Source organism: Lynx canadensis, chromosome A3 (genome assembly GCF_007474595.2).
Source record: "Lynx canadensis isolate LIC74 chromosome A3, mLynCan4.pri.v2, whole genome shotgun sequence".
Lineage (NCBI taxonomy): Eukaryota > Metazoa > Chordata > Mammalia > Carnivora > Felidae > Lynx > Lynx canadensis.
This window is the reverse complement of record NC_044305.1, coordinates 38,962,978-39,107,156: the sequence shown is the minus strand read 5'-3', so window position 1 is coordinate 39,107,156 and position 144,179 is coordinate 38,962,978. Positions and strand designations below refer to the sequence as shown.

The window sequence follows — 144,179 nt, the reverse complement described above, 5'->3', positions numbered from 1 at the left end:
CTGCCCCTTACCACCTCAAAATAAATAAACTTTAAAAAAAAAAAAAAAAAAGCCCCTGTTCTTTATGAGTGGCAGGTACTTCACACATATAATGAAAATAATCTTTCCAACAACTCAGAAAATTGGTATTATTATTTTTTTAAGGATGGTTTTTTAAGTTTATTTATTTATTTATTGAGAGAGAGTGTGCGCACACGCACAAGTGGAGAAGGGGCAGAGAGAGAATCCCAAGCAGGCTCCACACGGTCAGCAATGTGGTGCCTGACACACGGCTTGAACTCAAGAACTGCAAGATCTGACCTGAGCCAAAATCAAGAGTCGGAGGCTTAACCAACTGAGCCACCCAGGCACGCTGGTAGTAGTATTATTATTTTGTAGATAGGGAAATGAAGCACATCAATGTTCAGCACCTTGTCCAAAGCAAGAAAGCTTTCCATTCAAATCCAGTCACATATCTCCCTAAGTCAAAAACTATAGCCTAAACTATTAGTCACTATAGTGTACTACTGTCACAGGAAAAGCTCTTCAAAAAAGGCGATGTGTTTCTGTATGCCAGCAGCCATGTATCATATACTTTACCAAAGGTCTACACAATGTAAAGAGATTGACAGTTGTACTCTCCAACTGTCTGTCAGCAGATTACAAGATGAATGGATTTAAGGATAGTACCTAGTTTCAGGTGTCTAACTCTCATAAAATAATCACTTTAAAAGATTCTTTCACAGAAATAAACTGCCAAAGGTTTTAATATAAGTACAAGTGAATAAGAAATGGGGAGCCAACATTTGTCCTACTCCTAGAACTGGCTTTTCTTCAGCCACATTAAATGATAATAAGATATTTTAATTAGATATGATAAAACCAAATCACAACACTACAATACTCAAAGGACAATACTGTGTTGAATGTAAGATGCCTAAAGGGTATTCGAGTTGAAATCAAGAATATGGAATTCAGGAAAGAGGTTTAGCTTAGAGATTTTGGAAATTATGACCCAAACTTCTGGTCCTAAAGGAAGTTAATAGGAAAAGGTAAGGGATGTGACCAAACCTAAAAAAAACAAAACAAAACAAAACACCATAATCAGGGAGTGTACACAAAGAGGAAACTTAAATGCAAATAAATAAAATGAAATAAAACTTAGATGTCACTGGACGTACCAGGTGAATCAAAGTGCCAGTGATGTAGAAACCGGCAAAGTTATAATAAGTAGAAGAAGGGAAATACTGTCAATTGCTACAGGAAGATCAGGAAGAATAAAAATCAATAAGCCATTGGTGGAGTCTGAGTGGCTCAGTTGGTTAAGCATCTGACTCTTGATTTTGGCTCAGGTCATGATCTCCTGGTTTGTGGGATTGAGCCCCCATTGGGCTCTGTACTAACAGTGTGGAGCATGCTTGGGATTCTCTCTCCCTCTCTGTCCCTCTCTCCCTACCCACCTCAAAATAAACATTTTTTTTTTTTTTAAGTCCTTCCTTTAAGATAGGAACAGAACTGAAAAGACAAAGGACATGTAAAGAAATGGACAAATGAGACTACAGGGGAAGATATTATGGCTGTTCGTGTTACGTGACATGAATTTTCTCTGTGAATTAAAAGGAAATGTCATGTGTTTGTGTAGGAGAAGGGAGGGGGGTCTTGATGGCATAGGAAGCTTTAAGGAAATGATAAATTTGGAAGACTCACACAAAGGAGAAGGGATGACTAGCACTTACCAAAACACTACTAAAAAGTTCAGATCACTAATACAGAAATATTACAACATCAGTGATCAGGTTGAGAGATATTTTGAAGCAACTCACAGTTTTAGTAAATGTCAGAAGGTAATACGGGAAGGCAACCTGGCCTCCGTGATTCCATTTATTTAAACATTTAAGTATGGACACTTAGAACAGAAATAAGATCAATAATAAGAAAATAAAACAATGAGATAATTTATGTCTCAGTTCTTAAAATTATAATACACATTAAGTGGTTTTAAATTATAGCTCAAAACAGTTTATTTAACATATGTGGACTTGAGAAGTCCTGAGTTATTTGTTTCAACAATGAAACATACTGAGGACCACAGACATCTATACAGTTTCTTTAGAATTACACAAAACTTGTCCTTAATGCTTCACCTTTACAATGAATCTCTGCTCTATGAACCAAGCATATAAGTAGGCAGACCTACGATTAGATGGCATACTGAGTAAAAGTATGTTTACAGAATGCCCTGACATTTCAATGAGGTGGGTAAGCCTTCCTTTAGATTTAAGTAACAGCTGCAAAAATATAATACCAGCCTCACAAGTGCAATGAAAGAAAAAAAGTCATGCATCCCATCAGCTTCTTTAATAGTAACAACCATACTGGAAATCCTTAGCTCCTTCTTTTTAAATATTAAATATTCCAAAAATAGACATCCTGATATAAACTGACATTAAAGTCTTCAAATCACAATGTTTTCCCTTTAACATTAAACTTCATGCAAAAATAGGTTAGTTTTAGACAGGAGAAATTTACTTTGTTAGATACCTTTAATTGTGCATTTACTTCTTTATTTAGAAAATATTAATTTGGTTGTACTTTCCCCTACTGTTAGAAGAAAAAAAAAATCAAGACATCAAAGATTCTAAAATGCCTGCTCTTCACAGTCCAAATATGTAGGTGTTAAATGAAGGAACCATTGTAACATTGTTACTTTAGGAACATTATTATGACCGAAAAATAGTTCCTAAGCAATAATCATTACTTCATCAATAAATTATGTACGGAAAACACTCTCCATGATTTCCACTATTTTGCCTTATTAACAATACAAAACTAACATTCCAAGACCATCAACAAAAATGGGCACAGACGATCTTTCAATGCTTACAAGGTAAATCATTGTTAAAAGTGTGTTGAAACTAAAGTAACTACTACTGCAAAAACAAAGATTATTTTACACTAATTTATATCTACCAGGCTATTATTTTCAACAGCATTTGTTTTGTGACACCAGAATTTTTACTTCTATATAAGCCCATGATCATTAAGATAGAATTAAATGACATACAACCCAATCTTTCAATATTTTAGAGACCATTTTACTTGGATTGTTCAATTATATTAACTCTTCCCAGTAGTTCACTTAAAAAAGAATCCTTTCTTCATCCCCTTCCTCGGAATTATTTTAAGTAGGCCTTACATAAAGGATTCTTTTTCCACATTCATTCTCTTCCTTATGTCCACTGTTTGGCCTTAGTGTTCATAAAAGCCAGAGCTTGCAATAATAATCTACAAGTTTTAAGAGCTATTTTCAAGCAAATCAACTTTCAACCTAGTCACTCCATTATCCTTCTAATAAAAAGATAGGATTCTTCGGAGAAATTTGCACTACCCTCACCTGACCTCACTCTGGTACACAGGTTTAATCTATGTTAGCAGTAGCAATGCAAGTTCTCTTTGCTACTCTTCTGTAAAAAGCTACAGTGTGAAAAGAATGAAACAACTCCAGACACTAAAGTTTTATCTCAGATTTATCTAATTATGATGCCAGAGAAAAAGGGGAGAGGAAGAGAGAAGAGAGGGTTGGTTCGCACACTTCTGTCTTACAGAAATCAGTGCCACTGTCAATCTAGCTGATTTGGATGAGCTTTGATGTGCACAAAATTCAGAGGCAAGCTCATTCATGGAGAGTGGTATCAGTTTCACAACCTTACTCTGAGCAGCTTCAGATTACGAATGGGGATGAAATACAGAGAAACACACTGCAGAGAAAGCCCATTCAGACTTCTCTGAAAGCTCTTATCCTCGCGGACAAGACACCCGTTTTCGGTTTCCCCTAGAGTTCCAGGTTTCCAAAGTCACACTGCGGCGCAGAAGGAAGAGGCCTGGAGAAGGGGTAAACGCCCGAAAGAGCAGACACTCTACCAGCTAGGGGGTGGGGGGCTAGAGGCTAGGAGTGAATAGTTGAGGGTCAGCTGGGCGCGAAGGCGCAGCAGCTGCAGCAGCCAATGTGCCCGCCGGCGGGCACGTGTGCCTGGGACAACCTGGCCAGGAGTCCAAAAGTCCCAGCTGGGGTCCCAGGAGAGGGTGGGGGACCTGAACAAGTTGTGCTGCGGCCCAGGAACTGCCGCTCAGGGGTCTCCGCCACCAGCCAGGCGCAGGCAGCCCCGCATGGGAAGAAGGTGACCGGGCGCGGCAGGCAGCAGAGGGGCGTGCGCCCACACGTGTGCGAGCTGCAGGTGCCCGGGGGCGGCGCGTGCACGCCGGTAAGCGCGCGCGTGTGCGCGTGTGTACACACGGACACGCGAGGGAGGCGGCACCGGCCGGGCAGGCGCGAGACGGGAGCTCGGGCGGGGGGCGCCGCGGCACACACAGCCCTGACCCCCGCCCCCACCCGACTCCCACCCCCCCACAGCCCCAGGACTCGACGGGCCAGTTACCTTTCTCCTCTCTCCACACCTTTTTCTTCTTGTTGCTGGGGTACATGTTGCCGTGGGGGTGGCTGGCTTTAAGCTGCAAGTTCCCCAGGCTCACGGGCAAACAGGGTGTGTGTGGAGTGGGAGGGGTGGGAGGGAACACTCGGGAGGAAAAAAGTGCAAGAGGCTCCGAGTCCCGCGCCGCTCGCCAGTCGCTTCTCTCAGCCCGCGCTCCGCTTCGGCTCCCACCCGCCTCAGCCCCGCGGCCGCCGCCAAAGCAGCACCTCAGCGCCTGTCAACTAGGTCACGCCTCGCGCTAACCTAACACCCGCGCAGGCCCCGCCTTCCAGCCGCTACCCAGCGACGCCTCCCATTGGCTGCACCGCCCGCCGCTCTCCGCTTTCCAGTCACCGCGCGCCCCTACTTCGGCCCCAGGGCGCACGCGCAGGCGCAGGCTCGGGCCCGACGCCGAGGACGTTGGGGAGCTAGAGGGGGCGGAGCCAGGGCGCGAGAAGGCTGGAGATGGCCTCGCGTTTTAGGGGGCGGGGCGTGGAACGGACGCCTGGGAGGAGCGTGAGACTGTTGGCGCTACACCAGGCTTCGCGCCGCTAGGAGGACCTGAGGGCGTGGCCAAGGGCCAGGTGCGCCAGGTGACTGGCTAACCAGCCGGCGAAAGCAGCCTGCGGAACTGGAAGATGTGAAAGTAAGAGGAGAATTGAGTCAGCGCGAATTGTTCGTGTCTACTCCAACTGGCCAGTCTGAATGGATTTTACCAGATAATCTGAAGCTTTCCTCTTGGTGAGTAAATTATAACCAAAAAAAGTGAAAGGATCGGGAAATAGCTCGTCAAACTTTAGTAAAAATTAGTTTTCACTGGAGTTCTGTGAAGTTTGCAAAGAACAAAGATAAACTGAACTACTCAAGGAACTGAAAAGTAGTGGGCAACCAACATGTTACATTGGAAACAAAAATCTGATATCAAAGCAGATCAACCAGAGCCAGGTCATCTTATCCTTTTGTTCCTTCTCCAGTTGCTTCAACTCAAGGCACTGGGTTAAAGGACTGGCTTGATTCTGAGTAATACTTACTTGTTGGTGTTCTGAAAATACAGTTCAGGTGGAGCCAACCAAAAAAGTAGGGTGATCCAAAATTTAGATCCTCTCCCCAAATGCATTACATTGCTAAATATTAGACCATCCACAAGGCTGATTTGGTGGATGTAGTGAATCCACATTTATTTGACAATTGGGGTGCTGTTTTATGTATTGTACTTAAGCCAGGTGTGTAAGAGCTAATATTTGCAACACATTTTTTAATAATAAAAAAAGGAAGAAAGAAAGGCCCTGTTAAGAATTGTAAAAAAATGAAATGTTTTGAGTAACAGAACACTCATGAATATGATTCATGACATACTAATGTAATAATTTTTATTTTAATAATGCCTCTGCTTCTCTTTTTCTTTTAATGCTGTGAAATACATAAAAATTCATTTGGCTGGGAGAAATAAGGGAGGCTTCAAGAAGGAAGTGACATTTGGGCTAGTAATAAAAATATGCACTTATTTTTTGGCAATGGAAATAAAAGGAGGGCTCTGCTTCAAGATACATTACAAAGGTAGAATCAATAAACATTGGTAATGGAATAGATTTTGGGAACAGAATGAAGAAGAGAAAGAAGAGTTTCATGGGTTAGTTTAGGAGGAGGATGGCAATATTATTATTAGGCAATTAAGAGCAGTGGCAGATATTGTGGGAAATATATTGAGTTCTTATTTAGAAATGCTAAGTGTGAAGTGTCTGCTGGAAAGTGCATCATACTGGGTACTATCTTTTTTGTTACAAGAGAGAACCTGTTTCCACCCCAACCTAGAGTTCATCTGTGCTTTCTTAGGAACCTTAAATATGCTACTGATTATTCTTTATTTCATGTCAACTCAAGGAACTAGAACCATACATCAACTTTTAAACTTTCTCAAGTCTCTTTCATGATAAAAAAAAAAAAAAAAATCGCCCTGCGACTCCACAACACCTTCCAGCTACTGCATCTCCTTTCTTTCCAAATGGTTGTCAATACCTGCTGTGTCAGTTTCCTTACATCCCACTTTCAATTTTTCAGTCCCCTCTCTTCTAGGTTCTTTCCTATTAACTAACTGAAATAGCTCTTGCTAAGGTGACCAGTGACCGTCACATGCTATGTAATCGTCATTTTTCAGTCTTTCTCTTACAAGATCTCTTGGCAGCATTTAACACTCTTGACCTCACATTCTTCCTTGCAGAATCCTTTTCCTTCAGTTTTTCTCACCCTTTTGAGATTCCTCCTGTATGGCCATTCCTTCTCAGTTTCCTTTACTGGCCCATCTTCCTTTGCAGCCATTACATTTTGGAGTTCATTAAGACTTAGTCTTATCCCCTTGTCTCTTTTCACTATATACTTTTTTTTTTTAACAACTTTATCCGTACTCCTGGTTCAGTTATAATAGTGATTTTCAACCGGGGAAGTTTTGCCCTGTAGGGAACACTGACAATGTCTGGAGACATTTCTAGTTATTGCAACTGAGAAAAGAATGCTACTGGCATCTAGTGGGAAAAGGTCAAGGATGTTGCTAAGCATCCTAAAGTGCATGGTTCAGCCCCCCACAACAAATCATCTGGCCCAAAATGTCAACACTGCTGAGATTGGCAATCCGAGTTATACCAATGACTGCCAAATTTATTATTTTCAATAAAAATTTCTTCTTGAACTTTAGACCTATATGTGCTACCATATACTGTATCACAACTTTAAGAGGCAGCATTATGCACTGGCTAAAAGGTATTTGAAGCCAGACCATCTGGATTCAAATCCTACGTTTACCCTTATTGACTTTGTGACCCTTGCTTGGCAAGTTACTCAAAGTCTCTACACCTTGCTTATTTAAATTATTATATGGAGATGGTAATATAGTATCTACCTTGATTGATGTGAGGATTGAATGCGTTAAAACACATAAAGTGACTAGCACCTAGTAAATGTGGCAAAGATGCTCACTAATACAATTTTCTTTCTCTTGGCCCATAGAAAAATGATATTTCCCAGCCTCCCCCGAAGTTAGATAGGATGTGTAACTGTATGCTGAGTGGGTTATAAGGCAAAAGTGATGTATGCCATTCCAGGCCATCAAATCTTTTGTACACTTACGCATATTCTCTCTTTTCTTTTCATGGTGATCTCAGAAGCAGCATGTCAAGAAGGAAGGAGCTTGGATCCCTGAGTCACTGCTTGAAGGAGTATCTCAAGGATCCAAGGAGTACCACATCGAGCTATGATATAAACAAAACACTTTTATTATGTTACAGCATTGGTATTTAGAGGGTATTTGTTTTAGCATTAACTATTCTGATAAAATACCATTATCATTGAAAAGTGTTAAATATTAATATTTACTCTCTCAAAAGTACCTGAAATGTACCATGTACCACACTGAGCTCATGATCTTTCCCCCACACTTAGACTTCTTCCAGTGTCTCTTATTTCTTTGAATGGCTCATCACCCATTCAGTTGAACAATCTAGAAACCTAAACACTATCCCTGATACCTCTTATAACTTTATTCTCATTTCAAATGAACTGCTATACCTTCTCAATTTTATCTCCTGTATCACTCTTGAATTGCTCACCTTTCCAATGACACTGCAATAAGCTCAGTGTGAATTTAACTGGACTACTACAAAGACTTCTTAAGTGGCCCCCATGTCTTCTCTTGCCCCTCTTATGTCCATTCTATCCCCTGCATCACATTTTCAAATGTGATCATGTTGTGAAATGTGATCATGTTGTAAATCACTGTTGTAAATTATTCAATGACTTTCTAGTGGTCTTTGCAATGGACTTCATTGTATTCCCCCAAAGTTTATTTATTGAAATCTTAGCTGACAGTGTTATTATATGTAGAGACCGGGTGCTTAGGAGATATTTAAGGTTAAATGAGATCATAAGGGTGAGACCCTAATCCAGTAGGACTGTGGCCTTATAAGAAGAGGAAGATATATATACATATATATATATAATATTATATATACATTATATATTATTATATTGTATATTATATAATATATATTATATTGTACATGATTATATCATATACTATATTAATATGTATTATATTATATATATTATATACTATATATTATATATTATATATATATATATATATATGTATATCTCCACTCCTGCTCCTCCTCCTCCTCCCCCCTTCCCCCTATACATGCCATGTGAAGACACAGTGAGAAGGTGCCCATCTGCAATATGGGACAAGAGCCTTTGCCATAACCAGGCTATGCCAGCATTCTGAACTGTGAGAAAATTAATTTCTGTTGTTTAAGCCACCCAATCTATAGCCTTTTACTATTGCAGCCCAAGCTGACTTATACAGTCTTATAAAAACTAAATCATTAAGAATAGAAGGCTCATCACCTACCAATTCTCCTTACCCCCACCACCCAATTTCTGGTTTCATTCATACCAACCATAGAGCTTTTCACTTCCTTGAACACATCTTATTCTCACCATATGGTCTATTCACATGTTTGCCACTGTAACTGAGATATGATTTGCTTAGTGAACCCATTCTTTTTTTTTAACTGTTCTTTTTTTTAATGTTTGTTTATTTATTTTGAAAGAGAGAGAGTATACATGAGCAGGTGAGGGGCAGAGAGAGAGAAAGAGAGAGAATCCCAAGCAGGAAACTGACACGAACTGTGAGATCATGACCTGAACTGAAATCCAGAGTGGTACGCTTAACTGACTGAGCCACCCAGGCACCCCTTAGTGGACCTACTCTTATTCTTATTCTCATTAAGCTCAAAAACCACTCCCTGGCAAAGCCTTCCCTAACACTGACCCCACCTGAGCCCTACCCACAGTGTTCTTTTATATGCCCTCAGTGCTCATTTACTTCCCTATATAGCATTTTTTACACTTTGTAATTATAAATATATTTGAGTGATTCTTTTGTTAATATTTATCTTTCACTCTGGACTCTCTTTCACTCTCTGAGGACAGGAAGTATATCTTTTTGCCTACAGAGAATGACACAATGCCGGATACAAAATAGATTCTCAATAAACATTATTGAATGAGAAGAATGAGCGTCCATACAGAGATGTTGGTAAAACTGAGGAAGAGCACATGAGACCAAAAGAGGTTACCTTGGGGAGTCCATAATTTTAAAGCAAAGACTAAGAGAGTAACTGACAAGTGAAATTAACGAATGCCTGAAAAAGAATGGCATACATCATTAGCATATAGTAGGTATTCAATAAGTGAATGAATAGGTGAGGAAGTGATAGAATGAGTGAGAAATTGTGTTCAAGCAAGTAGAAAAATATTTGCAGCTCAATTTTCAGAGAAACCAAAAATATGTTTTCAAGAAGATGTTTGTGGTTAGAAATATCAGATATCTCACAGATCAAGTAGGATGAGAACTGAGAAAAGATCATTGAATTTATAGTCTATGTAAATCAGTGAAAATAAAAACAAGTAGTTGAAGAAAAAGTGAAAAGCAATGAGAAGTGATTGTGGTCTGTTTTGTTTTAATGTTTAGAGATTAAAGGATAAGTAAAGTACATAGTAGTTGGAAGGACACCAGAGTCAAGGGAAATTTTTTCTAAGAGACATGAAATGAAATGAAAAGTGTTTAAATTAAGAAGATTGGTGACAAAAGATTGAGACAAAAAAGAGAAAAGAAGGACAAATGTCAGAAATACTAGAAAAAGATAAAGCAAATGTGGATAGAATCAAAAGTGAGGGAAGTCTTGGACTTAGAGTATAGAAAAAGCATTTCATCTTTTGTGATGAATTTGAAAAAAGAATGAAGATTCAAAAAAATTTTTAATGAAAAGAAAGTAGAGGGAAGATAGGTCCAATGAGTTCAGTTCAGTGAAAGTAGGAGGCAAAATCATCTGCTGAAAGATACTGATAAATCTAGATCCAAATGGGGAATGCAAAAAATATTTGGAAAATGTTTAACAGATTATATTTAAGAGTTTAAATAAATTATATTTAGGCAATTTTTAAAAGTACAGAAGTTAGGAAAGTCCCATTTTGAAGTCCCTTGGTGAAAGGAAAAGATACTAGGGAATAGACAGAATAATGGTCCCAAAGATTTCCAGGATCTAATCTCTGGAACCTGTGAATGTTACCTTATTTGGCAGAAGGGACTTGCAGATGTGATTGAGGATCTTGAGATGGGGAGATTATCCGATATTATCATGGTTGGCCCTAAATGTAATCACAAGTGTCCTTATAAGAGGAAGACAGAGAGAGATTAAAGCATTGGGAAACTAACAAAGGGAGTAAACCTGGAAATTCAAGGCAATAAATATGTCTATTTCTGAAGTAATTACCTGTACATACTGTAAATGTTGGATATATTTTAGGCATAATTTCTCAGTTCCATTCCTTGGAAAGTCTTAATATTCCCATGCTTTTACCTAAATATTCATTTTCATTTCTGGTTCAAGCCTTGAGGGTACTCACTTATGAACTGCCCATATTGTTAAAGACAATGAAGAGGGCATTTTTAAATAACTTTTAAGTAAAGTGTAATGAAATGCCTTTAAAAAAAAAATGATCACTGGAATTTGTTTGCCTTTGTCCCAGTAAAACCTCAGCAGTTCTTTACTCAAAAAGAGGATAAACAGGGGCGCCTGGGTGGCGCAGTCGGTTAAGCGTCCGACTTCAGCCAGGTCACGATCTCGCGGTCCGTGAGTTCGAGCCCCGCGTCAGGCTCTGGGCTGATGACTCAGAGCCTGGACCCTGTTTCCGATTCTGTGTCTCACTCTCTCTCTGCCCCTCCTCCGTTCATGCTCTGTCTCTCTCTGTCCCAAAAATAAATAAACGTTGAAAAAAAAATTTTTTAAAAAAAGTAAAAAAAAAAAAAAAAAAGAGGATAAACATTTTCACCAAGATGGCGACGAAAGCAGACTTGATCCATATGCTTCCCGTGCACCATCGCCTTCAGGTGTTAGAGTAAAGGATGATGTTAGGTCAGCTCACGTACTTAATTGTGTTTTCATATAAGTGCAGCTTGCAACACTGAAGGTAACATAAAAATAAACACTTCTAGCAGTTCTGAAAATGACTTGAATGTTATTGTGGACATGTACAAATTGGACTTCTGGTTTATTTCTTTCCTTTCAGAGAGCAACTCTTACATATCTTAAACATACTCTTTATCTCCCTCCCACCAGACTAGCAGACTAGATATGGTTCCCTCCCCGTAGCCTGCTCTCTCCAGTAGCTGCCTTCATTCCAGTTGAAAGGAACTTTCTGGCAGCTCATTGGCCCAAGAGTAAGGAAATGGTTGCTTAGCAACCAAATCCTGACCCCCTGCAAACCTGTAAAGAGGAAACTTGTGGGCCAGCCACCTAGTTCTGCCTGTGTTATAAGTAAGGAGGAACTGCTTATGAGAAGATGAAGCCCCTGTCCCTGTTAATAGAGATATTGATCATTCTTGGGGTCATAATTAAAAGTAAGTTTTTCTGTCTTTATGGTTGTCTATGAGGGTCTTCTCTCTTTAACGGTAGTAAGGGTAGAAGCTGATTCGAAGATCATAAGTTACCTCACTATACTCCCAATTGATACCATTTGGGGGGTAAGTACTTAAGAATATCCAAACAGGATAGAAATCAGTGATACTCTTATTTAGGATAATACCTGGCAAAGATGTGTGTATGAGAGAAAGAGAAGGAGGGAGGGAGAAAGGGAAGGAGGGAAAAATAGAAAAGATTGAGCAATTTATGAGGAAAGCATTAAAGTAATTTTTATAGAGTAGGGATATTTGAGACAGGTTGTTAAATTTTGTTGAATCCAGAATATTATGAATATTTAGTTACAGGACTTTAATGGAAAAGTAGAGGACTCAGAGTTGTAAAGTGCATTAATTTATATTCTTACAGCCTTTTTTAAACTTTTCACAGTAACATTTGTATTTCCAAAGTTTCTAGGATTTCTAACTAGTTACTATCTTAAAATGGAAATTATTTTCCAGTCTTGTTTCTCTGGCCTTTTATTGAATTAATTTTTACTCAGTCCTCAGATAATTTACTCTTCCTGAATTCAACCTAAGAAATATTCATGTACATTTAATCTAAGAATGCAAGGTTGGTATAATATCCAAAAATTAATTAATGTAACACACCACATCAATAGAGTAAAAGATAAAGACCACACACGGTCATCTCAATTGATGAAAAGAAAAAAAAAAAACATTTGACAGAATTCAACATCCCTTTCTGATAAAAACACTCCTCAAATTTGAAATAGAAAGAAACTTCCTCAACTTAATAATAAAAAGCATCTTCGAAAAATCCACACCTCACCTGTACTTGTGGTGGACAGGATGGGAAAAGAAAAAGTAAAACTATCTGTATTCACTAAAGACAGAATCTAATATACAGAATATCCTAAGGTATCCACTATAAAATTATTAGAACTAAGAAATGAGTTGAGCAAGGTTGCAGGATAAAAGGCTAATAAACAAAAGTCAATTCTATTTCTTTACAGTCACAATGAACAAACAAAAAAATATGAAATTAACAGTTCCATTTAGAATAGCATCAAGAAGAATAGTTACTGGTAATACATTTAACAAAAGTACAAAGCTCTTACTCTGAAAACTACAAATATTGTTGAAAGAAATTAAAGAAAACCCTAATAAATGAAAACACTTCTCAGGGCACCGGGGGGGCTCAGTAGGTTAAGCATCTGACTCGATTTCAACTTGGGTCACGATCTCACAGTTCGTGGGATGGAACACTGCATGGGGCTCAACGCTGACAGCGTGTGGATCCTGCCTGGGATTCATATTCTGTGTGTGTGTGTGTCTTAAAATAAATAAACATAAAAAGAAAATACTTCTCATGTTCATAGTTTGGAAACCTTAATATTAAGACAGCAATACTCTCCAAATTGATCTAGAGATTCAATATAAAATCCCAGCTGACTTCTTTGCAGAAATTAAGAAAATTATCTGAAAATTAATATAGAAGTGGATGTTTTTAAACAAAAAGAACAAATTTGAAGGACACACACTTTCCAATTTAAACATTTACTACAAAGCCACAGTAATCAAGACTGTATGAGACTGACATGAGGACAGACATAGGTCAGTGGAATATCACTGAGAGTTTGGAATTAAACCCTCAAATTTATGGCCAGATGATTTTTGGCAAACATGCCAGGCAACTCAATGGAGAAGGAAAAGAATAATTTCTTTGGCAAATGATGGGGATGACTGGAGAGCCGCATGCAAAAAGAGTGAATTTGGATACCTACCTCACACCTAATGTAAAATGAGTCAAAGATGTAAATATAGTAACTAAAGATGTAATCTCTTAGAAGAAAACAGGCATAAATTTTTGTGACCTTCATTAGGCAATGATTTGTTAGGTATATCATTAAAAGCACAAAAAAAAAAAAAGAAACAGATAAACTAGACATCATCAAAATTAAGCATTTTTATGCTTCAAGGGACATCATCAAGAAACTGAAAAAACAATCCACACAAAAGGAGAAAGTTTTTGCAGATCATATATCCAATAAGGTTTAGCATTAGGAATATATAAATAACTTTTACAAACTCATCAGCAAAACAGCAAACCAGTTTTTTAATGGGTGATGAATATTTGTATACAAATTTTCTGTTTGGACATCTGCTTTCATTTCTCTTGGGTATGTACCTAAGGAATTGGATAGACATTTCTCCAAAAATGATACAAAGATGACCATAAAATGCATGAAAAGATATTCAACATCATTTGTCCTTAAGAAAATGCAAATCTGGGGCGCCTGGGTGGCGCAGTCGGTTAAGCGTCCGACTTCAGCCAGGTCACGATCTCGCGGTCCGTGAGTTCGAGCCCCGCGTCAGGCTCTGGGCTGATGGCTCAGAGCCTGGAGCCTGTTTCCCATTCTGTGTCTCCCTCTCTCTCTGCCCCTCCCCCGTTCATGCTCTGTCTCTCTCTGTCCCAAAAATAAATAAACGTTGAAAAAAAAAATTTAAAAAAGAAAATGCAAATCAAAACCACAATAAGATGCCACAATGAGGATTTAACTATAACAATAAGAGTGGGGACTGAGAGGAGCAAATGGATGACAAGGCTAGAGAGAATAGTGACATAAGAGTCCAAAGTAAGAGTGTCCCTAGAAGATGGGCATGTCCAAATGCCAGAGAGAGTATGGAAGTGAGGTAAGGGCCAACAAGGTATCACTAGATTTAACAACAGGGAAGTCTTTACCTTTCCAGGATAGTTTTATCAGAGAAGCAGGGACAAAACCTGATTTCAATTGATGGGAGTGAATAGGAAGAGAGAAAGTAGAGACAGTGATGATAATTACAGAGTTCTTTTTGTATTATGGCACTTTGCAAGGTCAGACTTGAGTCTTTAAGAGATAATTTATTGATTGCAGGTCTACAGAGACCCAGGGAAGTAGTTAGGGGACAAGACAGTTACTTTACAAGCCACGCTATAAGACCTGTGGTTCGTACCCAAAATCAGGTTTACCCCACTCTGTTTTTTTCTTTTCCAGCCTTTATAACCCTAGATCTCCAGGCAAAACAGACAGGGCTGCCTTTTTTTCACTCACATATACCTTGCAAACTTGCGTATTGTTTTTTATACATTTTTTCACTTGATGCTCAATATACTTTGACTTCACCTATGTAAAATTATTGAGAGAGGGAAGCTGCCATAACTATGTGATTGTTCCTGACTCTGCATTGACCTAGGGAAAGTTCTAAAAGAGTTTCTGACATTTTTTTCCCTTTTGGTAAATCCTTAGAAAAAAGTAGTTCATTCTGCTGGAAAAAAATGCATAGTTTATTCCAAAGTGTGGCTTAGAAAATGGAAGTAAGATCAACAGTATTTTCTCTTTCCATACTTCCAAACCAGCTTCTGATTTAAGGTAGTGTAAGGTATATAACTGAGGCAGAGAAAAGACATTGCCAGAACTTCTGACTCTAAATTATCTAGGATCCAAGCTTTTCCTAATTTGTCTATCTCTTTCTAGCAGTCTATCTCTTTCCTAATTTGTCTATCACTATCATACAAGTTCTACAGTTTAAAAAATATATGATATAAAACAAAATGAAATAGAAAGTTTATAGCGATTCCCTGACACCCATGTAGCAATTCTATCCCAGTTGAAAAAGGCAAGTAGCTCATCAATCTGAAACTAATCAGAATTCAGAAAGCAATTGTCTAGCAATCATATCTAGGTCCCTGTCAGGGCCACACTAAGGCCAAGTCCTGGACGTGTTGCAGAGGATACTGAGCCTAAGCAGTACAAGCAGACTATATCTTACTGTTACATAAAGCGGCTTGCCGGGGCTCCTGGGTGGCTCAATCAGTTAAGCGTCCGACTTAGGCTCAGGTCATGACCTCATTGTCTGTGAATTCAAGCCCTGTGTTGGGCTCTGTGTCGACAGCTTAGAGCCTGGAGCTTGCTTTAGATTCTGTGTCTCCCTCTCTCTCTCTGTCCCTCCCCTGCTCATGCTCTGTCTCTCTCTCAAAATTAAATACACTTGATCTTAGCCAAAAGGCCAAGAAGTGATATCTCTCAAAAATAAATAAATAAACATTAAAAAAAAAATTTTTTTAATGGGCTTGCTATTACCAGTGCTGTTTTAAATAACTTGTAGAATTTAGGAGTTCTGAGTTACCTTTGCTTCCTTTCAGTTCTTTTACATTATACTTCTAAACAGGGAACAAATACATTGCAAGTATCTAGAGCATCTTTCCTTGAAGAGAAGCAGGAAAGAGCACATGTGTCATGATGGGATTGCTCACTATTATAGAGAAATTTGATTACTGCGTTATGTTATAAATCAGTAAGGAAGCTGATTTCTCTTTTGTGAATTGTCTTGAAAAATATAAGGCTCTTTCTTCATAACCTAGGTTTATCTGAAAGGTTTCTACAACTCTACAATATTACTACTACTTCTACAATGACTACTACTCTTTGGAACAATTCAATAGGACAGCACTCAATGGGAGGAGGGCAGCCCTCAGCCTGAGAAGAGCTGGATGAACAGACCCTCCCCCGCCCCACCTCATAGCTGAACCCATTAATGTCCCTGCATCAGCTTTATTTCAGGTTACTCAGGCTGCTTAGAGGAACTGCCTCCTGCTGACACTCTTCCCAATTCTATTCCATTTTCTGTGTACAAGGGCTCATGTGTCTCTCTTGTCACATACCTGCCCCAAGAATTCTCTCTGCCAGTGATAGCCCTCTACCTGCTCTTGATTGATCCTAAGATCTACTTCCCATCCATTAAGACTGCCCTCTCAAAGAATAGCAATAGCCCACTGATTACAAATCTAGTGGCCTCTCACTACTCTTGTTTCTTAACCTCTATACAACACTTGACACGTTTCTCCATCTTCTTTTCCCCCTCTACCTATGTAGAATCTTAAACTGTCTCACTGGCTTATCTTTCTCAACCCTCCCTTTAAATGTTATGCCCAAAGTTCAGAAATTGGCTCTCATATTCTATGTCTCGGCTACTCCTTCCCAAGCCCCAGCTTCTTTTACATATGTATTTGCATCCTAGACCTTCCTGCCTATCTCTAGATGTGCACATCAGCAGCATGATGATATCACCAGTAGTATATGGCCTGCAAACACCTTAAATTCAACCTCAAATTTAGCTCCTCTTCTGTATTTCTTCTCTTATTAATGGCATCAACATCCCTCCCTGCTCCCCTAGTTCTCAAGAACAAAACCTGAAAATTGTATAGTCATACAGTTATAATGCACTAAGTATCATCTAATTTAATGTTTTGTATAGATGATAGGACTGAGGCCCAGAGTAGTCAAATTGATTCCTCAGAGGCATTCTGCAAAGCCACATCTGGAGCCAGAATCTTCTAATCCTTTACCGTCATAAATTCCTTTATTCCTTAAACAAATCCTGTCAACTCCATAGTGCTTCTCCCATCTATGCATTTTCATTTCTCAATTTAGGGTCTCATTTTAGTATCTTTTATCTACATGACTGCACTTCTTTTTTTTTTTATATTTTTTAAATAAGTATTTATTTTTGAGAGGGAGAGACAGCATGTGAGCAGGACAGGAGCAAAGAGAGAGGGAGACACAGAATCCAAAGCAGGCTCCAGGCTCAGAGCTGTCAGCACAGAGCCTGATGTGGGACTCGAACTCACAAACTGTGAGATTATGACCTGAGCCAAAGTTGGACACTTAACTGACTGAGCACCCAGGTGCCCCTACATGACTGCACTTCTAACTCTCCTCTTATTTACAATACAGTACTTCCAGAAATAATATTCCTAAACCCCAGACTTGGTCATAATTTTCAAGCACCTACTTTATGCCAAATAAAATCCCAGTGTCTTGTCTAGCAGTCAAAATCCTATGCAATTAGATCCTGACTTCCTTTCTTTTTTGTCTCTGCTACACACATATTTTATTTCAACTAATTTAACTAATTTAAACTAGTAGCTACTCAGTATACCACCTAACTCTCTCACTTTGATGTCTTTCTCAATCTTTTCTGCAGTTGAATGGTTCACAAAGCTGGCCTGACTGCAGGAATGTACTGTCATTCCATTTTCTTCCCATCACCACCAGAAATCTACAGCATAACATCCTACTCATCTTTTAAGGTCCATTTCAAGTTCTACTTCCTCCCCCCCTTAAAAAAAAAAAAAAAACTTTCCCAAGCCCTTCCTCATAGCACATGCACCTTTCTCATGCATCACAGTCTCATAATTGAGTTAGTTTTTAACTTCCTCATCAGGTTCTCAACAATTTTTTAAATTAGCACTTGTAACACTTTAAAATTTCTATAACACATTCCCAAAACCTGTGGAGTAGGTCATGCAGATATTTTTATGTCTACTATTCGAGATTTACAGATTTTCAAAACTCTGCAATACAGAGTTTACTAAAACAGGAATTGTACAGTAGGAATCACGTTTTCTCTTGTTTTTACTCTGTATCACCTGTTTGTTATTTCTAAGTCTGTATTCTCCAAAGTGGACTGCTCTGAGTTTTTGCCTCATAATCATATTTACTTACCTCAGGCTGTTTCGACATATTGCCAAGCAGCCAGATGAAAAATAAAATATTCAATTCATCATTCAAACATTTTAAAATGTAGTATACATACGTTTGCTGCTGTTTAGAACAAACAGCTAGGTGACTGATTGAGTTACTTGCTTTTCAACCAGTTGTTCTGGCAGTATGATGATTATATAAACTCTAACAGTGGCATTTAATCATTTTTCACTGATTTTATATTTTACTGGCATCTGAAATTTATTTACTGTAGCCATCGAATTTTATTTCTGTAGTTCATCAACCAATGAGATAGAGTAGACAAGAAAAACCGGTTTCTTAAGACTTCTGTAAGTCTGCCTCACAGAGGTAGCACCAAGATTACAGTGCTGGACTTGAAGAGAATATTCTCACTTTGGAAAAAGTGTACACCCTGAAGCTTCCCTGATAGAACATAGTCTTCGAAAACAATTCATAGTCTCTGGAAAACAAGTAGGAATGCCCTTAATGAAAAAGAAATTATGAATAACCTAAAAGACAAAATAAAAGATAGAATGGATTAAAAGTAGAAACTTTTACCCAAAAATGTACAAAAGAGAATATGGTTAGAAATGACATACAAGTGGGTTCAGGAAAAAGGAAAGGATCCTTGGGGCAAAAAGAGAGGATTGTTGGTTGGAAACAATAGCAGCTGCAGCCTAGCAGTCTGACTCCTACCCTCCTCATGATCACCACCTCCATATGCAAAGGAGACACCAGAATTTTCATTTCTAGTAATGAAAGGCTAGGTGACTACGCTATTTGTTCCAACCATCCCACTGAAAAAAAAAAATTGTGCATAAAATATACAAGCTTCTTAAATGCATCAGAGTTGAGAAGATGGTAAAGAACTATCAGATGAAAAAATCTAAGGAATTGCTAGAATCAAGAGAAGTAAGCACAAGAGCACCTCAGCAGGGCCGGGACTTGCCTCACCTTGGTCCCAGTACTGTACCTGAACATCAAAGCCGCTGTTATCCTGAGCCAGGCAAATGTGGCCTTTGGTTTTTGTGGCCTCACAAAGCAAGGAGAACAGAATCTGACTCTCAGGATCTTTCCAAGGTGAGGAGTCTAATAGGAGACCTTTTCAACATCCACCAAGGACCATAAAGTACTGTACTCTTGTGATAAGGGCAGACCAGAAGTAAACCCACCCCTCCCAAGTCCAGGGGTCTGCAGAAACTTAACACTTAGCAAAACACAGAGTAAAGTAAGAGGGAAAAAAATACATTCCTGAGAAGTTATGGTCACAGGCCAGCTCCATTGGAGATTTACAGTGTGGGTAATCCCAGGCACCCTGAGCCTAGAACTCAATCTAAGATTGTCCTGTACTTGTACTGCCCTAGGCACCTGGCAAAATCAAATTCATGTTCTCTCCATTGGAAAGCAACTTCACTTTAGGTCTCAATCCACTGAGATAAAGTTTTCAGTATATAGTAAAAATAATTCAGTACACAAGGAGACAAAGCATGAGGTTTGGGGTGGCATTTTGGCAGTGATGTAATGTCTACTGCAAATGGCTAATGATACTGAGGGAGCACCTATTCCCAGATGACTAGGTCCTGTCTGACACATCCTGATAGCATCTCCTCCAACACCCATAAGGTAACTGGTGGCAGGCTGAGGTGATTGTTATAGCGTTCAGAGACAGGTTAAGAGGGAAAATCCAAGTCCAACATGAGGAAAAGTAACCACATAAAAGCATCAGCCTACACACACACACTATAATACCTGAGGAAACAGAACAAGTAGAGGAAATCGTTGCAGTCTTCAGAACATTAAAATGATTATCATGAAATTTAGAGATGATATTGTATCCATGAAAGAAGAACATGCCTTAATGAAAGAAAAAAGATGAGCTATTTTGGTATTGAAATATATGATAATAAAAATAAAAACCTCAAGGCTGAATGCCAAAATTGACAGAGCTGAATAGCAACCCAGAAGCTCAAAAATGAAACAGAGAAATTCTTTTATAAGCACAATGAAAATGGACAAAAGAGATGATGTGTATGAAATAAAGGTTCAAGAACATGGAGGATCCATCTAAAAGTTACAAATTCACATAATGGGATCTCCAAAAAGAGAAAATAGAAGAACTGAGAGGAAGAAATAAAGAAATTAAATAAAATTCCCCGGATCTTAAAAAGACCTTTTTTAGAGTTTTTAGATTAAGTTCCACTGAGTGCCAAGGAGGAAGATTGAGACAAGACCACTCCTAGAAAATAATGGTAAATGCTTAGTACTTTATGGATAATCAGAACATTGTAAAGCTTCTTTTTTTTTTTAATTTTTTTTAACGTTTTTATTTTTGAGACAGAGAGAGACAGAGCATGAACGGGGGAGGGGCAGAGAGAGAGGGAGACACAGAATCGGAAGTAGGCTCCAGGCTCTGAGCCATCAGCCCAGAGCCCTACGCGGGGCTCGAACTCACGGACCGCGAGATCGTGACCTGGCTGAAGTCGGACGCTTAACCGACTGAGCCACCCAAGCGCCCCTGTAAAGATTCTAAAGAGAAAAAATACATTATTTGCAAGGTGAAAGCAGCATGTTGACTTCAAATTCATTAGTAACATTGGGTACAAAAAGATACTGGAGAAATATTTTCTAAGTACTGAGGTAAAATGATTTTGCATCTAGAATTACATAACCTGACAAACTGTAAAGTGTAATGGCAAAATAAGACATCTTCATACATGAATGGATTCAGAAAATTTATCACCCACAAATCCTAGCTGAAATATTGACTAGAAGATGTGCTCCAGGAAAATAAAGCATGAATTTAAGAGGAACGCTAAAAATCAATGGTAACCAAAGAAACGTTTCAGACATGATACAGCTGAGTAAATGTTCGTTTTAATTTTAAAAAATATAACAATCAAATTCATTTTTAAAAATCTCTTTCACAAGGCAAACCCTCTTACACCGTTGGTTGGAATGCAAACTGGTGTAGCCACTCTGGAAAACAGTATGGAGGTTCCTCAATAAGTTAAAAATAGAACTACCCTACCATCCAGAAATCGCCAGAAATTGCATTACTAGGTATTTACCCAAGGGATTAAAATACTGATTCAAAGGTATACATGCACCCAATGTTTATAGCAGCATTATCAACAATAGCCAAATTATGGAAAGAGCCCAAATGCCCGCCAACTGATGAATGGATAAAGAAGTTGTATATACATATACGTGTGTGTGTTGCATGTGTGTGTGTATAATGGAATATTCCTCAGGCATAAAAAATAATGAACTCTTGCTATTTGCAACAATGTGGATGGATCTAGGGAGGATTATGCTAAGAGAAATAAGTCAGACAGAGAAAGAAAATACCATATGATTTCACACATGTGGAATTTAAGAAACAAAATAGATGAACATGGGGCAGGGCAGGGGGGCAAAGATGCAAAACAGTAAACAAACTCTCAACTATAGAGAACAAACTGAGGGTTACTGGAGGGGAGGTAGGTGGTGGGATGGATAAATGGGTGATGGCTATTAAAGAGGGCACTTGTGATGAGCACTGGGTGTTGTATGTAAGCGATGAATAACTAAATTCTACACCTCAAACTAATATTACACTGTATGCTAACTAACTGGAATTTAAATTAAAACTTGGTGGGGGGGGGGAGTCCCTTTCACAAGAGTGACAGAAGTTTAAAAATAGCTGGGAATAAATTTAATAAAAATTAGACAAGGCATATATGAGTAATAAAAATGAAAATTTGCTGAAGAGCATTAAACAGAAAACTGAATAAATCAAGTCTATACACCTGAATGAATCTCAGTATTATAAATATGCCAGGTCTTTGTAAATTAACAGGTAAATCCAGTGCAATCCCAGTGAAAATATCAATACATTTTTTAAATGAATCTGACAACCTTATTCTAATATTCATCTAGAGAGGAAATGAGGAAATATATACTAAAATTCCCAAGACAAGTTTTTAAAAGAGGAACAAGGGTATGTGTGCATATGTGCACTTGTATCTGCACAGAGAAGTTCTTGCTCAACCAAATAGTGAAGTATGCAATTATAAACTACAGTAAATAGTGTATTACCAGAATAATAGGCAAATACATCAAGAAAATAGAGCAGAGAGTTTAAAAATGAAACAATGTACAAATGAGAAATTCTTACCAAAAGAAGGTTTCTCAGTACAATGGACTGTAATGAATGTTATTGTCAAATTGTCTATTCATTAGTAAAAGCCAGGTTCCACTTCATGCCAGTCAAAAAAAACTGATTCCAGATTGATCAGAAACATAAACAGGAATAGGAAAACTATAAAAATGGCTGAAGGGAATGCAGGAAAATGTTCATTCAAATGATTAGTAAGGCCTTGAACAAGACACGCGTGCATGCACACATACACACACGTTACACAAAGGTTATAGGTGAAGAAAAGATTGATAGTTTTGACTGCATTTGAATTTAAAACAACTGTGCTGCAAAGGATACCATAAATAGTTAAAAGGCTACTAACAGACTTAAAAATATATCTATAACATAAACACCAATCAAATAATATCCAGAATATATTTTAAGACTCCTAAAGATATTTTCTTAAAAAGCTCAATAGAAAGATGGGGAAAATATCTAACAGTCTGTTCCTTGGAGAGGAAAATACAAATGCCCCTAAATGTGATCTTGCTGGTAATCTGTAAATGGAAATTAACAATGAAATATCAGTTTATCCCAATACATTTGCAAAAATAAGTGTTGGTTAGGTTGAGGAAAGATTCATATCCTGATATGCCATGTGTGGAAGTATTAAGTTAGAGTGGCTCTTCTGGGAATGCCAGAAATTCTTCTAGAAAAAGGAGTGAGATAGAATCAGGGAGAATTCAGTTGAGGTATTATGGAACCAGAGATCTGCCAATGTATACTGGACTCTGTCCATGCCTTTTACATTTTTGTTGTTCTTCCTTGGGATTATTAACTCTATTTTGAAAATTCCAATGTGTTTTAGATGTGGTAAGAGTAACCACAGGAAAGGAGTTTGAAGGGAAAGGTGTTTGCAGTGGCTACGTGAGAAAAAGCCAAAGAGAAGGTAAAATCCAGTAGGAGATTCTTCTCCCAGTGTTTACCCTACATAGTTTCTTAATTTTATTTCAGTAAGGGAAGTGATTTTCTCACAGATGTTGATAACATTTGCTTTTAAAAGGTAGGCCTTTGGATAAAATTAACAACCCAAGAAACAACAGATGCTGGTGAGGATGTGGAGAAATGGAAACCCTCTTGCACTATTGGTGGGAATGCAAACTGGTGCAGCCACTCTGGAAAACAGTGTGGAGATTCCTCAAAAAATTAAAAACAGAACTACCCTATGACCCAATAGCACTACTAGGAATTTAGCCAAAGGATACAGGAGTGCTGATTCATAGGGGCACTTGTACCCCAATGTTTATAGCAGCACTTTCAACAATAGCCAAATTATAGAAAGAGCCTGAATGTCCATCAACCGACGAATGGATAAAGAAGATGTGGTTTTTATATACAATGGAATACTACTTGGCAATGAGAAAGAATGAAATCATGCCATTTGCAGCAATGTGGATGGAACTGGAAGGTATTATGCTAAGTAAAATAAGTCAGAGAAAGAGAGATATCATATGTTTCACTCTTATGTGCATCTTGAGAAACTTAACAGAACACCATGGGGGAAGGGAAGGGGGAAAAATAGTTACAGAGAGGGAGGGAGGCAAACCATAAGAGACTCTTAAATACAGAGAACAAACTGAGGATTGATGGGGAGGTAGGGGGGAGGGGAAAATGGGACGGGCATGAGGAGGGCACTTGTCGTGATGAGCACTGGGTGTTATATGTAAGTAATGAACCATAGGAATCTACCCCCAAAACCAAGAGCACACTTTACACACTGTATGTTAACTAATTTGAGAATAAATTATATACATATATATATATATATATATATATATATACACACACACACATATATATGTATGTATGTATGTATTTAAAAAAAGGTAGGCCTTTGGAGAAGAGAGAGGAACTGACATTTATTATTCAGCCACCGTGTATTTAATAAACACCAAACACTACACTTTAGTTCTCTGTCTTGAACAAACTGAGGGTTGATGGGGGATGGGGGAGAGAGGAAAGTGGGTGTTTGGCATTGAGGAGGGCGCTTATTGGGATGAGCACTGGGTGTTGTATGGAAACCAATTTGACAATAAATTATATTAAATAAGTAAATAAATTGGGACACTTAAAAAAATAATAATTCTACTCTGTCTTCATATCTACTCCAGAGATAGGTACAGTACTGAAGCTCAGAGCAGTTAAATAACTTATCCAAGGTCACATGGCTAAGTAAGGAGATAATGAAATGTTATTTCTGAACATCAGTGTTGATGATGTCCAAAACTAAGTATCTCACAAACCAAAAATAATAAATGACCTAAAATTATATCTGGTATTTTTTGAATTTTTAATAGATAACTTTTAGTCCATTCAATAGGAATTGTTAAATTTACAGAAAGTGAAGCAGAAAACTTTCAAATAGTAGTCAGGAGCTAGTGAAACAGATTATTTGTATTTAAAAAATACTTGTAAATGTGGAGTTAAATCTGACTAGAGGAAACTGGAAGTCAACATAGGGAGTTAGTGTTTATACAGTAAGCTACAGGGACTTGTGGGTTTTTAAGCAGATGTGTGCCTTGCTGGAAACAGTACTCAAGGAAAATTATTCTGAGGGTAGATGTAAATTGGATTAAAATTAGAGCAATCATGATTAAATCTGTTAGGAGGCTGTTGTAAGAATGTAGTCATGAAATGATGAGGGTCTGATTTATGCTAGGCTTTCCACAGGAAACTGAAAACTCACCCCTACAGAAATCCCTTTGACAGAAATTTTCTCTGGATGTTTGTAGGTACAAACCCTCACTCTTCTTACTCCTACGTCTCCCCAGTTGTGTACCTATTTCTGGTGACTTAGACACATCTATGCACTGCTATCCCTGGTTTCACCTGCTCCCATGTTACTAGTCCCAGGTTTTGGAACCATCCTTGTTGCCAGGTTTGTCTCTTATCACTTGTATCACCTCTGCCATCCTGGATTCCTTCTGTGGATTTTCCTATGACTTGTGTTATTCTGCTTTCCAGTCATTACAGTTTAATTCCCAGGCTTTTACTTCTTAAGTGGCTGCCTGTTCTGGAATCAGTGTATTATCCTTTTGTAGTTCCTGACCTTCTGCACTCTGCATCTGTCCACTCCAAAGTCCTTGCTAACCCAGCTCAACTCTTAGGTCATGCCAAAGAGAAGAGGTGAGGACTGGCATTGAGAAATACGCAATCATTAGCAGATATAAAACCAAAGAGGATATCTAAAATAGGGGTTTGAAAGGAAAAAGGATATCCAGGATAGTTTAAAGTCACAGAAGCCAGTGTATGACACAGAGTCTGAAAGATAGGTCAGAAAAGAACCAATAGTTAGTATTTTTTATACTATTATTACATGTAATGGTCAAAGAAGCTAAGGCATAAAGCACCATTTTAGAGAACTAGGACAGTAGAATCAATAAAATACTTCTGTTTAGTTCCATTTGTTGGAACTAATGTTGTCCAATGTTGTCTGCACAAACCAGCAAACATTTTATTTGCCTATAACTTCCCAGGCAGATTCCCTCATAGAGTACAGAGGTGTTTTTTTGTGTGTTTTGGGGAGTTTTTTGGTTGTTGTGGTGGTGGTTTCTTTTTCTTTTCTTTCTTTCTTTCTTTTTTTTTTTTTTTTTTCAGAATCTTAGTCACGTTAATCAGTGTCCATTAAAAGGAAGATAAACCATGTCTTGGAAAGAAAGGACATTGGCCATGCTGGGGAAATAAATGATAAAACCAGGAGTTAATGTATATCAAGCCTTTCATGAGAAAGTGGATCTGAAAAGAATTTTCATCAAGACAATAAATATCCCTGGATATTATTTTCTTCTAATCCTTTTCTCAATACTATGAGTATATTATATATTATTTATTTGGGCATTATTTATTGGTCTAATGTAGCTTTTGAGAATTGAGAATTCTATGCAAGGAGTCCTAGTAGGCTGAAGAAACAGACAGCTTTCAGTCATCAACTGCTGCATAACAACCCAAAACTTAGTGGTTTGAAGTAACAATGATTTATTGTTTCTCATAATTCTCTGTGCTGCAACTATGCCAAAACTATGCTACACTAGACACTGCTGTCTAAAAAAGGGGAATGAGGGGTGCCTGGCTGGCACAGTTGGAGAAGCATGCAATCTTGATCTCAGGGTTATGAGTTTGAGCCCCATGTTGGGTGCAGAGATTACTTAAATAAATAAAACTTTAAAAATAGTAAAAATAGAAATTAAAGGGGGAATGAGGGGCACCTGGGTGGCTGTTGGTTAAGCGTCCGACTTCGGCTCAGGTTATGATCTCAGAGTTCACAAGTTTGAGCCCCCCTTGGGCTCAGTGTTGACAGCTCAGAGCCTGGAGCCTGCTTTAGATTCTCTCTCTCTCTCTCTCTCTCTCTCTCTCTCTCTCTCTCTGCCCCTCCCTTGCTCATACTCTGTCTCTGTCTCTCAAAAATAAATAAACATTTAAAAAAAAAGGATGGGGGAATGAGATATGTACAACAGCCACTGGTCCATGGCAATTTGGAAATCCAGCCAGGTGCGCATGTTGGCAGGTTTCTCTGCCCCAGGGGTAGGCAGTATTCCTTGATGAAGGCCCTGGACTACTCTCTATCATTTTCCTTGGCTCTTGGCAACATCCTGTGGGCTCCTGGTTCTGCCCTCCGATGTCAGTATTCAGATAGAGGGAAGTGATGAAACAGTGGGACAGGTCTCCAGCAATCACCAATGTTCCCCAATTGATATGTAAAAACCTGCTAGAAAGTTTTGTGAAAATATTGTTTGTAGCAGCATTTGTTCCCCAGTAGCCCATCAAAACTTTGTTTTCTTTAGGTGAAAACCTAAAAGCCTGAAATTAGAAAAGAAACATATTTTTGTTGTTGTTGTGCATCTTATGCTGGAAATAATGACCAGCTACCTTTATATTCTTTTTATCTTTTAAGCTATTAAATAGTTTGTTCCTTCAGTTAGATTCTTACACCTCCTCCCATCTCACTAATTCTTTTATCCACATTTTTATCTATACTTATCCTACCTTTGATAATTGCTTTTAGCCCTGTAATTTTCATGTTAACATGTGACCAGTGACAGCTTGATTTTCTGGTCCAATGTATAATACAAACGTTATTCCACTTAATATCCATAATTTTCTCCTCTTGCTCTAATACACATGACACTTGGTACTTCTTGTTCTATGTCTGTATATTCTGTGCATCCTAACTCTAATTTTATTCTGTGTACCTTGGGGAATATAACAATGGGAATAGATCAAATCACATTGCTTTTCCCAGTTTACTTTTTTTAGTCATGATAATGGAGATTAAAAATTGTTCCATATTTACTGTAGCTATAATATCAGTCACGTTGTCTGATGTCTAATACACAAATATAGTTAGGCTGAGTAATTTGCGGTTTTTTATTAAATGTTTTTAATGTTTATTTATTTTTATTTTTTTTTTCAAATTTTATTTATTTTTGGGACAGAGAGAGACAGAGCATGAACGGGGGAGGGGCAGAGAGAGAGGGAGACACAGAATCGGAAACAGGCTCCAGGCTCTGAGCCATCAGCCCAGAGCCCGACGCGGGGCTCGAACTCACGGACCGCGAGATCGTGACCTGGCTGAAGTCGGACGCTTAACCGACTGCGCCACCCAGGCGCCCCATGTTTATTTATTTTTAAGAGAGACAGAGACAGAATGCAAGTGGGTTAGGGGCAGAGAGAGAGGGAGACACAGAATCCGAAGCAGGCTCCAGGCTCTGAGCTGTTAGCACAGGGCCCGACGCGGGACTCAAACTCACGAGCTGTAAGATTATGACCTGAGCCAAAGTCGGACACTCAACTGACTGAGCCACCCAGGCACCCCATAAGTAATTTGTTTTGAAGAAAATACCTTAATTGAGAGAAAAGTCACATTATAGGCACAGCATTAATAAATTCTGATAACATATTAAGTCTCTATTAATGTTTTATTTTCTGTGGTCCTTTTAAAGTACTAATTCACGTATATTATTATTTTGAAGGCATCTTCAATCCTTTAAGGAAGTAAGCCTTTTTATAATAGTCATAATTATATATGTGACTGAATATATATATGTATATGTACTGAATATGTATTAAGTATATGCTGAATACTTACTTTACATAGATTATTTTATTAGATTACCATAACAAATTACTTAAATTGATTCGAAATCAGGACTGGCATACAGGCCTGTTCAACTCAAAGCCCATATGGTGGACCATGATGCTATGTTGCCTGATAATGAGTATCCATGGCCCCAAAATGATCACTTGGCAACTTTGGGATAAAGGAAGTTTAATTTATAATAACATTCTTATTCTGGCATAATTTACTTTACACCCTGAACCTGAAGAGCAATCCTAATGTATCTAATGTATATAATTTGATGAAATATATTTCTTTAAAAATTTTCCATATGTTTCACCATGAAGTTGTTGAATATTTATTGAGAATTTTCCAATTGTTTCTCCAGTTTGACAGAGGACTAAATATTGAACAACCTGGAATCAGTTTCTACAAGGTCTGTCTTACAAACAGAAAAGACAGATTTTTGAGATCAAATACTAAAGTTCATCAGTGAGAGAAAGAATAAAACATATCAAATTAATAAATACTGAATGGATAAAGAAATTGTGGTATATATACACAATGGAATACTACGTGGCAATGAGAAAAAATGAAATATGGCCTTTTGTAGCAACGTGGATGGAACTGGAGAGTGTAATGCTAAGTGAAATAAGCCATACAGAGAAAGACAGATACCATATGGTTTCACTCTTATGTGGATCCTGAGAAACTTAACAGGAACCCACGGGGGAGGGGAAGGAAAAAAAAAAAAAAGAGGTTAGAGTGGGAGAGAGCCAAAGCATAAGAGACTGTTAAAAACTGAGAACAAACTGAGGGTTGATTGGGGGTGGGAGGGAGGGGAGGGTGGGTGATGGGTATTGAGGAGGGCACCTTTTGGGATGAGCACTGGGTGTTGTATGGAAACCAATTTGTCAATAAATTTCATATATATAAAAAATAAATAAATAAATAAATAAATAAATAAATAAATACAATGTCAGAGGTAACATTAGAACATTCATAATCTGCTCTAAAAAGTACAAGCTCACAACTTTTGGAAAAATAAAATTCCGACTATCCATATTTGTCTTGAGTCAAATTCTTCAGTCTATAAAGTGAATGTATCACATACTTCAAGAAATATGTAGGGTCATTTTTACAATGCATCAAATAATTTTTTTAGTAATTGAAAATTATCAGTCTTACTAATGTAGTACACAGGACATTATGTGATACCCTGTTATATCAGGTTTTCAAAGACTTATTTTTCTGAAGTGGTAAGTTCAGAAACTTCAAGTATAAGCAAAAATGAAATATACCAAGGACTATATATGTATTCTATATGGTGTATATATATTCTATTCTTTATAAAAAAGATTTGTTAAAAATGCTTGTGAAAATTATTTTCTCAGATTTCAAAGCCTGATATAATCATACTAGGCTACATTTCTCAGATATTTATATCATTCAACTATATTAATATTTAGTATCTCTCTGACATATGAATGCATATGTAAGTATATAAAAGATTGTATTCCTTCTATGTTTTAATATTCTTTATTAATAGATGACATTTACTTACATGGACACATTTTAATTAAGTTCTAGCTCAGAAAGTTTTCTGCTTTGTGATTAGTCTATTATTTGTCTAACTCTTTTATATTAACTCAATTTCAGGATGTCGATTAAAGTATTTAGATTATCTCTGGTGGAAAGTTATATCTTTAAAAATTATCAGTGAAGGAATTATTTTGTACCACAATGCTGGTAACTTTAAATTTAAATTATTTTCCACTATTATTCTTAGAGTTCTAAAAGTTATCTAGAAACTTTTTCAGTAAGAAATTATTTAGTGAAATTTTAGGGGCACCTGGGTGGTTCAGTTGGTTAAGCGTCTGACTCTTGGTTTCAGCTCAGGTCATGATCTCACAGTTCATGACATCGAGCCCTGTGTTGGGGCTCTCTCTCCTTCTCTCTCTGCCCTTCCCACTCATACACACTCTCTCCCTCTCTCTCAAAATAAATAAACTTTTCTAAGAAAAGAATTATTTATTGATATTTTTTAAAAGAAAATATTTTTAATTTTATAAAAATGTTTTGTATATTGCAGATATCGAAGCAGAAAAGCATAATAAAAAGCAAAAGGAAAGAAATGTCACCACACAGGTAGTTATTTTGCTAAACCATTATATTTCTCCAGTACAAAATTTAGGCTGTAGGCACTATAAGTAGTATTTACTCAGCATGCTCAGAATTTCTTAACCAAGTAATTATTAGCTGTTGTTTCTGTTCTTTTTTTTTCCATTCTCAGTCAATGCTTTTTGTTTATTCACTCAACAAATATGTATTCATTCTACAGTGAGAAGATAAGACTTCCTGAGCCTTCTCTTAGGACTTGTCTGAGATCCTAAATATTAAGACAAAAAGACAGAGACCAGTCTGGCTTATGGTCACAGATGCTTATTAAACTTTATTAACGTCATGATTTCTTCTGACATCTGGAAGTAGGGGATTCAACATTTTCAGTCTATTCTCAGTCTAGCAACCAACATAATCCTATAAATGTAACTCCTTTTAAGTTGCTCCTTTACTTGAAACCCTTTCTTGGCATCCCATCTCACACTGTAAAACCAGCGTCTTGCCTATTAGGCTCTGTGGTCTGGCCCCACTATTTTTTCTCTCACATCATCTCCTACTACTGTCTTCTTTACATCATTCTGGACACACTGGGCTCTGTGCTATTCCTCAGAAACTCCTAGCCATGGACCCACCGTTCTGCTCTTTCTGCCTAGAACATCCTGGAACTCAGATAACCATGTGGCTCCTTGCCCTCACCTTCTTCGGGTCTTTGCTCAGATGTCATCTTTTCGGAGGGTCCTTCCCTGACTATTCTGTACATTTGCAATCACACTATTTAAAATTGCAAGCCCCATCACAACACCTTCTGTCTCCCTTCCCTGCTACATCTTCCCTCTCAGAATTATCACTGTGTAACATCATATTTTGCTATGTTTGTTCTTATTCTCCCTCCACTAGAATATAAATTCCATGGGAGCAGGGTGTTTTGTCTATATTGTTCACTGCTATTATCCCAGCAACTAGAACAGTGCCTGGCACATAGCAGGCATTAAATAAATGTTTATTGAAAATGAATAAATCTTAAATCTTGATTAAAGGAGGAAAGTTTAAAAAAATGTTTGTATAAATTAAAAATTCCCCTCTACATCGTAACATTTTCTAAATTCCTCCAAATTTAGCTCCTCCCCATTACCATAAGCAAAGCATCCCATAATCAGCAGTGGGATTATTATCTGCAGAAATAGAAGTGACCTTGGCATAAGCTCACAGTTTGTCCTTAGGCAGGTGGAAAGTAAAAAGACACCAATTCCTCAGGTCATCTGACTTTCCCTTGTGGGCTCTTGATATCTTGTGATATGCAGTGCCTGCCCAATGACAAATGAAAGTGCCCTTTGTAATTAAGGAGTTTCTGGAGACCAAGGATGTTTATCAGGCCCATAAGTATCCTCCCCAATGCCAGCATTAGTAGTTGAGGCATACATAGTAAAAATAGAAAGGACCCCAGCTCTACCCTTGTATAGCCAAGCAAAAAAGACATAAACTCTACTAAAAGATCTCAAAATATTGAAAAAACAAAATCAATGTCTTGATGTCAAAGATGAGAAAACATGCCAGGGTAGACTATTTGTATATCTCACCCACTTCCAATGGAGTATCTGTGTTTTGTTTTGTTTTGTTTTGTTTTGTTTTGTTTTGTTTTGTTTTAATTTCCTTAGTACCAGCCTCATAGAGCACAGACAGCAGAAGTGAAAATAACAAGGACTTTAAATCTCTCTAATGCAAAGTTCCTTACACACATGCTACAATACAGCCAGAGTAAAGTAATTTCAGTTCACTAAATCTTTTCTAGTGCAATGCTTTGCATGTGGCATGTACAGTAAGGGTTTACAGAGATAATTAATATACTACTACCATCTCCCGAAGACTTTGGTTTTAAAATAGGTGGATTCTCCATTCCCTGGACTCTTTCTTTCTTTCTGATCACCTATCTTGGGGTCATTCTCCTCCAAATGTTACCTTTACCTTCATTGTAACTGAAATCTAGTTTTCTTCTGAGAACTTCCCCTGCAGGCCTCTCAAGCTTTTTCTCCTGCAACACAATTATATTGGTCCTAGTTGGGATGGTAAATATCGTTCCCTTTCCTTATTGCTACATTTCACTGGGAGAAATAGGAGATGAGGACAGAGAAGTAGCTGTGGTTCTCTCCAAGTTTTGAATATTTCTGTATCCATGAATTCTAGATTCTCAGTCCCATTATTTAGGGGTTGTTTTTGCTCCAATAACTGCACCCTCTCTCTACTCTCATGGTCATAACCTGGACTGTCTTTTCCAAATTAAATGGTTAAGCTCCCAAGTCTCTGAAGACCTCTGGTGCTTTCCAAGTTACTCCATGAATGCTGTAATCCCACCAGGACCTCAAATCCATGTGCCCCTTTCACTGCTTATCATTCCATTCACATCTTCATTTGCCTTCTTACTTAGCTTAGAGTTGAGGACTAAGCTACAGGAGCACAGTTCCCTTTTCAACACCTTGGGAACAAATGTGTTTCAGAACTCAAGAGGTTTTTTTTTTTGTTTTTTTTTTTTTTTTTTTTTGGTTTCTTTAATTGTGGTAAAATGTATGTAAAATTTACCCTCATAACCATTTTTTTTTTCACAAGCCCATTCATTTTTTTATTTGCTTTTCAGTGTTTAACTAAAAGGCATAATATGGTTTGCAAAGCAGACAAATATTTAGATCAAATATACACACCCTTATAAATGAACATGGGCCAACTATCCCCTACATATGTAGGCTTGTTCATTTTCTTTTTTTTTTTTTGTTTTTTTTGTTTTTTTTTGTTTTATTTGCATTTTTATTTTTTTTTATATATGAAATTTATTGTCAAATTGGTTTCCATACAACACCCAGTGCTCATCCCAAAAGGTGCCCTCTTCAATACCCATCACCCACCCTCCCCTCCCTCCCACCCCCCATCAACCCTCAGTTTGCCCTCATAACCATTTTTAAGTGTACAGTTTGTTAGTGCATCCACGTTGTTGTACAACCAGTCTCCAGAACTCTTTCATCTTGAAAACTGAAACTCTATAGCCATAAAAGAAAAACTCTCCACTTCTCTCAGCCCCTGGCAACCACCATTATAGTTTTTTTGTCTATGAATTTGATTACTCTAGGTACCTCATATAAGTAGAGTCATACAGTATTTGTCTTTCGTGACTGGGCTATTTCACTTGGAATAATGTCCTAAAGGTTTGTCCTCATGTAGCATGTGTCAGAATTTTCTTCCTTTCTGAAGCTTAATAATTTTCCATCGTATGTATATGCCACACTTCATTTATCCATTTATCCATTGATGGACACTGGGTTGCTTACAATTTTTGGCTATTGTGAATAATGCTGCTATGAACATGGGTGTACAACTATGCTGATATCCTGCTTTCAGTTCTTTTGGGTAGAAAGGTATAAGTACATAAGCATTCTAATTTCTCCACGTTGTAACCAACACTTGTTATTTTCTATGTTGCTGGGTTGTTGGTTTTCTTTTTTTATAGTAACCATCCTAATGGGTATGAGGTAGTATCTCATTGTGGTTTTGATTTGCATTTCCCTAATGGTTAGTGATTTTGAGCATATTTTCATTTGCTTATTGGTCATCATCTTTGAGGAAATGTTTATTCAAGCCTTTTGCCCATTTTTAAATAGAATCATTTCATTTTGTATTGTTGAGTGGTAGGTGTTCTTTATATATTCTAGATATTGACCACTTATCAGGTATATAATTTGCCAATATTTTCTCCCTTCCATGTGTTGCCTTTTCACTCTGTTGATAGTGCCCTTTAAATAGAAAAACTTTACATTTTGATGTAGTCCAATTTACCTTATCTATTTTTACTTTTTTTGCCTACACTTTTGGTGTCGTATCCAAGAAATCATCACCAAACCAATAACATAAAGCTTTTCCCTATGTTTTCTTCTAGGAACCTTTATGGTTTCATGTCTTACATTTAGGTCTTTAATTTATTTTGAGTTAGCTTGTGTGTGTAGTATACTTCATTCTTTTGTATGTGGATATCCAATTTTCCCAGCCAAATTTGCTGAAAAGACTGTCCTTTCCCCCACTGAGTGGTCTTGACATCCTGGTTGAAGACTATTTGACTATAATATGGGAGAGTTACTTCCTAGTTTTTTGCTCTATTTCACATCTGTCTTTGTGCTATTACTACACTGTCTTAATTACTGTAGCTTGTAAAACATTTTCTTTTTTTTTTTTAATTTTTTTTTCAACGTTTATTTATTTTTGGGACAGAGGGAGACAGAGCATGAACGGGGGAGGGGCAGAGAGAGAGGGAGACACAGAATCGGAAACAGGCTTCAGGCTCTGAGCCATCAGCCCAGAGCCTGACGCGGGGCTCGAACTCACGGACCGCGAGATCGTGACCTGGCTGATCAGACGCTTAACCGATTGCGCCACCCAGGCGCCCCAAAACATTTTCATATTAAGAAATGTGAGACATACAACATTGGTTTTATCTCTCAAGATTGTTTTGGCTATTCAAAGTTCCTCAGGTTCCAAATGAATTTGGGAGGAATTTTTCTATTTCTGAAAAAAAAAAATAAAGCCACTGATATTTTGATAGGGATTGCATTGAATCTGTTATCATTTGGGGTAGTATTAACAGTTTAACAATATTGAGACTTCCACTTTGTAAACACATGATGTCTTTCTAGTTATTTTTATTTTCTTTAATTTCTTTTAGCAAAATCATGTAGTTTTCAATGTATGCCTTTTGCCTCCTTGGCTAAGTTTATTTCTAACGACTTTATTTTTTTTTCTGATGCTGTTATAAATGGCACTGTTTCCTTGATTTTCTTTTAGGATTGTTCATTGTTAGTATATACAAATGCAACTGACTTTTGTGTGTTGATTTATCTTCCAACTTTGCTAAATTTATGCATTGTAGCAATATTTTGTGGAAGCTTTAGAGTTTTCTACGTATAAGATCATGTCATCTGTAAGCAGAGATAATGTTACTTCTCCTTTCTAATTTAGATGCTTTTTATTTCTTTTTCTTGTCTAATTGTTCTGGCTAGGACTTCTGGTAGTATGCTGAATAGCAGTGGTGGAGTGGCATCCTTGCCTTGTTCCTAATATTAGAGGCAAAGCTTTCAGTCTTTAACTGTTGAATATGTTAATAGCTATGGATTTTTTTATATACGGTTTTGTTATTTTTAGGTAGTTTCTATCCATTCCTAGTTTGTGAGTTATTTGATCATGAAAGGGTGTTGAATTTTGTCAAATACTTTCTCTGCATTAATTGACATGATCACGTGGGGGTATTTTCCCCTGCAGTCTGTTAATGTGGTATATTATATAATAGATTTTTGTATGATGAAGCATCCTTACATTCCAGGAATAAATCCTACTTGGTCATATTATATAATCCTTAAATGTACCATTGAGTTGTATTTGCTAGTATTTTATCAAAGATTTTTACATCAGTATTCATCAAGAATATTGGTGTAGTGTCCTTGTCTTGCTTTGGTATCAGGGTAATACTGGCCTCATAGAATGAGTTGGGAAGTGTTCTCTCCTCTTCAATTTATTGCAAGAGTGAGGCAGAATTCAGGGTTGTTGTTTTTTTTAATTGTGGAAATATACTACTACATACACAGACATACATATCATAGATTATAGGAGACTTCCAACAGAGACTGAGGAAATATATTGTTTAAAACATATTACTATTCATGCAGTAAAACATATGAATATCCGCATTAAAAAAAGTAAATAAACAACATAAATAACTTCATGTCAGATCCAGACAGGTTTTCCTACCAACTGATTGTCATCACCAGACTATTTAAAAAGCTTGGGTTTTCAAATATTTTTTAATTTGGGAATTATAGATAAGGGTTTGAAGGTCTTGTAAAATCACTGCCTCGTATAGACCTTCCATTTAGTTACCCTTCTTGCACTCCATCCAATTTAGTGGTAAAACCTCAACCCTGACTGAATGCAGTTACCACCACTCAGTCCTTGCACCTGGTAGCTGAAATGTGGCTGGAAATCAACACAACCATTCTCATGTTAATTTCCTGACCACAAACCTCAAGTAGGCATGTGTTTCTCTGCAAACCTTAACATCTCCCTTGTCAAATTAATTATCCCCCATTTCTAAGGCTACTGTTTCATATTTTCTCCTGTCTTCCCAAAATCCAACATATCCATGCCTCACTCTCAGCCAATGACTTTGCTGTTTTTCTTTTTCTCATTGAAAAAATAAGAGTATTAAGAGTGATTTTACATCCTTTCACCCACTCTTTCACCAACATCTATACATCTACACTGCGTCAACTCCAGATGCAGATTGCCTGAATGTAGCTTAGAAATCTCTACTGAGACATCTAAAAGGCATCTGACAGTTGACATGTTGATTTTTCTCAACCCCAAACCTGTTCCTCCCCTGGCACCTCTCATACCAGTAAATGGCTCCTTCATTCACCAAATGATTAAAGTCACTCTCCACTTCTTTCAGACCCAACAACACAGCTACTTTGGTCTTTAAAATATATCCTTATTCTAATCACTTAACTACTTTACCACCAGGCACCAACATCACCTATTTAGACTCCATGGTCAACTCCCTGGTTCTGCCTACATTCTTACCCTACTGCAGTCTTTTCATCTCAAATTATGTGTCCCATTATACATCAAATAAAGTCAAAGTCTTTACCATGCCCTTCAGGGCCCTATATGACCTGTTCTTTGCTCTTTATCTAAGTTCTGACCACTCTACCCATTATGTACTCCATTCCAGCCATCTTGGCCTCCATAGTATGTTTAGTATACTCTAGTATACTAGAGATTCTAGTTACTAGTTAGAGACTCAAGTAACTACCTACCTACCTGTCCCTACCACAGGGCCTACTCTTCTCTCTACCTGGGATGATCTGCCAGGTAATCAATGGCTCGTTGCCCTCAATTCATACTTCGTTCAGGTATCTGCTCATCTTTCTCCCTCAAAAAAATAATACAAAAAAAATTGTTTTTAAACTTTTTTTTTATTTAAGACATAACCGATTTATTTTTTTTTATAGTTAAAGGTGTAAAAACATCCATTTTTGAAATATGATTTATTATCAAATTGACTAACATACAATGTGTAAAGTGTGCTCTTGGTTTTTGGGGTGGATTTCCGTGGTTCATTGCTTACATACAACACCCAATGCTCATCCCAACAAGTGCCCTCCTCATGCCCATCACCCATTTTCCCCTCCCCCCCATCAACCCTTAGATTGTTCTCTGTATTTAAGAGTCTCTTATGGTTTGCCTCCTTCCCTCTCTGTTTGTAACTATTTTTTTCCCCTTCCCTTCCCCTATGGTCTTCTGTTAGGTTTCTCAAGATCCACATATGATATCTGTCTTTCTCTGACTGACTTATTTCACTTAGCATAATAGCTTCCAGTTCCATCCATGTCTCATGGCATTATTTCATTCTTTCTCATTGCCAAGTAGTATGCCATTCTATATGTAAACCACATCTTCTTTATCCATTTGTCAGTTGGTGGACATTTAGTCTCTTTCCATAATTTGGCTATTGTTAAAAGCACTGCTATAAACATTGGGGTACATGTGCCCTATGCATCAGCACTCCTGTATCCTTTGAATAAATTCCTAGTAGTGCTATTGCTGGGTCATTCTATTTTTAATTTTTTGAGGAATCTCCACACTGTTTCCCAGAGTGGCTGCACCAGTTTGCATTCCCACCAACAGTGCAGGAGGGTTCCCATTTCTCTACATCCTCGCCAGCATATGTTGTTTCCTGAGTTGTTAATTTTAGCCACTCAGACCAGTGTCAGGTGCTATCTCATTGTAGTTTTGATTTGTATTTCCCTGATGATGAGTGACATTGAGCATCCTTCCATGTTTCTGTTGGCCATCTGGATGTCTTCTTTGGAAAAGTGTCTATTCATGTCTTCCCATTTCTTCACTGGGTTATTTGTTTTTCAAGTGTTGAGTTTGGTAAGTTCTTTATAGATTTTGGATACTAACCCTTTATCTGATATGTTATTTGCAAATATCTTTTCCCATTCCATCATTTGCCTTTTGGTTATGTCAATTGTTTCCTTTGCAGTGCAGAAGGTTTTTATCTTGATGAGGTCCCAATAGCTCATTTTTGCTTTTAATTCCCTTGCCTTTGGAGATGTGTCAAGCAAGAAATTGCTGCAGCTGAGGTCAAAGAGGTTGTTACCTGCTTTCTACTCTAGGGTTTTGATGGTTTCCGGTCTCACATTTAGGCCTTTCATCCATTTTGAGTTTATTTTCGTGTATGGTATAAGAAAGTGGTGTAGTTTCATTCTTCTGCATAAACAAAATTTTTCCTAAACGCCTTTCTAAAAGAGCATACTCCATCACTTTTTAATTGAAATTTCTTTTGAAATTTCATATGTTTTATCACCACATGTCATTATGTATTTATGTAATTGTTCATATTTGACTTACTTCTGGGAACTGAGCTCCATGAATACAGGCTTTTTTTTTTTTTTAAGTTTATTTGTTTTGAGAGAGAGAATGTGCGCACATAAGTGCCTGCACACATGAGTGGGGGAGGGGAAGAGAGAAAGGGAAAGTGCGAATCTGAGGCAGGCTCCATGCTGTCGGGGCAGAGCCCTATGCAGAGCTCAATCTCACCAACCTGGAGATCATGACCTGAGCCAAAATCAAGAGTCTGACACTTAACCAACTGAGCCACCCATGGGCACCCCCATGAATACAGACACTTCACTTTTTCACTTATATCTCAAAGCCTTAATTAATCTTTAAAATATAATAAGTGCTTGATAAATGTTTGTAAATGAAAGAATGTCATTGTTTGGTTGATTTCTTTTGTTTGTTTAAGTAGGCTTCCACCCAGGGCAGAGCTCAATGCCAGGCTTGAACTCAGGACCCAGAGATTATAACCTTAGCTGAGATCAGGAGTCAGATACTTAACTGACTGAGCCACGCAGGCACCCCAAGAATGTCATTGTTGAGCAATAGTTGTATCAGAGACAAAATATAAACTATTTGTCAATAACTTTAGTGAAGTTTATTAGAAAAAGATGCTGAAACTAGTAACGAAAAAGACAGTTTTCTAGAGTTTCCTTTTGATTTTAATTTACTTATCACGTGTACCATGAATACTTAATATGGCTATGGGTTGAAATATAATTTTCTGCTCCTTGCAGGTAAAAATGCAGAATATAAATATTCTAGTGTGTACTAGTTCTTGATCATCTCTTAATTTCAGAAAGCTACCCTTATAATGCATTTATCAATTAACAGAGGTGTTATGCTAGCACCATATCATTAGTATCACTAATGCTATTTTATTTTCCCCTTTTACTTTCTACTTTGCCATTTTCCTACATTTCAAAAGTCATCCTTGTATAGCTGTCTATTATTGTTATTTGGTGACTTTGGACAGTAGATGTACAAATACAAAAAAAAATAATTAGCACTGTCTTTTCTAGGAAAAAGAAATGTTTTCACTGATGAATGAGTTATTTCTTCTCTGTAAGAGATAACTATTCTCTTAACTCAGGGTGGCTATTGTATTTGCTTTGCTGTCTTTTTTTTAATTTTTAGGTATATTAGGAAAAAGTATTCTAAGATTGTTTTATATCCTTAACTGAAAATACTTTGGGAAAATGAAAAACACTAAAACCATCACTAAAAACATATTTACTTAAATATAAGCATCTCATAAATAACATCTTACTTTAAGGGGAAACACTACTAAAACAGTGAGATTTTCAAGTTCAAAAGTGACGGACCCTTTTTTTCAAATATTATATACATTTATTTAAGATGGCCTACAAAGCTTGACTAATCTGATATGCCTTAAATTGCTGATTAAAACCATAATCCAAACAACATCAGTGTGAATATTTGCAATATGTGTAAATATCTTCACTATCTGATGAGTGATATAAATTTTTGTACTATTTTATTTCTGTATTTTAATTCCATTTTAATTTGTCTGACTACCTTCTTCATTTACCCAGGGTAAGGGTTCCCAAACTTTAGCATGTATCAGAATCACCTGAAGGACTTGTTAAACCACGTTGCTGGGCTTTACCCTCAGAGTTTCTGATTCTGTAGACCTTGAGTGGGTCTGAGAATTTGCATTTCTAACAGATTCCCACGTGATGCTGATGCTGCTGTCCCAGAGACCATACTCAGAACCAATGACCTAGGGAAACCTAGTTTTCTTATAGGAAAACTCTTCTTTTTTTCTCACGTTCTCCTGGCTTTCTCCATAACTTGGGTTTTCTCTGATAATGCCTGGAGCACTAATGTTCATACTCTTTGGAAATATAGTGGTCTACACATAGGATATGGAATCCACATCTATATGTAGTGGAGAAAGTGGAAATCTAGTTCCTCCCTCTTGCCAAACCAGAGACAGCAGCCTGTGTTGCTCTCTCTGCCACAACCCTGTAGCACCTCATTCATTTACCTCAACAAGGGCCACTAAGGAGGAGGTGCTGACCTCGTCTGGGATTGCCATTACTGTTCTCACTGATGTTTTCAATAGCTCTTATCTTTCACATGCTCTTTATACAGAGAAGTTTTTCAGCAGAATTTAGAGTATTACACAGTGACAAGGAACAGTGACTGTTTTGGGGCATGTGAGCCAGAAAAGAAAAAGGGACAAAGATAGTTAAGGAAAGCAAGAAATGCCCTTGTTGAGCCCTAGGGAAAAGTAAGTCATTGATTGGTAGGCAAAGAATCCTTACCCACCAGTCCTTTAACGTCACACCTATCGCCCTTTTGCAAGGAATGATACTCTCTTTTCATTCCATAGCAAACATGGCTTGCAGTTATTCCTCTGAGACAAACAAACAAACAAACAAACAAACATATTTGGTTTTCATATATAGTCACACAATTTGGAAACATTACCACATATACAGTTATGTGTCTGGGTGGAGTGAAACTGATTCTCTCCTCCAAAATTCACCTCTGCTCCCCATTCTTCTTCATCCTTGCAACTAGACTCTTCATCCACTCAACTAGTCTCACCAAAGAAGTTATCTTTGACTTTGTCCTTTCTCTTATCCCTACATCCAGTCCATATCTAATCTCCAGCTGCACTACTTCCAAAATGTATCCTAAGTTTGCCCAGTTTATCTCCGTTGCTTCTACACTTCGAATCTTATCATCCCTTCACCTAGTTGACTACAGTAGTCTCTGAACTGTGCTTCTTGCTCCCACTCTTAATCCTGTGCAGTCTGCTCCTTACATGTCATCCAGAATGTCCTTTCTTTCTAAAATATAAATCAGAACATGTCACTTAAAACCCTCTGGTGTCTTCCTCTTATCTTTTGAATAAAATGCTAACCCCTTACCATATCCCTATATGACGTGACCCCTTTTGTCTTTTACAATTCTCCCCTAGCTAATACTCATCCAGCTACTTCAGCCTTAATCCTAGACCATACAAGTTTGTTCCCACGTTAGAGCATTGATACTTGCTGTTCCCTCTGCCTGAAATGCTCTGCCCCTGTAACTATGCAGGGCTGCTTTCTTGTAACTAAATTCTTGGCTCCAAAGTCACCTCTTCATTGAGACTTCTTGAGCATCCAATCTGAATTAGCTCACCAATCCCTCTTCATCGTGCATTTCACTCTTTACATCTCCTTATCTTAATCTTTTCATAACATATGTTCACACCTGACACTAACTTGTTCACTTGTTTACTGGCTATTGTCTTCTCACAGACAAATGGAAGCTCCATAAGATCAGAATCCCCTGTCTTATCTGCCACTCTATCTTCAATTCCTTATGAATGTCCAGCATAAATGCATTGAACGAATGAATCACTGATTATTATAGCTCTTAAAGAACAAGGTTGAGGGGCGCCTGGGTGGCTCAGTTGGTTGAGCGTCCGACTTCGGCTCAGGTCATGATCTCGCGGTCCATGAGTTTGAGCCACGCGTCGGGCTCTGTGCTGACAGCTCAGAGCCTGGAGCCTGTTTCAAATTCTGTGTCTCCCTCTCTCTCTTACCTTCCCCCATTCATGTTCTGTCTCTCTCTGTCTCAAAAATAAATAAATATAAAAAAAATTAAAAAAAAAAAAAGAACAAGGTTGATTCATTACTTGATTATTTCATACCTACTGCCTCCCAGAAACTATTTGAGGAGGCTATGAAAGCCCCATTAACACTAGTCATATTGCTGTTGTTGAAAATTAGGGGTCTAACTTATATTCAGCATCAAATACATCTCTGGCAGCAGTGGGATCCTAGTATATGCTAAAATTGCTGTTCACTGCCCTTAGGTGAAATAAGGCCAGAAAATATATAGAATAGGAGTATTTTCTGCTAGTATAAAGGTTTTTAGATATTCTGCTTAGGATATAAAAAACTGTATTTCACAAAACTAAATAATGTTTTCTGATCTCCCAAGCTGAAGACCTCATAGTTCATTGATGAACAAAGCAAATTAAATAGCCAAAGTACCTGGATCCTAGTAGTTTAGAATATGAAACAGAAAAACAATAACATTTATTTACAGAGGACATATATAGTCAATATAATAATAGATAATATATATTATTTACTATGTATAAGGCTTTTCACATATTAATATATGTGAACTTGTATGGTCCTTACATCAATCCAGTGAGGTAGGCAATATTATTACTCCCATTTTACATTTACTATTTATATTTATTGTAAACTGAGTCACAAAGGCGTTAATTAACTTGCCCACAGTTAGACACAGCTAATTAGTGGTGAACAGAAAATACTTAGAAGGAAATGTAAATGAAATTTTTTAAATCTGTAACATATTTATTTTGGAGTATGATTAATTATGAACAATTGTGAATAAGTTATCTGTTCATATATTAACAAGTTATCAACGTTTCTTGTGTTTAAAAAAGTAAACTTGTGTGTTGTTTTAAAAGTAAAACTTGTTAATTATCATCCAAACAATACGATGTAAAAACCTTTAAGTCAAGCCTCTAGTCTTAGCAGACGGCTTATTCTTTTAAACAGGAAGCTATTAAAAATGTGTTCTGCATCCCAGTACTGTTTTTGTGTGTTTGTTTTTGCTTTCAGGCAAGTGTCATAGGACTAGATCCTACTTTGGAAATGTGTCTAGCCACAAAAACCATGATCTAGCCACAAATAAATTAGGATTAAATGTATAGCAAGATAAATTCAAACCTTCACTCCTCCAAGCCCACAGATGGTTTAATTTCTCTTAAGAGAGGATGCTTCTACCTTTCCTATGCATTAAGAAAACAAATGATTTCCCCCAAATAAATCCATACATTCATTAGGATCCCGTTTCCTCAAGGCATTCTACTTGAGATGAGAAATATACAAAAAGGTTTATAAAGCATCTATAATTAATTGAGTAGATAAAACATGAAATGTATGCCATAGAATGATCTCAGCTGTAGAGACCATAGAGCAGTGAGCTACTGCTAACCAAGAGGGGAAAACACCAGAAGGTCAGAGGAAAGGGAAATCACTGTGGGCCAGAGTGAAATGGGAGAGCTTGGAGGAGAAGGAATTTGAGGTAGGCCTGAGAGCAAGGAGTGATATTTGGAAAATAAGAAAGAGGGAGCAATGAAAACTGAATGAGCAAGGGTGAGAGAGTAGGAAAGAAGCCCTTCTATTTGGGGAACAGAGGGTAGAAGAGTTTGGCTGTTGTGGATGTCCATGTAGGCGTGGGAGTAATAAGAAGTAAGGTTACTATGACATTTTTAGGCTAGACTGTGAAGAATCTTAGATTCTGTCCAAATACGTTTGATTTTACACTGTTGTTGCTGGGAACTGAGGGTTTCTGAGTTGGGCAGTGATATAATCAAACAGATGCTTAAGAAAAACTCATGCAGTCATGAATCTTCAGGAGACAGGGAAGTGAAGAGACAGGAGGGCGAGGTAAGGCATTTTGGAACACCGTGTAACTCTGATTGAGAGCTATGGCTGGTCCTTAATGGCCATTAGGAGTTTAAAAATACTTGCAAAGCACATACTTTAAACTTAGAGTTTAAAAACAGACTTCCATTGCATTTGCTGTTTGAAAACTAAAATGTACATTATAAATCCTTCAAAAGAAAATTCTGTCAGTAATACTTCTGAAATACCTTCAGAACCCATCCACTATCACCCTACCATCTTCTTTACTGCCACCATCAATGCTCAGGAACTTCCCTCTTCCCACCCTTTCCCCAATGTATGGTATTCTCTATATAGCAGCCAGGGTGACTCTTTTGCAATTGAAGTCAGTCAGTATCACTCTTCCACTCAGAACCTCCAAAGTCTCTCACACAGAACAAAATTCACAATCATGATGGTGGCCTCAGAGCTGCCTTTGCCCTATTTACTACCACCTCCCCCATTCTGCTACAGCTACTCCATCTTACTTACTTGACAACAGTGTGCTCCTCCTTCAGGGCCTTTGCTTTTACTTATCACTCTGCCAGAAGTCTCTTTCCTGCAGTGTTTGTAGGATTAACTGTCCCCTTCTTACCCACATAGGGGTCTATTCAAATTTTATCAGAGAACTTGTCCCTAACTATCCGATGTCAAATAACGCAACTTTTATCAATTCTATCCCTACTCTTTAAATAAAAAACAAAACAAAAAACTCCTTTTAAGTCATCACAATTCCAGACTTTAAGATGTATTACAAAGCTGTAATCATCAAGACAGTATGGTATTGGCACAAAAACAGGCACATAGATCAAAGAAATAGAATTGAGAACCCAGAAATGGATCCACAAACATATGGCCAACTAATCTTCTACAAGCAGGAAAGAGTATCCAATGGAGAAAAGACCATCTCTTTAGCAAATGGTGCTGGGAGAACAGGACAGCAACATGCAGAAGAATGAAACTGGACCACTTTCTTACACCATACACAAAAATAAATTCAAAATGGATGAAAGACCTAAGTATGAGATAAGAAGCCATCAAAATACTGCAGGAGAAAATAGGCAACAACCTCTTTGACCTCAGTTGCAGCAACTTCTTGCTTGACTTGTCTCTGGAGGCAAGGGAAATAAAAGCAAAAATGAATTATTGGGACCTCATTAAGATAAAAAGCTCCAGCACAGCAAAGGAAACAATCAACAAAACTAAAAGGTAACCAACAAAATGGGAGATTATATTTGCAAATGACATATTGGATAAAGGGTTAGTAACCAAAATCTATAAAGAACTTAACAAACTCAACACCCAAAAACAAACAATCCAGTAAAGAAATGAGCAGAAGACATAAATAGACACTTTTCCAAAGAAGACATCCAGATGGCTAACAGACACGTGAAAATATGCTCAATACTGCTCATAATCAGAGAAATACAAATCAGCACCACAGTGAGATACCAACTCACACCTGTCAGAATGGCCAAAATTAATAACTCAGGCAACAACAGATGTTGGTGAGGATGTGGAGAGAGAGGAACACTTTTGCACTGCTGGTGGGAATGCAAACTGGTGCAGTCATTCTGGAACACAGTATGGAGGTTCCTCAAAAAATTAAAATAGAGCTTCCCTGGGACCCAGCAATTGCACTACTAGGAATTTATACAAAGGATACAAAAATGCTGATTTGAAGGGGCACGTGCACCCCAATATTTATAGCAGCACTATCAACAATAGCCAAATTATGGAAAGAGCCCAAATGTCCATTGACTGATGAATGGATAAAGAAGATGTGATATACATACACAATGGAATACTACTCGGCAATGAAAAAGAATGAAATCTTGCCATTTACAACAATGTGAATGGAACTAGAGGGTATAGTGCTAAGTGAAATAAGTCATTCAGAGAAAGATGGGGATCATATTATTTCACTCATGTGGAATTTAAGAAACAAAAGAGATGAACATAGGGGAAGGGAAGGAAAAATAAGATAAAAACAGAGGGGAGGCAAACCATAAGAGATTTAAATACAGAGAACAAACTGAGGGTTTCTGGAAGGCAAGTGAGTGGGAGGATGGGTTAAATGGGTGATGGGCATTAAGTAGGGAACTTTTTGGAATGAGCACTGGGTGTCATACATACGAGATGAATCACTGGGTTCTATTCCTAAAGCCAAGATTACACTGTATGTTAACTAACTCGAATTTAAATAAACAAAACAAAACAAAACAAATCCATATATGCTGGCTGGGGTTTTTCATGGATGGCCTTTATCAGGTTGAGAACGTTATGTTCTATATTAGTTTACTGAGTATTTTTATCATGGAGGTGCTGGATTTTGTCAAGTGCTTTTCATCTATTAAGATGATTGTGTGGTTATTGTCCTTAATTCTATTGATATGGTATATTAATTATTTTCAGATGTTTGGAGACTTAGTTTTAACAAATGATATTCTAACAGGGAAAAAAAACCTCCTTTTATCAGTTGATTATTATCTTCCCCACCAGAACATCAGTTTTTGAGTGCAGAGAATTTTTTTTATGGCTGACTCCCCAGTTCTTAGACAAAGGCCTGAGATAAACACTTAGTAAATACCTGTTATTGAATTACATAATCTTTGGGTGCCTTATAGAGTTAGAGAAGGGCTGTCTTCTGGGGTTCCCTAATACTCCAGATGGATGTTGCCCTTCCCACTCTCAGTGGGTAGGAAAGGAATCAAAATCCAGAAACATGGCTTCTATAGAAGGAGATAGGAAGAATAGCACCATACAATCAGAGGTGTTTGCTGAATTTGTACTGCCTCTTCACCAAAGCTATTGGCTATTTTTTAATTGAAAATTTTTCCTTTAATGCCAATGACATATGTTAACCCCATTGTGCCAAAGAATGCTGCAGGTTCATCAAAGTCCATGTATACTTCTTCATGGTGTCCAGATACATTGTTTCCATTCTCCCCTGGCATTTGGGTGAGACCCTGTGACAGTCCCAGCCAATGGAAAATGTTTGCCTCTGTGTGCCACTTCCAGGTCTGGCCCATTGAAGAAAAGAAAAGAAAAGAAAAAAAGCAAATGAAACAAAAAACAAAACAAAAGCCCTTTCTGCACATGTTCTTCTATGCTCTTTCCCTTTCTGTCTGCTAGATGTTAATGCTCCAGGAAACCTTGGAATCCACATGCTGAAGCTTGGCATAACTTTTGTCTGCCTGGGTCTCTGAATGACAGCACAGAGCAGAGCTACCACTGACTTGAACACCTGCCTGTTGATTTTGAGCCATTACACACCGTGGGTCTGTTTGTTAACATGCAATATTTGTCACCTTCTTACTTTAAAAAAAAATTCATTGCTTGTGCGAAATTCAAATTTAACTGGGCACCTTGTATTTTTATTTGCTGTATCTGGCCACCCTACAATAAGGAATCACATTTAAATTCCTTACATATCCACCCAGAAACTTGTACATGAAGGTGTATAACAGCATTATTCATAGTAGCCAAAAGGTGGAAACAGCTCAAATGTACACCAGCAGACGGATATATGAACAAAAAGTAGTATATCCATGTAAGGAATATTATTTGGCCATAAAAAGATATGAACTGCTGATACATGCTACACAACATGGATCAACCTGGAAAATGTTACGCTAAGTGGAAAAGGTCAGTCACAAACACCCATATACTCTATGATTTCATTCATATGAAAATCCAGAAGAGGGGAATCCATAGAGAGAAACCATAGATCACTGGTTGCCTCAGGCTGGGGGGAAGGGGAATGGGAGGATAGGGAGGCTAACAGCTAAAGGACTCATGGTTCCTTCTTGAGGTGATAAAAATGTTCTAAAATTGACTGTGGTGGCAGTCGCACACTTCTGTAAATAGTCTAAAAATCATTAAGCTGTACACTTTAAAATGTACAACTATACACTTACAGTATATGAGTTATATCTCAATAAAGATGTTTTTTAAAAACAGTCCTTACATGACTGTATGTCCCAGCAAGCTCTAGCATCTGTGTCACTGCTCTGCTGCCTTAGCTACCACTTAGGAAGGCATTAAGCATTCCAGAAAGTGATCTTTAAAAGAGGGAGTTTAGGGGCGCCTGGGTGGCTTAGTCGGTTGAGCGTCCGACTTCGGCTCAGGTCATGATCTCACAGTCTGTGGGTTCGGGCCCCGGGTCAGGCTCTGTGCTGACAGCTCAGAGCCTGGAGCCTGTTTCCAATCCTGTGTCTCCCTCTCTCTCTGCCCCTCCCCCAGTCTCACTTTGTCTCATTCTGTCTCTCAAAAATAAACAAATATAAAAAAAAATTGTAAAGAGGGAGTTTAAATTGTGATATTGTATAAAAAGCAAGTAAATAAAAACCTTGATTCTTCTTGAAGTGGTGTTTGACAAATAAAGAATTTTTTCAGTCTCCAAATATAATCTTGCCTGAAAAAGTAGATATGTAAATTATGAATATGTATCTCCATAAAGCTTTTTAATTTTCTCTCTTAAAATCTTCATTTTCTACTACTCAAAAACAATCCCTCCAAATACCTCTCCTTAGTTAAAATATATTAATTATATAACTGCTGGAAAGTACTTTAGAAAACATTTTTTTTACATTTTTCTCCATACAGTCACAAGATCACTATACTTCCCACCAATTTTAAATTTGTAATATATAAGGAATACCAACATCTTCATTTTTTTTAGCTCACACGATTGATATTACCATGACAACTTACCACTAAAGGGTAAAATTGGTTAAATTCTCCTACTATTTTATTTTATTTATAACATTTAGATTTTAATGCATGGCTCTGCAGTTCAGATGAAAATGCAATAGGTTTAAAAGTTTTTTATTTAGGGACACCTGGGTGTCTCAGTCGATTGAGCGTCCGACTTCAGCTCAGGTCATGATCTCACAGTTCGTGTGTTCAAGTCCCACATCGGGCTCTGTGCTGACAGCTCAGAGCCTGGAACCTGCTTCAGATCCTGTGTCTCCCTCTCTCTCTGCTCCTCTCCACTTGCTCTCTCTCTTTCAAAAATAAATAAACATGTGCTGACAGCTCAGAGCCTGGAACCTACTTTGGATTCTGTATTTCCCTCTCTCTCTGCCCCTCCCCCCACTCGCTCCTGCTCACTCTCTCTCTCTCTCAAAAATAAACATTTATTAAAATGAATTATTTAAGTCATCTATGATTTTGATTTGAAAAAAGCAGGAATTAGAGTAATTTCTAATATTTTTGACATGAACAGATGAAAATTGCACTGTCTTATTTTATCATAGAAAGTTACCCATGAAAAAATGAGCAAAAATATTTTTCTTTGTAGGTATCAGTTAACGAAGTCAAGCGATTTTTATCACATATATTGGAACGAAGAAAATTGATTAAAGTAATCTATCAAAGAGAAAATGCCTTAGGAAAAAAGAAGATTCAACGTAAACTAAGAATAAGAGGAATTCAAAATAAAGATCTCTCAAAAAGAAATAAAAATCATTGTAAGTAGAATTCTTTCTAACATAAATTTAAAATTACTTGATGTAATCTAAAATAAAATTTTAAATCTACTTTCTGAAAACTCTTAAAATATAGTCATAAATATTTATATACACAAAAGCTTTAAATTTTGTGAGCTTCTTTTAGATTCAGAATTTGTTCTGATGATAATAAGCAAGGTTGATAATTAGGACTCATGGATTAAAAACAAATCTCCAGGGGTGCCTGGGTAGCTCAGTTGGTTTAGCATCTGACTCTTGATTTCAGCTCAGGTCATGATCTCACAGTTTGAGTTTGAGCCCCACATCCAGCTCCTCACTGAGAGTGTGGAGCCTGCTTGGGATTCTCTGTCTCCCTCTCTCTCTGCCCTTCCCACTAACTTTCTCTCACTTTCTCACAAAAGTAAATAAACATTTTTTTAATCTCCAAAATTATGTGGAGAAAACACATGTCAGTTATTCTGCTAATAGAAACACTCATGCTGAAAACAAAACCAAAATTAATATAGTGCCCCTTTTTTTTTCTAGTCTAGCAATCTAAATCTCTTCCTAGTAAAGACATACCTGGTTAGTTGACAGATTTCTCTGGATGCAAGAAGGGTATAGAAAATATAAACAATGTCTCCATAGCTTCTGTGTTCAGCAGTTAACTAGCCCTCAGTTATAAAATTTAGGAATCATTTCCAACATTTAATCATTTCCAACAGTTTCATGAAAACTATCTCTTTTCTAACAGATACGTATGAATTTCTATTTTATTAGCATCTTATTTAACAGAGGGAAACTTCTTTGGCAGACAAAAATTAAGGATATCCGTTTTTAATGGCATTATAAAATTATGAACATCTTAAATTCATTTTAAATCTAAGTCATATACATTGAAACATTAATTTGACAATTTTTTGATATAGAAACATGGCTTGCCTTCTATTTAACATTGGTCTAATGATTGGCATTTCTAGTACAAACCACACTCAAACTGCATCATCCATGATTTCCCATCTTACATTTTCAATGAAACAAGGGACTAAAAACATTTATGGAACAATCTGTGAAGAGAATCCTTCCAGATATTTGTAGACTTTTTGCTCAGTAATTTATAGATGCTTCACCTACTTAAATTGGATAATTATTAAGGGCTCTCCTTTATCAAGTTTTTTCATTGTTTTCCAGTAATGTTAACAGAAACACATTTTCTTTTTGTAATCAGTTTACATATTTTTTAATGTTTTAGCTATTTTTTAGAGAGAGAGCACAAGTTGGGTAGGGGCAGAGAAAGGGGAGGACAGAAGATCTGAAGCAAGCTCCATGCTGACAGCAGCAAGCCCAATGTGGGGCTCAAACTCACCAACCATGAGATCATGACCTGAGCCAATGTCGGAGGCTCAACCGACTGAGCCACCCAGGTGCCCCCAGTGTACATATTTTTAATTCAATTCTATAATTATAGTAAACAGGAAAACTGGCACAAAAACATTTGGGATCAAACACTCCTGATCATTGGTAAGCGTGCAAGGTGGGGGAACAGAATTGAACACATTTACTAAAGGAGAATCCCACTACCTGCAAGTAATTAGTGTGCTGTAGACATCAGTAAGAAAGTTAGATAGAGGAAATGAAAAGTGTTGATTAATTTGGCAAGTAAGGAAGGTACAGATTGTTGAAGGAGCTTCTGCTGTTTAAAAGAGTAAATAAGAGGGGCGCCTGGGTGGCTCAGTCAGTTAAGCGTCCAAATCTTTTTTATGTATATACTTTATTGCCAAATTGGCTAACATAGTGTGTACAGTGTGTGCCTGGTTTGGGGGGTAGATTCCTGTGGTTCATCACTTACATTTCTTTTAATATGATTTATTGTCAGATTGTCTTAAGTGTCCAAATCTTAATTTCAGCTCAGGTTATGATCTCACAATTCATGAGATTGAGCCCCACATTGGGCTCTCTGCTGCCAGTGTGGAGCCTGCTTGGGATTCCCTCTCCCTACCTCCCCTATTCGCAGTCTCTCTCTCTCTCTCTCCCCCCCCCCTCAAAATAAATAAGTAAGCTTTTAAAAAAATAAAAAAAGAGTAAGTATATCACTACATTGTACACCTGAAACTAATATAAAACTGTATGTTCATTATACTGGAATTTAAAAACAAATAAAATAAAAGAGTAAATAATACCACCCTTCAAAAAGAGATCTCTTTCCCTTATGTAGAAGTGGTTATATTATACCTAATAATAACAAATAATAAGTTATCTTTTTTTTTTAATTTTTTTTTTCAACGTTTATTTATTTTTGAGACAGAGAGAGACAGAGCATGAACGGGGGAGGGGCAGAGAGAGAGGGAGACACAGAGTCGGAAACAGGCTCCAGGCTCTGAGCCATCAGCCCAGAGCCCGACGTGGGGCTCGAACTCCCGGACCGCGAGATCGTGACCTGGCTGAAGTCGGACGCTTAACCGACTGCACCACCCAGGCGCCCCAATAAGTTATCTTTAATTGAGAATTTTCTATATTGTTTTAAGTGCTCTACCCAATTTAAGATAGGTTATATTATCTCTACTTTATAACACTTGAAATTTGCAGCACAGAGAAATAATTTGCTTAGCATTATGAAAGTTACCTAGCAGGAAAACTAGGATTTGAACTTAGATGGTCTGGTGCCAAAGTCCTCTAGCCATTATGCCATATGCTTCTCATAAAAGTAAGGTGACAATAATCAAGAAATTTTAATGTCATGCTCCTGAAAATGGCTTTGGGCAAATATTGAATTACATGATAAAGATGCTACAATTTCCTGACCACCAAATTTACTTGAAGGTTTTGAAGGAAGTAAATAATAGTAAATAATTGCAAACATCTTTATTTTAGACCTCACAACTATAATGTATGCAAAAGACTTCAAAATTTGTTTTGATATCAAACCGAAGACTTCAAAGAAATGCCTTCCTGTTCTCCAGACCTCTAGAGAGTGTTACATGCATTCATCACTGACTACATGAATGTTCCAAGGACATTTGAGAAGCCCTGTCTTATAACAGTCTGAAGATTTACATAAATTAGAAAAATATTTCTTCCTGACAGAAGTACATATAGAAGGGTGGTCACTGCTAATAAGACCAATAGATAGAAATTGAGAACTAAGGGACTCCAGAGGACTCTTATTGATTCTAGTTGATAATTTTTTATGTGAGTCTTATTTGATAATTATTTTTAATTGTTTTACCTTAATATTTAAGAGTGTTTTCTCCCACATTTACTCCAAAAGGCTGCTTCCCTGCTCAGTTGAAGAGTTCTAGATATGACATAAAAATGTTGACATGCATGGACTTGAACTATCAGGTAGAGCTCTGATAGGAAATAAATGGCACATTTAAATTGTGTCCTTTGAGAAAAAGTTTAATAAAGGGTTTGTTGATTACATCAATTAATTAATAAGCTATTCTCTCCTAATTTTCTCTCACTCAAAATTTTGATCAGCATCCTTCCAATCTTTTACCCCACGTTTTTTTAGAGGAATTAACAAGATACGGCCAAATTTGGAGCTTAGAGCCCACAATAATTTGCCATAAATCTCTAGGATTATATTTACCCACTGATCAACCAGATAAAAATCTAGTGATGAGGTTGAGAAAATAAAACCGTATTTACCAGAATGCCTTGTACAGTGTGCACTGCCCTTGTTATGGAAGATACCTTAATAGGCATTTGTGGATAGAAGGGAGATAAACATCCCCTCCTGATCCCCTACCTCCAACTCAACACAGAAGCCTGGTGTCATCTGATTCCAAATATTTACACATGGAAAGAAATTGCACTGTAGAGCCAGGGAGAAGAATTTTGTTATTTTTGTAAAAGTAAGAAGAGAGAATGGGAGAACAATGGGAGAAAGCAGACATAAGGATCCAGAAAGGTGGTTATTGACTGCACTAACTTGAGAAACCAGCACAACTCCAAAGTTAGGGGAACCCAAATGATATTTTAAAATTGGTGATGCCTAAGCTGACCATTAAAAGTTGTTTTTGTTCTTAGAATTAATCATCTTTCATTCTGCTCTATGAAATCATTGGTAAAAATCTATATTCCTGACAAATGCTTTTCAAGAGTGAATATTCTTTTGAGACAACTTGAAGAGTTATTGGTTTCACTGTGGGTCACTGTGAGACAGTCCAGGAACAGTACCTCTCAAATCAGGAATTAAGAAAGTAGGGAAAGCCATGGAGAAGTAACCTTCTCTAGAGGGAGGGTTTGAACTTTACAAGCTGTAGAATAAACTGGGAATATAGGTTATACATGGTTATCAAGCTGGCTAAAAACCTTGTTCAACTCTGTTCTCACTCAGTTCCCACTTCAGCATTTTACACATAGGATATCATAAGAGATGGAATATAGGTGTTCTATAAAAGTGCTGTTCCCAAGACTTACTAGTCTTCCACATACGAGAAATGAGATTTAACTTAACATTATCAAAAACCTTTCCTAATTCTTAGTGACCACATCTCCTTAACTCAAGGCTTACAAACCATGTATAATAACCTATTAGAGAAATCAAAGAGATTAACATCAAGCTGTTTCTAGAATATAAATATATTTCTCCACATTTTGAAAAGAGAGAAACTGTTTACCCATTTTCCATTTTCCCCCTACCTAGAATTTGTCAAATAATAACCAATAGCATTTGCACTACCATTACTTCAAGGCAAGATCTGTGCCTGGCATTGTATCTGTCACATACTTAATATGAATCAATATTGGCTGAATTAAATTGAGTTGAATTCTTTTTATGTAAAGCTAGGATATAAAATCAGGTCTTCTGACTCCAATTTCAGCATTCTTTGCAATATACTACACTATAAGCGCTACATAAACATAAGAGAGCCTTCCATTTTTAGAGTATATTTGAATATTGTTTTACAGTTGAACATAATGCTTTCACATCCATTCCATTTTTTTTAATGGCATGTTCATTTTCCCTTTAGGTATCTTTTCACTATAACTTCAATAGCAATCCTTTTTTTCTGGACAGAATTGAGTATCATAGATTAATTACCTTTATTAAATTGTTAGCAAGACAAATCAATAATTAATCATGCACTGGGAACAATGGAGCATATTCCTGCTGGCAACTGGAACACTACTTCTAAGTCCTTCCTGACAAGTCCTTACTGGCATTTCTTGGAGTTAATCATCATTAATTTTGGTGATCAGACCAGATCACTACTATGTTCTTGATTGGAGAAGTTTGTCTTGCAATCTTGCTTTAAGCTTGTCTTGGCATTCTTTTTTATCACTTCTGGGGTCTGTGACCATTTGGCTAAGTTTATCATGTGTATTCTACTTTATTGACTTTGGAATATATGTGGAGGACATTGCTAAGTGCCATTCATATCCCCCCTTCAATGAGATTCTTAGAGCCCAATTACTGGAAGTGTAGTTCACAGACAGCCTTCAGCAGTGAAGAGACTGTCTCAGGTGCAGAGAGGCATGTAGCCCGAGGTCATACCTCTTCCCTAGGGCTGCCAATTTCCAATGACTAATCTATTCAGGAATATAAAGTCCTGACCATCTCAGCCTAACTTGAGATGGAGGGCCAGTCAACTGTTTCATTAGCCTTGCATCACAGCTTCTCCCTCTGCCTAATCCTACTTTTTCCCCAGGAGTGCTTCCCAGGGGTGCTTCTTAATAAACACCCTGAACTCTTAGAGTCTGCTTATCAGAGAACCCAAACTGCATACCATTTAATACCTTTCCTATTGCTGAATTTTTTTCTTTAAATCAACAGAATTTTTTTAATAAGTTGATTTTAAAAGAAAATTACTAAATCTCTCCCATTCTAGCAAAATGGTAGGCTAATCCAGTAGGAAAATCCTGCTACTATAAATACCTAAAACTAATACCTAAAATATACCAAACTCCCCCCCCCCCCGCTCTGTGTGTGTGTGTGTGTGTGTGTGTGTGTGTGTTTAATGCAAAGCTGGTTCACAGGAAACTGAAATCCTCAAGTGCTAGAAGTGATGAAAAATAAGGATGTGAATTGATGTTTTGGCAGACTGTGATCAGAGCTGGTAATGCATGAGCCTTGGATTTTTAAATCCCAGGCTGGGAAAATCAAAAACACATTGGGATTTTTGACAAGACAATTGGAATGAAGAGCTATGAATAAAACTGAGAGTTTTATAGAGTTGTGCAAGCAGTGAAAGGAATATTAGGAAAAAACAGATAAGCCACCTACCATTTTAGGCAGATAGCGAGGAAGTTCTTCCTCTATTTAGGCTCTCACAGGGAAAAACATCTCCCTGAAAAAACCTACACCACAGCCCTGTACCTTATACAGATTTGAATTTGAATTTATGCTACCTGGTTTTTTTTGGTAATTTCAAGTCAATATGTTCACATATAAGAATTTCCTTCCATCGGTAAGATGATAAGTCTGCAAAACTGACAGAAGCAACAGAAAACCAGTTTGGAAAAACATTTGCACATTTCCTACATAAAAAGCCTTGTTGAGGATGAACTTACAAGAAAATTTTATAAATTGCACCAATTTAAAAAAATATATCCATAACAAAAAATCTACTCAGACTCAGTTTGCATGTACATGCACCGACATACATACATGTGCACAACATAAGACATAGCACGCCCAAGTCTTGATATAGTAGAACAACAATGTGGAAAAAATTGTGGAATAAATATATGTTTAAGTTGTTAAGAAACCGTAAGAAAAAAGAGAGGTATCATGAAAAAAGGAGTAGACATCTGTGCAAAAGAACCAAATAGAAGTAAAAAAAATGAAAAGTATGTTCATTTAAATTAAGTGAATGGCTTAAACAGAAGATTAGACACGTGGAAGAAAAGGTTAATGAACTAGAGAAAGATCAGAAGATACTTCCCTGAATGTAGCCCAGAAAGAAACTAAGAGTTGAAGGACAGAGACCTTTAGATTAAGACAATGTCAAAGATATATGCTATTTGAAAGAGATATGCTTAAAACATGACTCAAAAAGACTGAAAGTCAGTGGATGGAAATGATATCACAGCCAATACTAAGCAAAAGAAATCTGATATTTTATGCAGTATAGACTTCAAGGTAAAGCCATAAATAGGGAGAAAACATTATCACATAGTGTTCAAAGGAATAATTCACCAGAACGATATGATGTTGATGTTGAAAAATTCAGGAAAATCTATTAAACCATGAAAATTAATGGAGTTTGGCAAAGTTGCTGGATTTAAAATTAATATATAAAAATAAATAGCATTTCTGTATATGATACAAAAAACAACTGAAAATTAAACTGCTAAAATATTATTTAAAATAGCAATAAAAACTAAAGGTACCTAAGAATAAATCTAACAAAATATCTACAAGATGTTTAAGAAGTGGAAAAACATAAAACTTTATTGAATAATATAAAAAATACCTGCATAACTGAAGAGTTTTTATGTTTCTGAATGGGAAGATTCAAAGTTTAAGATATCATTTCTTGCCAAATTAGTTTCAAAATTGCCCAAAGGGGTTTTCATAGAATTTAATAAGCTAATTTTAATAGTATATATGAAAACAAGTCTAAAGACAGCCAATATACTTTTGAAGTAGAATGAGAAGTGGAACTTGCCCCATTAGATTCTTACTATAAAGTTATATTGTATAAAAAATATGGTATTGACATATGGATTAAAAAAATAGAAAAGAGTCTAGAATCGGTCCCATATATATAGGGGAATTTGGTATATGACAGAGGTATTACAAATCAGCTGTGAAAAAATAAACATTGTATGCAGGCAACTGATTCTCATTTGGAAGAAGAATAGGATCAGATCCCATTCTCACCTCATACACCAAAGTAACTTCTAGGTGGATTAATGACCTAAATATGAACATCAGAACTTTAATAATAATTAAAAAAAAACATTAAGATATTAATATAAGAAAGGAATTCTTACAAAAGACTAAAGTAAAACCATGATGCCAAAATTCATAAATTTGACTACCTTAAAGTTAAAAGTTTTAATAGGTATTTTTTTTTTTCAACGTTTATTTATTTTTGGGACAGAGAGAGACAGAGCATGAACGGGGGAAGGGCAGAGAGAGAGGGAGACACAGAATCGGAAACAGGCTCCAGGCTCTGAGCCATCAGCCCAGAGCCTGACGCGGGGCTCGAACTCACGGACCGCGAGATCGTGACCTGGCTGAAGTCGGACGCTTAACCGACTGCGCCACCCAGGCGCCCCTGGTATTTTTAATTATAGAGTGAAAAAGAACCCACACGTTAAAAGAAGATATTGTAACAAATAGAGCCAAGAAAGAATTGGTTGTATAAAAAACACCTACAAATCAACAGGAAAAACAAGTAGAAAACTCAACAAAGGGGCACCTGGGTGGCTCAGCTGGTTAAGCGTCCAATTTCAGCTCAGGTCATGATCTTGCAATTCAGGAGTTCAAGCACCACGTTGGGCTATGTGCTGACAGCTTGCAGCCTGGAGCCTGCTTTCGATTCTGTGTCTCCCTCTCTCTCTGCCCCTCCCCTACTCACACTCTGTCCCTCTCTCTCCCTCAAATAAATATTTTTTTTTTTAATTTAAAAACTGAACAAAGGATACAATTCTTAGAAAAAAAACCAATAAATATACTTAACTAGTAAAAACTAGCAGAAATTCAAATTTGATAAAGATTTATCATTTCACATTGATAGGCAAGATTAAAAGATCAGATAACCCCTAAGCAACCCAGAATTTAAGGAAATGAGAACTCTTATACATCACTGTTGGGAATGTATGTTTGGTGCAACCTCTTTGAAGAGCAAAATGGTGATATCTAGTAAAGTTTAAGATGCTTATATGCTATACTTGGCATATGTACTTTTAGAAATATATCCTACAGAAATTCTCACATATCTGTATGAGAAAATGTGTGCAAGGATTTTCATTGCAGAACTGGTTTTTGTAGCATTCAAGTGGAAAAAGTTAGTATCTGTGGAATGGGTAGGGTAAATAATGGAGGAATAAATAGATAAACTGGTTTAGTCATACAAAGAATTTTGACCATTGGCACTGGTTAAAATGAATTAATGAAGCCTACTTGTATCTAGACAGATAAATCTCAAAAGGTAAAAATGCAAATTGCAGAAGTATATATAATATATATACTAAGTATCTATACATATACATATGTATGGTTTTACAGTATAGAAATAATATTGGGTACATATATGTAGTAAAAGGACTACATAGTAACTTCAGAACAATAGCTACCTCTGAAGAGAGAACACTGGGATTATGTTGGGAGGAGGCTTTGAGTGTATTTGTTCCATTCTGTTTCCTTAGATACCTAAAACAAACAGGGCAAAATGTTACCATCTGTTAAATTATGTGAAATGGGAAGGTTATGTTGAAGTATGTTTTCCTTTCTGGATTTTTTGTATGTCCTAAATATTTCATGGTTAATTTTTCAGAGAAAAAAAATGAAAATTAGTTGCCACAAATAGAATCTATAGATGTGCCACTTGCCACAAATAGAATCTATAGATGAATGTATATCAAGTATATTAACTATCAAAATGTTAAAGTTTGTGTGTGTACCACTTACAATTTTCTCATGTATGCTTTGGGAAACAGTAATGTAAGGTGTTGCAAATTAGCAAGTGCCGGGGCGTCTGGGTGGCGCAGTCGGTTAAGCGTCCGACTTCAGCCAGGTCACGATCTCGCGGTCCGTGAGTTTGAGCCCCGCGTCGGGCTCTGGGCTGACAGCTCAGAGCCTGGAGCCTGTTTCGGATTCTGTGTCTCCCTCTCTCTCTGCCCCTCCCCCGTTCATGCTCTGTCTCTCTCTGTCCCAAAAATAAATAAACGTTGAAAAATTAGCAAGTGCAGCTAACTATTAAGCCAGCCAGCAGGCACTCTTAACCCTTCACAGGGCCTTGAATACAGCGTATCACCATCTTTCTCTTGTCCCTTTTGCTCCCACTCATTGCTGAAGGGCTTTCCATTATCCAAGGTCTCCTACAAGCACAGTCTTAAGTAATGATGTCTAAATCAACTAGTCTGGGTATGGTCAGGTGTGCATAATGATTCTCTAAATCATCAACACCAGGTTAAATCATGCTCATTATCTTTTGTTGGGGAAGGCGGAGGAATATATTGTATACTTTTTAGACACATTTCCATCAGAAAACAGTCAAAATAAAAAGGGATATGACTCATCTAATGGGAAAAAATTATTTATATGGACACATTTCTTAATAATGTCTGAAAGGGGCACCGGGGTGGCTCAGTTGGTTAAGTGTCCGACTTTGGCTCAGGTCATGATCTCACAGTTCATGAGTTTGAGCCCTGTGTCCAGCCCTGGGCTGACAGCTAGGAGTCTGGAGCCTGCTTCAGATTCTGTGTCTCCTTCTCTCTCTGTGCTCCTCCCTCGCTTATGTTCTCTCTCTCAAAAATAAATAAACATTAAAAAAAACAATAATTCCAGGTAAAAGAAGTATTACTATAAATAAATTCATCGTTTAAAATACTTCAATTACAATACATTTATTTTTAAGTGTATTTTGAACTCATTTTTCAAATTTTTCAGTAATTGATAGTAAATTTGTGTTCCTCACATAATTCTGCATATTGTGTAGCTCTGACAAACAGTATGAGCAGACTGTGCAGTCATTCTGCCTACATTTGAATTCTTGCCTATCAGGGACTGTGTGATCTTGGACAGGTTACTTAACCTCTCTGGGCCTGTATCACCTCATTGTAAAACAGGAATGATAATAGCTCCCTCCTCTCACAGTGAAAAAGCTGCTTGGGGACTAAGTGCTTTATAAATGTTAGCTTTTATTATAATATAATAATTATTGTTTTTGGTTCTTCACTTGTTTTATAAACCATATTTCTTTCTGCTAAATTAAAAGTTTGGGGTAGGGGCGCCTGGGTGGCGCAGTCGGTTAAGCGTCCGACTTCAGCCAGGTCACGATCTCGCGGTCTGTGAGTTCGAGCCCTGCGTCGGGCTCTGGGCTGATGGCTCGGAGCCTGGAGCCTGTTTCCGATTCTGTGTCTCCCTCTCTCTCTGCCCCTCCCCCGTTCATGCTCGGTCTCTCTCTGTCCCAAAAATAAATAAAAAACGTTGAAAAAAAAAATTTAAAAGTTTGGGGTAGTGAATTAATCTTTGAAAGTCAGAATCCTTGTTATTTCAAGTTTTGCTTAGTAGATATTTGAGGAGAAAATGTTTTTCTACTTACAACACAATTTGTATGCCATTTCCTAGCAATACCACTGGAGGTATTTATGTTTGGCAACAATGATCTGGGGACAGTGTGAATAAACTTGATTATTATAAATATCTGTGCTCCTATCCAAGTGCATTTGAGTTGATCACATCTTTATCTGACTAAACTCTTTGCTGAGTCATTGTTTCTTAGATGGAATGTTATTTTTAGTAATGGATCATTATTCTCCCTCCTTATCTGGGATTGTATCTTCCTGGCAGACATTAAGGGCAAATGTGAAGAGCTCTTCTGATGCATTATTCAGAAAATCAGAAACTAAAGTTGGTTTATATTAAATACAATTGAAATTAAATAAGAAGGATGCAGTGTCTGTGTAGGCAAGATTTTCTGCAAGGGAAAGAAAAATTTTTTTTTTTATCTCCTTGTATCATTTTAATGCTGAAAGCACCTGGTTTTTAGTCAGACTAAAAGATATCCATCTCCTAGCTTAATTGTTAATTCCTTTAACTCTCAATGATCCTTCATGTCATTTTTAATATAACTATAATTTGACATACAAATATTTTTCTCTTTGCTTTTTAAGATGACTTAAATGGTATTTGTTTATTTATTTGAATTTAAATGTTAAATTTAAATGTTAAAGTTTTAGACGTGGTGAAACATAGAAGAGAGTGAGGAATACAGGATAGGGCAAGAGAAGGAGTTGGGCAAAGATAGGGTTTCAGGAGAAGTTTAGGGCTTTACAAGTGAATAACACTAGAGGATTTCCCCGTCCCTGTAGGCAAGGGGTTACGCTGTTACCCCTACATCAGTCAGTCAATGGCTACAGGCCACCAGCACTCTGCAGGGGCTAACTATCCATGTTGAAGACCTTATCCTTTTTGCTAGACTTCCACAATTCCAGTAATCTTTGTTTCTGTTTCTCCTCAGTCATTTACCAGCCACATATAGACCTGTTTAATCAATATAATTTCAAACTCCAAAATAATTCTGTCTGATCAGAGCCAACTTCCTGCCACTTCTGCTCTTTCTCTTCCCATATCAAGCCTGCCTTCACCTTCACAATGACCTCTGTTCCCTCTCCCCACTCCCTTCTCAGCCCTCTGTCCACTCCCCTCAATATCACTTACTCCCATCACCAGTCTGGACCACATGACCAAACATGACTCTCAAACCATCATTCTTCATTTAAGATACACTGCCCCCCCATCATTTTTTCATTGGTTCATTTGCATAGACTGTTTCCTCCAAATGGAATGCCAGTTCCATCTTCTTGGCCCAACAAACTCCTACCTCCTTTCAAGAACTATCTGAAGTGTCTTTTCATCTGTGAAGATTTTTTTTTTATTTCCCCTAGCAAGAGTCCAGTGCCCGAGCGGGCATTTGCTGTTTGGTCGCTTCTGATCATCCATTTTACTTTTCTCACCCTCTCAATTTCTTTTTGAGGAATTAAGTCTTCCCCAGTGGATATATTCTTACAGGAATGTAATGAGAACCTTTGTCTTCCCTGAATAGACCCATTATACTTGTCATGGAGTCTGGAGCAAAGAGGGGAAGATCCTAAAAGGACTGGATTTCAATCCAGTCCTATAGCAATATCTGTCTCTGCTTCTAGAAAGCTCTGATTCCTGAGACCTACCCCAGTGAGTTTATGAGTTTCAGTGGCCTCCCAATAAGTTGCTTTTGCTTAAGTCAATAATATTAGGTTTCTGTTGCTTACAAAGAAGGCTCCTATGCTCTCATAGTGCCTTATTACAGAGTGCCTACCACATGGCATTGTAGTTTTTGGCAAACATGTCTATCTCCACTGCCAGGCTCAAACAGTGTCTCCATCATCTTTGGAAACACAATATCTAGCATTGTGTCTAACACATGATAAATATTCAATTGCTACCAATTAAATGGACAAGTAAATGTATGAATGACAGAGATTAAGTTGTTTCCAGCTCTTTCCTTTTCCATTAATATCTGCAGCAAGCGAGCTCTTTTTGTTCCAAAGCTTTGCTTTGGAATTCATTATCAACAAGAGGATTTTTCTTGAATGCCACAAAAACAGGTTATAGGGATTAAAGAATAGACTTGATTAGAGAATTTTATAGATGAAGGTCCAGCAAGAGAACACATAGAATTCCAGTTCTCCCATCATCTTACAGAGAGGTGAGCTGGGTCCTGGGATTGCTGGACACATGGAAAGTCTACCTACTACACTGCCTACCTAGAGTATAATCATGATAAAATGACCTTGTCAGAGGTGGACTACTTGGGCACCCAGCTGCCTGGGCAAGTCAGATGTCCAGCACCTGGAGACCTTGGGAGCCAATGGGAAATTACATGCCCTCCTATTTTTAGAAGGTAGCCACTGATCTGATAGGAAGCTGAGTTGGGTGCATCCCTTCCAGTAGGAAGAAAGAGCAGCTTGTTTTCCATGTAATCCAGAGGTGGCATCTGTATTAGTTTGCTAGGGAGGTCATGTTAAAATACGACAGGCAAGGTGGCTTAAACAACAAAATTTATTTTTCACAGTTCTGGAGGCTGGAAGTCTGTGATCAAAGTGCCAACAGAGTTGGTTTCATTCTAAGGCATCTCTCCTTGGCTTCTCAGTGTATCCTTACATGGTCTTAGTGCCTGCATCTCCCTGATGTCTCTTTCTCTTCCTATAGCGACACCAGTCATATTGGATTAAGATCCCACCCTAATGGCCTCATTTTAACTTAATCACCTCTTTAAACACCTTATCTCCAAATAAAGTTACATTCTGAGATACACTCAACATATGAATTTAGGGGGACACAATTCAGCCCATAACAGTATTCAAGTTAGGTATGAAATGATAATTAAGACTGCGGATGTAATAACATGTCAAGAACTTTCTATAAATTATGTCTCTGGCAAACACTGAAATACAAATCCATCTAGTTGAAGTACTTCCCATACTTGCTGCTCTCTGGCACACCTACTGTGCCCTCTTTTACTCCTGATGTTCATTCCTACCACCACTCAGGTTAGCTTCGAGCCCTTATCAGGAAAGAACAACAGGCATCCACTATTTGGCTGTTGAGAAGACTCCAGATTTGGGGCACCTGGGTGGTTCAGTCGATTGGGCAGATTTTTGACTCTTGATTTTGGCTCAGGTCATGATCTCACAGTTCATGAGCTCAAGCCCCACAGTGGGCTCTGTGCTGACAGCGGGGAGCCTGCTTGGGATTCTCTCTCCCTCTCCCACCACCTCTCCTCCCCTCTTTCTGTCTCAAAATAAATAAACTTCAAAAATTATCTTAAAAAAAAGAAGAAGAAGATTCTGGATTCAGGAAGGTTCTTTACCTCAAGTTCAGAATAATATCCTCGAGTCATTTCCTGACTATGCTTTCCCCAAATTTGGAAATTGTTAAACCATAAAAAGGAAATTAAAGTGTTGTCAAGAGAATTTTATTTGATAATTGAGCCCTCTTATTGTAAAGAAAACTGTTATTTCAGTACATTTGGGAAGTCAAAAATAGAATTACAAATAGAAGTAAAAACCATGGGTGGAAATCTGTAGTGGTGTATCATTTCTCATATGTATGTGCATGCAGAGTCAACCTTTCAAAATGGATTTTTGCTCTTTGAAAGCATGATAATAGGAGAAATTTCTATTCAAATCAAAGATTGGTAGTTTTTTTTCCCATTATTTTTCCTCTTTAGTCATGACTATACATAACATATAACTCAAAGCAAAAATTAGATACTAAAAGTGTCTGGTGTTACTGAATTGATTGGATACTTGAAGCATTCGAAATAATTGCAAATTAACTTTTAACTTAAAACAATTTTTTTAATTTAAAAAAGAAATTGAACAACTCTGATGGTTTGTCAGGGAGAAGAAAAACAGGAACCACTTAAAGATTTTTGTAGTCTTCTTAATGAGGCATCAAACCTCAAAATGCCTCTCTTTTTAAATGGTTTCAGGCATGTTTCACCTAATCAGAGGTTTCACTGAGTGTCATAATGGACTTCAAGAGGCACTGTGATGTGGAAGGGAGTGTGAGTGTGTGTGTGTGCGTGTGTGTGTGTGTGTGTGTGTGTGTGTTGCACATGTGCACATGCACTGTGTGGGTGTAGTAGGAGCTGTAAAGCTGACTCTCCCTCCAAATAGCTTTCTGCATCTGTAAACTGATGACAATGGTTTGAAAATTGTGAAGTGTTATATAAGTGTTTGAGAAATATTATTGTAGCAGGTAAAATTCCATTTCTTTATTTAAATCCTATAAAATTAATTCTGAGCCCTCTTCCCAACACGGCAAGTTGTTATTGGTACTCTCTCTCTGTGTTTTCCCCAAGGTCTCAGAAAGGTTGTTGGGGAGGAGGAGGGAGCCTTGGGCAGAGCAAAATTTTCAGGGAGATTTTCTCCTCCAATCCTAGATGCACATTGGATATCTAGGCGATGTCCATTTCTCGGTCCTCATATTCTCTTGGAATCTTATAGCTCTAAGGTTTATGGGCCATGTTCAGACAAGGGAGTCTGCAAGATGAGACCTTGGTGCTCAGATCATTTCTTTAGAGTACACCAAGCAGCCCCTTCCCTGAAGACCTTCTGTCCTGCTTTGTACTTGTGGAACCTTGCATCGCTTTCCCAGACTGGGGAGCGTCCTTCTCCTTCCTACCATCAGAAGCATCTTTCTATCTCCTCCACCCTCCAGACGCTTTAACAAAAGACAGGAAGAGGATACTTTTGTAGACAGCTTTTATCTTCTGAACAAAACCAAGGTGATCTTGAAATGCAGAGGTTAAAAAATAAGGAGAGTGTAAAGGAGGAAAGGAGGTTTTTTCGGTTGGGTTTTTAATTAGACATAAGTCAAATTAATAGAAAAACAAATCTAATTTTATATGGGTGAGTAAGGCTTATAAACCATCCTGAGGAAGTAAGGGACTAGGGCTTCAAAGGGAAGGAAGACAATTCACAGGAAGATGGGAAGAGCAAATGTTTGATAAACAAATGATTTTCATGCCATGTAGAGACAATAGGACAGGGAGGAATTGGAACAAACATGACCTACCAACTTCCCCTATCTTACCACACCTAGCCCATACTCTGCATGGTTATCTCTGGTGATAGCTATCTTCCTGGACCAGGCCCTCTATCTAAATTCTTATGGGCAGTTAAGGGGGAGGTAAAAAGCTCTTCTTGAGTCTTTCCAGCCTTGAATGTCTTCAGCTCGAAATAATCCACATGCCGAAATGGCACATATTAGGGAGGTTCATCTGAACCCCCTCATAAGAAAAACCCAAACTAATATGGCAGCACATTATTTTAAAAATATAAAACATGGGGCACCTGGGTGGCTCAGCTGGTTAAGTGTCTAACTCTTTATTTCAGCTCAGGTCATGTTCTCATGGTTTGTGAGACTGAGCCCCATGTCAGGCTCTGTGCTGACAGCATGTAGCCTGCTTGAGATTCTCTCTCTCTCTCTCTCTCTCTCTCTCTCTCTCTCTCCCTCTCTCTCTCAAAATAAATTTAAAAAAATAAAATATAAAACATAAAAATGATGTTATTTTTCCTTGTTTGCCCATATATAGTAAGAAAGCAAGCAAAGAAAAATTTCACAGATGAAGGAGACCAGCTGTTTAAGATGGGCATCAAGATTCTCCAGCAGTCTAAAAGCCAAAAACAAAAAGCAGAGTAAGTCTTTATCCAGTTATTTAAGCCAACTTAAATTCCTGGCTGAGAAAAAAGAACAATTCAAAATCTCGTTTGTTGTTAAAAGCTTATTGGGATAACAAATAAGTTTATTTGCCCATAAGCTTTTGTTTTGAAAAGGATCAATTGATGTTTAAAGAATCCTACAAACTACCAGCCTAAACAAACAGAATTGTATATGAAATTGTGGTCCCTACACTTTAAGTGAAATGCAGAGTTAAGGCACTGATCTGAGTATTCAGGCAAGAATATTCTGTTTTGACTTTTATTTATTAGGTATTTCAAATAAAATAAAATCTGTTATTTGAATTAGAGTGGTTGTTTTAGAATGCTTTATTCTGCCTAACTCAGCATTTATAGAGCACTTTGTGGTTTTCAAGGCACTTTCATGTATGTGATTCCATTATATCCCAGAACAGCCTTATGAGTTAAGAAGAACTTCATGTTCCCCCTGTAAACAGCTGAGAATAGAGGTTCAAAGATGTGAGTGAGATGATCACAAGTACACAGCTGGGACGTAACCAAGCTGTGGCCACATGGTCTCACTCCATGTTCATCATTTCTCTTTTTCCTTGTCTACTTTGTCTGACGGGGAGGAAGAAATATCTTGTCCCCAGAGTAGAGGGACGCAACATGAGGTCACCCCTCAAGTCTCTAATTAAAACCTTGGGATCGAATCCTAGCTGTGCCATTTACTGGCTGTGTTATCCTGGACAAGTTACTTAACCTCCCTGTGCTCTGGATAGTGCAGTCAGGCTCTTAGGAGGATGCCCAACACATAGTAAGCAGAAGATAAAGATTTGTTATTTTTATCTCTAGTCCTCTAAATGGTAAGAGGAAGAAGGTATGGGAGAGAAGAAAACAAGCGTGTCCCGAAGCAATAATAATAAAAAGAATGGGCTCTCTACCTCCAACTAGGAGACATCTTCTGTTTTCACACAAATTGGGCATACCAGCTCCGGGGAAAGCAGCCCAGTGCTGTGGTAGCCGACCCTAGACAGGGCAGCAACAGAGCTCCTGAGTTCTTTCTTAAAATTCAAAGCTTCCCAAAAGAGCATAAGAGTATAGAGGGTAAAGGGGCACTCGACTATAAACAACCTCCATTTATTAAACTCCTTCTTTGTGCTAGTTATTGTTCTGGGTATTTATGTATAGAATATCATCCATTGCTCACAATGATATTAAGAGTCATAAATTATTATCCCCAAATTATACAGGAGTAAATGGAAGGTCAAAAATATTCTGTAATTCTTCCAAAGCAGCAAGAAAGGAGGTAAAGGAGTTGGACCTCTCTCTAGGGAAAGTTAGAAGCTCCTTATAAGAGCAAAGGAAACCATCCCCTACAAAACCTGGGTGTCATGCTGAGCATGTCTGGGGGCTATCATGATGAGTATGGGGTTAAATCAGACCCCCCAAAATGCAATCTGGCCTGCTATGGAAGTCTGCTCATTCATGTGCTCACTGAATGAAGGAATAAGAATAAAGAATTCTCAACGCAGCCCACCTAGATGAGAGAACAATGGAATTCTGGAAAGGGGCTGGTCCCTCAGATTTCAGGTTAATAGCAGATGAACCCAAGATGAAGGCCCACTGGGTATACCCTGTTAAGTTCAAGGAAACCCTAGATTCAGTCTAAAGGGACAAAATCACTCTTAGAAGCTCCCAAGTAACTATCCACTTAACCTTGATGAGTGCCTTCCTCTTTGGCTTAAAGAATGGGAGGAAACCCCAGCTCTGAAAGCAGACCATCCAGCAGTGCAGGAACTTACATGCCTACCTAGGTGTCATTCAATCTCAGGCTATTCTTGCCTAGCCTATCCTTGCTAAAGAGTTCCGGAAGAGCAGCTTTTTTCTTTCTTTCTTTCTTTCTTTCTTTCTTTCTTTCTTTCTTTCTTTCTTTCTAAGATTTTCTTTTTAAGTAATCTCTACACCCAGCATGGGGTTCGAACTCACAACCCCAAGATCAAGAGTCACATGCTTCACCAACTGAGCCAGCCAAGCACCCCAAGAGCAGCTTATCTTTGCAGTCGCATAGATACATGAGAAGGCGCATAAAGCTGAGTCCCCTGACCCTTCCCAGTTGGTAGATAGAGAAATGAAACCAAATCTGTTCACAGCAAGAGACTTCAGGAATTTGTGGGCAAACTGAGTGAAATTCCTTCAGTTATCAGGACGGTCAAGCCAATTACATCTAATATAGCCATCTCTAAGATTCTGGTCAGAGGACAGAAAAAACACCCTACTGACCACAGAGGAATCATTTCTCTCCCATTCATTCCTCTATCCTATGCCCTCCTTGTCCACCACTTCTCGTATAAGATAAAGGTGCTACCAGTCCTTTTGGCTCATCGACACCCACATCTTGACCCCATTCATTCACTAATTCATTCAGCTACAAATGGTCAGTAGTGCTAGAAGTAAAGATGTTAAGCGAGCATATGTCAGGGAGACACAAACCTGTCTGCAGGAGTCAAGAAGCCTTGGAGACAGCCGGAGTTAGCTGTCATTAAGAATTACTCTCCTTTAACAAAGAAGATTTGGAAGTAAGCTGCTGCCCTACGCCAGGTTTCTAATGTATCCTAGAGATGCATTTAGTCTCCTTCTTCCCCAGCACCTACCTTAGCATCCAATACCAGATTCTTTAGAAATTTTCCAGATACCTAACTAAACTTTCTTTTGGGGATCTGCTAATGCTGCCCAGTTTCTCCTACATTTTCCATCTTGGGGATTGCAGCCCAGATCTTAATCCTACCTAATGTACCAACAACTTTCCTCAGCCCTGGGTCCTGCTTCTAGTATTCCTTATGTCACCTTGGACTTTCCTGACAGGGGACCAGAGACACCTAGAGGAATTGATTTTGCAACCTTTTACTGCCCCCTGGGATCAGCAAAGGCTCCTGCAGCCCATCTCAAGTTTCTCTGCCCTGTTCCATGTTGGTGCCCTTCTAATCCCAGCAGGCTATGTGGTTTGCAGCAGCAAACCATGTGACAGAAGGGCTTCAGGGTATCTGTGTCCTGATGTCATGCCTGCCCCTGGATGCCAGACATCTGTACTCACTGGCCTTTGAGACCTTCTGTCTTATTTGCCTTCTGGTCCCCAGAATCTCAGCTTGCTCTGACCATGGTTAATCTCTGGCTTCTTTTGTTTCACTGGAGTCTATTCACTGTGTTGGCATCCAGAACCCTAATGCCTATGTAGCTATCATTCAGTCCAAGCCCATTCTACCCTGCTCCAGCCACCAAGAACAGATTCGTTTAGCATCGGCATGGACAGGCGGTACATAAAGCTGAATCTCCTGATCCTTCTGAGTTTGTAGTAATGGTAGATTCGTGTATTTGTTCCTATATTGGAATCAAGGTCACCAGTAGAAGTTGCTTTCTTGTCTTACCGGTACCAAAAAGGAAATTATAAAAGTAAAAATAAACCCCAAAAGTACTGTCTGTCTCTGACACAAGTTTTGACCTTGAAAGGCTCTCCATCACTACTTGTTATACACATCAGATCCAGGTGATTTCTGACTGGGACTCAGAAAATACAGTATAAGGCAATCCTATGGCATCTATCACTAAGCTTTCACACCATTTACCCACAAATTACAGGAGAACAATTGCCATGCTATGAAACTTTAGAATTTATGCAATTGTCATTGTCACCGTTGTCATCATCATCATCATAGTTAAGATTTTTTTAGTGCTTACTATGTACCAGGCACTAATGCCAAGCACTTCATTTGGAGTATCTCACTGAATCTTCTCAGCAACCCTATGAAGTTAGTGCTATTATTATCCCTACTTCATAGATGAGAGAAGCACAGAGAAATTAAATAACTTGCCTGAAGCTCCCACACTAACAAGTGGTAGACACAGATTTTGAACCAGGCAGTCAGACTTTAGAGTCCTAATAACCATTGGGTTTTATTTGGTTATTGTTTTTCCACATGGTGCTGAAGAATATGTTCTGTTTTAGAAAATTATTTCAGAACATAAAGGGACTTTTGTTTTCATGATAGTAGCTCTCTACATGTGACATTCCAGTTTTGATTATTTTTTGATTGGTTTTGATTATATTCTTACATATTTCAGAGTTCAGTTTGTAAAATAAATACTCCTATAATGTGGGTGGCCATGGGAAAGTTCACTTTTAGGACAAGGGCCTCAATATTTCACTTCACTTGGTGAATAAGCTTGAAGCATATTTCTCCTTTTTAGCAGCTTCACTGTTTGTCACATATATTTGAAATTGTCATCTTAGATAATGTAGGGCTGGAAAAAAACCTACTGGTCTATAGATGTGACAGACTTCAGCTAAATTTTATTGTTAGCAGCAATGACAACTTGGTCCTACTTGTTAGAAGTAGTCTGAAGGAGGGAGCAGAAAATTTCATTTTTGATAATCAAACCTCTACCTTCATATTTTTTAAACAGAGCCTATGTATTCTTTGCCAAAGCAGCTAACATGGGAAACTTGAAAGCTATGGAGAAAATGGCCGATGCTTTGCTATTTGGAAATTTTGGTATGCAAAACATAACAGCAGCTATCCAATTATATGAGTCCTTGGCTAAAGAAGGATCATATAAAGCCCAAAACGTGAGTTTTGAACAAAAAGTAAACCTTACATAGTAGATAAATGACATGTGAAAGGAATTGGGCAATAGTATTCCCACTCTACCACATGAACACAGACCTAGGGAAGTTACCGTAATGCACTGAAATAGTAGTATCGGCGTAGGGACATAGCAAGAGCCCTGGGCAAATTCTTCCAGTTACATAGGTAAATGTCAGGAATGGAACAGAACTGCTCTCTAATTCAGCCTCCATCTTAGGTCCATGGGTGTGTTTTGACATAATTTGAGAACTCTGAACCCCTAATATAGTTACATTTAAATTTCCTTTTCTATTTTACTAATGCATTTCATTTTATTCAAAGAATAACATAAGAATTTCATAAAGTATCTGGAAAATAGATAGATAGATAGATAGACAGACAAACAGATAGATAAAGCAAGCCCTTCGCAAGCCAACCATTCTGACTCAACTACTGATAGGACTGCTTTATATTTTTGCTTGGCTTCTTCCTCATGCACCTCTCTTTTTACATCATCTTAATCACAACACAAATGCATATATAATTTTGTTTCTGGCTACTTTCACTTAATGCTACACCAAAAGCTTGTTTTCATCTTGTTAGTCTTTTTAATAAAAACATTTATTTCTGATTACAAAAGAAATTCATTCTCATTACAAAAAGAAAAAAAAAGTCTGAGAATTCAGACAGTATAAAGAAGAAAGCAAAAGCTGTCTAAAAAGCTTTCCTCCCAGAGATCATTTTTGGTATCATCCAGTAAATTACAGAAGCTAGACTTTGGAGTCAGAAAGACGTAAATTTTAATTCACTCTGCCACTTGCTTATTAGATCCCTCCTTAACAAAATCCTTTCCCCTTCTACACTCTCTAGTTGTGTTTCCCTGGTAATCTAATAGGAGTAAAATGTTAAGTTGTTTTTAAGTAGCATTGCTTATGATTGCAATGACTTCTGATTGGCAAACTCCCTTTGTACTGGGGCAAACAAACTAAATTAACTGTAAATACCTGATGGTGGTAGTGATTCTCATGAGAACCCTGGACACTGTACCTATGATATCATTACTTGAGGAATGAAGATCCTGAACCCACTCAGTATGGATCTCACCTCCTGGAGTCTGAGTCATCATCTGAAGGACCAAAGACAATGGCTGCTGGAAGACTGTGTGAACTGCAGCAAGAACTCCCAACAGAAGGGAAGGCCTGATGGTGCCCTGCTGGGCGACCATCATTCCTGTGCTGTATCCACCTGAATAGACTGATGGCAAATGTAGCCTATGAGTCTCTATGTTTGTTTTGTTGAACCAGAACCTGGGCCAGAAGACCCCTGATGGGTGGGACAACATCCCTAATTTTCATCTCTGGAGTTAGGATATGATAAAATGCTAGATACTATGTCCATCTGGTTCACAGCTCTATCTCTAATAAGTCTGCACAGTGCCTGGGACAAGAAATATATGTTCAATGTTGAACCAATTAATGATGAATGAGTTAATGGAATTATTAACTGAGGATTAATTAATTAATTGAGGATTAAAGTAATGTATGAAGGCGCTTAATTCCATACCTGGAACTTTGTAATCATTCATAATAAAGAAAGGATATAAATATTATCATTACTCCTACTATTATTATTATTCTAGAATTTTCCCATAACGATGTAGAATTTTCTTACAAAAATGAGATACTTTAATTTCTATTTCTTAATCTCCTCTTTACTCACTAAATAATATGCCATAAACATCTTGCCATATAAATATATATATATCAACATCACCATTTTAAATATCTGTATAATTTTAATTAATTTAAGTTGTTGAATACTATCTTTACCCCAATTAAATATAAAATATTATATTTACAAAATATTAAACAGATTTATAAATGTTATAATAAAATATGAGAGTTTTAAATTTTAATTACCCATATTTGGTTAATCAAAAATATAAAGTTCCAAGACAGACTAAATGTTACCATCATGTCCAGCACTGAAAATGATATCTCCTAGGGGCACCTGGTTGGCTCAGTAGGTTAGGTGTCCAACTCTTGATTTTAGCTCAGGTCATGATATCAGGATTGTGAGATAGAGCCCCACAACGGGCTTTGCACTGATAGGGTGAAGCCTGCTTGGGGTTCTCTCTCACCCTCCCCCATACACACATACATACATGCTCTCCCTCTGTCTCTCAAAATAAATAAATATTTAAAACTGATATTTCCAAATTCCTTTTCAAACTAGTGAACAGGTACTTTATTTTTCAGTGGGAGTATTAATTAGTTAATTAAGCCACTAGTTGTTTTGTGGACACCTACTCTGTAGCAAACATAATCCTAGTTGATGGGTAGAAAAAGACTAATAGTTCACAGTCCTTATGGGTCAATTTGAAATGTAAACATATAATTGAAGCACAATTTATTTTTTAATTTTTTTATTTAAATTCAAGTTAGTTAACATATAGTATAGTCTTGGTTTCACAAGTAGAACTCAGTGATTCATCTCTTACATATGGCACCCAGTGCTCATCCTTGAAAGTGCCCTCCATGTATTATGCTAAGCAGAATAAGTCAGTCAGAGAAAGACAGATATCATATGATTTTACTCATCTGTGGAATTTGAGAAACTTAACAGATGACCATAGGGGAAAGGAATAAAAAATAAGAATTTGAGAAACTTAACAGATGACCATAGGGGAAGGGAAGGAAAAATAAGATACAAACAGAGAGTGAGGAATACCGTAAGAGACTCAAATACAGAGAACAAACTGAAGGTTGATAGGGGTGGGGAGTTTGTAGGGTAGAGAAAATGGGTGATGGGCATTGAGGGGGACACTTGCTGGGATGAGCACTGGGTGTTGTATGTGATGAATCACGGGAATCTACTCGTTAAGTAGACTACACTGTATGTTAACAAAGTTGAAAAATTAATTAACTAATTAATTATTTTTTAAAGTGCCCTCCGTAATACCCATCACCAGTTTAACCCATCCCCCCACCCACCACCCCTCCAGCAACCTTCAGTTTGTTTTCTGTATTTAAGAGTCTTTTATGGTTTACCTCCCTTTGTGTTTTATGTTATTTTTCCTTCTTTTCCCCCATGTTCATCTGTTTTGTTTCTTAAATTGTACATATGAGTGAAATTATATGAAACCTGACTTTCTCTGACTTCTCTGATTATTTCTCTTAGCATAATTCACTCTAGTTCCATCCACGTTGTTGCGAATGGCAAGATTTCATTCTTTTTCATCACCAAGTAGTATTCCATTGTGTATATATACCACATGTTCTTTAATCCATTCATCAATCTATGGATATTTGGGCTCTTTCCATGCTTGGGCTATTGTCAATAGCACTTCTATACACATTGGGGTGCATGTGCCCCTTTGAATCAGCATTTTTGTATCCTTTGGATAAATACCTAGTAGTGCAATTGCTGGGTTATAGAGTAGTTCTGTTTTTAATTTTTTTGAGGAACCTCCATAATGTTTTCCAGAGTAGCTGCAGCAGTTTGCATTCCCACCAGCAGTGCAAAAGTGTTCCCCTTTCTCCACATCCTTGCCAGCATTGCTTATTTCCCGAGTTGTTAATTTTAGCCATTCTGACAGGTGTGAGGTATCTCATTATGGTTTTGATTTGTATTTCCCTGATGATGAGTGATGTTGAGCATCTTTTCATGTGTCAGTTAGCCATCTGGATGTCTTCTTTGGAAAGGTGTCTATTCATGTCTTCTGCCCATTTCTTCACTGGATTATTTGTTTTTTGGGTGTTGAGTTTGGTAAGTTCTTTATAGATTTTGGATGCTAAGCCTTTATCTGATATGCAAATATCTTCTCCCATTATGTTGGTTGCCTTTTAGTTTTGTCGATTGTTTCCTTTGCAGTGCAGAAGGTTTTTATCTTGATGAGGTCCTAATAGTTCATTTTTGCTTTTATTTCCCTTACCTCTGGAGACATGTCTAGTAAGAAGTTGCTGTAGCCGAGGTCAAAGAGGTTACTTGCAGCACAATTTAGATAGACTACAGTATAAAATGCTTCAGGCACAGAAAAGAGTCTAACTGGTTCTGCCAGAACAGGTAAGGAAGGCTTGTAGGAAGAAGTGACATTTCTATCCAGTCTAGAATATTGGATATAGGCAACATAAAAGACTTATTTGTCTCTATTTATTTATTTTTTTAATTTTTTAACGTTTATTTATTTTTGAGACAGAGAGAGACAGAGAATGAACAGGGGAGGGACAGAGAGAGAGGGAGACACAGAATCTGAAATGGGCTCCAGGCTCTGAGCTGTCAGCACAGAGCCTGACACGGGGCTCGAACCCACGGACCATGAGATCATGACCTGAGCCAAAGTCGGACGCTCAACCGACTGAGCCACCCAGGCGCCCCTATTTGTCTCTATTTAAATAAAGTTTTTGATACAGAGTCAAACTACTACTCCCAGAAAATAAATTCCAAATTAACATAAATCATACATAAAACACATGGATATCAGAGCTGAATTCAGTATATCACTCCCCATACTCTAAGTAATGTGGTTCCAGCCACAGATCACCCTCTAATCCCTGTTAATTGACCCTGAAATTCTTGCCATGGGTTTGAAGGAGAATCAGGTAGGAGAATGTCATTGGCTGAGTGCTAAGCTGATGCCAGGAAGAACAGATCTGAATGCATGTCTGTTGGCCATGCCATCTTTGTAGAGAAAAGCAAGCATTGTTGGGACAGTGTTCTCAAAAATGTGCAGTTGCAGACTTCAGCGTGGTATGGTATGGTAACAGGGGTTCTGGAGTCAGAAAGTTTGACAATATGTGAATGCAGATTCTACAACCTAATGAGCTTCCATCCTGTTCATTCTTTCAGTGTCACTTCTCTAAACCTTAGATGTCCCAAACCTGAAAAGGGAACTGATAAGAAGGCCACAGTACTTTATAAGGTTGCTGCAAGAACCAAACAATGTGTACACGATCCCTTAGCAGATGTTAAAGAACACTAATGAATAATGTCGTGTAACACTTTTAGTCCTAACAGCTTTGTCTTTGGAGTCAGTCAGTCCTGGCTTTACATCTCAGCTCCAATACTGGCTCTTGTGACCAGCACTCTCTGAGTCTCAATTTCCTCCTCTGTAAAATGGGGATAATATCTGTCTGATATATGTGTGTGTTTGGTCTCAGGAGGATAAGAAGATAGAATATGAGCAAACATCACCTGAAGGGCTGAGATTGACCTGATATGCAAATTTCAACCAAACTGTTTTATTGAAATGCTACAATACTAGATGGCAAAAAGTCTCTGTCCCAAGCACTTCCCATGCTTTCCCTGACATCCTGGACACTCTTATTCCTTACTCAGACTCCCCCTCCCCTCCTGACCTCCCCATGATCTAGTGGCCAAATTGTTAACAACTGGATGAACAGGGAGCTTACAAGACCCTGGTCTAGTACTACAGCTGGATTGCTGGATTCTATTCTGTAATTTTGTTGTCATCCCTGTCATTGCTATAAGAAAACCTGTTTCCAGTAGCAAGTCTGCTTAAAGTCGATTTATGTCCTTGTACAAAGAACAACTAAAGAGATTCTGTGCTACAACTAGTTCAATGACTGCAACTAGGATGGCCACAGGCCACATTGACTACAGCTTTCTAATAGAGAGTTAACAGGCTAACAGGCTGGGTGTCCACCTTTCTTCTCAGGCTGTTTGTGCCACCCAGGTACAGGAATCCTGCCTGCACTCTTAGCAAATATTTCTGGAAACTGTGAGGACAATTTAGCAACAGCAATGTGGCTAAAGAAGCTGGAAACATATACTAAGAATGGCAATGAAAGAGAATGAGAGGGATAGAGATAGATAATGAAGAGTATGAAGACACCAATCTCTGGGGAACAAACGAAGAACAAACGGAAATAATGAAGTGTAATAAATGGAGAGCCTAGGGTGCCAGAAATCTAGCAAAGACCTGAATTAACAAAGAAAAAATGAAAAATAGATGAATCCATATTATAAAGTGGTAGTAAGGGGTCAGGGGAAAATATAATTTCAGGCTATGTATAAAGGGAAGCTGGATAAAGGAAAAAAGGCATAATGATTTCTTTCACGTACTCTGAATGGCTTATTCCACAAAATTCCAAATTGAAGGAAATTCTGATAAGAGCAACAAAAGCATTGATCAGTATGAACAGAGTTTTTTATATTAATTTTCAAAGAAACTATACCTTCCAAATAATAAGAACTGTTAATTAACAGAGTAGTCTTCATGAAAATGGTAGAAATTAAGGAAATAGCAAACAAAACTAAGTCACACACTAGAGGATGTCCTTTAAGATACTGTACTATACCAGCTGAGAGTAGGTAAATTGTATCACTTTTATTTCTGATTCTCATTCAGGAAGCAAAAATTCAGAATTAGAAAGATTCACTCTTAATATCAATGAATAGCTTCAACAGGAAATTTATCAATTTGCCAACAAGAAGGTAGGGTTAAACCTCATTCCTTTAAAAATCACAAAATAGGGGCACCTGGGTGGCTCAGTTGGTTAAGCAACTGACTCTTGGTTTCAGCTCAGGTAATGGGTTTGAGCTCCTTTCAGGCTCTGTGCCAGCAACGTGGAGCCTGCTTGAGATTCTCTCCCTCTCCCTCTCTTTCTGCCCCTCCTTCATTTGTGCTCTCTCTCTCAAAGTAAATAAAAACTTAAAATAAAATAAAAAAGAATAACAAAATAGATCATCCACATTGTATCACCTTAAAACTTAATTTAATTGTGATAATCTCTAAATGGTGGTATTATTTGTAATCATTTTTTTTAATATTTTACTGGGTTTTATTTATCTAGGTTTTTAAATTCATGGGTATGTATTATTTTGATATCAGAAGAATTACTTAACACAGATGCATGTACTTCCTTAGTTATGTAGTTCAAAAAATCTTACTATGAATGAGAAAATCCATTCTATTATGTAAAAATAACTTTAATTGATATATTAAGGAGGATATAAGTGACTGTGTGCTTTTCCATGCTTTGTAATTCTAGAATAATTCTATCTCAATGGCAAAGATTTCACATATTTTCATTTATTTTTGGATGTGAATTATAGAGGTGTTTTGTAGAGGGACTGTACTTATTAGCACTGTTCTTCTACTGAAAAAAAATCATTTTTAGTATCAACCTAATAATCACTTTGATAATTTTAGGATTGCCTGTGTAGAACATTTCATCTTGACATTAATGCTCTTTTTTTATTAAGGGTACAGATAGGATCTGAGTTGTTCATTAGCGTTGATTCAAACTTTCGTTTGGTATGCAATGTGAGCTAAAAGTAATGATCTTGGATGCTTTCAAGCCTTGTGCAGTAATTAAAGAAAAAATGCTTAATCTTTTCTCTTTTAATAATAATCTCCTATATAAAAAGTAAAAGGATTATGTAAAATCAAATTGTTATTATGGAACCTGAGTAATTTGCTTTGAATATAATAAAATATTCTCTATTCTTAACACATTCCACTCAAATCCCAGCTATTATAACAGTTTCTTACAAACCAAAGCACAATTGTTGAGTTCAGAATCAAGTCTTAACAAAACTATTTTGCAGAGTTTGACCTTTAAAAGCCACTGGAAGGGTCATTGATGTCATCACTATTATATAGATTCCTTTTTGACTTACAGCATTTTTGTTTCTGGATTAAGCTTGAACCATCCTATAATTCATCTCATTTCATCTCAAATATATCTCAGAAGACAGACCAAATCCTAAAACTGTTTATTGTAAAGTTGTTAGGTGACAATGCCCAAGTGTAAAGGAATAAGAGAGCACTGGCTATAATTAGCATATTCACTACATGAAAACCCAGAACATCTTTTGTCTTCTTTTACTTCTGGAAGGAAGGAAGGAAGGAAGGAAGGAAGGAAGGAAGGAAGGAAGGAAGGAAGGAAGGAAGGAACTTGGACACGGGTCCAGAGGTCATGAACGATCCCCAGAGGTTTGGCCCTTGGGCCCTCCACTGTGCTTCCAGTTGAGGGGCAATCTCAAGTGCCTTAGGCCTGTGGGCACAGAGTCTTGGCTGAGATCCAAGGGACAGCAGCAGGGATTTCTGCCACAGTGATGGCGAAACAGTGTGTGCCTTACTACAGAGGTGGTCGCTTCTTGTAATAAAAACAATATTTATGTAGAAAGCAAAAAAAAAAAAAAAAAGGAAGGAACTGAAGGAATTTAGTTGAGTCCTCCAGAGAGTTAATTCAAAATTACCCATTGTTATTTCTCAGTGAAAGAGAGAGGGAATGTGCCTTTGGGGCTGGTTTTAAAACTGCTAAAATCATTGTTTTCGGGTCTTACTTTTTAGAATGAGCTTTATACAGAGAAAGGCTTCCCTCCCTAGGGCACAGAATGGAAATTTAACTCCCACACAATCCACAACTCACAAATTTCTTCAGAATCAGGCCAAAAAGTGTGATAAGCTGTGCACAAAATTATACACTTTTGGTGAAAGTATTTTAAAATACAAGCTCAACTGAATAGAACAATATCTTTATTTACTTATATAAAGGTCAGTATATTTGTTTACTGTTAAAATTTCTAAATAAATAAACCAGTTTCTAAATTCAGCAGAATCAAAAATTGCTAAGAGTTGCAAGAAAAATAAAAATCTAATATTGACTAAAGACATTCTTAATAGGAGCCAGTAAGGCCATTTTAAATATAAACTATAAGCGTTAGAGAAGTACCAGGATTCCAGACGCCTTCCATTTGTTATAACAGCCTTATGGTCAACTTTCCAATAAAAAGATCATGTTTGAGACTAAAGAGGAATTGGCCGAACCATAGATTTTTTTTTTCAGTGTGTGGATTGAGTAAATTACACAAATTATAAACCACATATTACAGCTATTATGCTTTGCTGAACTCTGTAGTCAGTTCTTTAATTTAAACAGTAACATAGTTCTTTGCCTTTGAAATTGTAATAAAAAGTTTAAGAAAATATTCATTTTCTGTTTGGAATGAATTATCAGACTTCGTGGTATCTTCATTTAATGAGACATTTAACAAAACCTTGCATGATATTTTCATAAACTCAGTGAAACAATGGAAATGTGGGCTTTGATGATAGTAAGTAAAGAGTAGACTCATGGGTCGATGCCAAGGTGAAAGCAAGTCTATGGCAATCCACCAAAGGATTCTGCCTATGACTTTGTATTCTTCAATATTTCATCAACTATTAAGTTGAATGGATAAGACCAGATTATTTTTAATATAAAGCATGGAAAATTATATTATCAGTGATATACATAAGAGTGTGGAATGAACTCCTAAAAATGGTGACAGGAATTATAAATTTCCAAATGAGTAGAATCTTGAAAATATTAGGAACACCAAGACAGACTTTTACAATTATATTATGACAAAAAATAGTGTTATGATTCTGTCAAGAAGAGGTGCAAGGAGAAAAAGTAGAAAGTAAATGACCTAAATGTAAATGACTAAGTCATCTATAAAATAGCAAATGTACATATAATGTATGAAATATAAAAATTAACCTCAAGTGGTAGCAATTTATCAAGAATTATAATGATGACAAGTTATGTGAATAAAACAGAAAAAATAATTAAAAGTGGTTGTTTATGAAGGGAATAAAGAGTAGCCAAGAAAGGAGCAGGACATTGATGTCTATATTTTAAGCCATCAGAAGTATTAAAATTGTCATTGTTAATACAAACACATGTATTTTTATTTTTTATTTTATTTTAGAGAGAGAGAACATGTGAATGGGGGAGAGGGGCAGAGAGACAGAGAGAATCCCAAGCAGGCTCCACACTAAGCATGGAGCTGACATAGGGCTCAATCCTACCACCCTGAATCATGACCTGAACCAAAATCAGTTTGACACCCAACTGACTGAGGCACCCAGGCACCCCTGTATTTTTAAATATATTAAAATTTAAATTTAGATACTAACTTTCTCCCCAAGGAGGAATTGTGTTTAAGATAAAAATTGAATCCTCTCCAACTAAAAAGAAACCAGCTTCTTTGGAAGATGTCAAATTCTGGGTGTGGGACAAGAAATGTACAAGATGCTCTTGAAACATCTTATTATACAAGGGGTCATATCAGTATAATACAAGGTGCCATATAATACATTATGATAACAAAGAAGCTGTCAGAAAATACCATGGTCATGACCAAAGGACTGAGCAAACTCAAAATAGGCTACTACTATTGACTCAAGATGGAAAAATTGAGCACTAACATGAATAATTACCACAATGGACTGACATACCTCAAGTATACTAAAAGTCATTAATTCATAATAATTAATAACTAGAATGAAGTGAGATATCCTCACATTCTTCTGGCTTTTGTAAAGCATTGTCGTGATTTTTTTTTCTCAAAAATGGCCACATCAATTATTTCCAGTCCCATATACTATTTCAACACCCAACCAACATAATCAAAAAATTGAGTCTATCTTCCCTCCCTCCTATTTTCTACTACCTAGGGGAGATTCTTGACAATTTCAAACAGTAGAGTTTGGTAGAAGTAATGCTACATTTCCGAGGGAAGTCATAAAAAGTATACAGTGCTGCTTAGCTCTTCCTCTCAGGAAGCTCACCCTTGGAACTCAGCCACCATGCTCTGAGAAAACCTATACTATAGGAGAGGCCACATGTAGGTGTCCTGGCCATCAGCCTCAGCTAAGGTCTCAACCAATATCCAGTATCAACTGCCAAACATACATATGAACAAGTCTTCAGATGATTCTAACCTCCAGCCTTTGAGTCTTCCAACTAAGGTCCCCATATGGTGGATCAGAGACAAAAATACCCACTCTTGACCAAATTATTGACCCACAGAACCCTTAGCATAATAAATGGTTGCTTTATGCCACTAGGTTTCGGAGTAATTTGTTACACAGCCATAGTAACTGGAACAAGGATATTTATATTCAGAATTAAAAGGGTAGAATGCACTTCTCAGAAGCACCTGAAGCAGAGTGCAGCAAACATCTGTTTGGAGTGAGTTCAAATTTTTTGGCCCAATCCTGTTGCATCCCTGGATACTGAGAGAACTTACAAATGATGTTATTGCCAACTTGTCAGTGATTTTGAGTGACTAAAGAGGGCAGAAAAGAAGCCACAAGGCTTGGAGGATGTAAAATTCTGCAAATTACGCATAGTGCTGGTGAGTTTAATGGTAAAATTCCCCATCATATTTTCAAAATGTTTGTTTTTGAAAATCCCAGAAAATGAAGCAGTATTATTTGCCAAGCAGCATGAGTTCACTAAGAACAATCTGTATTAAGCAAACTCTATTTTACAGGGTTGCTAGACTAAGAAATCTGAAAAATGTGGTAGAGATGATAATCACATATTTTATCCATTATAAGACATCATCGACTGTAAGTTATATATATTTTAAAATTTAAGTTATTTAATTATATAAATGATGTCAATTAAAGTTTAAAGTTTTCTTACTAGATTTTTTGTTTTACTCTTATTAAGAGTGCTATTTTAGACATTCTAGACATAGATTTCCATCAGATGTCAGTCTTTGATTATATAAAAAGGTAAATATAAGTTAAGTAAATCAAGGTGCTCCAAAATTCTTCTCATTCAGAATCTAACTGAATCAGTTTTCAACTTAGAAAACTTCCTTGATGACTATCTTTTCTAGCGTATCATTCTCCATACCCTTAAGAATGTCAGTAGTGTGACATTTCCTCAGGGAGTATTCCTCGATTACCTCCAGGATTTCTTCCAAACTACTGACTCATTCTACAACTATTAGTGCTGACACTTTCCAATTTGACTAAATTTATACTTTTATCTTTTCTTCGATTGAATCACATGTTGCTAGAAGTTCAGTTCGAGGTTAGCAAGAAGTTTCTGACAATGCTTGATGCTGAACACCTTAATTGTAACCCTTTGTGATAAATAAACTGGTCACAACAGCTTTTCATTCATTAGTTTTTCATCTATTCCTAGGGATTTGGCAATTTCTCCTGTGTTTAGTGGGATAACTTGGCTTGTAAGAGCCATTCCTTCTGCACATAATTTAGTAACAAAAAGTAATGTAGTTTTATCTACTTTGGGGTACCTCCTTTTCTTTAAAAACTTGTAACTACTTTGTTTCCACAGGGCCATGACAGAAATATGGCATTCACAATATAGACCAGATTCAGAGAACACACAAGATGGTGAATATAATCTAAAATATATCACAGGAGGAAGGCAAAATAGGGAATCTTTGTAGTAGAAAACACCAGGTATCAAATAGCTGCCCTCAAGTGTCTAACAGGGCAGAAAGTGGTACAAGAAGGAATTGATTTGTTAGGCACCAAATTACCATACAGTTTAAACAACTAAGTCCTAAGGAACAACTACAATACAGAGATTAATTTTGGTTTACTGTGTGTCTATTAACTTAATAAACTTCCCATCAACAGAGATGTCCGCTTGTATTGGTTAGGATTCTCTGAATTTCAAGTACAGAAAATTCAACCTATCTGGCAAAAGTGTGATTTATCGACTCATTTAACTGTGAAGTACAAGTTATAGCTGCTTTTAGATCATCTGGATTCAGAGGCCAGAATGATGACATCAGGACATACATTCTTGGTCTCTGGGTTTTGCTTTTTTCTATGATGGTTTTATTTTGAGTGGCTTGACCCCCATGAAGGCAAAAACAGTCTCCAACAAACCTAGGTATCATTAGCCCTTCTATCTGGAAGTCTCCATGAAAGATGCCAGTTTTTTTCCCAATGATTTCAGCAAAAGTGCCAGATTAGGTCACAAAACCACCCCAAATCACTTACTGCATCCAGAAGGAGAATAATCTGATTGGTTGAACCTGTGTCTAGTGACACAGGAGGAGGAGGGTGAGGAGCCCTGTTGAATCAAATGAACTCAGAATGGAATAAAAGTGGTTTCACAAAGAGAATCCAAGCAGACAAAAAACAGCATACCCTGACCACATCTACATACAAGATTTTATATTCAAAATCATCCCAAAGAAAATTAAAAAGCAAAAAAATTAAAAAGTTATTTTTAAAAAATTATCACACAAAGAAAAAAGTTAATTTACTTTTAAAAATAGAAATGATGAGAATTCAAGCTGGTGCAGCCACTCTGGAAAACAGCATGGAGGGTCCTCAAAAAACTAAAAATAGAACTACCCTACAACCCAGCAATTGCACTACTAGGCATTTATCCAAGGGATATAGTTGTGCTGTTTTGAAGGGACACATGCACCCCCATGCTTATAGCAGCACTATCAACAATAGCCAAAGTATGGAAAGAGCCCAAATGTCCATCGATGGATGAATGGATAAAGAAGATGTGGTATATATATACAATGGATTATTACTTGGCAATCACAAAGAATGAAATCTTGCCATTTGCAACTACGTGGATGGAACTGGAGGGTATTATGCTAAGTGAACTTAGTCAGAGAAAGACAAAAATCATATGACTTCACTCATATGAGGACTTTAAGAGACAAAACAGATGAACATAAGGGAAGGGAAACAAAAATAATATAAAAACAGGGAGGGGGACAAAACACAAGAGACTCATAAATCTGGAGAACAAAGTGAGGGTTACTGGAGGGGGTGTGGGAGGGGGGATGGGCTAAATGGGTAAGGGGCACTAAGGAATCTACTCCTGAAATCATTGTTGCACTATAAGGTAACTAATTTGGATGTAAATTTTAAAAAATAAAAAATAAAATTAAAAAAAAAGTAGAGAAGGATTTCTTAAAACACAAAATGTACCAATGTAGGGGAAAACAAATGGATGAATTTACATTAATATCAAGATCACTTACTAATGAGAAGAAGACACATTAAAGAAAATGAAAATTTGTATAATAGACTGGAAGAAGATATTTTTAACATGTATAACCTATAAAAGATTAATAACAATATATAAAGAACATTTGGAAATCATAAGGAAAGCACAAATAACACAAAAACAAACGACCAAATTCATGAGCAAGCACTTGGAGGTAAAGGAAACATATTACCAATCAATATATGTACAAAGAAAGATTTAGTTTCACCAGATATTTGGAAAATACAAATTGCAACATAAAATGCCACTTTAGACCTGTTGACTGACAACATAATAAAAATAAAAATATTAATGTTTGACAATTACCAAATATTGGGAGAAATTTAGATGAATAGGATTGAGAGGTAAAGATTAACTTTTAAAGACCAATCCACTACAAGCCGATCTCCCAGAAATGGAGCTGACATCCTACAAAGCACCATGGAAACCAGCATTGGTCAAATACCTAAGGTGATACCACTTCTGGTTAACCTCAAGGGTTTGACCCCAGCACACTGATTATGCCCCATGATGGACAGTGATTCTGCAAACATGAACACTCATGTCATGCGGCAAATTCTGCCACTCACTCTCATCATTATACGCTTGCAAGTAGTAGAAAGGGAATTTGACCTGACCACTGTGAGAGAGAGGTTGATGGTACCATCTACTAACAAGACAACCAGCAAGACAGGACTGGGCTAAAGCTTCTGTTATATCACTTTGCTATTTTACTTTGGACTCTAATCACATTGGGAGAGGAGCTGGAGTAGACTTAACTGTACAGATTAAAAGCCCTACAACCCAAGAACAATCTTCTATCGTCTGACATCTGGCCATGCTAGATAAGTGTGACCTATCCCATAATGGAGTAGCCAAAGGGGACTTTCAAGCAAAATTCTAGTTCTTATATTGAGTGCTGAATGTTTAAGTGGTTGTATTTTTTAAAAACAAATAAGTATAAACAAACAAGCAAACAACAAAACAAGGGCAACCATTTGTGAGCCAGTGATGAGAGTACTTCATGGCTGAAGACTATGATTAATCCAAACCTGTGCTTCTGGAGGCAAAACAAAAGGAAATATGGCTTTATATAGCTTTAACTTAGGTAGTTAATAACCTTATCTAAAATCCTAATAATAATTTGTGGTGTAGCTACTTTTATATCCACATTTTACACAAAATAACAGGCTCAGAGAGGATAAGTTAATAGCCCAACCCTATGTATCTAATAAAAGTTAAATATCAGATTTGTATGTAAAAAAAAAATAAAAATAAAAATAGGAATGATAGTGCATTCTTTGACCAGAAGCAGTGAAACTAAAAATTACTGGAAAAAAAGCTTAACTCTTTATAAAATTTGAAGAGTCCTAATTTTTAGCAAGTAGCAAAGATACAGTAGAAACTGAAATGACATATTAGGAACATGATAATGACACAACTATATGTAAAAGTTAAGGAATATGGCTAAAGCCACATGCACAGGAAAATATATACCTTTAAATGTTTTTTAATAAACAAGAAACTTAAAAACATATCTCAAAAAGCTGAAAGAAAACAGTAGCAAAGTAAAATAAAACTAGAAAAGGTAAGACTATTTTAATAGCTTTTTCAGATAATTGTAGATATTCCTTGGTGCTACACCAAAGCCCAACAGTGATAATTTCTTAAAGGTTAATTGCAGTGTGGAATCCAAAATCATATAATGAACTTTTTCCTATTCTTACATTAAAAGTAACTGGTCTACCTTGCATTTTGAATGCAATTTTTTTTTTACCTATACATGATTTTATAGTATCATACATTGGTTATTTAGAAAATATTGGTTCACTAAGTTATGCAGTTCTTCCAAATTTGACACATTGCTTTGTACAATATCAAAATCATATTTGTTAATACCACCATCATGAAAAGTCTAAGTATTGGAGTGGCAAGCACATGGTAGCAAATACAAGCTTTCCAAAATTCTAATTTTTGCTTAAAAGCTTGAATTTATCATTGGCAACAGTACTTTCAATCATTTTCATTGAAGTGGCAGGTTTACTTTGTTCATTTTCAAGAAGATGTCTGCCAGTCTAAATGAATGTAGCTTATCCCATTGTTCCTTCAAGTAAAGATGGTGTTCCATGAAAAAAAGTGACTATTTCAGCTTGCAACTCAAACAAGCATTTCAAGCATTTCCTTGAAATAACCAACATATTTCACTATTGGAAGTGCTTTATGCCTACTTTCCATCTTAGATAGAATATAAAGGGACATTTATTCAGGAGTTGAGACTTACAAAAATGTTTTTACTGCTTCATCAAGGACATTCCTAACTGACACTAGCATTTTTAGTTTTGCTGTGAGTGTGTGGTGTGAAGAATACAATAACAATATAAATGGCAGTTTGGTGTACTTGCTTGATTCATGCCAACATGACAGCAGTTTTATTTACCATTGACTTGCATCATTCATGCAAATGTCAAGATGACAAAAAACACAAATAACATATTTTCATTATTATGAAAATAGTCCATTGAAAACCAAGGAACTAGAAGTTCTAGACTTAGATCCATGAATATAAGAAAATTTAGTATATTGTAACAAAGGAATGCCAATCAGTAAGGGACGGGCTTTAAGAAAAACTACACCATTTCGAAGTATATGAATGCTTAGAAAGTGGTTTGGAAAGACATATATGAAACTATTATCAAGCATGGGGATGCTTGGGGATGATGGGGATTATCAAGCATTGGTGATGACGGAAGACTTCCACTGTTAAAAAAATGAGGTAAATAATATAAAATTCACCATCTTGAGCATTTTTACTGTACAGTACAGCAGTATGTGCATCATTGTGCAGATGTCTAGAACTGCTTAATCTTACAAATCTGAAATCCATTAAACAACTCCCCTCTTCTCCCTCTCCCTAGATCTTAGCAAATTTCATTTTGTTTTTTGTTTCTAAGAGTTTGACTACTTTAGAGACCTCATATAAGTGGTTTCATGCAGTTTTTGTCTTTTTTGTGACTGGCTTATTTCACCTAGTATACTGTCCTAAAGGTTCAACCATTTTGTAGCATGTGTTTATATACCTTTTCTATTGTCTGTTTTTTTTCTTTAATCTTTATATCCTTCCTTCCATTAATTTTGGGTTTAGATTGTTCTTCTTTTCCTGTGTGTGTGTGTGTGTGTGTGTGTGTGTGCGTGTGTGTGTGCGTGTGTGTGTTAAAACTTATCTTAAAAGATAGAAAGTTAGGTTGTTGATTTGATTTGAGATCTTTCTTTTTAAATGTAGACACTTACCTCTATAAACTTCCTCTTAGTACTGCTTTTGCTGCATCTCATAAGTTTTGGTATGTTGTATTTTAATTTTCATTTGTCTCAAGATATTTTCTAAATTTCCTTGTGATTTCTTCCTTGACCCATTGGTAGTTCAAGAGTGTGATGCTTAATTTCCACATATTTCTGAATTTCACAAGTAGATTCCTTAGTGCCCCTTACTTATTTAGCCCATCCCCCCTCCCACACCCCCTCCAGTAACCCTCACTTTGTTCTCCAGATTTATGAGTCTCTTGTGCTTTGTCCTCCTCTCTGTTTTTATATTATTTTTGTTTCCCTTCCCTTATGTTCATCTGTTTTGTCTCTTAAAGTCCTCATATGAGTGAAGTCATATGATTTTTGTCTTTCTCTGACTAAGTTCACTTAGCATAATACCCTCCAGTTCCATCCACGTAGTTGCAAATGGCAAGATTTCATTCTTTGTGATCACCAAGTAATAGTCCATTGTATATATATACCACATCTTCTTTATCCATTCATCCATCGATGGACATTTGGGCTCTTTCCATACTTTGGCTATTGTTGATAGTGCTGCTATAAGCATGGGGGTGCATGTGTCCCTTCGAAACAGCACACCTTGTGCTCGCTTCGGCAGCACATATACGAAACAGCACACCTGTATCCCTTGGATAAATACCTAGTATTGCAATTGCTGGGTTGTAGGGTAGTTCTATTTTTAGTTTTTTGAGGAACCTCCATACTGTTTTCCAGAGTGGTTGCACCAGCTTGCATTCCCAATTTTTCTATGTGTTCTTAAGAAGAATGTGCATTCTGCTATTATTGGGTGGAGCATTCTATATGTCTGTTAGGTCCGATTAGTCTATGGTGTTGTTCAACTCCTCTGTTTCTTTGCTGAGCTTTGGTCTGGTTGTTCTATCCATTATTGAAAATGGGGCATTAAAATCTCCTACCATTATTGTGTTACTGTCTATTTCTTCTTTCAGTTCTGTCAATGTTTGCTTCATATGTTTGGGTGCTCTACCGTTAATGTATATATATTTATAATGGTTATATCTTCCTGGTGAATTGACCCTATTATCATTATATAATATCCTTTTTTGTCTCTTTTGACACTTTCTGACTTAAAATCTACTTTTGTCTCATATAATTATGGTCGTCTCTTACTCTTTTTGTTACAATTTGCATGGAATATGTGTTTCCATTCTTTCACTTTAAGCCTATGTGTCCTTACATCTAAAGTCTCTTGGGGGTGTCTAGGTGGCTCAGTCAGCTAAAGGTCCAACTCTTGATGTCAGCTCAGGTCATGATGTCACAGTTGTGAGATCGAGCCCTGCGTCAGGCTGTATGCTCACAGCACAGAGCCTGCTTGGGATTCTCGCTCTCCCTCTTTCTTTGCCTCTCCCCCCAGCTCTAAAAAAATAAAGCCTCCTGTAGACATCACATAGTTGGATATTGCTTATTTTTATCCATTCAGCCACTCTGTATCTTTTGTTTGGAGTTTAATCCATTTGTATTTAGAGTAATTACTGATAAGGAAAGACTTCCTGTTGTCATTTTATTGATTGCTTTTGTTTGCCTTGTAGTTATTTTGTCCTTTTCCCTTCTTCATCCCTCCTTTTGTTATTTATTTATTTATTTATTTATTTAGTAATGACATGCTTTCATTCCCTTCTTATTTTCTTGGTGTATCTTCTATAACTATTTCCTTGTCGTTACCAAGGGGATTACATAAAACATCTTCTAGTTAAATTAATATCAACTTAACTGCAATCACAACACTCCTCTCTCCCCCCACTTTATGTTATCAATAACCCAATTCACATTTTGTATTCATTCACATTTATAGTTATAGTTTTCTTTTATGCTTTTGTTGTTTTATTAAATTCTATACCAGAATTAAACCTGACTTTTGTACCACTATTACAGTACTACAGGATTCTGTATTTGTCTATGTATTTATCTTTACCAGAGAGCTCTATATTTTTGTATATTTTTGTTTTGCTGTCTAGCATCTTTTTCTTTCAACTTGCAGGACTCCTGTTAACAGTTTTTATAGGGCAGGTCTAGTGTTGATGAACTCCTTTAGCTTTTGTTTATCTGGGAAGGCCTTTACTTCTCCATTTTTGAAGGTCAGTTTTGCCACATACAGTATTCTGGTTGACAACTTTTTTCTTTCAGTATTTTGCTCATATTAGCCTATTCCCTCTGGCTTGTAATGTTTCTACTGAGATATCTGCTCATAAACTTAAGGGAACTTTCTTGTACATGATGAGTCTCTTTTCTCTTGTTACTTTCAAGATCCTGTCTTTGACTTGTAACAGTTTGATTATAATGTGTCTTGCTGTGGGCCTCTTTGGGTTCATCCTAGTTGAAGTTTATTGAATTTCTTGAATTTAGTTATCCATTTCCTTCCTCAGATATGGGAAATTATCAGCCATTGTTTCTTAAAATAAGCTCTCTGCCCCTTTTTCTCTCACTATTCTTCTGCGACTCCCATAATGTGTATATTGGTCCACTTGATGGTTTCCCATAAGTCTCTTAGGATTTCTTACTTGTCTTCATTTTTTTTGTTCCACTGATTTCAGGTTCATTGATTCCTTCTTCTGCTTGATCAGTCTACTATTAAAGCCCACTAATGAATTTTTCAATTCAGTTATTATATTCTTCAGCTCCAGAGTTTTTGAAAGAAATCTTTCTTTCTTCCTTCCTCCCTTTCTTCCCTCCTTCCTCTCTTTCTTTCTTTCTTTCTTTTTCAATCTCTTTTTTGATATTCTCATTCTATTCATGCATCCTTTTCCTGATTTTGGTTAGTTGTTTATATGTGCTGTCTTGTAGCATTTTGAGCTTAAGATGATTATTTTGGATTTTTTGTATGGTAACTTATAGATCTCCATTTCTTTAGGGTTGAGGGTTTTATTTTTTTAAGATTTATTTTGTTCCTTTGATTGGGCCATGTTTGCCTGTTTCTTCATATGCCTTGTTAATTTTTTCTGTGATTTATGTATTTGGAAATATAGCTACCCCTTTATCTTTACAGATTGGATATGTGCAGGGAAATACCTTCACCTATCAACATAGCTAGAGATTCTGGGGACCTCTCAAATCATTTCTGGGGGTGTGTCTTCTTGGGGCTTGTGTTTGTAATTTCCAGTTACAGAGATTTGCTGGTATTTTTCAGGAGCTTGTAGTCTTTTGCTCCTTTTAGTGTCTGTATGTGATATTGCAGGTTCTCTGGGGTGGCAACAAGCAGCAAAACTCCTTTTTCTTCTTAGTGGCCCCAGGCATCTAAAGCATGAGAGTTCGGTCAGTGCTTCAGGTCAGAGGAGATAGAAATCAGTCTTTGAGTAGCTTCCCAAAAGCCATACCATTGGGCCCCCATTCCAGTCTTCTCTTTTCCTCCCAAAGGAGAAGTCACAAGTTGGTCACTTTCTGCTGATTTTGCCAAGTTGTGCTGGCTTCTATCTGTGGTATATGGGAAATTCTCCAGTCCTGCAATTAGTGGCTGAGCTCTCTTTTGTTCTCAGCAGCTGCCCAGGAATCCATAGTATGCTGGTTCTTCAATCATGCCAAGTCAGGCAAAACAGAAATCAGACCCATGGGCAGTCCCTGCAAAAGCTGAAACATTGGACCTAGGTTCTACTCTTCTCTTTCCCTCCCAAGGGAGAAGTCCTGAGTTGGGCTTTTCCTCTTAATCACACTGTGCTATGCTGGCTTGGGGGAGGAGCAATTGCGGGTTAAATAAACGGCTTTCTTTACCTGTATCAATGGATTGTTCGTTCCTTGCTTTGAGTTTGTCTGGGTTACTATGATTTCTTAAGTTGTTGCTGGAGTTCTCATAAAGATTTTTTGGACTGTATATTGTTGCTAAATCAGTGTCTCTATGGAGGAACAAGATCTGGGGCTGCCTATTTCAGCATCTTGCTACACGATTAGACTTTCCTTTTATTCAATACAGTTCTTTGCATTTGAATTTTTTATATACATCGCATTTTCTTTTAAAAATATGAAGACAAATATTCAAATCTAAATTCTAAAATGTTGAAGGAAGAAGTTTTTTCATTGCCACGAAAGGCAAGAATATAAATATCATTGGTTTATAACGTTTCATTATTATGATTTATACTAAATGTCAGTATTAGCCTATTTTCATATATATTATAGAAAACTCCCACTATTACCTTTTCCAATTTCTTACAGCCTTAGCAAAAGTATAAAAGGGTACTTTATTATAGGATATAAGATATAAGCCAACAATACAATTATTATGCAACAGACATTTAAAATATCTTTTACCACTGTAAATAAGAATAATTGTGAAATAAATGGATTTATTTAGTTTTCCTTTTCTTTTGGGCTTTAGGCGTTAGGATTTTTGTCTTCTTATGGAATAGGAATGGAATACAATCAAGCCAAGGTAAAGTTATTCTGTTTTTCCTGGAACAAAACTGAATTTTTTAAAAAGGGACACATTGAATAGTCTCCTCTTTAGGTAAAGGGGCTTACTTGAGAGTGGTGGTTAAAAGCGCCAGCTCAATAGTCAGAAGTTTAAGATTAAAATATCATAAGTTTCTTGGGGTGCCTGAGTGGCTCAGTCGGTTAAGCATCCAACTTCAGCTCAGGTCATGATCTCACAGTTTGTGAATTCTAGCCCCAAGTCAGGCTCTGTGCTGACGGCTCAGAGCCTGGAGCCTGCTTTGGATTCTGTGTCTCCCTCTCTCTCTGCCCCTCCCCTGTTCACTCTCTGTCTCTCAATAACAAATAAATGTTTAAAAAATTTTTTAAATACATAAACAAAATAAAATTTCTTAATGTCCCATATTTTAGGGAGATAGATAATATCTCCATTATAGATAGATAATATCTACTTCATAGGTATTTTGTAATGTAAATGAAGTATCATGTACAATGCCCTAAGTCCTCCAAAAATGTCAGCAATCTTTACCAAGGAAGAAGACAAAAGTTGAAATTTATTTTGGAGTCGTTCAAAGTTCATTGCTGGGCAAGGAATAAAAAAGCAATGATTGGTTTGAGCTTCAAATTTAGATGGCGGATATAGATATAGATTTTTTTTCGTTTACTTTAGGCACTGATATATTACACCTTTGGAAGTGCTGGAGGAAGCATGATGTCCCAAATGATTTTGGTAAGTAAATTAAGTATTCTTGGGCCCAAATGGGCATGTTATAAATACAACACTGTCAGAATATTAAGAATATATATCCCTGTGTTTTAGGGGTACAGATACTTGTCAGGAATCAATGTTCTACAGAATTGTGAAGTTGCCCTAAATCATTACAAGAAGGTAGCAGATTACAGTGAGTATTTCACATAATTTATTTTAAGATAAATAGACTTGCTGAGCAATTAGAAGAATAAATCAATGCCAGTTTGTATATTTATGAAAGTATTAAATGACTATGCTTTCAGCATTTGTTATAGTACAGTTCTTTTAATACAATGTAGAGTTTTCTGATTTTATTACTTTTCAAAAGCTTTAAATGAATGTGCTTATCTTTTATTTTTGTTAGAATAAGTCCCCATGTTCTTGTGCTGTGCTTTCATTCAACTGAGAATTTGAATGAAGCATCAATAAATATTTAGCAGTTTTTCCAATTCTAACATTTAGAATATGGGATGGCTTGTTAAAAACTCTTCAATAAATGGATGTAAGATACATACACTATCAGTCTCTGTCACCTCATGTGAGAACAACTTAAGTAAGCATTATTCTATTTAAATGATTAAAATGATCACAAAAAATAGAGCATGAGATTAATATATGTTTCTGGAATCATTTTCAAAGTTGAATGTAACGTTTCATCTTGCATATCATTGAACCAGACGGCATAATAGGTTTTTAAATAAAAGTCTTCCAAGAAGTGAATAAGGTAAGGTCCATATGGTTAATTTCTATAATCAAAATAATATCTAAATACACAGCTCTGGCATTATTAGGATCTGAGAAAGGAAAGAGTGAAACAACTGCTTTTTAAGATAATATATATAACAAGATCATTTCATATGCTTAATGAAACTACAATTACTATATATGTTTCAAACTTCATACTTTGTTAGGTTTATTCAAATATATTTATATTTAGTTTCCTACTCTTTATAGGAAATAATTAAGAAGCTATTACTCTTATACTGTAGTTTCAATCTTGGAAAAGTTCAGTGGTAGAGAGGGTCCGTTGCCTGCTTCTAACATCTGTCTTCTCTCCTTGAGCCTAATTGGACAAACTCTTCAGTAGGCTCTGATATGTGTTAATACACTATTTGTAGGGACTGCAGAAAATAATGAGGTTTCTTGCACTTTTCTCAGAACCAAATAAACAAAAATCAGTAAATTTCTATCTCCTAAGGGTATATATTTTTTTTTCTGTTAGTAGGCCAGACCTCTGCACAATTTAAGAATAGGCTGAACAGTGTTTTCTCTAAGTTATCTCTTGCAACCTTGTGTATTCTGGCTAGTCTCTGTTTTGTTTCTTTCTTTTTTTTTTTTTAATATATGAAATTTATTGTCAAATTGGTTTCCATACAACACCCAGTGCTCATCCCAAAAGGTGCCCTCCTCAATACCCATCACCCACCCTACCCTCCCTCCCACCCCCCATCAACCCTCAGTTTGTTCTCAGTTTTTAACAGTTTCTTATGCTTTGGCTCTCTCCCACTCTAACTTTTTTTTTTTTTCCTTCCCCTCCCCCATGGGTTTCTGTTAAGTTTCTCAGGATCCACATAAGAGTGAAACCATATGGTATCTGTCTTTCTCTGTATGGCTTATTTCACTTAGCATCACACTCTCCAGTTCCATCCACGTTGCTACAAAAGGCCATATTTCATTTTTTCTCATTGCCACGTAGTATTCCATTGTGTATATAAACCACAATTTCTTTATCCATTCATCAGTTGATGGACATTTAGGCTCTTTCCATAATTTGGCTATTGTTGAGAGTGCTGCTATGAACATTGGGGTACAAGTGCCCCTATGCATCAGTACTCCTGTATCCCTTGGATAAATTCCTAGCAGTGCTATTGCTGGGTCATAGGGTAGGTCTATTTTTAATTTTCTGAGGAACCTCCACACTGCTTTCCAGAGCGGCTGCACCAATTTGCATTCCCACCAACAGTGCAAGAGGGTTCCCGTTTCTCCACATCCTTTCCAGCATCTATAGTCTCCTGATTTGTTCATTTTGGCCACTCTGACTGGCGTGAGGTGATATCTGAGTGTGGTTTTGATTTGTATTTCCCTGATAAGGAGCGACGTTGAACATCTTTTCATGTGCCTGTTGGCCATCTGGATGTCTTCTTTAGAGAAGTGTCTATTCATGTTTTCTGCCCATTTCTTCACTGGGTTATTTGTTTTTCGGGTGTGGAGTTTGGTGAGCTCTTTATAGATTTTGGATACTAGCCCTTTGTCCGATAGGTCATTTGCAAATATCTTTTCCCATTCCGTTGGTTGACTTTTAGTTTTGTTGGTTGTTTCCTTTGCTGTGCAGAAGCTTTTTATCTTCATAAGGTCCCAGTAATTCACTTTTGCTTTTAATTCCCTTGCCTTTGGGGATGTGTCGGGTAAGAGATTGCTACGGCTGAGGTCAGAGAGGTCTTTTCCTGCTTTCTCCTGTAAGGTTTTGATGGTTTCCTGTCTCACATTTAGGTCCTTTATCCATTTTGAGTTTATTTTTGTGAATGGTGTGAGAAAGTGGTCTAGTTTGAACCTTCTGCATGTTGCTGTCCAGTTCTCCCAGCACCATTTGTTAAAGAGACTGTCTTTTTTCCATTGGATGTTCTTTCCTGCTTTGTCAAAGATGAGTTGGCCATACGTTTGTGGGTCTAGTTCTGGGGTTTCTATTCTATTCCATTGGTCTATATGTCTGTTTTTGTGCCAATACCATGCTGTCTTGATGATTACAGCTTTGTAGTAGAGGCTAAAGTCTGGGATTGTGATGCCTCCTGCTTTGGTCTTCTTCTTCAAAAGTACTTTGGCACTTCGGGGCCTTTTGTGGTTCCATATGAATTTTAGGATTGCTTGTTCTAGCTTCGAGAAGAATGCTGGTGCAATTTTGATTGGGATTGCATTGAATGTGTAGATAGCTTTGGGTAGTATTGACATTTTGACAATATTTATTTTTCCAATCCATGAGCAGGGAATGTCTTTCCATTTCTTTATATCTTCTTCAATTACCTTCATAAGCTTTCTATAGTTTTCAGCATACAGATCTTTTACATCTTTGGTTAGATTTATTCCTAGGTATTTTATGCTTCTTGGTGCAGTTGTGAATGGGATCAGTTTCTTTATTTGTCTTTCTGTTGCTTCATTGTTAGTGTATAAGAATGCAACTGATTTCTGTACATTGATTTTGTATCCTGCAACTTTGCTGAATTCATGTATCAGTTCTAGAAGACTTTTGGTGGAGTCTATCGGATTTTCCATGTATAATATCATGTCATCTGCAAAAAGTGAAAGCTTGACTTCATCTTTGCCAATTTTGATGCCTTTGATTTCCTTTTGTTGTCTGACTGCTGATGCTAGAACTTCCAGCACTATGTTAAACAACAGCGGTGAGAGTGGGCATCCCTGTCGTGTTCCTGATCTCAGGGAAAAAGCTCTCAGTTTTTCCCCGTTGAGGATGATGTTAGCTGTGGGCTTTTCATAAATGGCTTTTATGATCTTTAAGTATGTTCCTTCTATCCCGACTTTCTCAGGGGTTTTTATTAAGAAAGGGTGCTGGATTTTGTCAAAGGCCTTTTCTGCATTGATTGACAGGATCATATGGTTCTTCTCTTTTTTTTTTGTTAATGTGATGTATCACGTTGATTGATTTGCGAATGTTGAACCAGCCCTGCATCCCAGGAATGAATCCCACTTGGTCATGGTGAATAATTCTTTTTATATGCCGTTGAATTCGATTTGCTAGTATCTTATTGAGAATTTTTGCATCCATATTCATCAGGGATATTGGCCTGTAGTTCTCTTTTTTTACTGGGTCTCTGTCTGGTTTAGGAATCAGAGTGATACTGGCTTCATAGAATGAGTCTGGAAGTTTTCCTTCCCCTTCTATTTCTTGGAATAGCTTGAGAAGGATAGGTATTATCTCTGCTTTAAACGTCTGGTAGAACTCCCCTGGGAAGCCATCTGGTCCTGGACTCTTATTTGTTGGGAGATTTTTGATAACCGATTCAATTTCTTCGCTGGTTATGGGTCTGTTCAAGCTTTCTATTTCCTCCTGATTGAGTTTTGGAAGAGTGTGGGTGTTTAGGAATTTGTCCATTTCTTCCAGGTTGTCCAATTTGTTGGCATATAATTTTTCATAGTATTCCCTGATAATTGTTTGTATCTCTGAGGGATTGGTTGTAATCATTCCATTTTCATTCATGATTTTATCTATTTGGGTCATCTCCCTTTTCTTTTTGAGAAGCCTGGCTAGAGGTTTGTCAATTTTGTTTATTTTTTCAAAAAACAAACTCTTGGTTTCGTTGATCTGCTCTACAGTTTTTTTAGATTCTATATTGTTTATTTCTGCTCTGATCTTTATTATTTCTCTTCTTCTGCTGGGTTTAGGCTGCCTTTGCTGTTCTGCTTCTATTTCCTTTAGGTGTGCTGTTAGGTTTTGTATTTGGGATTTTTCTTGTTTCTTGAGATAGGCCTGGATTGCAATGTATTTTCCTCTCAGGACTGCCTTCGCTGCGTCCCAAAGCGTTTGGATTGTTGTATTTTCATTTTCGTTTGTTTCCATATATTGTTTAATTTCTTCTCTAATTGCCTGGTTGACCCACTCATTCGTTAGTAGGGTGTTCTTTAACCTCCATGCTTTTGGAGGTTTTCCAGACTTTTTCCTGTGGTTGATTTCAAGCTTCATAGCATTGTGGTCTGAAAGTATGCATGGTATAATTGCAATTCTTGTAAACTTATGAAGGGCTGTTTTGTGACCCAGTATGATCTATCTTGGAGAATGTTCCATGTGCACTCGAGAAGAAAGTATATTCTGTTGCTTTGGGATGCAGAGTTCTAAATATATCTGTCAAGTCCATCTGATCCAATGTCTCATTCAGGGCCCTTGTTTCTTTATTGACCGTGTGTCTAGATGATCTATCCATTTCTGTAAGTGGGGTGTTAAAGTCCCCTGCAGTTACCACATTCTTCTCAATAAGGTTGCTTCTGTTTATGAGTAATTGTTTTATATATTTGGGGGCTCCGGTATTCGGCGCATAGACATTTATAATTGTTAGCTCTTCCTGATGGATAGACCCTGTAATTATTATATAATGCCCTTCTTCATCTCTTGTTACAGCCTTTAATTTAAAGTCTAGTTTGTCTGATATAAGTATGGCTACTCCAGCTTTCTTTTGGCTTCCAGTAGCATGATAAATAGTTCTCCATCCCCTCACTCTCAATCTAAAGGTGTCCTCAGGTCTAAAATGAGTCTCTTGTAGACAGCAAATAGGTCTTGTTTTTTTATCCAAAAGACCCTATGTCTTTTGGTTGGCACATTTAATCCATTTACATTCAGTGTTATTATAGAAAGATACGGGTTTAGAGTCATTGTGATGTCTATATGTTTTATGCTTGTAGTGATGTCTCTGGTACTTTGTCTCACAGGGTCCCCCTTAGGATCTTTTGTAGGGCTGGTTTAGTGGTGACAAATTCCTTCAGTTTTTGTTTGTTTGGGAAGGCCTTTATCTCTCCTTCTATTCTAAATGACAGACTTGCTGGATAAAGGATTCTCGGCTGCATATTTTTTCTGTTTAGCACACTGAAGATCTCGTGCCCATTCTTTCTGGCCTGCCAAGTTTCAAAAGAGAGATCAGTCACGAGTCTTATAGGTCTCCCTTTATATGTGAGGGCACGTTTACCCCTTGCTGCTTTCAGAATTTTCTCTTTATCCTTGTATTTTACCAGTTTCACTATGATATGTCGTGCAGAAGATCGATTCAAGTTACGTCTGAAGGGAGTTCTCTGTGCCTCTTGGATTTCAATGCCTTTTTCCTTCCCCAGTTCAGGGAAGTTCTCAGCTATTATTTCTTCAAGTACCCCTTCAGCACCTTTCCCTCTCTCTTCCTCCTCTGGGATACCAATTATGCGTATATTATTTCTTTTTAGTGTATCACTTAGTTCTCTAATTTTCCCCTCATACTCCTGGATTTTTTTATCTCTCTTTTTCTCAGCTTCCTCTTTTTCCATAACTTTATCTTCTAGTTCACCTATTCTCTCCTCTGCCTCTTCCATCCGAGCCGTGGTGGTTTGAATTTTGTTTTGCATTTCGTTTAAAGCGTTTTTCAGCTCCTCGTGACTGTTCCTTAGTCCCTTGATCTCTGTAGCAAGAGATTCTCTGCTGTCCTGTATACTGTTTTCCAGCCCAGCGATTAATTTTATGACTATTATTCTAAATTCACTTTCTGTTATATTATTTAAATCCTTTTTGATCAGCTCATTAGCTGTTGTTATTTCCTGGAGATTCTTCTGAGGGGAATTCTTCCACTTGGTCATTTTGGATAGTCCCTGGAGTGGTGAGGACCTGCAGGGCACTTCCCCTGTGCTGTGGTGTATAACTGGAGTTGGTGGGCGGGGCCGCAGTCCGACCTGATGTCTGCCCCCAGCCCACTGCTGGGGCCACAGTCAGACTGGTGTGTGCCTTCTCTTCCCCTCTCCTAGGGACGGGATTCACTGTGGGGTGGCGTGGCCCGTCTGGGCTACTTGCACACTGCCAGGCTTGTGATGCTGGGGATCTGGCGTATTAGCTGGGGTGGGTAGGCAAGGTGCACGGGGGCAGGAGGGGCAGGCTTAGCTCGCTTCTCCTTAGGTGATCCACTTCAGGAGGGGCCCTGTGGCAGCGGGAGGGAGTCAGATCCGCTGCCGGAGGTTTGGCTCCGTAGAAGCACAGAGTTGGGTGTTTGCGCCGAGTGAGCAAGTTCCCTGGCAGGAACTGGTTCCCTTTGGGATTTTGGCTGGGGGATGGGCTGGGGAGATGGCGCTGGCGAGCGCCTTTGTTCCCCACCAAACTGAGCTCTGTCGTCCGGGGCTCAGTAGCTCTCCCTCCCTTTGACCTCTAGCCTTCCCGCTTTCCGAGCAGAGCTGTTAACTTATGACCTTCCAGACGCTAAGTCGCGCTTGCTGTCGGAACACAGTCCGTCAGGCCCCTCCGCTTTGCCAGCCAGACTTGGGGGCTCTGCTTGGCGGGCAAGCTGCCCCTCCGCCCCGGCTCCCTCCCGCCAGTCCGTGGAGCGCGCACCGCCTCACCGCCCTTCCTACCCTCTTCCGTGGGCCTCTCGTCTGCGCTTGGCTCCGGAGACTCCATTCTGCTATTCCTCTGGCGGTTTTCTGGGTTATTTAGGCAGGTGTAGGTGGAATCTAAGTGATCAGCAGGACGCGCGGTGAGCCCAGCATCCTCCTATGCCGCCATCTTCCCTCTGTCTCTCTGTTTTGTTTCTGTTCACAGTTGCTGACAAATTGGAAAAAAGTGAAAGCATTCCAGTGGAAAAAGTGAGACTGACTGAGAAACCTGAAAATCTGAGTTCTAACAGTGAGATTTTAGATTGGGACATATACCAATACTATAAATTTTTGGCAGAAAGAGGAGATGTTCAGATACAGGTAACGTATACTGACAAATTTGGATTTTTAGAAATGCAAATTACAAGAGGTTTGGTTGTCTTGAGTCCTAAAAGGGTTAACAGTGCTCCATCCTGAATATGACAGGGAAGAGACACACCCTCCTCTTTCCTTGTTCCCTGCTACTTGCAGTTTCTAAAGCCTATGGGAGAGCCAGGTGTTACAGTAATGGCAATTTTTTTTTCTTTTGCATCTACTCCTAAAAATTTTACTTTTAAAAGACCTAGATTTTAAGTATAGAACAAAGCACCATCCAGTGTTGACTTTAATATGAATGAACTCTTACCAGCATTCAGAAGTTCTGTCTCTGAGAATGGGAATGGGACAGCATTTGTGTGAGCTTTGAGAGTTAAGAGTAAAGGCCACTAGGTTTATATACCCAGGTGTTGCTGTATACCAGCAGGCCAGCTTCCTGTCACTGAGGAAGCCAGATGGCCAGTATCAATCAATTACCAAATAAAAGGTATCACCTGGAATGTTTTTCTGTTTCTTTTTTAGGCATACCAGCTGCATCAAGCTAAAACAGCATACTATAATAAAATCACCAAGTAAATGCCTTCTTTATTTTTTTCACTCCTTTTTTTCACTTATTTTTCAAATTGTGCTATAATCGGCTTATTTTCTTCATTTAAATTAATGCTATCGCTAAAAATAATTTTCAAAAATTGTTGTTCCTAGGTTTCTCTTGGACAATTACATTTAATTGGGAGGAAAGGTCTGGATCAGGATTATTATGTAAGTCATTTCAAGATTCAGTCACATGGGGTGGGGAGGAGAGTGGTGAGGGAGGATAGTAGGGCAAAAAGGGAGGAGTGGAGCATGGAAAAGTTGCTGGGGAGAGCCCATTACTACTTCCTTGGTCAGATCAGTGTTGTAGCTTTTGAGGAAGAACAAAGTTCACCAGAGAAAGCACTTTTCCTAACTGCCTCTAAATACAAAGGAGTGAAAAAAAAAAAAAAATTAAATACAAAGGAGTGGAGGCTTCCAACAAAACACTGGGGCTGGGGAGTTTCCATGCTCCCCTTGAACCTAGTCTCTTCCCACCCTAACTGGTTTGGGTGAGGAAGATACCCTCACTTGCCAGCCTTGGACACACCCATTGCCCAAAAACCAGCGGTGGAGAGTCTACATGGGAGTTTCTTGCAAGGGGTCTGAGAACCAGCCTCAGACTGCTTTCAATATAATTAGAAATATTATTAAACATCTTTATAAATTTGCAAAGCTCCTTTCAATCATTTTGCTTAACCTTACCTTATCCCCGTGAGGTTAGAAGATTAATTAACAACTCAAATTTATAGTGGAGAAAAAAGCAAATAAACTTGACCTACACAAGATCTTCAGTAAGATACCAGAGCTGGGGGGATAAGGTCTCATCTAGATTCTAATTGTGGTTTCAAGGCCATGGATCCCCTCAGATCTGAGGAAGTAACTGAGATTCTTTTTAAAAGATGATTTTGCAGCCCTTGTCATTTTATAGAACCTATGTGCTCATTGTCTCAAAGGAACACATACCCTATTTCAACACAGTCCCAATGGCTAAGCAATAGAAATAACTACTTTATTAGGTGGTTACATAAAAGAGTGATTTGTTATTACTTTTCACTTCACTTTATCTTATTTTTATGAGTGTAATTTGAGTACACATTGGGTAAATTCATAAAACATGATAAAATAGGTAGCAATTGAAATAAGCATATGCATCTTAAGACAGCTCAATTGAAGGTCTTCAGATTTGATTAATCTTCATCATAACCAGGGTTCTACCTTCATGAGAAGTTCTAGATTCACAATATTACTCCAGTGTCAGATTTCAGTCTGCAGTGAGGTTCTCATGTTAACTAACAGATACATAAACTGGTAAGAATTGCCCATTTTCCATAAACATGAAATTCCATTGAGTGTGAAGGCACCCAAACCTCAGCTGTAGGGAATAACCTCCAGTTTTTGCAGAATATGTGAAAAACCCTATAAAGCTAAGAACTGGGCAGCACCAGCCACTCTGAATACCAGATGGGAGCTGCCTCCAGATGAGGATGAAATGTAATACCAATGCTGAGTCAAAGATTCTGGTGCTGTAGTAGCAACAGCCAGGCACTTGGGCAACACCAAGGAACTCAGTCAGGCTCTCCTATGCACTCATCCACAGAGGTTTTACTATCTCTATTTTACAGAGGAGGAGCTGAGGCTGGAGGAATGAAGTAAACTGTTTCAAGTATCACAGCTGGGTAGTAATGTTGAGAATCAGAATCTGAACTCTGGGCTTCAACATTCAAAGCCTGTGCTCTTTCCATTAAACTGTACTTCCTTTTGAGCTGGGTGGGGTGGGAGACATACAACCTCTAAAATCTAGTTTCCTCATTTATAAAGCAAAAAGAAGGAATCATATAATTTATCAGGTTTCTGACCACTATTTGAAAATTTTCAAATGGTAGTGTTGGGCCCCATACTTCCCATCCAGACATCACCAAAATGCTGGCTTATTTCCAGAACATCTGAGTGGTTCAGGCGCATTCTAGGTGTGAGCACAGGCTTGTCCTTCCAGCTTACCTCAGCCTAATAAACCTAAACCTGCATAGAGTGCTCCAGTCAAGGCTTCAAATCTTCAGACTGATTGGCTTATGTATCAATGAGTTTAGGCTGCATCATAAACCACTCCCCAATTTAGATGGCTTAAAACAACAACCATTTATTTAATTCATGATTTTGGCAGTTTAGCAGTTTTGGCTGGGCTCAGGTGGGTAATTCTTCTGGTCTCAGCCAGGCTCAACCAATCTTGACTAGGCTTGCTCATGCATCTGTAGAGTATTGGCCAGGGCAGGCTGGTTTATGATGGCCTCATCTGTGACACCTAAGATGACTAGGTTTCTCCACATGCTTTCTTCTCCCAGCCAACTATGCCCAAGCTTTTCACATAGCAGCCAAAGGTTCTAAGAACACAAGGGTAGACAGCCTTGGGTTGGAACTCACAAATCACTTCCAACCACATTCTTTTGGCCAAAGCAAATTACAAGGTCAGCCAGCATTGAAGGGGTAGTTAAAAGGACTCCTAATGAAGGCACAACGGCAAAGTACTGTGGTCAGTTTTGCAGCTTACCAGAATGCACCAGAATCAACTTGGAGGGTGATGCAAAGTGGAGAGAGAAGGTAAAAGGATAGACCCAGTTTCTGAAAGGCTGTTACTATAACTCTTCCCATGGCTAGCCTCTCATCTTTCAAGTCTTACCTCTTTAGAAAGGATTTTCTTGATCAACTCTACTGTTCCACTGCTCATCCTATTACAGTGTTTATTTTCCTCTAGCTCATATCACTCCCTGAATTATTTTGATCTTGTTTATTATCTGGATAATAATGGAATGTTATTCCATTCCATTATGGAATGTAAGTTCTTGTCTATCTTGCTCGTTCTATGTATCCTGTACTCTGATAGTACCTGGTATATATTAAGTACTTAGTATTTATTGAACAAATGAATGAATGAATGAATGAATGAGTGAGTTAGTGAGTGATAGCATCCTAAGCATTATATGTTAGTCCTCAGCCTGAGAGCCACCACTTGAGCCAGTATGCTAATGCTTTGGTCCACCAAAGAAAATGATTAACGTAGCAAGCTTCTTTATAAATGTAAGTAATGCCCAGTTTACTTCCCAGAAAATTAAGTATCAAAAACTTGGAAATAACTCGTTTGCCTTTTTTTTCTCCTCATTGTTTGATTAAATTAATCTCTTTCATGGGTTGTCACTATAAGGCAACATTTTCACCTCTCCCTCCCCCACTACTAAATTCTTAATTATCGAAAAATATTGTATATGCAAGCCCTGATTACATTATCTTGAATTTCTACACATACATTTTAATGTAATTTGCATTCCTGAATATGTACAGGCTCAGCATGAATTGGCTTAGGAATGCTGGGTATTTGGGTGCATATTATTAAAGTGGATATGGCATAATTAAATTAAATCTAGCAGAGGCATAATAATCCGATATGTAAGAGCAACTGCTTTGTCTATCCTGCCACCCATTAAAAAAATCAAGAGCTAATATCATCCCTTTTCAGGATGATTTACAAATTTTGAGATAAAAGGAGTATTTATAAGTATTTTCAGTTTATATTTATTTTCAGTGTTTATAAATATTTCTTGGCATTTCATTCTAGGGGAAATGTTATAAACTGATTAAACTAGGGATTTTCTTGAACCAATGAAAAATCATGCTCGTTGTTTTGTTTTTTGTTTTTTTTTTTAAAGAGACGTGGGGGCACCTGGGTGTCTCAGTCAGTTAAGCATCCAACTTTGGCTCAGGTTATGATCTCATGGTTTGTGAGTTTGAGCCCTGTGTGGGGCTCTGTGCTGACAGCTCAGAGCCCACAGCCTGCTTCAGATTCTGTGTCTCCCTCTCTCTGCCCCTTCCCCAGTCACACTCTGTCTCTCTCTCTCTCAAAAATAAATAAAAACATTAAAAAAATTTTTTTAGTAAAAAAAATAGATGTGTGTTTAAATAATAAAATTTCTCTTAGCATAATGTCTGGGACATACTATATTTCAACCTATCTAAGACACCATAAGATACTTTATTTTGTGTTCTACTGAGAAAGAAAATACACTGCCAATATAAATTATATGATGCCATTGATAGTAAGAAGTGTCTGATTAAAGTGGGGGGCACATCTGAGAATCAGTAAAATATGACTAGGTGCTCAGTAAATATTTGAATAAAGGATAGATGGTGTCAGTCTTAGCCACTGTAACAAAAATACCATAGTCTGGGTGGCTTATAAACAATGGAAATATATTTCTCACAGTTCTCAAAGCTTGAAGTCTGACATCAACGTGTCAGCATGGTTAGATAGGGCCCTCTATCCAGTTTATGGACTTCTTGTTGTATCCTCATGTAACAGAACTTGAGCTTGCTCTCTGGGGCCTCTTTTATAAAGACACTAATCCCATTCATGAAAGCTCTGCCAGTCACCTTCCAAAGGCCCCACCTCCTAATACCATCATCTTGGATATTAGGTTTCAACATATGAATTTTGAAGGGACACAAATATGCAGACTGCAGCAGATGATGGATGGGTGGATGGATGGATGGGTGGATGGATGGATGGGTGGATGGATGGATGGATATTTAACTCTTTGAGAGCAAGGACCCATCAAAGTAACTTGTGTGATACTTTCACACAGAGCTTAGTAAATGTTTAGTAAATGCAACAGCATTAAAGGTAGGTTAATTTAAAGACAAATAAAAGAGAACTGAAATGCTGAGTAAGTCATGAGAGTGGAGGGGTATAGAAGGGGAAATTAGAGAAAGCTTCAATTCCTTTAGTCCTTATGGGATCATTATATTGAAAGATGGGGAAAACTCCAGGATTCTTATCTTCTGATTCTTATTTTTTTATCTCCTTTAACAGTTCAAGTATAGTTCACCAGAATGACAGTTTTTTCCCCCAGAACTCTCTATTGCCAAATATGTATTTGAAAGCCAGATTCTGAAACTAGACTTTGAGAATTATGTCACAGAATCATAGTATGAGAATTATAAGGGACTATAATGCTTAAAATCTAGTTCCCCTGTTTTAGAGATTTATAAACTTACTCTTTCATTCATTCACTCATGCATTCAGTCCAGAAATATTTCCTAAGTGACTGATATACAGTAGATACTGTGCTAAGTACAGAGGATTCAACACTGGGGGAGACAGAAAATTAAGCAAACAATTAAATGTATGGATGTATGCCATGATAGTTACCCATGGGTATTTTGGGTCTTGACTCATTTATAAGAAATACCTTCATTTTCTGTATTAATGGGATCAGATAAATGTGATTGGTAAATCATACCTTTGATTTATTTACTGATAGATGATTGATAAATCATACATTGCTACAATTTGCTCCTATCCAATTGACACTTAGGTTATTCTAGACATTTTGGACATCATTTGTTGTCTCAAGATTCCCTTATGATCATAAATTTCCAATGCCTTCTATTTTCTGCCAAATAAAAGAGGAACTTTGGCCTAGTATCCAGGACTGGTATAATATGGCCCCATCATATTCCTGCACACCTTAACTTTTGGATATTCTACTTCAGCCATACTGAAGTAATTACTGTTTCCTAAACACATCTTGAACATTTCTATCTCCGTTCCTTGCTCATGTTATTCCTCCAGCCTATGATGCCCTCTGTGCTGGTGAATCCTCTCCATCTTTTGTGAGACCTTTGTCATTTAAGTCCTCTTTCTTGACACCATGAAGGCAGAGTACTAAGTGCATGGGAATTGAATTGGGAGAATTCTGGTACCAGCTGCTTCACTTTGAGTGTCATTCCTTATACTGCTGTTGTGAAGATTAGGTAAGACAAAGCTTGTAAAACACTTATATACAATTTCTGTTATTCCATGCCTCTCTAATTCTTTTTGGTGTTGCTTTTATCCCACCTTTCGCCTACTGTCATTGCTATTTACCTTTCTTCACAGCAGTATTGGTGGAAAGCTTATGTAGGGATGGTGTTTTTGTTCATCTATGAATCACCTATAATACTTAACACACTACTACTATATATAACACTTTTGAATTAAGTTTTTGAAACAAAGAATAAATGAAGAATAGAAGAGATAAATGGATGAATGGGTATATGATTTTGTGAGGTTCAGCACTGGTGGCATTCGTATTTAGTTATGTCCACAAGGCAGACTAACTTACAACAAGGGTATGATTCCCAAATAAGTTGGCAATATTTCTGGAGCAAATGTACATATAAAGGAACTACTCACATTTCTTCCTTAAATGTCCTCTCCTCTTTGGGAAGGAGCAGATTCTTGTATGTCAACCTAGTCAAGGTTTGTTTTTTTTTGTTTTTTTTTTTAATGTTTATTTTTGAGAGAGACAGAGACAGAGTGTGAGCAGGGGAGGGGCACAGAGAGAGAGAGAGGGAGACACAGTATCTGAAGTAGGCTCCAGGCTCTGAGCTATCAGCACAGAGCCTGACGCAGGGCTTGAACTCACAAACTATGAGATCATGACCTGAGCCAAAGTCAGATGCTTAACCAGCTGAGCCATCCAGATGCTCCTAGGCTTTTTTTTTTTAAGTCTATTTATTTTGCGAAAGAGAGAGAGAGAGAGGGAAGCAGAGAGCAAGAGAGAATCCCAAGCAGGCTCCACACTGTCAGCACAGAGCCTGACATGGGATTTGATCTCACAAACTGTGAGATCATGACCTCAGCTGAGATCAAGAGTCAGACGCTTAACCAACGGAGCCACCCAGGCACTCTTAGTTGAGGCTTTTTAAAGACAGAAGAGTTACGTCCTAAAAAGACACTTTGGAAAGTGTCTTCATTTCTCATTTGTGGGCCTAATTTCTTTTAATGCTCCATGTGGTTTCTGAGGAGAACTTCTGGGAGGTTAAGATGAAGCCTAAGGAATGGGACAACAAGGGACAGGTCAGCCCTTAGATGTTCTAGACTGAGCGTTTCAATTAATGTTACAACCTAGAGAGAAGCAGAGGCTAGGCTGGCCTCCTTCATTTTGCTTTAGAAAGAATTAGCCTGAAGTTCACTTCTATAAAAAGACTTGCACTGTTGGTGGGAATGCAAACTGGTGCAGCCGCTCTGGAAAATAGTGTGGAGATTCCTCAAAAAATTAAAAATAGAACTACCCTATGACCCAGCCATAGCACTGCTAGGAATTTACCCAAAGGATACAGTAGTGCTGATGCACAGGAGCACTTGTACCCCAATATTTATAGCAGCACTTTCAACAATAGCTAAATTATGGAAAGAGCCTAAATGTCCATCAACTGACGAATGGATGAAGAAGATGTGGTTTATATATACAATGGAATACTACTTGGCAATGAGAAAGAATGAAATATGGCCATTTGTAGCAACATGCATAGAACTGGAGAGTATTATGCTAAGTGAAATAAGTCAGGCAGAGAAAGACAGTTACCATGTTTTCACTCATATGTGGATCCTGAGAAACTTAACAGAGACCATGGGGGAAGAGAGGAGGGAAAAAGGTTACAAACAGAGAGGGAGGGAGTCAAACCGTAAGAGACTCTTAAATACAGAGAACAAACTGAGGGTTAATGGCGGGGGGTGGGGTCAGAGGGGAAAATGGGTGATGGGCATGAGGAGGGCACTGGTTGGGATGAGCACTGGGTGTTGTATGGAAACCAATTTGACAATAAATTACATATTAAAAAAAAAAGACTTAGTCTCAGCAGGAGCTAGAGGTGTCTTGTTTTACTCACTCGGCCTTATAAACATTAGGAGGCTGCATGTCCAATTCTACCAAATTGTACAAAATGTCTTATAAAATAAGTACATACTGTTAACATCGAAGCATACTTTTTCAAAATAATGAACTATGTAGTTCTATAGGTGGGATTCATCTGTCCTCCACAAAGCCACATGCCCATGATGCCTTTCCACATGCAAGGAACAGTCCTCACATTTTAAAATTATATTTGTGAACTCTATATGGCACCCACTCTTCAGGTTTATGGTTGAAATAACATTTGAAATAGTGCCTTAAACAGTGTGGGCATTTCATAGATATTTTTTGAATGTATGTTAAATGAAATAAAGTTTGGTTTGAAAAACATTTTGTAGGATATGTTTGTGACTGTCAATAATACTGTTTGTTCCTTTTCTCTCCAGAAAGCATTATACTACTTCTTAAAGGCAGCAAAGGCTGGGAGTGCAAATGCCATGGCATTTATAGGAAAGGTACATGCTTCATCTTGATCAGTACTTTTCATTTCTTAAAAACCTAAGAAACTAATGGTACCAGCTAATTGAACCCAGTATAGCATGACAGATGTCTTTCATGGAAGCAGCTGGCCAGGGCATTCCACTACAGACTGAGGATAGTATTCTTGAGGTGACAGTTTGAGAAAAAGCCCCATACAACAGCAGCCTTTGTCTGAGGCACCAAAAACAGCCTTGAAAGTGCACCTGGCTCAGGGTTCCTGGGCAGAGACCCCTACCACCACCATGACCCCCTACTCTGGCATGTAACAAGAGATCTGGCGAACTGAACATCTAACTGGTATAGCCACCCTCCCCTCCCCCATCCCCCCCCCCCCCCCCCCCCCCCCCCCCCCCGCCTCCCGTGAGATGCCTCCTTCCTACACCCTGGAAATGAGAACCAGCTCTAAGCCGACCAAAGTCCATCCTGGGGCCACCTATCAAGGGAGGGCCCTGGGCTGCTGAGCAACTTTTGTGGACAGTTCCTCTAAAGAAGAACATTTTTTTCTCTCCTTCAAAGACCATTCATCCCCCCAAGTGCTGCCCTTGGCTCCCTGCGGCCAATTTGCATTAGTAACCATGGGGACAAATGCTCCTTTTCCAGAAGTGCTACATACTAATTTAGATGGAAGGAAACAGTGAAAAAGACACAAAATAGGGTCAGTTTCTCTACCCTTAGGCCAGGTCACTCCAGAATGTGTGTTGTAGGTTGCTTCCTCAGTTTTTTCTTTGATTAAAATTGAGGTGAAATCAACGTAAAATCAACAATTTTAAACTGTATATTCAGTGGCATTCACTGCATTTCACAATGTTGGCCAACTATCACTTCTATGTAGTTCTAAAACATTTTAATCACCCACAAATTCCTCAGTTTTTTTTTACATCCTCTTGTTTGTTTCTGTAGATGTATTTAGAGGGGAATGCTGCAGCCCCACAAAATAACGCAACTGCCTTCAAATACTTTTCCATGGCAGCCAGTAAGGTATGTACTCAGCCCATTTCTGTAAGCACTTTAAAACACTTGGCTTTTATTACATGCAGACTCATGCAGAAGAGTTTATTTCAAAGCCCCATGCCCAAGTAATGAGCCTGGGAGTTTCATGTCTTGGAGAAGAATATCATTGACAATAAAATGTGGAGTTGGGATAGGGGGAGACACATCTTGTTTTCTCAGTAAACGAAAAATGGCAATGACATGCTTCTCCAGCATTAGGGCAAACAAAAGCTCAGCTTTCTGTCCCCCAGTAGGTGAGGCCACCTAGCTCAGGAAACAGGAAATAAAAGAGGACAGAGGAAGGGAAAACTCAAACAATATCTGCAGTAAGTTCAGGACAAGGACAAATAAGAAATGCCTAGTTTTTTCCAGTTTAGTCTTACTCAAAGGCCAGAAATCTCCCTGGCCCAGGCAGATCATCAGATAGGTGACCAGGACAAGATGGTTGAGACACAACTCTGGAGGCAGAATCCATGGTTTAAATGCCAGCCCTGCAGCATACTGCCTGTGTGACCATGGGCAAGTTACTTAACTTCTCTGTGCCTCAATTTTCCCAAATGTAAAATGGGAATATAAGAAGATTTGCCTCATATTGTTGTTGCCAGGATCTAATGAGTTTATGTTTATATGCCTTTTATTGCAAAGTACTTAAAGCAGTGCCTGGCTTACAGTAGATGCAGTGGGTCAGCTTATCTTCTGCAGTCTGGGGCCAGTTAGGTAGAGTGAACTTCAAAGCATATCCAAAGCAGAATTAATTGGATCTATGAAGGAATATAGAAATGGAATAATATGGCTCCTGCCACTAAAATTTTTGTCTTGATTCCGGGGCTCAGTGACGCTAGCATCTGTCTGATAAAACTTAGTAGACTACTCTGACTTCCTTTAGTGCATTAAGAACATCCTCATTGTAACACCCATGTGCCTAATGCTGGGAAATGGCCTTGATAAACTTTCTAACCCTGCACAGCAGGAAGGATTTCATTGTCTCACAATGCTTTACTGCAACACTGGGAGTAAAGATGTGCTCAAACTGGGGAATACTTTCAACTGTACTGAGTTTTTAAAAGCCCACATGCTGCTTTAGGAGCCTATTTATAAGTGACTAGCACCTTGGAGCTGCTGCTATTGTGTTGTAAATTACTGAGAAGGCTGGTACTCCTCTCCTCTCCTCTCCCTTGTAATTTATATGAAATTTTTGCTCAGCAAGAAAGTGATCTGGGTGGAGTACCATTAGATTAGGATGACAAGGGAAAACTGGCTGAAAAAAGAGGTGGGGTTAAGTAACAGAGGAAGATCTCTTGTAATCTGGCAAATAACACTGATTTGTCAGCCCAAAGGAATAACGCCAGGAAGTTGGGTGTGTAAATTAACCCGGCTTCCAAGCTATTCAGGGCAGGAATCTGAGCTACTTGTGTTCTAAATCTGAGCTGTCTTTCTTTACAGATAAATCTAAAATTATATTTAGGTAATTATTCTGAATGGCATCAGGTGGACATGACCATATATTCCTTTATCATCACCTGGTTGATGGTTTATTAGATTTCTCACTTGGGGTCACTACCAAAGTAAAAGGTTTTCTGTCTTTCTATCCTCCACTTTCTGCATACCCATACTCTTACTATATATAATATTAAGATAAGATATAACATTAAGATTATATATATATATATATATGTTTTTTAATTTGCTTTTAAGTCATCAGATCAGAATACAAAGCTACAGTCTTTATGACTTCTTTTATCTTATTTTCTCAGAAACATGAGCAGTTATCCTGTTGGGTCCATATTGGACCATATTCTTCTGGTTTTCTCTTTCACAGATCAGGCCCATCCCTATCACTTCTGTCATTCTGACTCCCTCCCTAAAATCCCCCATTTTGAATCCAACCCATTTCCCAGAGGAGAGCTCAATCCTCTCTCCTCTCTCCTTCCACAAAACCACCTCTACCCACCTTGGCTTATATAATTTTTCTCTTTTCTGCACTTGCCCTGCATTCACTCTCTGTACTGCTGGAATTTTACTGCTTCTACCTTATGCCTTCTCTCCTATTATCTGAAGGCCATGTCTCCTCAACTAGAGGAGGATAGTGGTCTTAGTACATTGAAGTTCATTACATATTTGACAATAAATGACCATCTGCTTTCTAAGTTCATGTCACTTAACCTAAGCAAGAGCAATGAGCCCTAAAGTGGAAGTTGTTCGTGGGGGGATTGCCTACACATATGTTGTATTTGGCCCAAAAAATGTTTCAAAAATTAGGAAGTTTTACATGGTGATGGTTGGTAGCTACACCTGTGAGCACAGCGCAATGTATAAAGTTGTCGAATCACTATCCTGTACACCTGAAACTAATGTAACATCGTGTGTCAACTATATTGAAGTAAAAAAAAACAAACCAGGAAATTCATATACAAATTTGGACATCCAGCTTTTCTTGGAAAATGGGAAGAGCTGACCATATGAGGCTGCCACTCCATGTGACAACAGTTGCCTGGGGCAGTTTCTTGAGTGGTGCTACTGCCTTTAAACAGGGCAGGAACTCTCTGATTTGCCTCAGTCTCTGTCAGTCTATCACCAGATTGATGTACTACTTACATTACCTGAATGGCTCCTGGAGGGATCTAAGTGGGCCACTCCTGACCTGAAAATTATAAACAAGTACTCTGGTCCATAAATATTTGGTGAGCCAAAGGTTAGAAACCTTACCCTCTTCTCTCCCTTCCTCCTTCTCTATTCTCATTTCCCTTCTCTTCTATTTTTCTCAACACCTGAATGAAGACAGACTCACTGTTAGAAGACAGACTCACCAGACTTTACCACATCCATCACACAAGGCCTTACCACCCCCAGACCAGACTTTCCCAAGAGTTTTAGGACAACAAGTAGATACATAGTAAGGGGACAGGCAAGAAGAAGAGAGCAGTTGTATACCACCGGTTTTAAATACAGCTGGGCCATCCTTAAGAATTCTTGGAATAGCTGGCCCTTTGATATGCATAGGCTCAAACTTTGGAGTTTCGAAATAATTTTTGAACTATGCCTTCTCTAGTTACGTGCTATTCCTGTAACAGTGAGAGGGACTCTGGCTGCATCCACAATAACTACATTTAGGTGGGAAGAAGAATCTGGAGAGTTTTCTACCAAAACTTGAGTCCTGAGGAAATACTATAAACCTGTAAAACAAACCTATATGTCTACTGAATGACAGTCGAGTGGCCAAATGTGCCTCTTTACTCAGTCACTAGCAGGTGAAATACATGATGGGAGACAAAAAAGAAAAGTGGGCTTCCTGGTTGGGGAAGTCACTTTCAAGGTTCACACTTCATCCAGGATTGATATGCAAAGTACTGATGTATTTGAACATGTGCTAAATTCTAAACACGCTAAATAAATACTCCATTCCATAGGCTTTTTAGAATACTAATCAGAAAAAGAAATGGTAGTTAATTTAGCATCAAATGGAAAAGAAAACACTGATGATGTTATAAGCAATCAGATTTAAATAAAGAAACATATATTAACAACACCTTACCATCCAGAATTGCTAGATCGAAATTCAAAGAATCTCTAAAATGTTACTTGGCCATTTATGTCAACCTCCTTTGACCAAAGCAGTTAACAAGTGTCTGGATAGACTTCTCTCTTCTGGAAAATTCCTACACATCCTTCAAGACCAAACTCAAATGTCAACCACCTCTGACAACTCAATCCCCTCAGTCTCTACCCTCATCTAGGCAGTTGAGTCCCCCTTCTAGGTGTCCACAAGACTCCTGATCTGTTTCTAGTACAGGACTTACCACTTTTGACGTGACTATTTTAAGAGGCGCTACTTAGTGGATCAGAGCCCACTAGCCTGTGAACTCTCTAAGACAGGGATCATTGTTTTGTCACCTCTCAACTTTCACCTCCTACATCTGTCCAATGCCTATTATGGAGTCACTCACAAAGCTAGCGCTAAATAAATGCTGAATGAAAGAATGGAGAAAAGATTTGGCTTTTGTTTCCCTCTTTTCTCCTCAGAGGGGGTTATGAAGGCATGAAAGGAGAAACTAGAGAGAGACAGAATAATTTACCAACTGTCTCATTAACCTGCCTTGATTAAACCTCTACTGGGTGCATTTTAAATATTTAGAATGATTTTTCCATAATTTACCTTATCATGAATTCTTCTGGGACTTTACTTGGATTTTTAAAACTGTTCCAGGGCAATGCAATTGGTCTTCATGGGCTCGGTCTTCTTTACTTTTATGGGAAAGGAGTTCCTGTGGTAAGTTAAATAATTTCATTATCTTTTCAACATATTTCTAGCAATTTATGGGGTAAAATTCATGATTGTTGATTAATTTAAAAGAATTAGTGTCTAATACCTAGTTTGCCAAACTATCGTATTTGATGATAGAAATAAAATAATCCAGTGGAATATTTGCCAAAGAGACATAGAACAAATTTGTGACAAGAATAATGACCATATTTATATCTTAGAATTATAGATTCTAAGTAACCTTAGATATTATATAATTCCTGAAGACTTTTTCTGACAGAGAAATTTATCTTTTTTGTTATCCTCTGCACTTTTGGGTGACCTTTCCCCAATATCTAAAAAAAAAAAAAAAATACTGTCAGTGTAGGAAAAGACATAATTTACAGTGAAAATGAGATAATTATTTCCTAATACAGTATAATTATTAACTAAAGTCTATAATGCTTCTGATACTATTTTAATTAGCCTAAATCACATAAGGCACTATCTATACTCTTTAAAAAAAAAAAGAAGGCAATTGTTACCATGGAGTTATACAATACACCTTTGAGTAATAAAGTGTAATTATCTTGCAGAATTATGCTGAAGCACTTAAATACTTTCAGAAAGCTGCAGAGAAAGGATGGCCCAACGCACAGTTTCAGTTAGGCTTCATGTACTACTGTAAGTGCTACAAATATAGCTACTGTGCCAAGACTGACAAGTGCATTATTTTTTTTTAATTTTATTTAAATCCAAGTTAGTTAACATATAGTGTAATAATGGTTTCAGGAGTAGAATTTAGTGATACATCACTTACATATAACATCTGGTGCTCACCACAAGTGCCCTCCTTAATGCCCATCACCCAGTAAGCCCATCCCCCTCCCCACACCTCTCCTCCAGGAAACCCTCAGTTTGTTCTCTGTATTTAAGAGTTTCTTATGGTTTGCCTCTTTCTCTCTTTTTATCTTATTTTTCCTTCCCTTCCCCTCTGTTCATCTATTGTGTTTCTTAAACTCCACATTAGTGAAATCGTATGATATTTATCTTTCTCTGACTGACTTATTTCACTTAGCATAATACATTCTAGTTCCATCCACGCTGTTACAAATGGCAAGATTTCATTCTTTTAGATTGCTGAGTAATATTCCATTGTGGGTGTGTGTATATACCACATCTTTTTTATACATTCACCAATCAATGGACTTTTGAGCTCTTTCCATAATTTGGCTATTGTTGATAGCACTGCTCTAAACATTGGGGTGCATGTGCCCCTTCGAATCAGCTATTTGTATCCTTTGGATAAATACCTAGTAGTGCGATTGCTAGGTCCTAGGGAAGCTCTATTTTTAATTTTTTGAGGAACGTCCATACTATTTTCCCAGAATAGCTGCACTGTTCACATTCCCACCAGCAGTGCAAAAGTGTTCCCCTTTCTCCACATCCTCGCCAACATCTGTCATTTCCTGAGTTGTTAATTTTAGCCATTCTGATAAGTGTGAGGTAGTATCTCATTGTGGTTTTGATTTGTATTTCCCTGATAGTAAGCAGTGTTGAACATCTTTTCATGTGTCTGTTAGCCATCTGGATGTCTTCTTTGGAAAAGTGTCTATTCATGTCTTCTGCCCATTTCTTCACTGGATTGTGTTTTGGGTGCTGAGTTTGGTAAGTCCTTTATAGATTTTGGATACTAACCCTTATCCAATATGTCATTGCAAATATCTTCTCCCATTATGTCGGTTGCCTTTCAGTTTTGCTGATTGTTTCCTTCACCGTGCAGAAGGTTTTTATCTTGATGAGGTCCTAATAGTTCATTTTTGCTCTTGTTTCCCTTGCCTCTGGAGACATGTCTAATAAGAAGTTGCTGTAGCCAAGATCAAAGAGGTTGTTTTCTGTTCTCTCCTCTAGGATTTTGGTGGTTTCCTGTCTTCCATTTAGGTCTTTCATCCATTTTTGAGTTTATTTTTGTGTACGGTGTAAGAAAGTGGTCCAGATTCATTCTTCTGCATGTTGCTATCCAGTTTTCCCAACACCATTTGCTGAAGAAACTGTCTTTTTTCCATTGGATATTCTTTCCTGCTTTGTCGAAGATTAGTTGGCCATATATTTGTGGGTCCATTTCTGGGTTCTCTGTTCTGTTCCACTGATCTATGTAATTGCTTTTGTGTCAGCACCATACTATCTTGATGATTATAGCTTGCTAATACAGCTTGCAGTCCAGAATTGTGAGGCCTTTAGCTTTGGTTTTCTTTAGCTTTGGTTTTCTTTTTCAACATTACTTTGGCTCTTCGGGGTCTTTCCTGGATCCATATGACAAATGCATTGTTAAGTCTACTCCTTTTTTAACAAAAATCAAATTGCTGGAGTGATTGATTTAGATAGAATGTTGAGGCAGCAATCTGAGGAGGAATTTGAAGACTGAAGGAAAAGATACCAGTTGAGGAAGGAGGCAAAAGGTATAGTCAGGAAGCTCACTTTTGAAAAGGTTGAGTTTGAGGTGCCTTGTGATGTCCAGTGGATACCCCAAAACAGGTATGAAACTCACAAGAAAGGTCAAACTTGAAGAGAAAGATTTGAGAGGCATCAACATATAGGAGTTAATTAAAAGCTGAGACTGCAAAAGGAAACGAAAACATGAGAGGAACAGTGGGCCATGGTCAGAAATCTGGTGGTCCTCACTGTTGTATTGAAAAGATTGGCAAAGAAAGAGTGAAGACTCTGTGGGGACTGTGAAGACACAAAAAGACTGAAAAAGCATGATCAGAGGAATGGGGGGAAAAAGTGATTTTAAGGAAGCCATAGGATAGAACTGTCAAGAAAGAATAAATGAGCCCCTCTGTGAAATGTAATGAGAAGCCTGCTTCTTCAAAACAAAACAAAACAAACAAAAAATAAGAAAGGTCTGAGAATCTATGGGCCTTGTCAATATAGAGAATGTTTATGTGGTCATTGGACTGGTTGGTATAGAAACCAGACACAATGTGTTGAGGTATGAATGGAAGGTGAGAAAGTAGATAAGTAAAAATATTCTTGGAAGTTGTGTGCCTTTAAATGGAGGAAGAAGGATGGAATGGTAGCATGAGAGAGACCAAGAACCAAGAGGGAATTCTTTTTAAGATGATGGGAGACCTGGGTATAATTTCTGACAAAAAAAAGAGCCAGCCAATTATTGGAGATAATTAATGTGTCATGGAAGTTATGAGATAATTGATGAAGAGGTTCTGGAAAAAATAGGGTGGCATTAGGATCTGACTGCATCCAGGTAGGTGGAGGCCTCATTAGCCTTAATAAAGAGGAGGAACTTCTCACCCTCAAAGACTGGAGAGATGGCGGAAAGGATATTGCAGATGTAAATCTGGAAGGAAGGAGAGAGAAGCAAGTGAGAAAAGACAATGCAAGAATTTCCTCAATGAGCTAGGAGGTACCAAGTTGTCTTCTGAGAGGGAAGGTAGAGTGATTGGGGTAGGAGGTCTTAGGAAGCCATGAAACTTTGTAATACTCTGTGGGGACTGAGAGAGGGAGTGCCCAAGACAAGTACCAAGAGATCTGAACATACCTGAGTATCTCCACAAGTCCTTCCTTTCAGAGGTAGAGCTAGGGTAGCAGCAGACTGCAACATCCGCTGACATTTTCTTTAGTAGCCCAAGGAGATGGCCTGTTTTGTACTTGTCTTGGGTAGTTGCCTAAGATGGCCTTGTTCTTCTGGCTCATTACAAGTTGCAGGCCCAGGATCCATCAGATAACTCAAGCTTCTAAAATAAGAGAAATAGTAATGGCTAATGTTTATTAAGTCTTTATGTGCATTTACTCATTTAGTCCTATCAGCACATCTAGGGGGTATCCTACAGTTTATAGATGAGCAAACTGAGCCATATTAAGGTCCAAGAGCTTGCCCAAGATCACGCAGTTAGTGGAACTGGTAATTCAAGCCCAAGTGATCTGCCTCCAGAGCCTTTGCTCTTAGTGGCACCGCTTCTAAAGGTTATGAAATGTTAACAGCTGGAAGACAATTTAGGGACCATCTAGTGAAAGCCTCTCCTTTTGAAAATAAAGGGCCTAGAAGTACCCAACTCACAAAGGAATAATGAAAGAGCCAGGATATGAATCCCAGCTGCTGAGAGTATGCTGATTTTTCTATCCTAGTCCCAAATGCCTCTCCTTGCTCCAAGCATGAGTTGAATCTGAGTTGAGCCTCCTGGAGCTGGGATTTGCCTGCTCCAAAATCCATAGTTATGACAGGGAGGCACTACACTGGTCTTCTGGTGTGGAAGGACAAGGATGGTGAGCCACATCCTGGTTGTTGTCCCTGGTACTCAGAGACCACACTTAGTTTACTTTTATTAATCTTAGGTATGTTGTATTGAAGAGATACCTTCATGAGACTAAAGAGTCCTTCTTCAGATTTCTGAATGGGTCAAGAACATAAATTTCCTTATTCTTACTTATAATCAAACTCAGCTTTTCCCCCCACAAATAGTGGATCTGTAACAGCTTGACTTTTGGTTGGCTATGGATTGGTTGGTTCTTATTTAAAACAGAAGGCATCTCTATGACCATTATATTCATAGATTATAATATAAAAAATAACACAAATGAGGGGTGGCTCAAAATAATTTTAATTTTCAGCTGGCTCTGGAGTATGGAAGGATTATAAACTTGCCTTCAAATATTTTTACTTGGCACATCAGAGTGGGCAGCCCCTCGCCATTTATTATCTGGCCGAGATGTACGCAACAGGAACAGGAGTGTTAAGATCGTGCAGAACTGCTGTGGAGGTAAATAATGGGATGTTTTTAAAGTATTTTTCATTTATCACACAGAGGAAGTGAAACTGTCCTTAAGTTGTTGGTGTCTATGATTTTATAGATATTACCTCTCCCAGTTGACAGCGTGAACACTGACTTTTGCCAGGGAGGAAAAGCAGTGATGAAACTCAGGCTGGGAAAGGGAAGAAGAGAAATGATCCCTCCTCTCTTGCATTTGGCTTTTCATCAGGTTCAGAGCTCACCTCAGAATTCAGTTAAGGAGCTCTGTTTCAGCCTTCACTCAAATGGCCAGGGCAACTGGACACTTCAGTGGGATTGAGAGTTGTGGGTAATGAAAGTCTTGATTTAGCCCAGAAAATGCAGCCCACTGCTTCCCGGAAAGCAGGGCCCTTAGGTTTTTGAGGATTTGGATGACAGCTGAGAAGGTGAATTCTTTCAGCCTGAGCCAGTGATGTACTTTTCAAAAGAAAGCTTTTAGGACTTTAATGTCCTTCATTGATTTATTAAACACTTCCACTGCACCAATATAAATACCTCCATGTTGCAATCTGGCCCCTCTGAAACTCATTTCAAAAGCTGCCAGCTAATAATCTATCTTTAGAGTTGCTCCTTTGCCAACTTCCTAATGAATTATGTATGGCTAGCCTCTTTTGGTTACATAAGGGCTATTCAGCTAAGTTGACGTTTGTCCCCACAGAGCTCTGCATACCTCCCTCGTGGTTATGTCACCTACACCCTCAGGCACTGTCTTCCCTTCATTCTCTCCTTTCCACATCAGCTGTGGCCTTATCCCTCACCCTTGCAGTGTAGCAGTGCCCAGAAAAGTCCTTTTTTTAAAAAAAGAAGTCGATGTATTCTTGTCCTGCCAAATAGCCTCTAAGTCAGGAAAGTTTATTACGCAAATTTAAAATAAGCCTCCGGAAGTTTCAGCTCAAGACCAAAAAATACACACTTGTAATCTCTGTGCCTATGAAAGGTATTATGTCTTCACCCTAAATAATTTTCAAAAAGCCATGCTTTAAACCTGAAATCCTTGCCTGACCAGCCAGCAGGAGCTGAAGATTGACTTCATTCATCTTTACCTGGGATGAAGTATATTGGCTAACTAGTCTGCTTGATTTCTTTTTCCATATACAGCTTTATAAAGGTGTCTGTGAACTAGGCCACTGGGCTGAGAAATTCCTGACAGCATACTTTGCCTATAAGGATGGTGATATAGATTCTTCTCTTGTTCAGTATGCACTGCTTGCAGAAATGGGGTATGAAGTAGCTCAAAGCAATTCAGCATTCATTTTGGAATCTAGTAAGATAAGTTAAAATTCTCTGCAATTCCCCAATCATACATATGCATAAATGACTTTACTACACGGGTATTTTAAGCCTTCCTAATGAAATTTCTCCTTTTTTTAGAAAAGGTTAAAATTCTTGAAAAAGAGAAGATGTATCCAATGGCACTTCTCCTATGGAATCGAGCTGCCATTCAAGGTATAGAACCTAGATAAAAATAAGCACGTACCTGGTCTCTGTCCACTATTAGTCATCGATTCGCTTCAGCCGAGTTCTCGGGTGTATAAGCAAGATATCAAGAAGGTGGTATTTCAAACTGTACCAATGTTAGGGTCAGTCTTTGGTTGACAGGTCATTTCCAGGAATTTCTTTGTTATCCTCAAGGTCCTGGTTTAGTAAACAATAGAAATTTTTCTATGGCTCTGTCTCCATGGCACCAGAACAATTGTTTGAAATATGACAATTTTACTCAGGAAACCAGTTTTGTTGTTCTGGCTTCAGTCACACATTTGCTGAGTTTTTTTCTGAGTAGTGACCTATGTCTCAATGAATTTATAGGTAAAATTACTTATGGATTTAAGACTCATTTGATGTCTCTTTTGAAGTGCCACATTGATGATTACTACCAACTTCACACCTTTATTATAACTATTAACATGTTAGCATCAGAAAACAAAACAGAACAAAACCCAGAGTCAAATATCATGATCCTCTCCCTATTCCCGGGGTTCCCATGCTCCGCTTACAGGATTCACATGTGATAAGGAAAGTGTAATAGCACTGGTGGGAAAGCATTGGCAGGTGGCATTATTAAAAGCAAACAGATGCTGCAAAGCTCTATCTGCATTTGGATATGTGAGGAAGTCTCATGCAATAAAAGAGCAATTTTACTTCCAATTAAGTTGCTTAAAATTGTCTCATGCTGAGGTCGAATCACCTCTTTTCTATAAGAAGTGAATGGTATGAAAAAATTCTCAACTGATATTAATATGAGGCAGAGGGGAAAAGTTATGGGGGGTGCCTTCTCAGATCTAGCTGAGCAGGTGACCCAGCAGCAAGCCATCCATGCAACTTTAGTGAGAAATTCCCTAAAGAAGAAAAGTGTATGTTTTCTAAAATGCAATAAAGACCTTGTTTGGTGTAGGGAAACAACACCAGCAATCTCTCAGCTGTGGCAAATCAGCTCAATTGCAACAAATACAGGCCTGTTCCAAGCCAGGAAATGTGTGGAAATTGCACCAAGGAAAAGAGACGTTGAAAATGAGGGGACATTAATATTAAACAGAATTCTCCAATATAAAAAAAAAGTCAGGCTGCTAAAATTAACTATGTGTCACAAGAGAGGTCAGGCATGAGTGTCTCTGGAGATGAGGCTGCTGTACCTCACTTGAGGTTAGGAAATCTAATAATGAACATTTCTGATCAGCACTGGTGGTGCAGTGTGTGCAGAGAATGCTGAACCATCAGGACCCAGTCACCACGCTGTGACTGTGAAATTCAAGGAGGAATCCTCCCCACTGTCAAGTGACCCCCTGAGAGCCTGTCAGGGTCACTATATTCCCCCAGTCAGCCCCCCAGTTAGGGTGGAGCTGAATCCTCTGGAGAACCTGCCTGTTCACTGCCTTCCTTCTCAGAGATTTTAGAGGTCCCGCCTACCCCTTCTAAAGCTTGAAAACACATAGAAGTCCTGTCCGTTTGTTGTTATAGCCCAGAAAGAATCTCAGGGTCAAAGGAGGGCAGCTTTGGGCAAAATTAGAAATGAAGTGGGTTTCTCATTAGGGCTTCAAGGGACTTTTGCCTCTCTGGGTCCCTCCAATCCCTTCTCTTGGGTAGCATTTCTATAAGGACTTGCCCCCAGATACCTGTACATTTTTTAAAGTTTATTTATTTATTTTGAAGGGGGCGTGGACAGAGGGTGGGGGAGAGAATCCAAAGTAGGCTCCACACTGACAGTGGAGCTTAAACTCATGAGATCATGACCTGAGCCTCTTGAAATCAAGAGTCAGATGCTTAACCAACTGAGCCACCAAGGCACCCCTCATCTACCTGTATATTTTGAAGCACCTGGGAAGCAAAGCCTATTAACTAATGTCTTTGGCAGCTTAAGAATTTTATAATGATACCTCTACTCAGAACTAAAGATGGGTCATGGTATTACATTAGAATCCAATAGAGGATTCTAGAAGATTAAGAGAACTTCAGTATCCAAAGGAATCAATTGCAAAGGATTTTAGGCATTGCAGTAGGCCAAATATGGAGAAAATTTGGGATGGAGGAGTCCTATAGCCCTTAAGTATACACCTGAGAACACACTGCACAGGGTGCTTTCTCCTTTTCCATGAAAGTCTAGACTGTACTAGAGGGGTTAGCCACACCTGAGATGGATGTCCTAGTTAGCATTCCCTCATCTTTTCAATCAATATTTTCCTAGTGAATGGAAACATGGATCCCCAAAGGTCATCACTAAGTTGTGGTCTTCAAAAGATTAAAGTCTCATATCTTAAAAGTCACGTGAATTTTTTTCTACTCCTGATTATATCCAAATTTGTTGGAAAGTAAGATTCTAAATTATATAACATTTGGAGAAAGCATTTTCTAAAAAGTTTCCTACCATGTTTGTCCATTCATTCCATAAATATTTGTCAAGTATCATTCTAGGTCTGGGACTATAATCAGTGATCAAGACCTTCAAAGTTCTTGTCCTCATAAGAGAGAGAGAGAAAATAAATTCATGAAGGAGAGAGAGACTAAACAAATAAAATAACAGCGATATATGCTGTGAAGAAAATAAACCATGGAGGTGAGATAGATAACTCCCAGAGTGGGGGGCTGAAGCAATGCTTTAGACACAGTAGTCAGAGAAGGCCTCTAGGAGGGAAATGACATTTGCAGTGAGGTCTGAATAATGAGAAACCAGACACGTGAAGACTCAGAGGAAGTCCAAACATGCCAGGCAGACAGGCATGGAGAATCTTAATGCGGAGGTCCTGAAGCAAGAATGAGCTTGATGTTTTGAAGGAGTATTAGGAAAATTAAGAAAGCTAGAGCATGTTGGGAAAGTAACATGTGATTAGGCTAGTCAGGGAGGCAGAAAAGGCAGATGAAGCACAACTTGTAGGTCAGCTAGGAAGTCTGGATATTATTCCAAGTGCAAAGTGAAGCACTTTGGGGGTTAACACAAGGGAATAATATGATTTGACTTTATATTAAAAAAAATCATCCTGGCTGTTGTATGGAGAATATATTGGAAAGTGGAAATAAAAGAACAGTTTGGAAGATATTGTAGTATTCCAGACTTCAACTAGGTGGTGGAGGAGACAGCAAGAAACAGGTGTGTTTGAGAGTAGAACCAACAGGACCTGCTAATGGATTCTATAATGGAAGGGAGGGGAAAACAAGTAGGAATAACTAATTTAAATTTGTGCCTGAACAGTGATGCTAGCACTGTGATTGGGAAGAAACTGATTATTTGGGTTGGTTTGGTTTGGTTTGAGGGAGGGAGGTAGCAGCGTGTTAGGAATCTCCACTGAATATTTTGGGATCCAAGCAGAGAAGTCAAAGAGGTGATTAGAAGAGTCGGGCGCTTGGGGGAAAGACAGGACTGTAGATAAAATTCAGGAAGAGTAAACATCAAGATAGGCATGGCACTAATTGAGATCACCTAGAAAAAGAGTTGAGATAGAGGAGGGTGGGAGAGAAAGAAGAGAAAAGAAGGAAGAGAAGAAAGGAGAAGAAGGATTTAACTAATAAATCCTTGATATTCCAACATTTAGAAGCTGGGTGGAGGAGGAGTCAGGCAAGTGTCTAAAGAGGAGAGGCTGGGGGCGCGTGGGTGGCTCAGTCGGTTGAGTATCTGACTTCGGCTCAGGTCATGATCTCACAGTTCGTGAGTTCAAGCCCCGGATCGGGCTCTGGGGTGACAGCTCGGAGCCTGGAGCCTACTTCGGATTCTGTGTCTCCGTCTCTCTCTGCCCCTCCCCAGCTTGTGCTCTGTCTGTCTCTCAAAAATGAATAAATGTTAAAAAAAAATTTTTTTTTAAAAAAAAGAAGAGAGGCTGATGAGGCAGGAGAGAAACCCAAAGAATGAGATGTCACTGGTGTCAAGAGAGGAAAGTTCTTGGGCAGATAGGTCCAATGAGATGAGGACAGGGAAGTGGCCAATGGGTTTGGCTGCATGGAGGTTACCAACCACTTTAAAAGTGGCAGTTCCATGGAGAGGGGCAGAAGCCAGATTGGAGTGGGTTAAGAGTATGTGGGAGGTGCAGCTTTGGAGACATTGAGTATAGAACACACTTTGGAAAGGCTGAGTGTGAAGGGAACAGAGAAATGGGGAGTAGTTAAAAGGACACACCATGGGATAAAGAAAGGATTTGTTTTCATTCATAGAAGATACCAAAGTGTGTTTAAATGACTGACAGGACTAATCTAGGAAAGAGGGAGACATGGGTGATGCAGGAGAACACAGCTTCAGGGGTGAAGTTTGAGAACTGGAGGGGTAGGATCTAGTTTTTCAAGAGTTGACCTAACTTCACAAAATGAACTTAAAAGATAAAATTCATAATTTTTATTCTTTAGGAATGAACATTTGTACTATACCATGGGAGTTATCCTGCAAGGAAGACAGCTAACAATGAGCATTATAATTTATATCCATAAGTTATATCTAATCTTGATTCTAGCATATTGAGTCTTTTGTTTTTCTTTTTCTATGTATATTATCATCAAGTTGAGTTACTAGGAACTGTATGTGAATCATTGGAGTTCTTTTTCTTCTCTTTCTAATATTTCTATCAGGCAATGCATTCGCTAGAGTAAAAATTGGAGATTACCATTACTATGGCTACGGGACTAAGAAGGACTATCAAACAGCAGCCACACATTACAGCATTGCAGCCGACAAATACCACAGCGCTCAAGCCATGTTTAATCTGGCCTATATGTATGAACATGGCTTAGGTATCGCAAAGGTAATTGTGTTGGTAATAATCCAAACCTAGTAATGGCAGCTGAATGGGAAGGGAACATTTGTAAATGTTTTTAAATTCACTGATGTCATCAGTGTAGAGGAAGCAAGGAAAAGACAACATTTGCTGAGTCCCTCCCCCCATACCAACACATAGTACTTACCCTAATGTGAACCCTATGAGGAGGAAATTATATTCTCCATTTATGCCCAAAGACATAACCAGCAAGTTGAAATAAATCTAGTCTCGGCTAATTAGATCCATAACTTCACACTTTTCTCAGCTATACTAGTGGGTCCTGCCTCCACTCCCTTACACCCCAGGCCTTTTTCCATTAAAATTTCCATTGACTCTCAAGCTTTCAGTAAACAAGGAAAGAGTGGGACTGAGGTCAGAGCTGGATACCAAGGTGACATTAATCCAGAAATGTCTTATAAATCACCCACTATGTACATGACACAGTGCTGAGCACTCTGGAGAATCCTAAAAAAATGGATCTCCATCCTTCAAAGGCTATACTTAACTTGAGGATATAAGGCATATTTATTAAGAAAGAGAACTAACACTACAAGGAGATATTGGGTAAATCCCTTGGTAAGTGTAATTAAAGAAGATGGCATTGGGTTCTGACTCAGTGAGAAAGGTGTATTAAATATCAATAATGAAAGTAATAGCCAGGCATTGGTGTGTTATATATACTATGCCATTTAAATCACACAACCACTCAATAAATGAGAGAAGTCCTATCAGTGTCATCATTGTATGCATCAGGAAACCAAAGTGCAGAGACGTTAAGTCACCGACCAAATTTGCAGAACTCATTAGTGGGGGAGTCAGAATTTGAACCCAGGCCTGTCTGACCCTATGTTTTTGAAAGAGTGGGCCCTGCACTGAGTCATTCTTACTATTCGAGTATATATTTTGTATCAGTATCTATACTTCTGGCTGCATTTTGAGAGCCAAATAATGAAGGGGTTATCTGCTTTTCTATGCTTTCTTCTTTCTTCCAATTGTGCTAGTAGTTGAGAATTATTGGTGGGGAATTTCCTATCTGACTGCTAATTGTGCACTGTGCAACAACCAACGGCTTCATATTCAAGCACCAACAATCCAGATCCCTGCCTTCCTGAGCTCTCCCTGTGACCTGCTTTTTGACTGATCACTTTCCATCAGCCCCAGAACCCTAAGCAGTAGGAAGACTGTCAAATCCAAATCCAGTCTGTTTTTCCCATCCTTAGCAGGTACAGGCTTCCTGTGTTTATAAAATGAGATCAAATAGCTAAATCAGAAGATTCTTCGGATGTCATTTAGCCACACCCCACTCCCTTTTAACCATCATCCACATCTGTAAAACAGAACAATGATACCTCCCCTCCCCAGGCTTTGAAATAAAAAATAAGCCTTTGTGAAGGGGCTTTGTAGTCAGCATATGGAATAACTGTTAGTTAGATCAGAAGAGAATTTGCATGACTGCTAAGTAAAGTTTCGGTAAGATTAAAGCTTTTATTCATCATTCCTCATGCAAAATGTAACAGTAAAGGTGAAAGGAGCACTGTGTGTATCACGGATAAAAATGACCCCACTCTATGGGTTAAATTCAAATTAGCTCACCTGTCCTGTGTGATTTAAGGACTTGGTCCCCATGACAGCCTTATCCTCACCACAACGAGACAATTTTGCCTTAACAGCCTGGGGGCAAGGATGACACAGGGTCAACTGTGCACCAGAGAGGACACTGCCTACCAGAGCCCAGATGGCTCACTGTATCAGAAGGTCTGGTTTTCTTCCTTGGAGTCACTGCTAGCCTCTCTCCCAGTCACTTTCTTCACTATGTCAAGCAGCAGCTGTCAAGACATACATTTCATACATTTAGAAGAAACTTTGTTAATTTGTCTCTGGACACATTTCTGTTCCTTCCTATCCAGGTCCTGTTAAATCACAGGTAGTTCATTTTGATCCTTTCTCACAGTCACAGGTGTATTTTTTTCCTACAGAAAGTCTCTACACATAAAAAATTGTAAACAAAAAATAAGAAACAGAGCTGAACTTAGATCCGGACAGAGGAATTTTAGGTTTAGTTGGTGAGGAGCCATTTCTCTTTTGTCTTTATTAATTTCTTCTGTTTTGCAATTCGAAAAATAATAACCAAGTACCCAGGGGCAAACTTTATTAATCTTGCCATCTCATAGTCAAATTAACAAGGAGATACCACCTTTTCTAATCCTTAAAATGAATATTCTGATAATTAAAAAGCTGAAGCTTGTTCGAGCGATGGTTAATGAAAGCAAAGCAATTAGAACAGACTTTCACGGCATTTAAGTCATCAAGTAATTAAGCATTTCTTCAGCAGGGCACTTCACAATCCTCTTTATTAGTTAGTCCTCATGCAAACCAGCAGGAAAGATAAGTATAATATCATTACCAGGATTTCTCTGAGAACCGAAAAAGGGTTTGTAAACCAAAACTCTCTGGGAGAAGGAAGTGAGGTATAAATCAACCTGTGGTAAATCAGTATAAAAATATGGGTCATTGTTGTCCTCATCTGTCTTTAGGAAAGGGCATCAGGACTGGGTGATGTAGGTGACTTAATCCTAATAGCTTCACTGAGAAGCATCTCATTACCCAATTTATGACTTCGAATTAAGTTCAGTGAGCTCCTTGACTTAAACTGTGGGCCAAGACTGGCTGCACCATTGTTGTGGGAATATAAAATAATGCCTGAGGAAGAACTGGGAGAGGACCTGAACTAATTTAGAAATATAAGCACTCAGCTCACAAGTTGTTATGCAACTATGTCTCAATTTACGCTTGATTCAGAAGTACTTCAGAAATTTAACTATGAACAAAATGATTTGCCCATCCCCTCCTGCCCATTCCTTCTGTCTGTATCCTGGTTCAGGCCCGCATTTCTGTTCATTCAGGCTTGTTGTAAAGGCTCCTCAGTCGTCTTCCATTCTACTGTTCTTCCTTTAAATCTGCTCAGAGAAAGCTGTGTCTGCCAAAGATATATAATCTCCAATTCACGGGGAGGACTTGTTGCTGACATGTGTCTTCTAGTCAGAGACTACATTTCCCAGCTCCCTTTCATCCTTGTGACTAGTTCTTACCAATGGGACAGAAATAAAAATGAAGGGTGTCATTTCTGGGCTAAGGCGGCTAAGAAGTAGATGGAGCTTCTCCTTAGTCTCTTTCCCCTTCCATTTGTTAAATGCAGAACTTATAGAGGCTCTAAGGGATGGCAGAATCACATGGTAGAAGGAGGGTGGGTCTCTCAGTTACCAACCAGGAATACCCCTGTTGAAATTTGGGGGTTGGGTGATGGGCATTGGGGAGGGCACCTATTGGAATGAGCATGGGGTGTTGTATGGAAAGCAATTTGACAATAAATTTCATATAAAAAAAAAAAGAAATGTGGGGGTTTATTTGTTACAGGTGTTAGCATTACCTTAGTTAATACATAATCCATCTAACAGAGCAGTACCATGTTATTTTTTATAAAATACAACTCTGATACTGTTTCTCCTCCACCTCACTCCTCCAAAAACCATGCACACACAGAGAAAAAAAAATACAAGCAAACAAACAAAAATAAAATGATCTTATTGACTTTGTATTGTTTAATGAAGTCCAGACTTCTTAGTCTGGCATTCAAACCTACCTTGACATAACCTACCTACTCCCCTATGTATGTTCTAGGGTACTTTTCCTTCCCTCCCAACTAGAGACCTTGAACTTAACCCTCCTGACTTTCGATCATGTCACCCCATTTGCTAGAATGATCTTCTCCCACAGTTTTGACCATTAAAGACCCCTGAGTTTTTCAAAGAATAGTTCCATTATCATCTCCTCCATGAACCCTTCAATGAGCCCCCAGATTTGAAAGATATCTGCATCTGCTTCTAAACTACCATGGCACTGTGACTTGTTTTTCTTCACTTATTTATTCGCTCAAATATTTTCATGTGCTTATTTTGTGTCGGGAAGCAATGTACTTCATTCTAGGGATATAAGAACAAGACAACCTTCAAAGAGCTCATAGCCTACTATGGAAGAGATATGTCCATAGCTATAGTGAAAGCCTAAAAAGGCACTAGTGGATGCTCACACAAATAACGTAGTGTGAAAATGTTAAAGAGGGAACAGTGAATTCAGGTGGAAGGATCAGTACTGCCAGGTCTTGTTCTAAAATGATTTTATAACATGGACTATAAGAAACACATGACAAATTTCTTTAATGGAAGAAAGCAGGTATGTTTTAAGATAAGGACTAAGAAATCTATCCTAAATTAAGACAAAAGGAGGGGAGGAAGTAGCCTTTGCAGATGAGTTTCCAGTATATATAGTTAGACCTACCAGATAACACATTTTTGGGATCCTACAAAGAAAACAAAACCACATCTACTGAATAAATTATAAATAAACGTATCAAAAATAAGAGTAATTATGACACGAGGTATTTTCACTTCTCATTTGTCTGGTCTGACCACTTATAGAGTGTTAGAGCTGAAACTTTAAACACCAGAATAGAATTATTTTCTGGAAAGGACAAGTTCAAGTTAGATATTTAAAATGGCCTTCTCAGAAATATGACAGGACCAAACACACACCTCTTTAAAATGGCCATAACTCCTCTTGAAATAAATGGCTTATTACCTAATAAAATAATCAGAAATGTGCAAAATAGTTATGTGTGGATAACTTTATTTATTACAGGAAAAAAAAATCCTATAAGCAAACAAACAAACTGCTTCAAAATAGAAGACATGCTCTGTAAACTATCACATGGTAGTACACCACTGTAGTATGTATTTTATGGCCCAGTGACTAAGTGAGCAGGCTAGAAGTAGACCATCTGGATGTGAATGTCAGTTCTGCCACTTATAAGTGACATGAATTTAGGTAACTAACTTAAACTCTCTGTGCCTCAGTTTCTTCATCTTTATAGTAGAGTTAATATCATCTGCTCTGTGTAATTGTCATGAGGTTAAAATAAATGATGGTGGTAACTGGCACGCAATATGAGTATTTATTTAATAAGCATTAGCCATTATTATGAAATACTATGCAACTATTAAAAATAAAAATATTATAGACTAAAGCAATATCTTAGGACATAGTATGTTGTTTGAAATATATTGTTAGATTAAGAAAGCAGAAGACAAAATATTGTACAAGTTGAAAAATTCCTAAAAGTATGTATATTTGAATATATATATGTGTATATATATATATATACACACATATACACACATATATACATATGTGTATATGTGTGTATTTACACACATATACACATATATACATATGTATATATGTGTATATACATATACACACACACACACACACACACACACATATATATATATATGAATGCTGGAAGGATGTGTATAAAATATTACCAGTACTTATCTATGTACAGTGAAATTGTAGGTGGGTTTTTAATACTTTTTTCAGCTCTATGTTTTCAAAGTTTTCTCCCATTAGTATATGGTATATTTATAGTTAGAAAACAAGAATAAACTATTCAAAAAATCTACCTCTGTCCTGGTATAAGGAGTTTTTGATGTCACCCAAAGATTCAGGGCTAGCAAACTCCTGCATCGTGTATATGAACAATTTTCATAAACCAGATACTTTATTCCTAGAGAATTCTGTATTTTTGAATTATAAGAAGCTATTTTGAGCATATGAACATTGGGCAATATTTTGGCAAACCTGATATTTTACTTGGAAACACATTATTTAACAAGAGACTGCAGATCAGTTTACATACTCTCCTCAATCATTGAATTTAAAGCAAAATAAGCTCAAATGTACCACAGGAAAGTTAAATGTAAGTGGATTGGGTGTGCAATGGACTTATTTAATGAACCCTGGCCATCATCAAAACACTTTTGAAAGGGAATTTTTTGTATGAATGACTTGGATTTCTTCCTAATAAGGATCAAAGAACAAGGAGCCTTTTCTAGAATCAGCTAATAAAATCTCTTTTATATGGGTTGCCCTAATTAACCAGTGGGTTCAGGAATTTCTTTCTCTGGGAATTTTTAAGAAAGACTTTCATGTCCCGCCCCACCCCCACTGAGAATTGTGAGGCCCCTGGGTAAGGAGGGCGCTTATCCCACCTTAGTGGTACTTCTTGCTATTTTTTATTTCAAACTAAGCAACTGAATTGTGATGTTTGTGCCTGAAGAAATAAATTAATAACTATTGCCTGCTTCAAATAAGAATGAATGCTTGAGATATTGACAAATGCTTTTGTTCCCTGAATGCCCTATTAAAGTCAATATGCCTTTCATGTGTGGGGGTGACACAGCCTTTATAATCTGCAGGGTGCTTTCAAAAGAACACCCACTGAATTTGTTGGAATTAGAGACACAAATTAGAGTTTTTACAACATCCATTTTCTCTGTTGCCAGGAAGATTTGTTCAAAACAGTCTCTTGCATTTTAAGTTTTTAGCAAGAACATTCCTCTTTCTCCAACAAATCAATTTACAAGACCACAAAGCTTTGGGAAAAATTTAAGAAATAACAAGCAGAACACAGCTGAGAGAATACCACCCAAAACATGGGTTTAGCAGGGGCCGCACGGATTCACAACTACTGCACTCTGTGTAATGGAGGTTTGGAAGACAGGGAGGACAAAGAGATGCAAGATAAACACAGTTTGTGAAAATCTCTCTTCTTATCCTTTTGAAACGAATCCAGAGGCACCCAGTAAAGTACAATAATGGGACTGGCCCAAGGCACTTCAACCTTTAGAACAACACTACTTAGCTTTTTCACTACTCTGGGAAATCAAGCAAAAGTAAAGCAAACAAATAAAAACAAGCCACAAGTAGGTGAAAATTAAAGAAAAGAAATTTACCTGCCATGGCATAATTTAATGGCGGGGAAAGATCCCTAAAAATATAGTATGTAATTTGAGGAATCAAAATTCCAGCATGAGAAGTAAAAAGTTCATTCATTCATTCTATAAGTATTATCAGAGAGAAGCTATGTACTTGGCATTCCATTAGGCACTGGCAATTGAGGGGTAGTCCAGGTCCTTGAGGACAATGACAGATGACCAAGCAAATTCTGTAACTTCAGGTATGAAAAGTACTATAAAGAAAACTAGGAATTTTAAATGCTTGTTAGTATCTGTATTGTTATTTGTTTGGGGGAGCTGGACTGTTGGCATCTCGTGTTCTACTTCTTTAACTGGAATCGTATCTAAGGTCTGGCCCTGCAGTATCCAAGAAAGCTTTTTGTGTTAGTTTTCTATGTGTTAGTTTCTATGTTATAGCCATAATAAACTACCACAAATTTAGAGGTTTAACACAACTCACATGAATTAATTATTTAATTTAACTTTTATTTATGAGAGAGAGAGAGTGCACAAGTAGGGGAGAGGGGCAGGAAGAGAGAGAGAATCTTAAGCAGGCTCCACGCTGAGCACAGAGCCCAATGCAGGGCTTCATCTCACGAACCATGAGATCATGACCTGAGCCGAAAGCAAGTCGGTCACTTAACCGACTGAGCCACACAGGCGCCCCACAACCACATTTATTATCTCATGATTTCTGGTTCAAAAGTCTGGGTGAGCTTGACCCATCCTGTGTAGTTTCACAGGCTAAAGTCAGTCTGTGTTCCTTACTGGGAGCTTTGGGGAAGAATCACTTCCAGGCTCACTCAGGTTGTTGGGCATATTCAGTTTCTTGTGCTGTAGGACTGAGGGTCCCATTTCCTCCCTGACTGCCCACATTCCCTCTCATTCTTTCCACGTGGCCCTCCAGCAAGTAAGTTGAGCCCTTCCCAAATCTAGAAGCTACAACTTGTACTTCTGCCATATCTGACTTTCTCTCCTGACCTCAGCCCTGAGAAAACTGTGTTTATGTGATAATATGTAGTACACCCAGATGTGATAATATGTAGTATGTGATAGTATGTAGTACACCCAGATAATCTAGGATAATCTATTTTAAGATCTCTAGGTTTAATGACATTTTCAAAGTCCCCTTTGCCATGTAACATAACATATTCATAGGTTCCAAGGATTAGGACATGACTGCCTTGCCAGGGATGGGGGAGGTGGTGGGCTACCAAAGATAAATAACAATATTTCAAGTGATGGCTTCCATTTAATTACCCCTAAGGAATCTGGACTTAATGACTCAGGGCTATTCTTCTATTTCTAGGACATTCACTTGGCCAGGAGATTGTATGATATGGCTGCTCAAACAAGTCCAGATGCTCACATACCTGTTTTCTTTGCCCTCATGAAACTGGAAACTGTGCATTTGCTCCAAGATATCCTGTTTTTTAAAGTAAGTTTGTCTCAGATAGGCCCCAAATCTCTGAAAACTCCAATGAGCAGTTTTTGAATGGTGGGATGGAAGGAGATGACGGTTGTGTATGGAGGGGGAGGCTTGGATTTGTTTTGACAGAATGTCTCTTCCAGCAGTTTACGATGTGTTGGAAATGGATGAAATTGGACAACACCCTTGGACCATACTGGGATTTATTTGTGATTGGCCTAATTGTTGCTGTGCTGATCTTCTTGCTTAGAAATCGCTATGGGTAGAATCTGGACCACAGCAAAACCTGCTCATGGGAACAGTTCACTTCAAACTATCCTTGCTAAATAAAGAATTTCCTCATGAAACTCAAGAGTCTGCTGCAGATTTCTCACACAGGCCTGTGGTGGAAAATGGACAAAGCTTGAGACCTGTCTTCAGAAACCATTTCAGACTTCCTTTGTTTGGGTGACCACTTGTGGGGGAGTGAGCTGCTGAAGACTGGTCACCTGAGGTTTCCTTACAAACTTGTTGTTTTGATAATCTAGTCCCTAGTTAGGGATAATGGCCACCCATTTTCACATTGTTATAACAGCCTCTTCCCTCTCAAGAGGACAAATGTGTTTCTTGGCTCCTACAGACATACAGAGATACAGAGGAGGAGGAGTTTGGGGAGGGCAGGAACACAGATCCCTCAGAAAATGAGAAAGATATAAATTTACAAATAGACCCTTCATCTCGGGGGAATGATCCCGTGAACCACATCATGAGCATGTGGCATGCCATGTAGGGGTACTGGATCACACTTCTCCCCAAGGGGCCTTCTATCCAAGCTCCCTTAGCAGCTTGCAGTGAACAATGCCACCTGGGTCTGTCCAGTGTTGTACCCCTCTCTGCCATCCCTCACTAGAACCCTGCTCTCCCTTGGTCCCTGAAGACACCAGCCTCTGAGGACAGAGCTAAAAAGTCCAGTTCCCTGTTTCCCATGGCAGGAAGAGCAGGGACCTGGGGCTGGGAGCAGCATGGGCAAGAAGGGAGCAGGAGGCCCAGGACTTATGTCAAGGGCCGGGCTTGAATCTCAGCTCCACAACTCATTAGCCTCTCTGAGCCTCAGTCTCCTGATCCGCAAAATGGGAAGATCTTAGTTGGTATGAAGATTAAAGGGATAACCTATGTAAAGGGTCTGGTGTTCTAGAATGAACTCCACAAATGGTAACTTCTAATACTCTGTAAAACCTCATGGAAAATTGGTTGGAAGATGGGGACAGTGGAGTTGATAATAATCTGTGTGGGCTCAGTGCCCTGCAGTTAGTTCTTCAGCCAAAATCCTGGGTGTTTTGGTGGGAAAAGATCATGCTTGCCTACTTGGAAATCCACCCCCAGGACAGGAAAAGAGTTAGTTAATAATGTCAATCATAATCAGAAAGAAGAATGAAAAGGTGAGAGAACACTGAATGTGGGACCAAACAACATGGATTTAAGATCCAGCTCTGTCCCTTGGTAGCTCTATGTATGACTTTGGGCATAATTTCTCCAAATCTCAGTTTTTCCTCCATTAAATGGGATTACGTCCTGCCTCACTGGAGAATTGTGAGGTTTACATAAGCCTGACTTCAAAAATGCTTTATAAACACTACACATACAAATACTAGCTACATCAGTTATTTGGCCATGAACTAATCCTGGCCTGAGATCCAAGTGTTTAGAATTTCCTGGACAGAATCCCTGACTAACTAGAGAGTTCAACTTCTGCAGGAACTTTTGTTTACAAACACGCAAAGAAGGAGCAGGCATCTAAACCTCCAGTTAGAGCCTAATGGACAAGACAGCAGTGAATTATATCCCACAGGTGTCTGCAATGCAAAGATGTCAGAGATGGGTATAAGGGCAAAGAGGGGAGTGTGGAAAACAAAATAGGGAAGTCCTGGCTCAAAGTCTAGAAATGAGTTTCTTAAAGGAAACGCTTATGAAAATAACTGCAGGCAGGGAAGAAAGGGAGATTCTTTGTGGCTTGCTGTGTACAGTATTACACTGTTAGAATTATAGAAGCAAGGACGGTATGAGCTCATAAATTTCCCATTTCAGCTAACCGTTCCAACTAAATGTGACAAAGGCTTTGAAAGTATGAACAGCTTAGGGTGTTTGAATCATTCAAGTTCCATTTCTAAGCCTCCTTTCTGGAGCCTCTGCAGAGGTGCCCAGGTGCACGGATGGGCACCTGCTGTACCTGCTGTACCTGGGTGCTGTAGCTGGGTGATGACTGGCCAAGGGAGAAAGAGCCCCCGCCTGTCAGCCACTTCTACTTCCTGGTTACTACAATCCCACCCCCACCACGGGCATACAGAGCCCCTATTCCTTCTGCTTCTGATAGCTTTAGACAAAAACTGATGATAGACTACAAGGAAACTTTTTTTTAAACAGTTTTCTTTGTAAGTCCCTTTTCCCTCTACATTTCCTTCCCTGATTTTTTATTAAAGCAGAGTAAGTATTCAAGTCAGCAACTTTTTGTAGATAGAGTAAGGGGCAGGGGAGAGAGAGAGAGAGAGAGAGAGAGAGAGAGAGAGAGAGAGAGAGAGAGAGAGAGAGAGAGAGAACGAGTGGGAGAGGGGCAGAGAGAGGTAGGGACAAGGGATCTGAAGCAAGTGGGCTCCTTGCTGACAGGAGAGCCCCATGTGGGGCTGGAACACATGAACCGTGAGATCGTGACCTGAGCCAAAATCAGATGCTTAACCAACTGAGTCACCCAGGTGCCCCAAGTTAATAAATTTTTTAAAGGTCAAGTAAATAACACTCTTGTGTTTTTCTCTTTCCTTTCCACTTTTCCTTTCTCTTTCTCTTTCCTTCATGATGAGGCTGGAGGTAGATTTAAGTAACTCTGTCTTGCACAGGAGGAAAACGAGGCTAGGAGAAGCTACGTAACTTGTTAAGATCATGTTACAATGTGGTCACATAATAATAAATAATGAAGCTAGAATTTGAGTCCAGATCTGACTCCAAAATACATTATTTCCCCTGTATTACTGTTGCAGTTATTTCTTGCTGCTTAACAAACTACTCAAAGCTTAGTGACTTAACCACCATTATATCTCAGGCATTTAAGCAGGGCATGGCTGTGTGATTGTTGTGTTCCACATGGCCTTGACGGAGCCACTTGTCAGTGTTCAGTCAAAGAACAGGCTGTTCTAGAGAGTCCAAGACAGTTTCACACACCTGGCACCTTGGTAAGGTGGCTGGAAGACCAGCCTTAACTATGAGGGGTGATCACAGTGCCTATATGTCATGATCTCTTCAACATGATGGACAGAGTCATGGGACTTTTTACATAGCAGCTCAGGACTCCCAGAAAGTATTCTCAGAGTCCCAGGCAGAAGCTGCAGGTTTCAACCTTCAGAAAGTCCTAGGATATCACTTCTGCCACATTCTATCAGTCAAACATTAGACTTCATCTCTCATTGGGAGCAGCAACAAAGAATTTGTAGCCATATTTAACCTACTACAAATATACTGTTGAAAAACCTACCAATGGGGACAAAAACCTATCAAGGATTGTATAAATTCACTGAGACACTGAGCTACTTATTTTGGAGGACAGGATTGTTGGTGAAGTGGAATTCTTCTTCCATTTTGTAGATATGCCTGTGTCTGATTACTGCTTCAGAACGATGTATCAACCCTTAGCAGAAAATGTTTAAAGGCAAAACCTTATATTTTAATACTAGCTGATGAATAATTTCTGTCTCAAAAAAGAAATGCAGGTGTAACCAAAGTGAATGGATTGGCAAATGCCAGGAGTATGTTGAAAACAATGAATGCAGTAGGTACACTGTGGCTTGCCTGCTTCATTCAGCCTGGAATCCCTTGGTGAGGAGGGAATGTGGGAAATGGTCAGTTTCTGCTGGGCCCTCCCTTATGCCCAGTCTACCTGCTTCTGGCTCCTCCATGGTAAAGGGAGCACAGGTGGCAAGAGGTGTGGCTTAAGGACTAGGAAAAATTATACTAAACCTGCCCAGAAGCCATCCTGCAAAGGCGCCTGCTGAGCATAGCAGTTCACCATGTCAGCTCCCATAGAGCACTTTTGTGGTTTTCTTGGGGACTCCCCTGCTGGGAATTTTCTTTGTTTGGGGTCACCTGAAAGCAAAGCCTGAGACAAGGATTGGCGTCTAGATAGTTCATTTGGATGGTGATCCCAGGACTCAGAGTGAGGGAGTGAAAAGGATGAAAAGCCATAAAAAAGGGAATTATTGAAGTCACCACTGTGGGAAGTAGGGATTCTGTCCTACCAAGATCTGAAAAGTGTACAAAATACCTCCTGGAACTGTCTGTCTAAAAGACAAGAGGCTGGGGCACTTGCTCACCAGCACCTCCTCTATCATTTGAGGGTTGCTCCAGAGGCTGAAATAACTACCCCTCACCCCTTCAGCTATTTCTCAGAGGCTTTGGGGAAATCTCTGAGATAGAACAAACACCTGTGCCTTCCCTTAGTTATCAAGTTATCCAAGTTATCAGGAGTCTGAGGTTGCAGAGAAAGGCCCTCCATAGCTGCAGTTGAAATCAGAGCTGAGCAGTAAAAGCCTCACAAGTGGGGCCTCCTGAACCCCAGACCTCTGCTCATCCATCAGCCCATCCAAAAGACTCTCCGGTGGGACTCTCTACCTGTGGTAGGCTGAATAATGGTCCCCCAATGTTACCCATGTCCTAATCTCTGGAACCTGTAAACATTACCTTCTATGTCAAAAACAGCACAAAACTTTGCAGAAGTGGTCACATTATAGATTGTTGAGATGGGGAGACTATCTTTGATTATCCAGGTGGACCTCAAAATGCAATCACAAGTATCCTTATAAGAAAGAGGCAGAGGGAGATTTGACACAGAAGAGGGGGAGGCAATGTGACCACAGAGGCAGATATTGGAGTTATATGGCCACAAGCCAAGAAATGCAACAGCCACCAGAAGCTGGAAGAGGCAAGGCATGGATTCTCCCCTAGAGCATATGGAGAGATGTGGTCTGGCCAACACCCTACTCTAACTTCAGACTTCAAACCTCCAGAACTGTGAGGGAATAAATACCGGTCATTTTAAGCCACCAATCTTGTGGTGATTTTTTAAAAAAATACTTTTTAACATTTATTTATTTTTGAGAGAGCACAGGAGGGCAGAGGAGGGAAGAGAGAGAGACAGAGACAGGCTCCAGGATCCAGGAAGCAGGATCCAGGCTCCAAGCTGTCAGCACAGGGCCTGATGCAGGGCTTGAACTCACAAACCATGAGATCATGACCTGAGCGGAAGTCAGATGCTTAACCGACTGAGCCACCCAGGTGCCCCTCTTGCGGTGATTTTTTTTTTTTTTTTTTACAGTGGTCCTAGGAGATGAATGCAGTACCCTCTCTCCAGGTGGCTCTAAGCTGGCTCCTTTCCTTGTGTGCTTCATTTGGTCCCTGAGGAGTACACATTCTTGCCCCTGCTCTCAGTGGAAATGCAGACAGCTCTGAGGACAGCCCATTATCAGAGGATACTTAAAAGCAGTCTCATGGTATTTGATACTAGCTTATGAATAGTTTCTGTCTCAAAAAGAAATGCAGGTGCCAGCGAAGTAAATAGATTGACCAATGTAAGGAGTATGTTGAAAGAACTGAATGCACTAAGTAGGCTGTGACCTACTTAGCAAGTGAGGAGTAAGGAGGAAAGGAATTCTCCTCTTGCTCTGTTGGTCTCATTCTCTCTCTCCCCTCAGACAGGTAGCCATGGCCTCTCCTCAGTAGGCATGTGTTACCCTTCAATCCACCATATCCCCTACACTCCAGGGGCCACAGATCAAGTTCTCCAAGTAGCTTCCCTAGAGCCCCTCTCTTTTTGTTAAAGAGGAGATTGGGAAATACAACAGCAATCATAGAACTCCTTGCAAGAAAAACTCTTTGCCTCCACTGTCCTCCTTCAGGCCTCAAATACCCCAGCCCTCACTCTCCACCACGGTGCAAATCCATCTAGGACAGGCAGCCCCTCGGTTTAGAAAATTAACTCCTTTCAACAACTCTCAGCCTGTGGGTCTCAGCACAAATATAGGCACCTATCTTATCACCTAGAAATCCCTATGTGACAATTTCATTACTGGGAAGTATGCTCAGAGCTGGGACAAGTGAACAGCTTGCTCCAGCCAGGAACTAATGCCATGACCCCCATTAAGTCATGTCTAACTGTGCCAGGAACGAATGCTGTGACTGCCATCAAGTCACATCCCCACTCAGGCTTTGCTAGTTTCTTTCTCAGGAAATTAAAAGGTTAGAGGAGTCTACGATTCCAAAGCCACAGCACTGTCAGTGATGTGCACATGTGCAACTTCAGAGCTAAGATGGACCCACTACCTATGACAGATTAGACAGAAAAGACTCCTTCAGTTTGTAATAGGTTCATAAAAATAGTCTTTGCCAACTCTATACCTCAGCCACAAAAAAACAAAAACAAAAAACCTGAGGCATCAGAAAGGGAATTTAACTTTTTAAAATAAAAGTTATCATTACAAAAGAAAGGAAGGAAGGAAGGAAGGAAGGAAGGAAGGAAGGAAGGAAGGAAGGAAGGAAAAGAAAGAAAGAAAGAAAGAAAGAAAGAAAGAAAGAAAGAAAGAAAGAAAGAAAGAAAGGAAAAGAAAATGTAGGATGAGTGGAGACATCAATCTTGGATTTCACATGAAATTTTGCTCCATATGGGGCTATGGTTTTCCCACCATTTCTGTCTTCCCTTCATTCCTTACTCTGCCAGAATGAATTCTTTCCCCATGGAGTATTTTGCCTGAATATGATTAATATTAAAAAAAAACTATTCACCTCAACTATTCATAAGAAAAGGTACCAACCCATAGCAACAATAAATGTGTCATAATAACAATAGCTTATTATTAACAAGAAAAAAGTAAAAACTAAAAATAGTGATTCCACTAGAACTAACTTGAGGAAAAAGTCATGTGCTAAATACGCCATTTCCAGAAGCACAATATACCTGAAGTGTTTATAGTTCCCCAAATTCCTGTGCTCCAAAAGCATCTCTTCAGGGCCTTCTTCAGGGAAAACCCAAGCTAAATAATCTGTTGAAGAAGGAATTGTCACATCTTCCAGATAAGAATATTCTGGCTCGGAGAACAGATCAGCAGCTTGCCCAGGGTCACACTGCTGGTTAGGGGTAAACTCACAGCCAACCCCAAAGCCAGTGTTCTTTCTTCCATTTTATTCCTCCCATCATCCTACTTTATTATCTTATTGTCAAAAATAGCTTTTAATATGACATCTATTATTTTTCACTTTTCCTATTAAAAATATTAAAGTAGACTTAAGTTAAAATTTACATAAGCTTCTTTTAAAAAATCCTTTAATCGGGGCGCCTGGGTGGCGCAGTCGGTTAAGCGTCCGACTTCAGCCAGGTCACGATCTCGCGGTCCGTGAGTTCGAGCCCCGCATCGGGCTCTGGGCTGATGGCTCAGAGCCTGGAGCCTGTTTCCGATTCTGTGTCTCCCTCTCTCTCTGCCCCTCCCCCATTCATGCTCTGTCTCTCTCTGTCCCAAAAATAAATAAAAAAAAAAAAAATCCTTTTAATCATGTTTTAAAAGCATCACAGTGCAAACCTTGCCAACATACACAAATCCAAAAGGCTATCATTAATCTTGCCATGTGACTCATGGACAACTCAAAATGGAATGTGAAATACTGATTGTGATCAATCAATTCTATTGACCAATACTATTGATTATTCTCTGAACTACACTGACTTTCCACACTATCTGATTTTCTCCCCCCCCCCCCCCCCCACTATGTAAGGTTTCTCCCTTTTCCAGATGGACAGTATCTGTCGCAGATACCATCAGTGCCCCATCCGGGTCCCCTCAGCCCAGTTCTGAGATCACCCACATCTTTCATGTACAGTCCCTGCCATCTATGGTTTCCTATCTCCAGCACCTGCCTTCCTCTGTCTGAGTAGGCTCCCTGACTACAGGAGGATTCTTAACCACACAAAAGACAGGCCAGAAGTGCCAGGGAGCTATACCTCCCAGGAGCATCCCTTAACCGAGGAGCAGGAATTCCCCAGTTTCTTTGCCCCTAGTAAGCTGATTTAGGGTCTCTCACAAGGTGTCCAGCAGGCTTGAACCCCAGCTGTCCACTGTAGTAACCTACTCATTTTTTATTGGCTTTCTCCCTTTCATTTTTCTACTCCCTCACCTTCCCACTCCCTTTCCAAATAAACTACTTGCCCTCAAATATTTGTCTCTGAGTGTGTTTTTTTGGGGAACTTAAACAAAGAAAGAATCTAAGGAAAGATCATGTTAAAAATACCAGAAGACAGAAATAATAACCAAGTTGGGAATAAAATCAGCATCTATTTATATACCCACTAGATTATACACTCTGTGGGAGCAGTGACTGTTTATGATTTGTTCACCATTGTATCTTCAGCACCTAGCACCAGACCTGTACATAATTGGTCTCAAATACTTTTTAAATGAGTGAACGAATGAATTCATTAATGAACAAATGGGTGAGAATTCTTAGCTCTCTCCTAAGGTTCTTCAGACTTTAAGATAAGTTATCTAATTAGTGCCAAAGAAAGGACTGAGATTATAAAAGACGAATCTAAACTAATGTAATAATTGAACAATCATTTGTAAGATTTTAACGAATGGAAACATACATCTTGCACTTCAATAAGATGTCAAAATATAGAGAGGTTAATTTTCGTTAAATAATCCTTAAATTATATAAATACCATCAGAATGCTTTTAACCTATATAAGTTACTTCTAAAGTTTATAAGGAAAAATAAACATAGATGCATAGTAAGGACAGTTACAGAAAAGGGGAGAGAATGAGGGAGAAATAGCTACATTAGCCAATAAAATATAAAGGTATGACAATTAAGCCATTTGAATAAGATAGAACAGAATAGAGCATCCACAAATGACTCAAATACATAAAGTGACAGTTCAAATCAGTGAAATCAATTCAAATGATAGGTTATTACGAATTGCATGCAATGTAAAGTAGCCTGTAGAGTGCGAGGGACTCAAATCCCTACCTCACAATTTACATGAAAATGAATTCTAAACATGCAGCTGTTTAAATGTAATAAATGTGCAAAAGTATTAGAAGAAAACATGTGTGTTTGCTTGCTGTCACCATCTAGGATGCAAAGCTATTTTTTGACATGGTTGGATAAGTACTCACAAACAGCTCCTCTATGCTATGCTGAGACTCTTGATTTTGGCTCAGGTCATGATCTCACGGTTCGTGGGATTGAGCTCCTCGTCAGGCTCTGCACTGACAGTGTGTAACCTGCTTGCGATTTTCTCTCTCTCTCTTTTTCTCTCTCCCCTTCTGCCCCTCCTCCACTCACTCACTGTCTTTCTCTCTCTCTCAAAATAAAATGTTTTAAAAAATGTGGTATATCCATACAATGGAATATTATGCAATAATAAAAGAAATGAAGTACAGATACAACAACATGGATGGATGAACATTAAAAGCTGTATGGTGAGTGAAAGAAGCCAGTCACAAATGGTCACATGTTGTGTGATTCCATTTACATGAAATATCC

General features: G+C 38.2%; 2 protein-coding genes and 1 long non-coding RNA gene across 5 annotated transcripts in view; 2 read left to right on the top strand and 1 right to left on the bottom strand.

Moving 5' to 3' along the window:
* LOC116738012 (ADP-ribose glycohydrolase MACROD2-like) overlaps positions 1-4,652 on the bottom strand; it is a 541,527-nt gene extending 536,875 nt beyond the window's left edge. The window contains exon 1 of the mRNA XM_032592768.1: positions 4,416-4,652. Within this exon, the coding sequence (XP_032448659.1) occupies positions 4,416-4,461 (46 nt within the window). The 5' untranslated portion in view covers positions 4,462-4,652. The remainder of the gene's footprint in view (positions 1-4,415) is intronic.
* Positions 4,653-4,959: 307 nt separating this feature from the next.
* On the top strand, positions 4,960-7,793 carry LOC115510364. Its single transcript, XR_003967691.1, has 2 exons — positions 4,960-5,189; positions 7,604-7,793. It is a non-coding gene; the product is annotated as an uncharacterized LOC115510364 (long non-coding RNA).
* A 59,130-nt stretch (positions 7,794-66,923) lies between these two features.
* On the top strand, positions 66,924-134,953 carry SEL1L2 (SEL1L2 adaptor subunit of ERAD E3 ligase). Of its 3 annotated transcripts, XM_032592743.1 has the most exons (17): positions 66,924-67,025; positions 71,469-71,631; positions 93,077-93,130; positions 93,800-93,859; positions 93,950-94,031; positions 101,151-101,305; positions 102,002-102,058; positions 109,983-110,051; positions 110,977-111,054; positions 115,271-115,333; positions 115,903-115,990; positions 119,936-120,084; positions 121,213-121,378; positions 121,486-121,560; positions 126,157-126,329; positions 134,508-134,636; positions 134,774-134,953. In XM_032592743.1, exons 1-17 carry the CDS (start codon positions 66,976-66,978, stop codon positions 134,891-134,893), a joined length of 1,731 nt encoding a protein of 576 aa, XP_032448634.1. In that variant the 5' UTR covers positions 66,924-66,975; the 3' UTR covers positions 134,894-134,953. The 3 variants fall into 3 exon arrangements, with proteins under 3 accessions (XP_032448634.1, XP_032448635.1, XP_030165980.1); XM_032592744.1 differs by lacking the exons at positions 121,213-121,378; positions 126,157-126,329 and having other exon boundaries at positions 66,925-67,025; XM_030310120.1 differs by lacking the exons at positions 102,002-102,058; positions 121,213-121,378; positions 126,157-126,329 and having other exon boundaries at positions 66,947-67,025; positions 134,771-134,953.
* Positions 134,954-144,179: the final 9,226 nt, after the last annotated feature.

What these genes read in the sequence shown, in the direction of transcription:
- SEL1L2 (XM_032592743.1), top strand. Translation starts at nt 66,976, where the DNA reads ATGGGCATCAAGATTCTCCAGCAGTCTAAAAGCCAAAAACAAAAAGCA. An exon ending in GTTAGGCTTCATGTACTACT is followed by an intron (nt 115,991 to 119,935) that starts GTAAGTGCTACA and finishes TTTAATTTTCAG; the next exon opens with CTGGCTCTGGAGTATGGAAG. An exon ending in AAGATATCCTGTTTTTTAAA is followed by an intron (nt 134,637 to 134,773) that starts GTAAGTTTGTCT and finishes CTCTTCCAGCAG; the next exon opens with TTTACGATGTGTTGGAAATG.